Source organism: Aythya fuligula, chromosome Z, assembly GCF_009819795.1.
Source record: "Aythya fuligula isolate bAytFul2 chromosome Z, bAytFul2.pri, whole genome shotgun sequence".
Lineage (NCBI taxonomy): Eukaryota > Metazoa > Chordata > Aves > Anseriformes > Anatidae > Aythya > Aythya fuligula.
The window spans coordinates 49,619,049-49,763,227 of record NC_045593.1 but is presented as its reverse complement, the minus strand read 5'-3'; the positions used below and the strand labels follow the sequence as shown (position 1 = coordinate 49,763,227).

Sequence of the window (144,179 nt, the reverse complement as noted above, 5' to 3'; positions counted from 1 at the left end):
CTACATGATGCCCTCATAAACCCTAAGTTCTCCTACTCCGTGCAAGATCTTCTGAGTTTCATACCACACTTTTTGTGTAAGCTCTGCCTTCTTTACATCTTTATCACCATCCCCATGGATATTATCTTGACTAAGACTACTACAATAAGGGTAAATCTGTAGAGCCAATGTAAGGATCTAACACCCACAATACAAACATTTCAGCATTTTGGTTGTAATTCTTTTGAAAAGTTCTGTTTTGGCCACAGGGACCAAAGGCCTATTTCTGTCTGGAATATATTTGGTCTGTCCTGGCGTACATCTTCCAATTCATCCAAAATGAATGAAATACACACAGTTCAAGCCCATTTCAAAAATGCAAACCATAATACAGCCAGATTCACTTCAAAAGGAAAGTTCTGATGCAAACTAAAACACTAACGTAGACATATCCCTTGATTACTCCATTTTTAAGACCTTAAAAACAGAAGAAAAACAAATACCTGATTTGCAAGTTTTTTTGCAGCAGTAACTTTCCATTTCAAACTTCTGTGGCTCACCGCTTAAGATCTATTTGGTGTCTAATTTCCTTCCACAAGATCACCCAGATAGTTGAAGAAAGGAAGCTATTCAATATGATCTTTCTGGGTTTTAGTAAAGCTTTTGATACTGTCTCGCAGAGTATCCTTCTGGACAAAGTGTGTAAATAGGAATTTATACAAAGGAATACAGTTAAATAAAAGCACAGTAGGATGTGTAAAGAATTCTCTCAAGTGCCAGGCCCAGAGGGTTCTTGTAAATGGGGTTACATCAGGCTGGTGACCTGTCACTAATGAGGTTCCTCAGGACCATTTTAGGACCGGTCCTCTTCAATGTTTTCATAAACAATTTGGATTAAGGACTTGAAGGTTTTTTAAGATTGCAGATGATACCAAATTGCATGGAGCTCTTGACTCCATCGAGGGTGGTAAGGCTTTGCAGACAGATCTTAACAATTAAAGAGCGGGACAATCAGCAACAGCATGAAGTCTAACAAGAGTAAGTGCCAGATTCTGCACCTGGAAAGGGGTAACCCTGGTTATATGTCCAAATATTCTTCCTATACTTGATTTGTTCAGCCCCGAGCAGAGCCTGCTGAGGGGAGGCCTCATGGCGGCCTGCAGCTCCCTCACGAGGGGAGCGGAGGGGCAGGCACTGAGCTCTGCTCTCTGGGGACAGCGACAGGACCCGAGGGAACGGCATGGAGCTGGGACAGGGGAGGGTCAGGCTGGGGGTTAGGGAAAGGGTCTGCACCCAGAGGGTGGTTGGGCACTGGGACAGGATCCCCAGGGCAGTGGTCACAGCCCTGAGCCTGACGGAGTTCACACGTCTTTGGACAATGCTCTCAGACACAGGGTCTGATTTTCTGGGTGGTCCTCTGGGGAATGGAGGAGTTGGACTCGATGATCCATGTGGGCGCCTTACGACTCAGATATTCTATGATTCTATGACATTTAGCCTATTGCTTAATCCTTTCCCAACAGAAAGAAGGATGACATCAAAGGGGCCTTATAAAGCAAAGGCTGAGGGAGTGCTCCGAAAGGAGTGGCAGGTTTCCAACACACTGCACTTTGCTGAAACAGGCCTTGCATGGTGTATTTGTAATTTCATGTACTTTTTTTGAAGTTGTAGCAGCAGACTATGAATATTTACACACCATCCTCAAAAAGCCCAAGTTTTCTTCCTAAAGGACATGAAAGACTGCTAAGCAGTTGCATCTTCAGGGCAAATAGCTATCCACAGAACATTTTTAACAGCAGACTGAAACACACTCACATTCACACTACAGGGGAACAACATTTTAACTTGCAGAACCAATTCCATCAGTAAGACACACGAGACAGATGATTCTCACATGCTAAATCTTTATTGTGCGAATGTTGTTCAGAGCATTTATTACCTTTCATAGACACATATCCCCATAAAAATTGACATTAACAGTGGCTAGATTGATGGGCAACAAATCTATTTGCTAGTGATTAGCATGCATGCGGTATCTCTTGTGGTGCAAAAATCTTAGCCAGGAGGCCAGCCCAACTGACGACCACCCAGAATATGGAGGTGTACATGATAGACAGATTGCCCACCCTCAGGCCCTTCATTCAAAACCATCCGGAATCCATTGGTCAGGCCCAGGTTAGCAGCACACTTCTTGCCAACAATCATTAAATGCCCAAGAAGCTGGAGGAGAAAAAAAAAAAAAAAACAAAACACACAAAAAAGGGAGAGGGCAAGAAGGGAAGGAATGAGAGCAGAGAACCATTCAGAGAGGTCAGTTAGCCAATTCTAAGAAATTCAGCCACGGCTCTTCAAACTGCTGTCAGCCAACTGGTATTTTCCAAGCAAAGCTATAAAGACTGACTAAGCATAATATAGAGGGGTGCAAAAAAGAGCTATGGGTAACAGACTACAGAAGTAATGCAGAAGCTAGATTTGTCTCATGGTTAAAGCCCCCTTTTACTTCTTCAGGCAACATGAGTAGTTCAGGTGAAAAAACTTCTGGTTCAGGTGAAAAAAAAACTTCTTACCTTGTAAAGGTTTACAAAAATCTCTGTACTTAGTGTATATAGCTAAAGATGAAGTATTCAGGACCCCTCTGTTTAATCTTCCTTTACTGACCTCTCATCTGCCAAAAAACCCAAGCCCTGTTCTCCGTATTTAAATACTACTTACTGTAAACAGTAGAAACAGACATCAGACTATACTCTAACACAACAATGTATTTTGCACTACAAATCCATACCCAGGGATTTGTTTTGCTTTAAATCAGTACTTTTACTGGACAATCTTACTTCCATTACAATTCTAAGCTAGAAGTAAAGGAATATATGGTGTTTTATATATATATATATATATATATATATATGGATAATTATAATGTGAGAAAACTACTTTACCTCTTTGTAATGCCAAGAGGAAAAGTGGGAGAACCTACTAAATTCTGAAATATTTAGAGGTACAGTTTGGGGTGCAGAAAGCTTCAACAGTACTTACAGATTCATCAGAATCTTCTGCTTCAGATAACCTGACAATTGGCTTCTTAGGAATCACGAGGAAATGCGTTGGAGCTTGGGGTGAGATATCATGGAACGCAAGGCACTGGAGGATGAACACACAGGTGAAAAACAATTTACTTCAGAGAAAGGTAAGAGTTTAAGCACATCAACGCGTCCCACTGAACACACATTTATACAGATTATCAGGTACCCTAAACATAAGTAGAGACCTCGTTTTTTCTAGTGATATATTACTCAAATTTCTACACACGAAATACCTGCTTACATGAACAGCAAACAATGATTTTTTAAAGTGCTACTTAAAAGCTGTTGTCTTCTCAACAAGTTAACAAGCAATTAACTTAGTGACTTGTCATCTCCACATAACAACTAACAAGAGTTGATGGGATACATATCTATAAAAAATGTACATTAGTGCTTATTTCCCTCTCTGAATTCACTCTGTTCAGTAAAACAAATTGCAAACAGTTGCTAACCATATTCCATGAAGTCTGAGTATTGCCTTGGTCAGAGATGACGAGGCAGTTATGCAGTCGAAGCCGTATCACATTTCTGTTCTCAGTAACGCCATGTATTTCAGAGAAAGACTATTTCAAAACACTGTATTAAGGGTGGACCTACTTCAAACATTCCCAAATTGAGGAAAATATATCTCTTATGGAACATCAACAACTGTGCATAGTAAGTAGTTCATTTCCAATGAAGTTTGTTGAAGTATCAACATTAATTCAGACACTGCACGCAACACCTCATTAAACCACATTAAATAAATCTCAATGCAAACATTTACCTCCAAAAGCAGGATTCAGCGTGCAACATAATCAGGACAAGGAAACAGATGTTTACAATAAATTAGGAAGTTCCAATAGGTGGAGAAAGAGAAAAGGAGCAATGGCTGTTGAGGCAAATAGCTGGCAGTAGAATCCAGTCCCAGTGCTGCAGCCACCACCATCTACAGATGCGCACACTGCGCATGCACTCTGCTGCTTGCTGAAAGGGCATCTCTGACTTACCAACCACACCTCACAGCAAAACTTGCAGTAGGTACTGACTGAGTTGGAATACATGCTTGATGTTCTTCAAAATGTGCACTTTCTAGATGCTTTCATTTATCTGTGAATCAGTACCAAATTTCCTGTGCAATTCCAACTTTACTGATTTTTCAATCCTACTGAGACAAACAGTGTTAAACTGATGCTTGACAGAGGCCACTGCGTTACCTTGTCTTCCAACTGGTCCTATCTTAAACTACAACTAAGGAAAAGTCTGGTTTTAAACCTCTCTTTGGTGAGCTGCTTTTTTTCTCCTGAACAGAGAAGAGTGGTAAAAAAAAGCACTGGTAAGTAAAACTAATTTGCACATAATTACACATAAACCTTACTTTAGATTTAGCATCTCCTAAGCAATTTTTTTGTTCCAAGTGGTACCACAGAGAGAATGCAAACGATGAACTGACTCGGGTAGTTTAATGAGCTGAACACCAGCAGCAAATATTTTTTTGTGGGACAGACAGCAGACGCAGTAGCTAACAAAGCAGATGCAGAAAGCCTGACTGCACAGTCAATCAATTCTCACCTCGCTGAATTGTTTTTATGTTAGATGTGGCTAAAACAATGCCGATAAGGCTTTATTCCAGAGAGACTCTGCACTTCTAACACATTTTTCTCTGCGTGCCGATTAATGATTACAAGTCTCCCTTTAATCAATACCCTCTCCTTGCAACCTTGAAACCCTTCGATCGATATTTTCTCCCTGTAACCCTGAAGGGAGGTTTCAGTACAGTTAACGAAACGAATTCAAATTCGCCACGAGCGCCTAACGGCACCTCGCGCCTAACGGCTGCCCACCCAGGCCGCCCCTCCGGCCTAACCCAGCCGCGGCCGGCTCGGGCCCGGCCCCAGCCCCAAGCCCCGGCACGGAGCGGAGCGGCACCTGCTCGTCCTCGTAGATGATGTTGGCGGGGATCTCCTTGCGGATGATCTTCCCGAAGATGGTGTCGCCGCCGGGCCGCGCCGCCTGCGCCTTGCTGATCTCGTCGGACATGGCGGCACCGCCTGCCTGCCCGCCGCCCGCCCGGCCCGCCGCGCCTCGGCCCGCCGCCACGCCCCCCGCGGCGCTCATTGGTCCGCTGTCACAGCGCCGCGGCCGATCCCGGCTCGTGATTGGTAGGCTCGCTTGTCTTTTAGGGGTCGAGCACGCCCCTCGCCCCGCCGGGATGCTGGAGCGTGAGCGCCATGCGGCGCGGAGGGATCCGGGAGGGGGGGGTGCGGCCGGGGCGGGGGGGTGCTGCGGCTCTGTGGGGCGCTGTGAGAGTCGCCGTGCGCGCTATCAGCGGCAAAACTGACTCGGCATGGGGAGACTGTCCTGTTAGTAATAAGCAATAAATTAGATTAGGCAAGTGAGAAACTAAAAGCAAAACCCACCTTCCCCTGTACTGCTCCAGCACGGGTCCCCCACGGGTGGGCGGCAGCTCCCCTCAGGCCCCCTGCTCCTGCGGGGGCTCTCCATGGGCCGCAGCCTCCTCCAGGCCACATCCACCTGCTCCACCGGGGGCTCCTCCACCCATGGGGGGGCTGCAGCGTGGAGATCTGCTCCATGTGGGACCCATGGGCTGCAGGGGGACAGCCTGCTCCACCAGGGGCCTCTCCCTGCACAGCCCGCAGGGGAACTGCTGCTGCCTGCCTGCAGCACCTCCTGCCCTCCTGCGGCACTCACCTGGGGGCTGCAGGGCTGCTTCTCACTCCTTGTACTCCCAGCTGATTTTGCGCATATTTTTTTTTCCTTTTCTTAAATCTCCTCTCCCAGAGGCCCAACCAGTGTCTCTCCCTGGCTCAGCTCTGGCCAGCAGCAGGTCCCTTTTGGAGCCGTCTGGAGCTGGCTCTGCTCTGACATGGGGCAGCCACTGGGCTCTGCTCACAGAGGTCACCCCTGCAGGTCCCTCACTACCAAGCACTTGCCACGAACACCCAGTGCACATCACTGGCTGAAGGCCTCTGGGTGTATCTGAGATGCATCCATCCAGCCGGGAGGTGGCTGAGTGGGGTAGGGGCATCAAGGAGCCATGGCAGTGCCAGAACCTGAACCTGGTGCAGCCTGACCAGAACCAGGCCGGACAGGGCTGTGGGAGCTGGAGCTGGTTTTAAGAGTTTGTTGTTGTTTTTTTTTGTAAGAGTTTTCAGAGCTTTACTGCTGAGCACAAGAGCTGGTGCCAGGTGTTAGGACGGGGCATTTCCCCTCACGATGCAGGGGGCGGGCGGCTCCCCGCAGCCTCCCGGCCCCGGCCCCGGTCCCGCCCCGGCCCCGCGCCCCTTCCGCCTCCTCCCCCGCGCCCGCAGAGCCGGGCGGCGCCATGGCGAGCCGCGGCCGGGTGAGAGCGGCGCGCATGCGCGGCGGGGACCGGGCACTGGGCACTGGGCACTGGGGACGGGTGCGGGGTCGGAGGGGCCCTGCGGTGCCCCCCCCCCCCCCCTCGGGTTAGCAGCCCGGGGGTGGAAATAGCGAAATAGCGGCTGGGAGCAAATAGTGTGCTTAATGGATTTTTTTTTTATTTTGTTTTTTGGTGGTGTTGAGGGGAGAGGACGCGTGGTCTCCCTGCTGCCCGCGGGGAGGCTGCGGGAGAAGGGGGCAAGCTGCGAGGCAGGAGCCGTGTAGGCGGTTAAAGGCGTTAACGTAGAAAATCGTGGCCAAGGGGGTGAAATGGGGCGGAGGGGGTCCGAGCCGGGTGCTGGGGTGGGACTGTGGGGTGAGGAAGGGTGAACCCATCCCTGCCCCCAGGCTGCCTGAGGTGACCCTGGTGGGACTCGGTGTGGTGAAGAGCTGTCCAGGTGGAGAGAAATGTTGATCCAGGAATCCAAAATAGTCATAAAATGCGTCCTCTGGCGTCACCACGTTTGACTCAAAGCTGTTTGTGATGGCAATTGTGTTATTTGCAAAGATAGTGGAAGAATGTGGAGCTGATATAGTAAAAGATCTCTGTCCAAATAGTATAGTCAAATCGCCTAAAATGCATCAACAGATGAAGAAATTTACTCGCAGAATCTCCACAGCATTGGTTTATTTCCCACGGTTTCAGCCACCTAGGGAATGTTTTTTGTTGGCTGTGAATTTTTAAGGGCATGGAAGTGAAAAGGAGTCAGCAGAGTCCACGTTCTCTGATCTCATATGTACTATATCCTCGACAACAGTGTACTTACTCAGGAATTATAAAGTGCTCCACTCCACTGAGGTGAAGCAAGGTTTGAACTTGCTGGGTTTTGTAAGGTGTCCCTTAATAGCAATAAATTTATGGAAGCACTGCTAAACTGTTTGAAGGTTCTTACTGTTTCATAGCTTTTCTTTCATCTCCTCTGTCTTTTTCTGTTCCTGTGTCTCTGGATGAATTACCTTAAAATGTAGCCAAGTGAGCAGCTGAGCAGAGGGATGAGGGCTTAGATTAAAAATCTAAAAATGTCTTGACATCTGGTGGAAGTAAAAGCATTCAGAGACGCTTGCTGCTTCTTTCTCTGTCACTGAAAGACTGAAAGAAGAGACAGCACTTTTTCCTGGGCCTTGCTAGGATGTATTTATTGGCTGCTGTTCCACCATTGGCCTTTAACCTCCAGAGGATAGGCTTGCTTACAGGTACGAAGCACAATGGTGTAAGAGAGGCATTTCTCAGCTATAGGCCTGCGTTTCCTCTGTTTCCTTCAGAGAAATTTGTGGAATACTAATTGTGAGACAACAGTTCAAGTTCATTGTGAGATACTGAGAATTGTGCCTTCTAGTGGTGCCTCAGCGTAAGAGAAGTGCTAGAAGTAGCTTTAAAAGGTGTCGCCTTAATGGACTTTTTTTTTGGTACTTGTCACAGGTGGACATGAGGTCAGGAGTTTCAGAGGGTTTCTGTAATTCGTGACAATCCGTGTGAATAAACAGCCCAAATTATATGCCTGTGAGCAGTGATTATCAATATTTTTGCTTTACATCCATAGTGAGATCTGTCTTCTCTACATTGTAAATCCTAATCTTTCAAGTGGTTGTTTTTAATGATATTTTTAATTTACCGATCTGGCAGTTACATTTAGAGAAATACTTCTTTTTTTTTTTTTTGGTTTTGCCCCATTACCTGTAGAAGGTTATAACTATGTATTACAGGGAGAAATTAAAAATACTTTTTCTAATTAATATACCATTTTGACATCCTTTGAAAGTTCACTTTCTTTATGATGGCTTTTAAGTGTGAGAATACTTTATCTCTTTTTTTTTTTTTTTTTAATTGGAGAATATCCAGTAATGTAACCATGAAAGTCCTTGCACAGGTATTCTTGTTCTGTTGTTTGTATTTGATATTGACACAATCAATAAGTTTGCAAGAAAGTGTTTTCAGGATTATAACCCCACCATGCCAAATGATTAGTTAGAAGTGTATTGCTAGTACTCTCTAGCATCTCAGATTGATTTGTAGCATCTAGAACCATCTAGGAATTTTAATTCCTTACATCTGCTTTGGCTGCAAGTTGTTTGATCAGGAGTTGAAGTCAAGTGTTTCAGATACTGATTTCATACCAGATGTTGTACTAAAAGGCAGCAATGTGAAAGCCACAACACTGTTAATTGCAACATGCTTGTTTTAACTGAGAATCTTGCTGGCAAACAAGATAATCCTATTGATGTTGTATTGACAGGTTTTGAAGCTTTTTAAATTGCTACACAGAACCCGGCAAGAAGTTTTTAAAAATGATACCAGAGCCCTTGAAGGTAAGATTGATTTTTGTGTGGTGGATGCTTACCTACCTTTCTGTGGAACTTCTTCTCTGCATGTTATATGCCTGAGTAAGATAGATGCTTACAGTCATTGTCGTGTCTGCGGAGACTTGATAGGGCTTCTTTGTTAATGTTACAGGGATGCTGCTGCACCTGTGCTCTTTTTACTAGGGGTGTAAAAGTGATGAAGGGACCTAATAATACTGCCTTTTCCAGAGGAGGTGATAATGCATAGTATTGACTCAAGACAATTTTGCAGCTCCTGTTCGTGTTTAGCTGTGCTAATTCTTCTCTCAAGACCAGTGAGTATGTGATGCAAGAGCCAAAAATGCAAGGGAAGGAGATGGAAGTACTTCTTTTGTTCTCAGTATTGGCCTATATAGCCAATATATAGGCTATATAGGCCATATATTTAAGCAACTGTAATTTCAGTAGTAATCTTCCTGTCTCATCCAAACAGTCTTTTCAAGAGAAATAGCAACTGTATTCTGTTCTTTCTCTGTATTCTTTTTCCCATTTTTGGAAATTTGGGGATTTTTTTTCCATTTCTTGTTTGTTGTGATAGCATACAGAGAAGACAAGCAATATGAAGCCATGAATGTTCTTTATTTCTATTGACTTGTTAACATAAACAATGCTACTGTTGTGAGGGAGGGTATATCAATGCCATTTTATGAAAAATAGTTGGAGAGGGGAGAATTTATGTTCAGATGTTTTCATTCTTTTGTGAAATGTGTATGTACGTATTTTGTAAGAGAGAAGGAGCTTAAGGAGTAGGCAAAAGAACATACAAAGAGAAAACTCTTAATTATCTTTCATTAAATGATTCCTTTCCACATTTTATAGGCAATTATTGGGGAAACCTGTTTGTGTCCATAAACAGACATCCTTTAAATTGAAATAAAAAATTGACTGTTAGAGTCAAGCTTCTTAAGGAAATCATCTCTTTTTATTGAACTGTGGTGGTCTTCTGGGATTTTTTTTTAGCTTTTTTTCCCTCGTTCGTTCTCTTCAGTCCAACCAGAGCATGTTTAAGTGCTGGAGTTTATCCTCTTTATATATGGCTGCCTTCAGGGGATAAATACTGCTTCTACAATAACTGACATTTTAGTAATGGCCTCTGTATGTCAGTTCTTTTTAAAGCTCATAATGCTAGATGAACAATCAAAGCACTGTATTTCACTGCTGCATCAGTCAACTCAAAATATGACATCACCTGAAGTCCATGGAAATCTTGTATTAAGACTTCGGAATGAATGCACCAGGAAGGGAATGATACCTTTCTTTTAAGGGAAAGGAGTAGGTAGCCAAAGGGAAGTAGACATAAGTCAGGTTAACAACCCCAAGGCAAATAAAATGGTTGTAGGATTGTGAGCTTTGACAGTGACAAATATACGATTATGACTTTGTTCATGCTTTATTACTTTGCTTATTTTATTTAGCTGCAAGACAAAAGATAAATGAAGAATTCAAAAATAACCAAAATGAGACATCTGAAGAGAAAATAAATGAGGTATTCATTTGTTTGCATGTTTTTTTGTTTGTTTGTTTGTTTTTCCAATTTGAATAAAAAATACCGATAAAAGGGGAGTCTTTACGTAAAAGATCTCTAAATCAACACAAATGCTTACTGAGTCATTACAAAAGCCAGGTGAGTCAGAAAAGGCTTTTCCACTGATCTTTTTTTATATATAGTATATCATAGAATTTTGCACATACAACAATATATAGAGAGAAGGCTTCTTCTGGTATTTCAATATGCTTATTTTGAAACTTAGAACAATATTAGTGTTAGTGTTTTATGTTGCTATTTTTCATGAAAATATTTGCTTTCCTTATAACACACCTGAGCTTTGTTCACGTAAGTTTACCTGTTAAGTTTGTTGTGCAGAAAAGCACAGAAAGAGAGAGAAGGTTTAAATAATCTGCACAGTTATTGGCAGAGACAAGAAGTTATTTGATCCCTCATTTGATCACAAATCAGGTGGCTTCTTTTGTAGGAGGTAGAAAACAGGCAAATGGTCATGACTATTGTAACTCAGAGAGTTACATTTATACTATTGGGCCTTTTTGGCTGTTTTTGTTCTCACTTCTTTCCTCATGGTGCATTGAAAGGAATAGAGCATTGCATTACCTTTGTTCAGTTATTTTAACACATTTTACTGAGTAATTCTTTTAAATTTCACTGAGATGTGAAATGAAACTTCTCTATTAGTTATTTCTAGTTATTACTATCTATTTGGAAGAATAATTTAGACATTTCCAGTAAGCCTTGCAAGGGGCTACATCTCCAGTTTCACTGGGTGCTAGTGTGTAGCTCTAACGCTGACAATAATGTGTTGTAAGAACGTTCTTCCTTCTGTCCCTTGCAGAAAAAAGTCTAAACCTTTCAAACTTTGTAGCATTTCTGCTTGTTGTCAGGCCCTAGAATTAATATTTCTGTGTTTCTGTTCCAGGTACCTGCTTTGTTAAATTGTATGTTCTGTGTGTGATAGGTGTACAGAAAAAATACTTCCTGTAGTTTTTAAATCTGTATTTGTTAGGAGTGGCAACCAACAAAATACATATGTAACTTCTTAAATCTGGCTTAGTTGATACATTGATTTAAAGAAGTCAGTGGAAGAAATTCCTGACTTTCATCAAAACTGCAGTATCCTAGAACACCATAGAGGCTGGGTGTTATATATATACTGTAGTGACTTGAATGCAGAAGAACCGAATCAAATGACCTACAAGACTTTTAAGAATCTGGAAAATTACTTCAATAAACACCAGGGGAATTACTCTTCAACTAACAAAAGTAAATGATGAGCAACCACTGTTCATTACTTTGCCAGAGTTGAAAGCTGCAATATCTTCTAATATGACATCATATATAAAAGTATGTAGTGACATAAGGAGGTAGGAGTTACTCTCTGCGATATTAGAATGTGAGATGCAGCTGCATCTACAGCAGCATTTTAGTTCAGAACAGGAGTGCACATTTAAAGTTACCTTGGTTGTCTCCACTTATTGTGATTTGGCTTCTTTTGGGAAGCAGTCTCAGAGCGCAGGAGAATTCCTTTAAGATGAAGCTGAAATGGAAGGTGTGCTTCAAGAGCATGCAGTCTGGCTGCTAATCCTCATTGCAAAGGGGGAACCAGAAGATACCTAGTCCAAACCCTTTAAAAGGGAGAGGGTGCAAAGAAATTTTGTGTAGATGCCAAGTCCTCAGCTCCTACTTGTACTTTGCAAAAATCCTCTCCTGTTGGTACGCGCTACTTCCTAGTGTAGGCATGTCTCCCAGAGCGACTCACTTGTGCTAATTCATTTATTTCTGACAAAGGTATCGTGCAAACAAGTACTACAGTTCTGGTAATTGCTCAGCAAAATTGGCAAGGATTACTCTGTTTATCCTTTTGATGAGGGAAGGAATTCTGGGCTTTTTGCCAGATATTAATGCCTTTGCTAATCATGGTCCTCTATGTTTTTTTCGTTAACCCTCAGTGTTCTTGTTACATTTTGCCCCTATTTTTGTGTCCTTATTTCAAGAGCAGGAATGTTAAAAGAGACAGCTTGTGCTTTCGTTAAAGGGTACTTGAATTATGCTATTGGGGCATTCACTGATATCTGTGATCACTGGAAGAGAGCTACTTTTTGTGGTAATTGCATTATATTTTATTCCTTTGCAGTTTTAATTGGGTGTATAGATTTTATACTGCTGTATGCTACTGAGCTCGTTTCCTTCCTCTCATGCTGTAGCTTGCATGTCAGCCCATTGGTGCTCCATGACCTCCAAAGTGAAAGCTCTGTATAGATAGTAGGTAGCTTACTGAATAATAGAACTGACCGACTTGGGTATTTGAATAGCTCTCCAGTGTAGAAAATACCTTCAGGAATAATTGTGTATTGTTTAAATTACTCTTTTATTTTTTCCTTTACTAGCTTCTGAAAATAGCTTCAGATGTTGAAGTGATCCTCAGAACTTCTGTTATTCAGGCAGTTCACACAGATTCTGACAAAATATGTGAGTAACACTGCTTGTTTAAAGATGTTTAAAAATGTTGTAGTTTGCTTAGTTTTCAAGTTTTATATGCATTTATTAGAGGGATAGAGAGGGCAGAAGTCTGCCTCTTGTTCGTTTCTCTGCCTATACGGTATAGTATAGTATAATTTAACCAGTAGAAGTTTCAAAGATATGCATTTTCTACACAGTTGCTTTTTGGTTTTGTTTTTTGTTGTGTTGTTTTGTTTTGTTTTGTAATATGGAAGCTGGTAGAAGAGAGGCACAAACTGTCTTTAATGTCCTCGTGGAGAAAAATAAGTTTTAGTTGGTACCTTAACCATTAGGAGTGACAGCAATTAGTTAGCAAGTCAAGTTGCGTGTACTGGCCAATTGGTCAGTGTCTGTCTGAAGGAATTAACCACAATTTCTCTAGGCTTTTGCTCTGCCAAATTCGTAGAAGCTGTGTGAGGAAAATTAACAAATGCAGTGTGTATGCTACCTATAGAACTTTTTTGTAGAGGATTGTTTTCTATCCAAAACCTTGTTCTGACAACGTAAGTTTCAGATTCTTCATTGGAATATGCCACACAATGATGACCTTGATGGAAAGGCCTATCCAGTTCTGAAATATTGACTTCTGGTTTGGAAGTCCTCTTATCACGTAGGCAGATAGAAGAGAAATAGTAGGTTCAGTTTACACCAAACAGCTGTGTGGTGGATTATAGGAGAAGTCTTCAGGTGTATGCATCATTTCCTTTCTCTTCTGTTTAGGAGGAAATTCTTTACTCCTAGAGAATGGTGAGGCACAGTCTGAGGTTGCCCTGAGAGATTGTGGATGCCCCATCCCTGGAGGTTCAAGACCCTTGACGAGGCCCTGAGCAACCTGATCTAGTGGGAGGTGTCCCTGTCTATGGCGGTGGGGTTGGAATTGGATGATCTTTGAGGTCCCTTCCAACCCAAGCTATTCTATGAGTTAGTGGTGTTTGTACATCTTTGTGATTATTTTCAGGTTTATGTTTGGTAAAGCATTTAACACTAGAATAACCATAACGATGAAGGGCAAAGATATGTCTAGACTGTGTTGGGAATGATTCTACAGTGATCCTGGGCAGATGGCAGTAGAAGAGTAGGAACAAAGCAAGTGCATTTCATATCTTCCAGGTGTTTACAGCTGACAACACCTCCAGAGCCAGGGATGGTTTCTGTTTTAGTTATCCTCAGGGAATTTCTTTATCGTGGACTTGCTTCCATCATCCCATGCAAATTTCTTGCATCTAGATGCTTTTATCAGAGAATTTACTTTGGTTTGCATGGAGAATTGCTTACTGTAGTGCGTTTTGAGCAAAGTCCTGCTTATGAATCACTATCCATTTTCACCAAGCTTCTCATGGGTTTTTAAGCCCCTTGTTGCCTTTGGTTTATTTTCGTCGTCTATGGAACAGCTTCTCTGTGAAAAAACAACTGAATGCTTGCGATCATTCTGTTACTCTTCTTTGCATTCTTTCCAGTTCTCCTGCATGTGTTCAGGTGAGGAGGGCATCAGAGCTAACTGCAGTCATCAGGCTATGGGAAAATCTGGAATATTTCATTTTTGGCTGTCATGTGCATTCATTTTAATTTCTAATGGTACAAGTAGAGTTTACATTTTAATAACACATCACACATGCTACATGTTCTGATTCTTTTGATGTACTGAGTGCATAGCATATGTTCAAAACTTAGGTTTTTAAATGAAGTGGGCATGGGAAGAGCATTGATTGTCGTCTCTTTTGACCTTAGCAGAGCTTTCAGCACTGTCCCCTGTAACATCATAAGAATACAGTAATAGAATTGCCCCTGCCTGATTTTACAGACTTCTTGGAGAAAAGGTGATGACAAAGTTTTCATGGTAGATGGAGGTCTTTCAGAGTCTAGTACTAGCCAAGAAAACTTTGTCATCTAGCAAGAAATGCTACAGGGTGTATTTGACCTTATGAACACAAAGGATGTCATTATGCAGTTACTTGCCTATTAATTTTTTCTCTGTATGTTTTGGATAGGTCTAAGCTCTGCTTCTTGCTATGCTTGATATTTCTGTAATAAGAATAAAATAGTAATTTCAAAACAGCCATCACAGTTTGAGAGCCATGTGTTTTGTGTGTGTTTGGAATATATATTGAAGTGAGAAATATTTAATCTTGACAGGTAGTGAGTCATAAGTAAAAGATCGGGAATGCTTAGAAAAGTGCAGATCATTATGTTAAAAGTTCCCAGAATAAGAATGAACGCTATTAGAAATGTCAAGAGTGGGTAGATATTCCTAGTTGTACAATTTAATTATACAGAGAGTATTCAGTGAAGCTGGAATTTACATTTACACCTAATACAAAAAAATCATTTTTAATTTTACACAGTAATTCATAAAGGTCATGGCAATGAAAAAAATCCTTGTGGCCAGAAGCATGTTATTAGTCAAAATACAAAAAAAAGCAGAAATGAAACTAGATGTACAGTTTGATATTGTAGTAGAAAGAGTAAAAGCAAATTTCCTTCTAGAGAGAATATACAGACATTTATACCGCCGTATATTGATCAGTAACAAAACATTAGTTCCTAAGTACCACTGTTTGAGCAGGTTTCTAGTGTATTTGTGTCTTTCCTAAGAATCCAGCTTTGATTAGTCAGATAGGACTGTGATAGAGGCAATTCTAGTATAGCTTTTACTGTAGTATTAATGTCACTGGTAGTAGAGAGTGTGCCATTAGAAATTTCCTGAAACCATATCCAGAATTTTAAGGGAGTTGAAGTGATTGTCACCACAGTTTGGTAACAGTTTATGCTGAGTAGCATGATTAGGCGGTATGTGCCTATATTGGGTGTGGTTTCCATTGCTGCTCCATTTTTTTGAGTATGTTGTACTGCTGTTTTCATCTTTGCCTCTTTGTAAAGAAGAAATGTCTAAGATTAAAAAAAGGAAAAAGTTGGAAGTGGGACTTTAACTGTCAGTTCTGTCTATGGATAACTGTCTAGAGGGCTTCTTAGTTTTATTTTTCCTTTCCGACATTGCAAGCAGAGTTTTGTCTGTAAAAACAGTGCTTAGAACACTTGCATGTTTAAGGAAGTGGTATCTTTTGGCTTATTAACTGTGCTGTCTTTTAACTTAAAGCAAGCATGTACATGATGAAAATAATCACCTTCTTTTTACTCCCCTTTGCTTTTTGATACCTGCAAGCCAATTTACAGAGGGAAGTGCCTCTGTAGGTATATGAGTCCACTGAAGTAGTAAATTGAACAGGTATTCATTTCCAATACACCTTTGATTTAAAAAGTTCTAGTAGAGTAAGGTCAATCTTCTGATCCTTAATCATTTGGACTGTATAAACTTAGTAATAATTAATTACTAATTAATTTTCTTGCTTCATCAAAAAAAAAAAGGGGGGGGGGGAGAGTGTTTGAAGTCATTTGTTCCATCACATGAAAGAAGAGAGGGGAACAAGAAACTAGACAAAGTATGTTTCAGAAGCCTATTGCTGCAGTTTGTTTCCTTAACTGAGTTCATAATCTTTTGACTCTTACTTTTTTTATTTTAGCTGAGAATATATGATTTAGTTACATCTGCTGTTTTTCTTTCTCTGCAATCCTACATTTCTGGTCTTAGACAGTGAGAAGAAATATTGATTGGTAAGGGGAACATTTTCCCTAATCAATGATATCGTTGTGTGCTGTCATAACTTTAGAAACAGTGCACAGGGCAATGTTACAGTTTCCAAAAAGAATTTGGGACTGCAGTGTATAGTCAAGTTTCTATTTACTGGTAAATTAGGTTGAGCTTTCGTCTCTAGAGATAAGACATTTTCATTTAAGAGCTTGTTAGTCCCATTAGACAACTTTTCTTTTTTTTTTTTTTTTTTCCCCAAATGATCCAGTATGAGTTATGTTACCCAGCATGTTCAATTCTATTCTTTTCATTTTAATTTCTAATTTATTTAGTTTATTTTCGTCATCTATGGAACAGCTTCTCTGTGAAAAAACAACTGAATGCTTGCGATCATTCTGTTACTCTTCTTTGCATTCTTTCCAGTTCTCCTGCATGTGTTCAGGTGAGGAGGGCATCAGAGCTAACTGCAGTCATCAGGCTATGGGAAAACCTGGAATATTTCATTTTTGGCTGTCATGTGCATTCATTTTAATTTCTAATGGTACAAGTAGAGTTTACATTTTAATAACACATCACACATGCTACATGTTCTGATTCTTTTGATGTACTGAGTGCATAGCATATGTTCAAAACTTAGCTTTTTTAAGGAAGGTTTAAAAGTTCTTTCAGTCACTATCTGTTTGTACTTAGTGTTTTTCAGTGCTTCACATCAAATTCTGTCTTTTTTAATTTCTGTTATCTGTTCCAGCTGTGATATGACTTGACATAAGATTAATTATCAGTCTTTTCTCTGTAAGAGAAACAGAATTGCAAGTTTATTTCAAGGTCTTAGAAAGTTTTTTAGTGGATTGCTGACAGTCCACAAAGGCAAAAAGAACATAACCTTAAGGAAATCAATTTTCTTTCTTACAGTACACGGGGTATCAGTGTACTTGGGACAGAATGTTTGTCATTGCACATGTGCACACACGTACGTTTGCTATATGCTTAGCTGATGTTCAACTTAGTCAAAGTACAGCATTATGATTTATTTGTGCTTTAGTTTGTACTGCTTGAGCAAATCCAACACAACACAGCTCTTTCCCCTCAGGAAGCAAGGACGGGCTGATTTCTAAGACCTAAAAGGCAAGAACTGATCAGAAACAGGTTAAAGTGATGTGTATTTAGACAAACACTGACCTCATGCAGTTCTGTGAGGATATAGCAGGCATTTTGTCATTTGATGCTTTCTTCTCTGTTGTCCTTTAAAGCAGCTGTGACAAAATGATTGTTACAGATTAGATTTCGGGAGGTTGAAGTGGAAGGCTATGCCAAATTTAGTCTTAACTTTGGGAATTGTTGCTGTAAACATAATCTGACTCAGGAGCGTTAAAATTGCCATTCTCCCTCTTGTTAAAAGCTGTTGTAACAGTTTGACGTTTTTTATGAATTATTAATGGTATTAAAATATTTTCAGTGTTACTAAAAGTAAAAAGGTGAAGGAAATATGGAAATACTCTATCTAGCAGAAGGTAAAAGCAGTATCATTTTGTCTTAGATAGTTACCATGATGCTGCTTATGTGTGTACCAAAAGTTTAATTCTTATTTTAGTAACATGATTTTTTATTTGTAAATGTTAAATCAACTTTATGATTTTAGGTAGTATTTGCCATAAGATGATATTTCTAATAGTTCTGTGTTTTGTTTTTGTGTTTTGTTTTGTTGTGTTTTTTTTTTTTAACAGTGCTCATACCCAGGAAGGATCTGCTGCAAGACAATACTCCTTACCTTGATAAACCAACAAAAAAGCGTGAATCCTGAGGAGAGTATGCCCTTCTCCCCAGTATGATAATATCTGGTTATAAGACATGTGAAAAACAGCAGTAGATACCTGTCTTAACTGTTTTTCAAGTTTTAAATTTTATTATTATTGCCAAGAACATGGACTAAAACCAAACCACCAGTTTTACTGTTTGTTATGATATCATCGTGGACTTCTGTTGTGGAAGATACTAATATTTCCACAGAAGCTTGAGACACACAGTTCCCTTAAAAAAAAAAAAGCGTACATAACCATATATATATACGTGTGTGTGTGTATGTATGTACTGCTGAATTGTGTTACTTCAGCCAGGAAGTTTTTAATTATGATACTTATCAGACAGAGATTGTTTCCTAGCAATCCAGAGTTTTTGGAAACTACATGCAAGTGAAATGCAGTTCTTAATCCTGATATTTATAAGTTTATCATCAATCATATACTGCTTTGAACTACTGAAAAACTATCTTGTGGAGCTTACCTTTAGGTTTATGCTTTGACCCAAAAGCATGATTTCTGAAGTTGTTATTAACTGTACACTAAAACACTGTAATGTTTGAGACTTCTTAAGGTTGAATAAATTATTCTGGTGTTGCAGATGGGAAAGCGTGTGTAATGTTTTTCTTCTGGCTCACACCTTTGAATGATCGGAGTTAGCAGGGTTTGAGCTTGTGGTTGACAGTAGAATAAGAGAATTTAACCATAACCTCACCTCAGGATATTGCTGTAGATATCAGGGTCTGTGAGTAATTTTGTTTTTGTTTATCTTGTTATTACAGTATTATAGTAACATAATGAGGCATTTTCCAAAGGCAAGTGTCTTGTTACTTAGTTGCAAGTGACCTGACTTGCCTAGACTGAATTTATGTTGTTTTACTAAGCCCTTATCAATTATTTTTTTTATTATTTTTTTTTTTTTAAGAAAACTCATTTGTTTCTCACTGAACTCACCAAAGAATTTCGTTCACTTCCATTTTAATTGGAGCCAGCCATACAGTGGTACACAGAATCTTCTGTTAAATCAGTAGCAGGTATTGCGCTAGGATGTAAGTGTAACACGCAGGAAGGAGGTAGCCAAATACTAATGTACTACACTATTTCAGATCCAAATTAACTTACTTCATGAGTATCAAAGATGTCAGTATCTCATATATCTCCTGTATTTTCCAACATGGAACATGGACTGTGTAAAACAAAAAAAAAAAAAAAAAAAAAAAAAAAAGTAGTGCTTGAATCAAATCTTGCCCTCACATAGTGTGGCAACAGGGCAAGTTCTTCTTTTTTTGAAACTATTGCCTCCAGCTGCCATGTGCAGCATAGCCAGCAGTAAATACATGTCAGTAACCCTCTTTCAACTGCACTGATGTTTTCTGCATCATAGCTAGAAGTTAGCACACAAATGATTGGAGATAGAATGAAATGCCTGCAGTTCTTTCTGTTTGCTGTGGTCTGGAGGCTGCAGTACAAAACAGGTGTGTTGGTCTGTAGCAGATGTGCTATTGTAGACTCTTGGCGTCACTTTCAAAAGGACAAGCTGTATTATACTTTGGTTTCCCATCCCTCTGGAACTTGCCTTTTTTACTTAAGGAGCTTAAGAGAGGAATAAGCAAGGGAGGAAAAATAGAAGGTAGTTACATCTGCAATTAGGAGACAAAACAGATCATTACGATATGCAAAGTGACTAGTTTTTAAGCAGAAATAATTTAGTTGTGTTTTGGCAAGAAGGACAAAATATCTAGCCATTAAGGTACAGGTCCTGTGCCATACTGAAACTAGGAGACAATTCTTCTCTGGTAAAGCCATCCCTTTAGGGTAGAGAAACCGTGTATTAATGATGTTACCTTTCAGATTGATTTCATAAAACTGTGTGTCTTGGGAGGTCTTTATTCTTTTGATAATGATGTAAAATAGTATTGCCCATTACCATGCAAACTATGTACTGAAAAACTCAGTGATGCTAACAGTAGATGGCAGTGTTTTCGCGTGATGTTCGAAGAAACTGCAAGTGGAGAAGGGATTTGCATGTGACTATTACTTTGCTATTGCTGTGCTGTTACGTGTTTATTAGGTTTTAATCTTTCGTATGAATTGACACATGAATAGCAATGGGAATAGTAAATCTAGAATTCGACAGGCACTTGTTTCATTTTGCCTACATCCTGAAAACTCATAGCAAAAATACAGAATGTGTTACAAGAATAATGTACACAGCTGCTGAAAATAAAGAATATGATCAAAAAAATTGACAGAAATCAATGGTCATAGGAACAATTTTCCTTACACTCATGTGTAGTATGTTTATGGTTCTGGATATTAGCATTCCACGTTCCTGCTGCCCTGCATTCATTGGCAGCAGAGATGAACTGAATTTTAAAGTGCTGAGATGAAGAAAATTTAACTGATAGACAAAAGACTAATAAAGTAAAAGAGCGATGGGCCTATTAGTTGTTTGTGGATTAGCTGTTTTAAAGGCTGGTTTCAGGTCTATTCAAGGTAGCCACATGCTTAGTCAGAGTTTGATAGAAGAATTGTCACCTCAGTGATTGCATTTAAGAAAATTCAAAGCACTTCTGTTTTTGACATCATCTACAAGATGTCTCTTGCAGCCTTCAGCCCTGGTACTCTCCTAGTGAAATCTTTTTGTGTGCATTGCAGCTTTAAAGAAAGCATTAAATACAGCCAAGCATTTTTTCCTGTTTAAATACTACATTTTTTTTGTTGTTCTAACCACCTTTACTTCCACTTTATTTATCATGGCTTCTTACCTTTTCTTTTTTTTCTTCAAAAAAAGCATAGTCTTTCAGCATACTCATAGTATGTTTGCTGCAGGCTGAGATTCACGAAACAGTGACAGATTTAATCTGTGAATTGATTTTGTTTGCATGATAGGATTTGAGTTGAAGTTTTTAAGGTCTTCAAGTGAAGGTGGCTGTGCTAATTTAGCAGTGCCAAATTAATCCTTTTCTCTGTGCACTTTGTTAAAGGAAGCATTTAGCTGCTATTTTTACAGGGACTGCTGTTGTATACCACAGCGTGACTCCACAAGAGTCAATCTAGAAGTAGCGTTAAGAGTTTAATCTGGAAAAGTGGCTTGTGCTTTCCCTACAGTGCTGAGTACTTGAGCAGTTTTTCAGAAAATATGAGATGAAAAAACCTACGACAACTTCAGTGACTAAATCTAGCATTAGCATTTTTTAGAGGTCGTGCTAGCTGAAGGTGCAGAATCCTACACGGACAGCATCATCAGTCATGTTTGTATCATTCTGGACCTGTAAATAAAGTAATTGAGCTTCAAGTACTGGCAGTTCTTTACGCTTCCTTTACAAAAGGGGAAAAAAATATTGACAACTGCTAAAAATAAAGGCTGACCAACTTACAGGAAGATCTGAGTCCTAGTACTTCCCTGCCTTAGATAACTCTTTCCAAACTACTCACAACAATTTATCCTAACCTCTGGAATTCAATAGGCTGTCAAATCTTAGATTGTTAACTTTATTACTTACAGAAATTACTTATTTCACTCAAAGGACAAATTTCAACATGAATTCACTATTAAGGCTGGTATTTTACAGCTACAAAGGTCTGATATTTTGATAACTGTAGTAGAAATCCAGTGATCTTTGAAGGCAAGTGTATGTTGCCACTATGGGGTACTTTAAACTTGTGACGTAAACATCCGGACCTTTTGAATTCTGTTGGAAGACTGCACTATTGAAGTGTTTATGAAAACTTTATTCACTTCTTTAAAAGCTGATGTTTCCTGTGACTTTGCATTTTCTTCAGCAACAGTAAATTCGGTGAGAGGAAAAGAGAGGAAGGGCATATCTTTATACTTCAGTAAATATCAGTAAGTTTAAATAATCTTTTCTTTCTATAATCCTTCAGTTTTCTATCTCACCTACCCAAAAGCATATGGCTTGAGTCCAGGACTAGTTAGGATTAAATAAACAGCCCCTGAAACTAAGGTCTGTAGAAGCTGGGAGGGGGATGGTGTTCCCTACATTAAGCCATAAAAAAAATGGAAACAGTTCTCCTGTTACATCTGCTACTGTAGTAGTTGCAGATGTAACTGTAACCTTCTCCCTGAGGTCAGTGGCTTTATGCAAAGGTTGATTCACCTGCCCCTGAATTACACTTACCAGATGAAAGACATCTCCGGAGCTGAGCATGAGAATTTTGTTGTTCTGCTGTCCTTGCAGTAGAGCCCTGGTAATGAAAAAGAGCAGAACGTGACCTGTGCAATACTCTGTACCTTTTCCAGACAGTATGTAAAGGGAAAAAAAAAATCAAAAGGTCATTACAACACTTCCTTTCTGTTCCAAGTGTGTATTTAGGATAAAAACCTTTGTTCTATTTGCTGTCCATGTGCAGATGAGACAGCGTTGATGTTCCTGTGAAGATTTTTATCTTTCCATTCATACATTTTCTGTTTGGAAAGGCTGTGTTCTTGTTTTGTCCCACGAGTGGGGACAAATTACAATATGTAGAGGTACAGGCTGAAGTCAGCTTTTGGTGGGATTTTTGAAGAGTCAGCACAAACTCAGATTGTGGAAAAACAAGTGGTTTTAAAGAGAAGGGACAAGTTTGCACTTTTCACAGTTAGCTGTGTCTGACTATGTCACAACACAAAGAGTATGGCCTTCAGACTGTAATTCTTTTGGATGTGATTTCCAAGGCTAGAGGCAGCAGTTTGGCTGACATGGTGTAGTGGAATTAAGTAGATTTTAACCATGTAAGGTAGGAGAAAATTCAACATGGAAACTTAATGTGGGACTAGCGCTATATCAGTATGTTCTTAAGAAGAAAAAAGCTCTAGAAATTGATGTTCATTGCACTGTCTTTAATGTGTGTTTAGAGAAATCATGGAGAGAGGCTTCAGGCAGGCAGCACGATGTCAGGTACTCTGCTCACTACTGTTTTGCTTTAGCTGCTGCATACAAAGTCAGTTTAAGGAAGTTCTGACTACAAGGGCAGAAGACCTGGGACAGTTATAAGGGGCATGCTACCTGGCTTTGTTGGAGTGGAAACTTAGGTCATGACATACAAGTTACATTAAATGACAAATCAATGACAAAAAATGACAAATTAAATGACAAGTGATGGCATGTAGTTCAGCATCCTTCCCATTCCCCTGCAGTGTATTTGTAGTTTGCAATTCTGCTTTAAGGTGAATTTTAAGTTTCTTTCACAATTTTTTCACAATTTTTAACCACATTTCACTGATATGTTGCAACCATAATCTCAAGAGATTGAGTCCTTGAGGTCTTCACAAATTAGAGAGCTGGGCAATCACCAACCACAAAAGTTTAACAAGAACAAGTCTCAGATTCTGCGCTTGGGAAGGCACAGCCCTGGCTGTACATACTGACTGAGGGATGAGAGGATGGAGAGCAGCCCCACAGAAAGGGATTTCAGGGTTCTGGTCAATGGCAAGTTGAACATGAACCAGCAGTGTGCCCTGGCAGCCAAAAGGGCCAGCCATACCCTGGGGTGCATCAGGCACAGCACTGCTAGCTGGTCAAGGGAAGGGATTGTTCTGTCCTGCTCAGGTGAGGTGCAGCCTCACCTTGAGTACCACTGGGTGCAGCTTTGGGTGCCACAGTATAAAAAGGACAAAAAACTGATGCAGTCCATCATCATTTGAGGGCAGAGGACCCCAAAAATGCTAGAAAAAAAAGTGTGTGTATTAGAAAAAATATATTTAAAAAAAAAAAAAAACATACTTAATACGTTGTTTCTGGGATCAAGAAATCCTGTAAAGCTTGCTACAGATTTCCTCATCATCTTCTTGTATGGTTCCATTTATTCAGAACTTAATTTTCAAGCAGATGAAGTGGTTACCTAAGTAAGTTATTTAAATATACATTAACTCAAACCACAGAAATTAGGTCAGGTGATCTCTGAACAACTTCTAAATGCCACTCCCTCTACTCCCTGTCAAAGAAAAAATAAATAGTGAGAATTGAATTTTAAAGAAAGAAAAAAGCACAATAACATCTGAACTAAACTGCCTGTAATGTTTGGAACAGTTTTAAAATTTAAATCCCACTGAATAGTAGGAAAACAACTTTTGTGGGAGTAATGCAAATTTTAGCAAGAACAAAAGAATTGTTAAGAATTTTCTTATTTTATTAACAACTTAGTGGACTGTTATATTTGGAAACCACTAAATATTAGTGAACAAAGGTGCAAAAAGCTACCATAAATATTTATTAAGCAGATCAAGGAAGAATGTTTTATAGCCTTTCCAATGTGAAATTAGGAATAAACAGCAATTAGCTAAACAGTATTTATTCCAAGGAAGTATCTGTATGCATAAAGAAATGCAGAGGAATGAGCTTTAGTTTTGGCTGGTGTAAGCCGTGCTTTTGCAGTGTGAATACCCTTCAAATGCATGCCTTTAGAAAGAAAGGTAAGACTGGGATGGTTTGACATCCTATACCTGGGGCTAAGAAGGAGGAAAGAAAATAAAGTCGGGGTATTAAGAAAAACCTGGAATGTTCTCATTGGTGGCAATTAGAGTCTGCTCAGCATATCTTTGTAGTGAAGTATTGCCTCCAGGAAAGTGGACACACTTCTTATTGGGACATTTCGGGTCACACCTCCCACAGTACTAAAACATACACAGGATGCACATTGGAATGAGTAGGAATGACGATTCATCTGGATGCTGAATAAATAATAGGTTGTACCAGCTATACTGTATGTACGTTAAAATAATTCAGAAGCAATGTGCTCATCCACCCTTGTAGCACGAGCAGCTGAAAGAAAAAGATTGTTATGCCTGTACCATTGCTTACCAGGGGAAGGGGAAGGGGAAGGGAAAGGGAAGGCAGAAATTGTGCTGCACTTACTTAATTGAGTAGGAACATAACCCTATGTAATAGTAGACCCTTAGTGTCCATAGAGCAAATCTTCGTACCAGGTGACTAGGACGAAAACTCGGTGAGCCACTAGGCTTCTTTTTTTCATAATAGTTTATTTATGAACATTGTGCATTTGACTTCTCCTGTATGTGCCCTTCAGGAAGTCTTTTTTCTTTTCACAGATGCTGTCAAGTGCTATCTGCTAATATTGTATTAACCTGGGTTACCTAATCCTTACCCAGCAGATGGCTTCTGCATATTCTACCCCTGAAAAAAAACTCAGCTAGAAATCTTCAGCAGGCACTCTGCTGATATTTCCACCAAGCTAAATGTGTGGGAAATGTGCTATATCAGTGGAAGTGTTCACATGCTTGAGGCTCACTTAGTAGCTGTTCCAGGGCTGTGAGAGGATTTCTTCTAAAGGCTTAAGCTCTGGTTCTGCTTACCTGTGTAATGTCAGCCCATGGTAAGCTTTGGCTTGCATACTGTAATTACAGCAGTCTTAAGACAAGATACAGAGGTTGATGGGTTTTTCTGCCTCTGCTGACCTTCAAGGAGTTAACAGCAGCATATTCTGTGCCAGATGGATGTATATGTAAACATGTAAATCATATCCCAAGTCCATTAAAACCAGAAAGGCCAGAGCTTCTTGTGCCCTATCTTTAACCATCAATCTCACGACAAGGAAGTAGAAAGAATCTGAATGGAAATACAGGCTTACAACCCCAGCGTGTGTAGCCCTCAACCACGCCATTACTGCTGCAGTAATGGGAGAGGACTTTTACCGAGGAGTGTCTTAACCTCCTTAAAGCATGACTTTATATGAAAATTCCAGCAATGCTGCATATTACAGTATGATCTGGTCAGTGTTTAAGTAAATACATGTTCTTGCTTACATAAACAGCCCAATAAAATGCAGTGCCTAAACGCTTGCAGAACTGGCAGCTCATTCTGTAATGGTAGCTTGCCAGGGAAATAAGGAACTTGGGAGCGAATCTCCCCTGCCTTATGCACAGAAGCAATCTCATTGAATTCACCTCTGCATATAAAGCAAGTAGGATGTGGCACAATCTTCTACATGAGCCAAGCTCATGTACGTGCTGGGTACCTTTGGTAAGTAGTAGGTTAAAAGCAATACAGAAGTCAATAGAAAGGGTGTGTGACCACCCTATTTCTGAACCCATTTTAAATCCCCACCCTGGAGAAGATTGGTATAGATCTTCACCATGGTGATTGGTTTATTTTCAGAGAATAGCTCTGTGGCTCGTATCTTGAGTTTTCTATCTCTACTGACAAGGCAGCTCTTATCAAAGAAGCATATGTGGTACAGTTAACTATATATATATGGGATTTTAACAGTCCAACAGGATACAGTCACTGAAGCAGCTGCAGAGAGCACTGGTAAAGCCTTCAGTTCTTCTAACCTGCATTTACATACAGCATTTTGGTGTGAAGCAACAAGAGTGTCAAAGAAATTCAGCAAAGGTGCAAAGTACAACCATGCTGCTGTGAACATGCTGCTTCTAAAAGCAGAGTTAACTGCAGCTTCAGTTGTTTCATCATCTTGGCTTGTTGTGCTCATCTTTGTGCCTTTAAGCATAGGGTATTAGTGATTTTACAGATTCTACCTGACTGAAGGAGTGATTTTAAAAATGTGTTTGTTTTTTTGAGCAATAAATGTAACATAATAAAATATTCTAGTTTTCTCTCTGTTGGTGACCACTCTCAGGTAGCCTTAGATGGACACGAACACGTCAAACAAAAGCATAGGTGTTTTCTGATTTTCTGTCTGTGCATTTATTGTATGTAACAAGATATCCTTGTAGAAAAGACAGGAAAACTAAATACGTGAAGGGAGAATTGATCCTTGGCTTTCCAGCTGTAAGCCTGATTTTAGAAGGGCTTTCTCAGAGCTTGAAGTGACAAAGTTTTCTGACCAGTTCCTGGGGGCTTGAGGAGGGCATGGAGTCTGTGGGAGACAGATTGTGCTCCAGGGTGAGAAACGGGACCAGGCAGATGTCAAGGATTTCTGGAAGGATGGGAATGCTTCTTGGTAGCTCTCCCCAGACCTGTGGAGATCCACAGTGGGTTTGTAATGTGTACCATTGGCATAAGGGTTTCCTACTTGGATTTTCTCTGTCAGTCAACCCAGGTGAGTGCAGTAACTTGAGGATCAGTTGGGAACAGACAATTATGTGATGATACCAACCACAGAAACTCCTGTTTGTTTCTTTCCTCCTTCAGTGATCCAGCAGCCTCTGGGCCCCTGTAGCCCTTCTCATTGCACAACTGAGTTGCTTGCAAGCCATGTGTGACTCAGGAAGCCCAGATTCGCCCCTGCTGTTGCATTAGGTGTCGGCAAGTACTGTTTGTAAATTGCAAATGCTGTGTGATTTACAGATTATGGTGTTTGCATTCTGAAGCCAGCATACAGGGTGAGGACCAGATGCAGTCATTTCCTCAAAGATCTCTTCATTATTCCTCCCTGATAACAGCAGTACTCCAGGCTAGAAACTATTTTAGGGAAGGGGTTGTGGCTCTTTTTTCATTTTCAGTATATTCTGTTCTGGAGGCAAACTGCCAAAGGGGTTGACTGCATTCTACTTTGAATGTCAATAGCAAGAAGTTAAGCAAAAGACGTGCATATCTGCTAGGGTTTGTGCATGTCACAACTGAAAAACTAGTTACACTGAGTGCATCAGTGGAGGATTTTTATTCTAGTCTCGGTAGGCCAGGTGTTGAGGGCAGAGTTGTAAGTAATAAATGGGCAAAGAAAGTAAGAAGAAACTATGTGTAAGGTCTCAAAATGTGTAGTCTGTTGAATTTCATTATTTAGTGATATTCGTCTGCTTCCTTATGGTCTCCAAAAAGAAAAATTTATTGTTCAGACCATGCTTTGCAAAGTCAAGAGCTGTTGCATAAATTAATAATGGTTACGATTATTTATAATTTTTAACAGTACAAAAGCAAATGTCAAGGTGAGACCTTAAAATGCAAAGAAAGGTATGATCACTGCTTTTGGGAGATTATTAATTAATTTAAAATGTAATGCAACACAGGCAGAAATGGAGCTGTGTACAGCAAGAACTTGACCTGACTGCTCAGCCTAACAACAGAAAGTTTTATTTTAGGACATGTACATACACTCTGTTAACAAAGTCACAGGAACAGAGATTGAAATATGAACTAGAAACAGGAACCCGGGGAGATATTTTCTTGAAGAAACAGCAAAACAGCAGAGATGGTTTGGAAGAAACTGAGGGCAGCAGCTGAGAAAGCTGTGACATGAGGCTACCACCCCAGCGGTGTGCAGGGTGAGGTGGGGCAGAGGCTCAGTCTCTGGAGAGGAGCTGGCTTACACCTGGCTTGGAAATGGATGCATGAAGAGGGTCAGACAAGTACTCTGGTGGCCCCAGAGAACAGTTGCAGGATCTGCTTTAAAGTTTAAAAGGCACTGGTGAGCCAAAAAGAAGGACATTTAATTAATCTTGGTAGTGGGCAGTTGGAACTGATACTCTCAGTTTGGTTACTAGGACAGCAGAAAGACAGCGGGTCTTAACATCTTAATTACAGAAAAGATGTGTGTTTTATTTCTTCATATTCTGCTTATAGCAATGGGTAAGTGTTTCAGATAACATCTCCTCTCTGGCCGTGTTAATGTAGAAATACTGCACTGGTTGTGACATGGGACTGTTTTGAATAGAAAACAGGAAATTAATCTCTGATTGAGATCTGTTTTTTATCCCTCTTGTCCTACTTTGAAGTTCTTACATCCGAAGTATTTTCCCTGCAAGCACAAAGCTGTTTTCACAGGAACAACCCCGCTCCCTCTCTCCCCTCCTCCCTCCAAGAGATGAGCCTTGGGTTGTTCTCATGGCCAGCTCTAACCCACCTGGCACCACCTCCTCGGGGCTTGCAGGGCCTGTCTGTCTGTCAGCACGGGGGCACCAGCAGCGTAACGCAGCCTGACCACGGCCTGACCATGCTGTATGAGCCCAGACCAGATGCCACAGAGCTGCCGGGTGCCTGGCTGAGCGGAGCCGAGGGCTGTGAGAGGTGACTGGGACGCGCTGGATGTTCCTGAGCGCTCGGGCCCATGCACCAGTGACAGCCGAAGGTAACAGACACAGGGCAACCTATTACTTTTCTCCATTTTTTATTTTTATTTTTTTTTAAATTTTATACAGAGAACTGTATCTTGTCTTGTTCCTCTTTTGTAATCCCCAGTTTTAGTACCCTCCTCCCTTATGTGAAGAGGCACAAGTGTAAAGCCGTAAGTCTAGTACCCATGTATGCGAGTTGTGTGTGGGCGTACACACACACACAAACACACCTTACACATAAAAAGTCATGCTTACAGCACTATTGTCATCTTGTCATATGTTAGTTAGACTAGACAACGTTATTTTCAAGGTGTTTTGTTTTGTTTTTAATAGTAAGACAGTAGTATTTCTAGGGCTTTATACGTGGAATAGCAAATTTGGGAACTGAAGAGTACACCTGTAGTGATCCAATACTGTTCTTTTTTTTTTTTTTTGCCACTCACTGCAGGAATTTCAGCTAGAAATCACTCACTGAAGTTGATTCAGTGAGAACTGCAGTTCTTTGGTGAATCACATACATCCTCACTATGCTACAAAATGTACATTTGACATGGAAAATACCTTGAACAATAAATATTTGGCGGACAGGGACTCTCTAGAATAAAGTTGGGGAGAATTTTCTCGCACCCACAATGACACTGCAATGATTACATGAAAGATATGCTAGAAGTTTATAGGTCACTTTAACAGTTGTGAGATGTGCTGTTTGACATTGTACACTTCTACAGCATAGACATAAAAAACATAGCATGTTTGCATTTGGCTTGTCTTAGCAGAAGCTCTGAAAGTTACAGTTATATTATTAGTAAAATGCCTAGGTTATTTGCATATGCATATATAAGTAATTCTTGAATCATTCAGCCATTGGACAAGACTTAGAGAGCTTGTTCACAAACTAGATTTCTCATGTGACTGTTATTAATTGAATGCTTCTTTTTAAAGTTCCTTCAGCTACAGCTGTGGGCATTTTCAGGTTGAATTCAAATCCTGCGGTGGTAATAGCAGTTTTTATGGAAGTTTTAGCTAAACTGGCACAGCCACAGTCAGAGTTAAACCATGTTAAGGGAAAGCAAATAAGGGAAAATAAATGAACAGTAGACCTAGCCCTCCCAGCGGTCCTCACAGCCTACATCTCTGCTTAAAATTATCATAGCACCTACTTTTGTGGAGCTGATGTCTTGCTCTTTGGCCCTGACTGCCTGACCCCACAAAGAGCTATTATGTACATCTATGACATAAGGATTTTCTTGCTTACCTTATGGTGAATTGAATATTGTTGGACAAAAATAACTCTGTCTCAGTTACAGTTCGAAGCAGTTTATCTCTTTCCCCTATAGCTGAGCTTGTAGAAAACCTAAGTTTTATACTATTAATTTTTCTTCATGCTTGAAGCACCTTGGGAAAGAAAGGAAATCATGGTATTGTAAAAGCTGTAGTCAGAATAGCTGTCAGAATCCAATGACTCATAATCAATATTAGCAGGAAGGCATGCTTGATGTAAAAGAAGCATATGGGCAGATGATTAAAATAAGACCACTAAAGGTACTAACAGAAGCCTCCATATATAGAAGTTGGCAGTAATAAAGACTAACAAAACTTAAATAGATGATAAAAATTAAATATATGATTCTAGTGAATTGTATGTGATTCTTTCTCTCTTTCTTTCTTGCCTCCCTTCCCCAGCATAAAGAGCCTCAGTAAGTCCTAGGTTGTATGGTGGAACTGTTCCAGTTTCCCAGCTGTTGTCCCTCGAGAAAATACATCTCCCCAGAAGGACAAAGCTGTTCTACCACTGAATGCTGTAATCCTACATTTTTGGTGCCTAATTTAGTAGTGGAATTGGGATTGTACCCTCAGCCTTCCCTTCAGTGACTGAGATGAGCTGTGTGCTTAGGAGTGGGGCTTATAAAAGCCATCATTAGTTAGTTCTGTGTGTAGGACTATGTAAGCAAGAAGCAGGAAAAAACAAGTACCAAGATTTGTGTGTTCCTTTTGTTTGGGTGGTTTTCTGTCTTTCATGGGGCCTCTAAGCACCTATCTGCCTTTCCTAATCCCTTTTCATAAAACACTCCTAATGCAGGAGTGGAAACATTCCTTTTTTATTATCATTTTAAAAAATGGCCAAATTTAAAAGTATCTGTTCAACCAGCTGTTACCACCTAGTGTTTCAGCATAGTGCCATAATACAGTGCAGAAACCACTGAAACTCTTTCTTTGCTAGGGTCAAGAAGACTGGAGCGCTTCAGCAGACGCATGGGAGAAAAAAAGATCAGTAGAGGCTGGCTCTTGTGAAAGAGGTTCAGAAGGGAAAGGGAAAGAAAAGTAATGAGTGAGTCAGTGAAGATTCACAGAGGGACGAGCATCTCTTCTCACCATCAGTGCCTACTTTTAATCATAAACACTCCCCAAGGCCTCTGTGTGTTTCTTGATTCCAAACAATATTCAAATAGCTAGCCAAGTTTCATACATCCTAAAACTGACGTTCATTTTCAAGACATACCAAATATAAGCCTCAGGTCATTTTAATAGATTAAATCCCTAAAAATAAATAAAGAAATAAAAATTGCTTGTACTTCTGTGTGGGGGTTTTGAATTAATCCCTGTCATGTTATTGTAATACACTTGATAACAAAATTGTTTTCTAAATAACCTTCAGATGTACAAACCCAGTAACCAGGTTCTGCAGTAAAGTGACTTCAGGCCTCCATAGGTATCATTGGCCAAGTAACCATGGCCACCCAGCTGTGCTGTCCCCAGGTCACACCAGGGCTGTGTCCATCCCTCATGCTGTGCTGAGTTCATAGCAGGCTGGTGAATAACTCCTGGTACTTGCCAGGATGCTCTGTCCTCACAAGTTGCAAAGGTACTTTGCAAAATGTCAATCAGCAAGCTGGGGAGGCATTGCCCTTCTCATTTTGCATGTGGAGAAACAGATGCATTTTATCTGAGGTCTTGCAAGAAGTAGGTGGCAGAACTGAGAACCTGCTTCAAGACAGGACCTTGGTCTAAGTGATGCTTCATTTGGAAAGCATCTCAATATGCTTTTTTGTATGTTAGAGCTATATAATTCCAACTAAAGGCAAACCATGAGAAATGTTTAGTTATAAGAATAAGGCTAAAAGTGACAAGAAACTAGATGAGGGTGTTCACTGCTGAGAGGAATACAATGTCAAGTAAGTTGGGAGCATGAAACACTATTAGTTATGACTTCTGCAAATAGACTTTGTTAAATTGGTAGTTGGCACAAGTGATCTGCTGCTGCACTTCCAGATATGGGCTTAGTTTCCCCAGGGCTGTCTTACATGCATTCATGTTTCAAATTGTATAAACTATGACTTCCTGAAAATAAAAATAGCTTTGTTAAACTTAGACTTTCAATAAACTATGTCAGATTACACAAGGAAGGAAAAGTATTTCTTTGCATAAGAGAAGTTTCTGGCTAGTGACAAGACTTAAAACATATGCGATGTCCTGAGATTCTTCTCACGTTTACCCGTTTAGCTCTGGATATAACGGATGCTCTTTCTCACCACGCTTGACTTTCTTCTCACCCTGAAGGTTTTAACCTTGATAAAAACCTAAACCCTATGTCCCAGTTATTCCATCAAATGGAGAAGTTGAGCAACATGGAGCAGGAGCGGCATTTCTTATTTTCTTCTCTGTGTAGGCTACATGTAGCTTTGTGAACAGCCATGCTGAAGATAATCGAGCTGCTCCCAAACAGCGGGTTAAAGAAGAATCCATCTTTCTAGCTCATGAAGCAGAGTGACACTTTTAGATATACCCACAGGTCACATGTTTAGTGAAATTGCAGCTCTGAAGGCGAACTGCCAAGTCATACAGGCAGGGATTAACTCCTGGGCCACCTGCACACCCTTTGGAGACAGCACGAGGTGAGGGCCAGCAGCATGCAGGTGAGCACCATGGCAGAGAGTGTTGGGTAGGAACAGCTTTGCATTTTCAAGCATGCCAAATGAATGAAATGTCACAAATCCTGTGTGTGAGGTTTGGCATGGGTATGTGCAGGGATAAGGCCCTAATAATGCCTTAGAAAAAGAAACCCTCTAAAAAAAGAGACCCTTTATGTCATTAAAGAATGGGTGTTTGCTCTGTCTAGCCCAGCCAAAAGTGATTCCCTTGCTGGAACAGTGCACTGAGGAAGGGTCCCCATCCTCCATGGGTGCTTTCACTCATCCCTGTCAGCAGGTCTCTTCCATTCTCTTCTGCATCATTGCAGGAGGTCTGTAACTGCTCATGATTGCTAACCTGCTTCACAATTGACAGCAGAGAGAAGAGACGACTGGGAAAGATGTGTAGGAGGGAATAGGAGCTAAGAGCAGAGCTTTCTGCAGCACATTGCCACCCGCCTGAGGAGAAATTCTGGAGCTATGCACAACATTTTCTGCAGTATCTTTTTTTTTTTTTTTTTTCTCTTGGGTAATAGAAGCATGAAATGAGAGAAAGCTTGCAGAATTAACAGCCTTGCAGTATTAGCATCTTGTGGCCATATAAAGACAGTAATCTCAAAAGTTGTTTCAGTTCTTTTTTTCCTGATAGCACCATTGGCAATGACTCAAGAATACAAAACAAATTACAGCAGAACCGCTCATACAGAACAAAATAAAGAAAAACAGTGGGGATGTTTTTAATGACCTGCTTGCTCCATTATAGATGGTTTTCAAAAGTTATTTTTCTGATTACTACATATAAATGTGCTGCAATATGCAAATCTCCTCATGCTCGTGTGCACCAGTGACACAGTTTGTGAGACACTTCTCTATTTTCTATGTGGTCACAGGAGTTCATCGCTTCATGGAACTGGTTCTCTCTCTGTCAACCATGCAAGTGTGCACAAAGATTTGATGTAATTATTTATTAATTCTCTGTAGAGAATACAACAGAATCAAACAGAACTTGAATGGCCAAGGTCTGACAGTCTAATTTTTGAATAATGTGGAAGCAAAATGTTCCATGCCTGGCAGTTCAATTTACATGTTCTATTGTACATCATTGAATTCAGATGGTCTAAGTTAATTTTTAGGGCACTTCTACATTTTGCAGTCTCTGTGTCACAGTAGGTTTATATGACACTCAAACAAGTGTATGCAAATGCTGTTTTCTGTATTGCTGGCTGGGGATTGAGCTGTTCTCTTTTTTCAAAAGAATAAGAGAAAATTAAAAAATATCCAATGGGCAGGGTAAGATTGTAAGATGTCCTGAGTGTAGGGTGGGAAGCCAACAGTACTGAATTCCAAGTCAGATTAGAAGTCACTTTCTAAATTTGATGACAAAGCTACATGTATAAATCTGTACTTAATATTCCAGGGCTACTTGGAAGAGGCAGAAAGCCTAACACACTCCAGCCAAGTTTTGTCCATGCGTTGCTGCAGTCTGGTGCATGATGTGCTAGATCTAAATCAGAGATCTGAAATAGTTCAGAAAGACAGTTTCTACATGAACAAGTAGTATGGTGCAGCTGCAGCAGAGCAGTTGAGCAATATGCTCGGTGCTGAGGACAAATGCTGCATAGACCAAGCACTAGTGAAGACATTTTTTCAGTGTCAGATCAGGTTGAAAGTGACAATTTTGATTTAAAAATAAATAAAAAATATAAACATGGCAGCAATTTGCACATTTGCAAGTATGTGTCTTTCAGTGGGTAGCCTGGATCTGTCAGAATGTACCACAGCCACCCAGCCCATCATTTAATGATCCTCACCTCACCTTGATTATTTCTAGGTTCAGCTTGCTCTGTTTTGTTCTTCATGGACATTGAGGCAGGTTCTCTTTCTGCGTATGTAAGAAAAGTCTTGCTTTGGATAAAGACAACATAGTGAGGTTTTTGGGTGCTGACCCATGACAAACAGTAAACAACAAAACTAACAGCAACTATACTTAATATCTCCGGTGCTTCCATTACATTTTCAGCCTGCTCTGGCTTCATTTTCAATGCAGTTGACCACCCTGGGACATGAATGAGTACATACCTATTTCCTGCTTCTGTAGATTCAGTCTTGTGCTGTGAAAATTGCATATGAAGTGGTCATATTTGGGTGAACTCCAAATGGGCAAACAGTCCAGAGAAACTGATACCTTGTTCAGGAACACATACATTAGTAGTTTTAAAATTTGAGAAATGGAAATTTGACAGTTGTGAGATTTTCCAATATTGGTGCAGAACAAGGAGGCTCTGCCTTCACTGTGAGGTCAGCATGCCCCAGCTGAGGACCTGCAGGAGCACACTGCACGTCCCCAGCAGGTTGCTGAGCCTGGTCACCTCTGTGTAAGAGGCAAGGTGCAGCAGGGATCAAGGGGCAGGCACAGCATGGTGTGCTCCCGAGGCTTATCGTGACATGGAGTTGGGGTACAGCCTGTGCGTACCCGTAGGCTGAGACACCATAAAGACAATAACGGGTCCATGAATAATGCATGGTGAAATGCAGGGAACTGATGGCAGTGGGTAAACATGAAATTATCAGCAAAGCTGAGGCACTTTCTGGAACAGAATCTGGCCTGTTTCTGTGTAATTAATGTGCTTGTGCAGAAGAACTGTTTCATACAAAGGGAGTTTGGGGGAGGGAGGGAAAGGGAGAGGGAGGGATTTTATAGCTTCAGGGGGAGGGTTTGGGGTTGTTTTTTGTGTGTGCTCATTTTAAGTCTCATCTGAGGGAAGTAGTACCAGGGAATTTCTAAAGGAAGACCAGAGACTATTAAATTGTTCTGTTCCCACACTAGATTGTCTGGGCATAATAAATGGAACATGAGCCTCATGTCTCCAATTTGATACTTTGAAATACCCTCATTCTCTTTTTGCCCAAGGCAGACATCTATTCTCCTATTACAGTTCCTCTAAAACTAACAGCTCTTGGGACTTAATCCAGCTTCCATTGAAGTCACTGGGACTTCTTAATTGATTTCACTGGGATGCATCCTTGTATTATTTGCTTTTTTTTTTTTTTTTTTTTGACAGATTTTGTCACTATAAATACTTCCTGCATTCTTGAGGAAGTAGAATGGGAGATAAGTAAAGGGTTTCACTTCCGAGGAAAAAAAAAAACAAAAAAGAAGAAGATCCAAATCTATGACCCAAAAGAATTAGGACTTTTTTTTTGTTTGTTTTTGTTTTTTTTTGTTTTTTGTTTAGAATCCTGTAAGCATAAGTCCATATACTAAACCCAGTTTACCACTATAAACATCTCACAAATAAAGCAATTTTTCAGCAAGATTTTGGCTTAAGCCCACACTGCTTGTAATGCCTTAGGGACTGAGCCTCAAAATAGAGCTGCTATGTATGTTCTGACGGTGACAAAATAGTAAATATCAGGGAAGCAGCGTGTCGTTCTCTGTCCCCTGAACACTGATGTGAGTCACTGGCTTTTAGTGTCCTGCAGACCCTCTTCTACCCAATACAGCTACCAGAAGGAAGCCAGTAAAAGCAGCTGGCATGATATGCTGATGTCACTCCCTGCTTTGAACCCCTGGCTCCGTGGGTAGAACAAGGCAATGCTTTAACAACCAGGACACTGTAGGTGGTTCCGGCTTTGTCCTGCAGGTAGGCTGCCTATGCTCCCAATGAAACCAGTGGTGGTTAATCTATTTCCAAATGTGTACTTGGACCAAAAGGGCTAAAAATACAAAACTGAAAAGGGAAGCAATCCACATGGTGGACACAAAGCACTAAAGTACATACTAACTTTTCAAAATTATACCTACTTATATCCTCCAGGGCACAGCCCTATTTATGTGTCTTTGCCGTTTACTGCTCAGCTGTGGGTTGCTTGAGGAAAAGACAGTTTCTGTGAAGTAATGTTGGAATGTTTTCCTAGATGTATAAATAGGTGGTACATTTTGTATAGCTGTTCCCTGCTGTACTTCTCCACATTTTCACTATAGCCTTTTTCTGATGTACGCACACTATAATCAGTCTCTCTGTCAGGGACTTTTGAAGTGAAAAACAATTCATCAACATTTTACTTGACTATTTTTGGAATGTTAGAAAAGTAACAGCTATATTAGCAAGCAAGGGGCAGCATGTCAAACTCTTGAACTTGGCCCGGTAACATATTTGCTTTGTTCATGAATAGTGCCTATACTAGTGTCTTTTGTCTACAAAACAAACTGTTCTGTAACAAACAGCTGAAATCTACTCAAGTACAATAGAGGACCTACAGCTTTTAATATGAGATGTTGCTGAAGTTGCTGTAAACTTCAGTGGGAGTTCAGCATCTGGAGCAGCTCCAAGATCCAGCTCCTAACATAGAACCAAAATTACATTTAGTATCCATTTAAAGCTTAGATTGTTTTTAAGTTTGTCCACTAGTGTTGTCACATGTTGCCTAATTTTTCTTTGCAGTTACTCAGAAGCCACCAAACTCTATTAAAATTCCAGGATATGGGTATGCGAATTAGCAGCAGCCAAATCTCCCTACCTACGGGTGAAAATCAGGTGTGCGTTCCTGCAATTTTTCACAGAAACTTAATTGTATGAGTTAGTCTATGTGTTTTATTACTTTCACCTCAAATATTTTCTATAAACACTTCCATGACTTTATGGAGGTAAGATTTAGTTGCAAATGGTGAGTTCTGGAAGGCCCAGGACTTCTGTGAACGATTGCAAGGGAAACTGTTCTCTGCTCTGCAGCCATCTCCTGCTGTGCCACAGTGCTCACAGAGAAGGGGTTTCCAGGAGCATGTGAAATAAAGCACACAGCACTAAGCCTCAGTTAAAACTCCCTTCAGTGAGTCTTCATCACCATAATAAAGGTACAGCCTCTCTGAGGTCTCATCTCACTAGAAGGAGGCCACTGCAGTGGTAAGGAAGCTTTGGCCATCTCGCTCTTGTTCCACCAGCTCCAGCTGCTCCTGCTGCTGGCTCCCAGGCAAAATGCTCAGGGCACAGCAATGAGATACCTCCAGTCAGGGCTCACACCTCTGACTCTTCTCAGAAGCACATATCTGATAACCTTTAAGTTTGAAATTTTCCAATTAAGTTAAAAGAGTGAACACTTTTTTTGTTTGTTTGTTTTTCCCCCAGAACGTGAGTTCCAAGGTGTTAAACCCCCTTACTCCAGAATGTTTACTTTTGTCTTTGTATATAATGGGATTGTACTTAATTCAGGTTAAATATCCCAATGCTGTGATAAATTAGACAGTGATGCCAGTACAGATAGCTCAACAATGACATCTGAAGAAAATTTCTGATGTATCCCAGGGTTTTGTGAGGAAAGAAAATAAATTAAGATTAAATATAGACCTGTGAAGAGAAAGAGAACAGTTGATTAAATGCTCCTTTCTCAATTTCGTGCCATAGGGGAGAAAAGGCAGTCACTCAAGACCCAGAGGAAATAGACTTTCAGAGAATATTTGAATTTACAGTGCAATCATCTTGCAGAACTTATTGCCGTCATATACTGCTAAAGGCATAAAGCTGGATAAATTGTATTCTGTCTGCCTGTGGCAGCTATGATTTCCATCATGTGAATTAGGTAATTGGATAGTCCTGTTTTCAAGGCTAATTCTCCCAAAGACATAAATGTGAAAATCTTAGATTTCACTAAAGTTATTTCCCCAATCTTCTATTTGCTTTCTTTTCAGTTTAATGCTCCATTTTCTCTCTCTCATTTTTTTCTGAAGTAAATATATTTCTCTTACCTTACTTCAAGCTGTAAATGCTGTGATGCTTTGTATGTCTGTGTGTTTGTCATAAAAAGGTAAAGTCACAGATTTGCAAGTTACTAAAAGTTTCATTAAAACGGGTAGCTCCAGAGATGAGAGAAACCTTGTCCAGAGGACAAAAATGCACTGAATGTTATTTTGCTTTACTAGACTTCAGATAAATCCCACAGCAGAGACTATAAGAATGGTTCACATGACAAAACAACAACAACAACAACAATAACAACAACAACAAAAATTTGGTCATTTGACTTTTCTAGACCAGAGGGAACTGATCATGGGATAGACACTTGAATTTTTAAGTTCTAGCGTTCATGTAACTTCATACCTTCATACTATTCTTTTACTGTTAGTGTATCTTAGTAATACTTCAACTTGTATTCATAGTTTTGTCCTTTCCTTTTGAAGTTTTCTGACTACAAAAGATCAAGACCTCATTTCCCATATCTGAGACCAGAATTAAGAATGGATGTTACCATCAATTTCCAAATCAGGAAAACATTCTTCTGTCCAATATTATGGGCAACATCTATGTAGTTTGAAATCTAGATTTAATTACACATACAACATTGCTGATCACACGTAGCTAGAGCTTTCTGTTATTTGCTGAGATAATACCATTTTGTTTTCATTTCCACTTCACCTATGAGGAGCTTTCTGCTGCTAGAGAGTATGTTCAGTCGCCATTATCTTGTTCCCAGTCCCCAGTGTCATTCACTGCATTGGTGGCCTTGCTCAATTCAGGAACAAAAAGGCAGGTGTTTGGGCCCAGCCCCACTCACAAAACCATGCCCTGTTGTGGCAAACTCTCTGCATCTGGCAGGGCAGCTGGACGTGCAAAACTGCACTTTGCCCACGCATGAATCAGTGAGACTGATGGCGTGGTGATAAAAAGCTGTGTAACCTCACACATACATTTGCTGGCATGGATGGTATTCGTGTTTAATTTTTGAGGCAACTTCATTTATATATCTTGCCTCTGGCTTGACCCAAGGGTTTTCTAAATTCTCCCAATTCTAACTATTGGTGTTCAGTGGGATTCTTATTTTAGGGAAAGCTCAGTGTGTTTTTCCTACCACATCATCTAGTTCTGTTGAGAGCCCCACCTCTTTTGACCAGTACTATGAACACGAAATAAACATCAGTATTTAATGATCATACTGTTTGAAATCCCAGTTGCAAGTTCAAAGAGCATATGGTTCAGGGCACACAGTCACTGTTCATATGCTGAGGGTGGTTGCATTTTTTTTTATTTTTTTTTATGAATATGAATGTCCTGTTCAAAACAAATGCCGTCAATCTCTGGTGGCTTGGGACTGAAAGTTATTCCAAATTAATCTAGCAGGTTGGAAAGAGATCAAAAATACCAACAATATAAAAGCTGATGCAACTTACTGCCAGTTACATAAATGAGGAAGGTACTGTAATGAAATGGCTGCTGCACAGCCAAACACTGCTGCAAGCAGGCTTTTAGTACCACCTATCCATCAGCCAAGTAAGGATCTGTTTTTAAATATCTAGTTAAACTAGCTACAATAAATAACATAACTAAAAATGCAAACATAAATAAATCCAGGAACAGTGCAAAAGGTACACTGCAATTTATTAGGTGAAGCTGAACATTAAATTTCCTGGCATAAGAAGGAAAGGAAAGGAAAGGAAAGGAAAGGAAAGGAAAGGAAAGGAAAGGAAAGGAAAGGAAAGGAAAGGAAAGGAAAGGAAAGGAAAGGAAAGGAAAGGAAAGGAAAGGAAAGGAAAGGAAAGGAAAGGAAAGGAAAGGAAAGGAAAGGAAAGGAAAGGAAAGGAAAGGAAAGGAAAGGAAAGGAAAGGAAAGGAAAGGAAAGGAAGGAAAGGAAAGGAAAGGAAAGGAAAGGGTAGAACAGTTTCAAGAAAGAGAAAGAAATGGCCATTTATGTTACCAGGAACAGATGCCATCTCATCATCATTAAATTGAAGTAGCTCTGCTGCAGGGACAGGCAGGTTAACAGTAGTGAGAATATGAGTCCACCTGGTCTGCAGTTCAGAACAGCTCTGGTACAGACCTGTTCAAAAAAAGCAGTGAGTACAAATCTGATGGAGGTGGTAATTAAAAAGAAACTGTAAGGGAATGAGAAAATTAATTTAAAGAACAAAATAAAGGGAGAAATGTGAGCTTTCAAATGCAAGCTGGATGCTGAGAAGGGTTGTAAGTGCTTTGAGACCTAGTAAATCACTTACCTGAAGTTCTCATTGATTTCAGAGTACTTTTTACAGGATGAATAAAAGAAGCATCCTAGAAATAGGAAAATACTTGAAGCTACCCAGCACTACTAATAAGTCTGTAAAACTCTCCATGCCACCAGTAACGCACATAGAAATATTAGCAGTAATGGTGAGAAAAATTAGATGTTAAAGAGGATTTTTGAGGGGTGGGGGTTTTCCTCCCATCCTCTAACCAGTCTCCACCCAGTTTCAGAGTGACATCTTGCAGCAAAGACTGCTTTCCACGGTGCCTGATGGAATGGCCCTCGAGCTCTGGTAAAACCAGTAAAACCCATATTTTCATAAACAGGAAAACAAAGTCAATCCCCAGAGCTTCTGAAATAACAATATTATAAAAAAAATGCATAGCAATATTTATTATTTGTATCACAATAGCATCTAGAGAAGCCAAACAAAGTGGAAATTGCTTAATATGGGGCAATGTGCAAACATAGCACAAACATAACAGAAACATGCAACCTAAGCGGACCAGACACCCAGAGGGTGAGAGACGAAACAGAGAAGCAAGTTAAATAATTGCAACTTTTCAAGATCACATACATGCATACAATGAGAACTAAGGGAAGTTACAGAAAGTATATTAGAAACCTAATTATTATTCTTGCAAGCATAATTAATGTTGAAAATGTTTTTATTTCCTTCTTTCTCTCTCTCTGTCTCTCTCTCTCTGTCTCTCTCTCTTTCTTTCTCTCTTTCTTTCTCTCTTTCTCTTTTTCTTTTGGGAGTTGCATTTCCATCAGAAAAAAAAAAGAATGAGGGTATCTTACAGAGATGTCACTGCAAGCTTACAATGAAGAAACTATATCACTGCAGCTATTCAGTGAGGTTCCTTTCTGATACAGAAAGTGCTGATAAAGAATATATCTGAGAAAATACCTTAGTATTTATAAGAGGTGAGATTCTTTTGCTCAGAGATCTTACTTTTATGATGCAGAAAAGCTCTGAGCTACATCGCCCAGTTCAGGTCTTTACATGTTGAGTGAGAAGTGACTGAGTGGAGAGGACACGTGCTCTTTACACTTCTCCTCTCACCTTCTTGGTGAGTGTTAAATCTGCCTCATGCTACTTGTTGGAAGAGCACCTTAGCTTGTTTTTCAAGTCTGTGCCCTATGGAGCTAATTCAGAAACAAACCTATGCTCCCTGTAAAGCCATGAGGGGGTAGGCACGAGGCTTGAGCCTTCACACAGACAGAACATGTAGCGTGGCTAGTATCCAAAATCTTTGCTGATTCAGAGGGTTTGCTGGGACTTCCAGGTAAAAATTCTGCCTTTACTGGAAAATGCAAGTTTTTCCCTTACCTTGTCTTGTTCACAGAGAGGAACCATTTAGAGAAAACACTGGCAGATGGGTATCCCCAGCAGCTTTCTTTTTCAGCAGAAGAGAAGATGAGGCTAAACTTGCTTCTCCACCCCCGTGCCCCACCCATCGGTCTGAGCTCCTCTTAACTCTGACCCTTAGGGCTGGACTCATCTTCGGCATGGGTTATGAACAGATCCTTGCATCTGGCTGAGCAATCAGAGCTGAACACGTTGCCTCTCGCTAGCCGAGCCACATTAAATGACCGTACTCCTAATTCCTTGCCTGTGGCAACAGCAAAAGAAAATACCTCTGCTGAGACTGCCGTCATGGAGGTACACGGCTGCCACAGGTCAGGAATGAAGGTATGGTCAGCTGCTGCAGCTCGGTGAATAGCTGACTGAACTACCTGCAATTGCTTGTCCACACCTTCCCTGACTTGGGCATGGCAACACCAGAAGTAGAGGAATCCCATGGTGTTTATGGGTGTTATACCCACACACTGATGCTTAGTCACAGCTAACATGTTTGTTTTATTGTTCATTTAAAAAAGAGAACAACGCATTGTTAGATTTGGAATTATAAAGCGTTTCTTCCCTTTTAAAAAGCAATCATTCTTTCACAAACAAGATCAAAGCCAGCAATATTTGTTGTGTTTGGAATGCTGACTGCCAAGCACTCTGGCACACAGGGTGGGAAGAATGTCATTTATTATCAAAGGTTCATACAAATATAGAGTTATTTCTGCCTTTGCATTTTTTCATGCTTTGGCATGAGGTCCTGAGGAAGCAGCGGAGGGAAAACAAGTTTTTGAAAGATAAAAGTTCTTTCCTAATTTTGGATATGGAAGAAGTAATTAGTAATAGGAATATTGTCAGGACTGTCACAGGGGAAAGAAATTAGGAGAACAGTCAGTATTCAGTCAGAAGGACACAAGAGAGGTACTTGGAAAGTGCTAAAGACAACGTGGCTGTGTTTCTGAGGAACTAACTGTAATGAAGCAAAGTACAAACTTGGTCAGAACACATTTGTCCAACTCAGTTCAATTTATTGAAGGCTTAATTGAGTTTTTTTTTGCAAGCATGGCTGGCTCTGTACACAGTTTGTTCTCATACACAACATGATTAGTTCTTTGTTAGTAACTATGGCAGCTAAATATGTACCATCGCTGCCAGAAGCAGCCTGGCACATGACTGTCTTCTGACAACTCTTTGGCACATGCTTTTACAGTGTAGATGGATCTCCTGATTGTGCTGCTGAACCTGGTTTGGAGACATTGGCTTCTTGCTGCTTTATGCTACTTGGGCTACACAAGGTGCCTTTGGGCACTCAAGTGTCTGTTGAGGCACGTGGCAGGGACAACGCCTGAAACAATGAATATTGCCAGAACCAATCTAGCACGGATAACTGTGGATGCACACACTTTACCCGTCCTTGTTCCTTACCAGAAATTGCCATAGGAAACAATTCAGACCATGTGTTATGACGGGGTCTGTTGTAAATGCCGCAACATTCAAATAGAGTGATATTGCTAATGCGGACAGTCCTTCATGGGAATCACTCTTGTGTAAGCATTTTTGGCCTAACATCCTGCTACGTTGCTGTGATTCACCCACTTCTGCATGGAAGTTTGTACTTACATCATGTCTTAAGTGCACAGTATTGAAGTGACAAGTTGCGTGGCATTCCCCATTCCCCTTCTTGGTTTATACACTCAGCAAAACAGAATAATGTTTCCGCAGAAATCTTTCTGTGCAAATATGCCTACTCACAACATTTCCATTTAACTATGTAGTTTCCTGCATAAGCTGCCACTCAACAGAATACATGTTAGCATGTCTTCTTCAGAATTTCTTCATTATTCCCAAGAATTTTTCAGGAGTCGACTCCTGAGAAACAGAGCTTGAGAAAGACGATGAACTTGTGGCTAGACTGACTGGATCTGCATCCAAACTCTGTTAAGTTTCTTGTTTTACCACATACTATACGTATGACCCGAGGCAAGCTATACTGCCTCTTTATGCAGCAATTTCTCATCTTGAAAATAGGCATAATACTTCTCTACATCACAGGGTTCTTGCGAACTAAAGTCCTTTAAGAGTAATGAGAAGCTTAAACAGAATGGTAATAATGATTGCAGCTGTTCTTTGCAGGCATCGGATAATGATCCGTCATCTAAACACTTGCAACAGAAGCACCACCGCTAGGGTACAGGGCTGGGACTGGTGGTTTTTGGTGCACGGGGCTGCGGAGGGCAGGTCAGCGGCTGGATGTGGGGGTCTGTTCAAACACCCCTCACGCTGTACCCTGCAGAAGGCAATTTGGACATAAGCACATCTGGTACCTCAGTGGGTGCAAATAAAGACATCTATGGGAAACATGCAAAATCACGAAAAAATGTCTGGAAAACAAAATAAGTTTTCAGTTGGTGCAGTTTTTTAAAGACAAGAAATCTGTATTAAGCGTAAACGTCAGAGGGATTCATACGGGCTGAAAACACAGACTAAAATATACTTTTCAGAGAAATGGTCTCTCCAGTTTCTTTCTCCGAGGCACTGCCCAAGCTCAGCTAACTGGAAACTCTTCAGCCCTGCCACCTTTCCAGTTTTATCCTGAAGCAGGCAGGCTGCGCCAGGGGAGCACAAGCAGCACATGGGCGAGACGGAGGAGGAGGAGGGCGGCCTCTCGGTGGGGGGACCGTGAACACGGCGGAGCCGAGGCGTCAACGTGCCATGTTTCGTATGTGAAAAACACTCCACGCGTGCCACTCGCAGCACGTTTCGGAGGACAGCCCACGGTCTGAGCGACCTGAGGCCTCCACCCGCGGCCGGGCTCCGCCGCGGGGCCGCCCCCCGGCACCAGAGGGCGCTGCGGCGGCGGCGGCGGCTCGGCGGCACCGGGCGGCACCGGGTGGCGGCGGCGGCGGCGGAGGAGGAGCGGGCGGTGCGCGGGGAGGGCTGAGGGGCAGCCGCCGCCGCCGCCCGGCCTCCTTTGTCCCCTCCCCTGCCGCCGAGCCCAGCCCAACCCAGCCCAGCCCAGCCCAGCCCATCCCGGCGCGGTGCGGTGCGGTGCGGAGCGGTGCGGGCCGCCGCGGGGATCCGCTCCCCTCGCCGCCGCCGCCGAGGTCGCCATCTTCACCTCCGCCCCGGCCGGGCTCGCCGGCAGCCCGCGAGGGGCCCCGCGCCGCGCCGCGCCCGCCCCGCTGCATGTGACCGCGCCGGCCTCCCCCGCCGACAGCGCCCGCAGCCTCCTCCGGAGGGCGGCGGGGACGGGGCGCGGCGGGCGGGCGGGCAGACAAAGGAGCGGAGCCCGGCGGAGCCCAGCGGAGCCCGGCGGTGAGTGGCGGGGTCGGTGCCGGTGCCGCTGCCGGTGCCGCCCAGCCCCGGGGGCGCTGTCAGGTGCGGGGCTGGCCGCGGGCGGCTTCCTCGGCAGGCCGTGAGCTCTGCTCCCTCGCTCGCTCATTCAGGAGGGGCCCTCCCCCCCCCCCTTTTTTTTAATATATATATATATTTATATATTTATTTATTTATTTATTTTCGCCGCGGAAAGTTGAGGTTTGCAGCGCCGCGCACCTGGCGGGGGCTGCGCGGCCACCGGCCTGACCTCGTCCTCAAGGACAGCAGCGGCACGGAGCGGGCTGGGGCTGGGGCTGGGGCTGGGGCTGGGGCTGGGGCAGGCACGGTGCTCGTGGGTACGGCTTGGGCAGGCGTAGTGAAACAGCTGGATTGCTCTCGTAATGATTTTTTATTTCTTTTTTGAAGGTTGGAAGGGGTTTGCTGTAGATAACGTGCTGCAGGCTGGGGTTTCGGCAAATTGTTCCCAGCGTTAGTGATCGAAGTAGCAGCTCACAGCAGCAGTGAAATCTTGCTCTGCCTATAAATTCCAGCATGCACACAAATCCTTGTGCCATTACATACTTCATTCCTCTCTTTGATTTGATTTTGCCCATCAGTTTAGGTGAGAGACTAGAATCTGGATACTGTTGTCTGAATACCTAAAATTACCTAAAATACCTAAAATCTTGCTAATATTTCCTATCTGATTTCCACTCTGAGGAAAGGGTGTTCTCCCTTCTGCAGGAGATCAATTATTCTGCATTCAATAAACTTCCTGGTGAAGTTCCTGTGTATTTAGACCAAAGATGTATAGACTGGGAATCAAAAAACTGTAATATACAGTCTATGACATATTATATATATATATGTAATATACAGTCTATAACATATTTGTAATCCATTGGAACAGAAGGTGAAGAGCACTGAACCTGTTGGCAGGTGTAATTTTCCAGAAATGTTGCAGCTGTACCACGCATGATCTTTGATATAAAACGTGTTTCACTAACAGCATATAGACAATTTACTTACACTGCCATATAACCACACAAAACAAATTACTTTGAAGCTTGTTGGTAATTCTGACCTGATAAGCACGTCAGCATCTTTGTGGCGGCTTGCAGTATGGCCATTTGGGGGAATGCTTGCGGACATGGTGTCAAGCCACACAGTGACAAGAGAAAAGGCAGTTAAAAATGTTTTGCACATCCTGTCATGGCTTCTAATGTATGAAAAATACATATAGTTGCTCTAGAAACAGGAAGGGTAGAAAAGAGATTTGGTTTGTCTTCAAAGTGACTTTCTGATTATTTATGTATTTATTTTTACTGTGACTTTTTTTCCTAGGTATCAGAGCACTCATTGCAATGATCGAAACATTAGTCCTAGGGTAGTGTCAAGAAATCGAACCGTGTCCCACGGAAGCATTGCAGTAAGCAAGATGTATTAGATGTTCACACTTCACGTTTTTCCCCCAACAAGAAGCATAATCAACACTGTTCTACATTTCTAGAAGGAGTAATGGCTTGTGGTGGTGAAATGACATTAATCAGCAGTTGTTGCTATAATTCATTGTCCACAGGGGAGGAGTTAGTCCAGCACCTGGTAACTTGAGCAAACCTTTCAGAGCTTGCACAAACCCTTTAGATGTTTGTGCCAGACCTTTTGACCCTCAAAGGTGGGGTGTGAAGGGGTTTCTTCTTTCTCTCTCCAGTAGGATTTCTTGCTAGTGTTACAATTATACAAATACTCTATTATACAAACACAAATGACTTTCTTCACGCTACTGACATATGAATTACCAGTAGAACATTTCATTATGTGGTTTATGATTGAGGTGGCAATTTCCTGGATTTCAGGATTTTTTTTCAAACTTATGGTAGTGTTGAGAAACTTGCTTTGTTTAATATGATTCATAGACCAACCTTTAGGCACGAAGCATAATGCTGAATTAAGTTACTCAATAATGTAAAAAATTCTGAAGTACTTCCTGAAAGCACTTTTCTTTCAGGTCTTTCTGTTTGGTTTTTGTTCCGTTTTTGTTTTTTGTTTTTGTGAACTGAGCTTGTTGTCATGTGGCAAAATGCATACAAGCCTAGCAAAATACATTGCTAAGAAAATCTCTTGCCAGTCTGTTTTGCAAGTACTGTAATGACTCCTGTTTGTTCTGGTTTGTGTGCAGGCATCACTGGATTCTGGTCAGTACCGCTGAGCACTTGAGTAGAATTCAAATAGGCCTAACTTCACTTATTTTTGAGTCCTCCCATGACTGTTCAGTTTTCAGCCACTTAGTTGCAACTCTCAGTTACACTTGACAGCCCCAATCTAGGCATCCAGTAGCAGAGTCTCCTGAAATACACTGCTGCAGCGTGTGTTTTTAGTAGATATGGTTCTGCCTGGTAGTAGGGACTGTCACGTCACATAAACATGCACCTGAATGACCCAGTTATCTCTGGTGACCTCCCTAGCTCTGGATATCTTTTCTCACTGTATGCTTCTCTGTAAACTCAGATATGAGGAAAGGGGAGATGAATAATGTGGCCCTTCTTACAACCTTGCTTGTTGTCACTTCATGGAAGCACATTTGCTACTAACTGCCCTGCATGTTTAGTATTAGTCCCATGTCTCCTACTATTAATATTTGCCTGTTAGCAAATAACAGAGTTTTAAAAGAACTGGATGTTGTGAAAATGCTAGTCACCGTTTTCATACCCCAAGTACAAATAAATGATTTCTTGAATATGTTGAAGGATTGTAGAGAATTTGATGCTGTTTACTCCATATATAAAGTTAGGACATACATGCCTGTTGTCTAATCCGATTTTATCAATTCTTAAAGCAGGGCTAACATTAATTTATTATTTTTTTAAGTATTAGAGTTCTCTTGCTTTTTTTCCTGTTAGCTTCTATCATACATCTAAAGTAAGTGTACATGATGATGACTGCACAGCTAAATGATGTTTCTTTTTCAAGAACAAACTTACAAATAGCCTAGATTGAGATATGTTTGAAAAGCAGGGACATAGTGTTCCTTTCTGTAGCTGAATTGGGGGTTGGAATGGGGGTGAAAGGAAGAATGTTTCTGTAAAGCATGCTGGATGGGTTGGATTCCTTTTTGTTTGGGAAAGAAAAAAATCAGTAAATCTCAAGAGGCTTTTGAGTCACTTCAAGATTTCAGGGTGTTTTGAAGCAAGTCGGGCTTACATGATTAGTATCTCTTGTTCTATTGCATGGCTACTGATGATGTCAAGGAATACTGAATTCACACAAGCTACCTGAAACAAGTGCAAGTGGGTGAGAGAATAATCAAACAGCTGCACTGACTGTGTTGAAGTAGGGGCTGCACTTAATGGGCAGGATGAAGAGGAGATTAGCAATGAGAGCGCTGACTGTTTTCAACAAAAAGAATGCAAAAAAGTTGGGCGGGTGGTTCGGGAAAGTGCCCTGTACAAGGGCCTGCTCTCAGCGCCTGCTGCATAGCTAGGTAGCAGTGCTTCAGGACCCCTCCAGACTCTTTCTACCTCTCTGTGTTGTGTGCAGGTGTAATTTAATCCAGCACATCAGCTTCTTAGTCCAGTGATTGCCATTGTCCCGAAAGGAACAGAAGTTTCTCTCAATACCTTCTCCAATCCAATCGGAACAGAAGTTTTCTTGCCTGTAACAAAAGCACGGTTATGTGAGCGGTCTTCCACCTTCCTTGTCAGTATTTTATTAACAGACGGGTTTAGAGTGGAAGGTGTAAGGAGGAAGGCATAAGGTGTCAGTGTTATCATCAGCAGATCTTGCAAGCTTCCTGGGAGGATGAATATATGATGTTAACTTCCTGCTCTGATTTATTTAACTTTCTGTCCGATCAGTTCAGTAGTATTCGTCATGAAATGCAGAAGGGAGAACAGATACATCCTCTGTGCACATTCAGCAGCACACTGCGGTGATACATGGAGGAAAGCAAGCTGCTGACAACTGTGCTCCCTGGAAAACGAGGAACTGCTCTTCGTCTTGCTTGAAAATTATGGTTTTCAACACAGAGCTTAAATGGATATCCCTGGGTTGTGTTCAATGAATCGCTTGCTTGTTTGGTGGTAAAGGTATGGATCATAGTATAGGCCACTATCTAGTACTGCCAAAGGTCTAACCTATTGCAGTTACCTGAGGCTGTGATTTAACACTGTGGCTACTAGAAAACTGCCAGTTTCTTTGCTGGACAGAATTTGCATCCTCTCCCCACCATATATAATTGTTACAGCTCCACCACGGGCTATTGTAAGACTGGTTTGCACTATATAAAACATTGTCTACATTGCCTCTTCCTGGGAGGAGAGGATGTACTAGAGGAGAGAAAAAGTGATTCGTTTTCAGGATAATAGAGGAGAAATTTTCATATAAACAGATGAGGGTTCCCAATGCCAGGAGGAGATCACACACAGTGATGACAGGTCTGATCCAATAGCTTTTCACATCACAACAGAGTACTGTATTTATGGTTGTGCTTTAGGCAAGCAGGAATAAAATACTGTAACTATCTCTAACCAGTTAAGCTAAAACAGAGAGCTGTTTGTTTCATGGGTATATAAATCACAATATAATGGCAAAACAATGCATGAACCAAGTAACTGGTTACAGACTGCATCATTGTTTGTTGAGTATTTTGGTGTCTCATGCTTTGTTACAAATTACTGGACAGTTCTTTTTTTTGACTGTACATGCCTTGAACTTTATCAGTTACCGCATGCAGTTCAGATGCGTTTTCTCAAGAAAACTTTCTTTCCACAGGATAGAAAGTACATTATCACCAAAGCATTTCCAGTCAAGATTTCAGTTGTCCCCATAAGAAAAATGTGTCTTTTTGAATGAATTTGGAAATTTCTATATTATACTTAGTACATTTTCTGTCTAAATCATAGCCTTATTTTTGTATGGATATATATGTATATATTTTTTTCCCTCACCTTTTGTAAAATGATACCTGTCTTCTTTCTTGTAGTCAGCAACAGACTTTGGAGACTGTTTCTGTACAAGACTTAAACAGGACATTCATAAATTACAACCCAATTTCTCATGAAATTGGTAATACTACTAAACATTGAATTATTACTACATGCAGAAAGCTCTTTGTTACTTTTATTGGCTACTTTATCTTGTGGCTCATGTTCAGTAATTCTTGTGCTGACTGATAACATGTCTTTTAATTGGCCCCACGTGATGCAGCTATTCTCATCAAACCCCAACTGCTAAAGGAACTCCACCTACTCCTTTAAAGCTTCCTGAGAACAAATTTTCACTTGAGCTCAATTACCTGTTTCCCCTCTTAACCCTTCAAGCGAATGGTGTCTTGCCCTGATCTTCCATACTGAAGTCCTTTTTGAATATGATGTGTTTTGTAAGGTTTGTTCTTCCTTAAGATAATCAAAATAAAAATTAATGTAAAAAATAAAATAGTTTGAAGTTAAGAGCGGTCTTGTTTACCTGAACTGTATAAACAGTTTTTGAGATCTGAGAGAAATACTTTTCTGTAGTCCAGAGTATGTGTAGTAGTTCAGAAACAGGAGCTTAGCAGATTTTCATTTGGTGGTGATGTATCCAAGTCAGTCTACTTAGAAAAAAGCAGATAAACCGTTTTAAGTAACCTCTATTTTTTATGGGATGGGGCTGGTGGAGTGGTCTTCAAATAGTTGGTTTAGTTTTGGTATTTCATGTGTGTATTGCTTGTTAGTTGTTTTTTCTTTTTATTGTCCTCACGTACAGGGTGCATTTTAAAAAACTTTTTTTTTTTTTCTTTCCCATTTTGTAAAAGGCAGATACTGCCAATTTGTGAAAAAGTGTTATTGGCACTACTCGTTGTAGGTGGGAGGAAATCATTTAGGGAGCTAATGAAAGACTACCTAAATCAGTAACTCTGCTACATTCTCTTTTTTTCTTTTTCTTTTCTGTTTTTTCCTCTGATGTTGTCCTATCAAAAAAATCATCTTAGACAAATATTTAAGTGTTCTGCTTTCACTCGGTTTTCACAGGGAGTATGCCACTGGTATTGGTGTGGCTGGTAGAGCCAGGGCTTGCTGCATAGTCAAGTCTTTTTATTTCAGTGTTGAAATAGCGACTTTGAAGGATAAATCTAGGTGTGTTCAGCTCTGTTATTTGACTCTGCTGTAACCTGTTTACTGCTAAGCTGTCTTGTAATGGGTAAGTGAAGCTTTATGATGCCCTCGAAGAATGCTAGTGGGACTTAAGGCTGTATTGAGGCAAATTCAAAGGGGCTGTATGTCAGTGTAGGCTCTATTGTGAAACACATAATCGACTCTAACACGCTGTTTTTTCCCTCGTGGACCATCCCCCTGGTTGCACCACTGCCAAGCTTGTTATGTGGGCTCTAAAGAAAAGCGTGTAAATCCTTGCTCTGGAGCCTCTTCTTCACCCGTGCATGGTTATTAAGCGTTTCTTCCACTTACTGCAGCTCTTTCCAGGGCAGTCAATAGGAGTGGTGAGAGACTCCTTTCAGTTTTGAGTGTTTCAAGTAAAGCCCTGGCTATCATGAACTTGGTGGTGAAAATCTCATTGAGATACTAAATCCATTACAACTGTGCTTGAAGAAAGTCCACTACAGTGTTACAAGAACACATTTGCAAGCGTAGTATTTGTCATTACCTGGGAGTCAGAGTTACAGTCTTGTCCCTTGAATCTCTTCATGAGGCTCATAATTGCTTTACTTGTATTCCAATGTGCTTTACAAACCAAAGCATGAGGCACTGTCATAGCACATGCAGGAGAATCTAGGTACTGAAAGTTGCGGTGGATTTGTTTGTTGAACCTACTTTTTGGTTGGGGCACAACGAACCAGCAGTTGTCTTTCCTTCCAGTCCTGTGCATTCTGTGTTTTCAGGATACGTGTGTGTATCGATAGTGAGATGAGGCTTGTTTCTTAAGGTGATTTTTTTTTTTAACTTCTGATAAAAGTTAAAAGTAGACTGGGTAAAGCAATCCAATTTCTGGGAAACTCAAAACATGCTATTGTAAAAGTAAATGTGCATTTTAGTGAAATACTATATAAATTAATAATTCCTTTAAAGAAAACACAACTCTATGAAAATAAAACTCATTGCACTGAAAGCAACACTTGTGCAGATGACTATTCAAATGCTAAAACAGATAATGGGTGATTCCAAATTATGCTTTTTTATGCTGTGGGTCTGCTATTTCTTTCTTTCTTTCTTTTTTTTTTTTTTCTAATCCTTAAACTCAGTTCCCTTTCTTTCAGGGACTGAAAGCATAATGTGAAGGCTTTGTTGGTTTAATATCTACTGGTTGAGGTCATATTAAGATATCTTTGTTAGTGTTCCGCTCTAAAGAGAGCTTTATCAAACTGTGGCTTATTGTTTTTCTAAATGTAACTTAATTTGTATTTGCGTCTATTCAAAGCTGATGAGACCATTTCAAACAGTTCACTACTCAGAAATCCCAGACAGAAAATTTTACAAATCACCATGGTAATGTGTGTGTGTGGAGGGGAGTATGGGGGGTGTAAAGGCAGAGCCTGCGTTTAATATTGTATATGCTCAGTGCTGCAAGCATTGCTTGTTCTTTGATGTATACATGTTCTTTGCTTAATTAAAAATTAGACTGTGAGTAACATTGGCTGCAGCATTTTATCAGACTTCTTTGTGATACTGAAACAATCGGATAATGTGGCTAGTGATTGAATCTTCTTTCTGTTCAGAAAATGACAGAATCATGTAAACTTGGCAAAGAAACTTCACAATTTCTTTTCCGTCCTCTCCAAGAACTTAGGGAGAGGCTTAAAAGTCAGCATTTTACAGCTAGAGCTACATTCAAAGCACTCTTAGTACAGGTAGCTCGTGTCTTGGTGATTTCTGTTAAGTCATTGATAGTGTCTTAAGTTCTCCTTTTTAGCTAGGCCTGTCTGGATGCTTTTGTACCTGCAGTTGTTGCCTTAGACACAGCAGCAATTTTGAAGTGCAGTCACTGCTAGTTTTAATTACAAAAGGGAATATTCTTGAGAGGATCTGCATCTGCTCTGGAGCGCTGAAACTGGTTTGGTTAAAAACAATGAGGATCCTTGTAGACTATTTTCTTAATAATATAGTCAGTCAATGCTGACTACAGATTAACATATAAATTAATGGGAATTTATAGGGAGACTGACTCTTGTGTATTTTTTTGTTGGAGAATAGGAAAAGTTTCACCTGACATTTCTCGGTTATTTACTACTGTAGTCTGAGTAAGATGGAAAACTGAGAGACTGGGATGGAGGATAATTTTCTTTCCCCGTATTTCAGTGAATTTCCAGTAACTTTATTAGTTAAAAAATATATGTATATTTGAAAATATTGAGAGTCAAGGAAGCACTGGCGCTGTTCAAACTGCAGCCCAAGCTCTGTTGACTTGTGTATCCGATGGCCTGTGAGAATGGAGTTTTTCTCTCTCCCCGTGCACAGAGGAATTATCGTGCAAAAGCACCGACACGGAGTGCAGAGTTGAAATGCTCTCTCTGTATCAGTTAAAATGAGACGGGTAAGGCTCATGAGAGCTGCCTGTGCCCAGGATAATTAGTCTGACATGACACGAATGCAGCCAAGCTGTCCTGACGTTATGCAGTCAGCTGTAGAGCCCATTCATCGTGTGTATTCAGGTCACTCACTGCATTTTGCTTTTACAACGATATTTGTTTGCTGTATGCAGTCTGTCACAGTTATAATGGTTTCACTGAGGTGTTTTTTTCCTGACATGCCAGGCTTCCTGTTAATAGGGTAAGTGTGGGAAGTGAAGGCTTTGAAAGTCTTTGCCTTTATGAAAACAAGTTGCAGACTCTGAAGGCTGTGTTTTGTGAAGGCTGAAATCATTTGTGTGGGTAGTGGAGCTATTCGGATAGCTAGTGACTTGTTAGGCCCTTTCTTTGCTCACTGGGGGAGATGTTCAGTTTCCAGCGGCTGGATTATTTCTGTCTCCAGGTCTTTAAAAGACAGCACTTTGGGATGGATTGGACTTGAAACACCAGTCTGCTGGGTTTTGTTTGCATTCTGTTGGTTACCTCAGCCCTTCTACTCCGGTTACGTACAGGATTTGTATTAGCACTGCAGTTGATTGTCGTCTGTGTGATTTAAAATAGGCAGTCAAGGTATTATACGTAGTACGTTTTGAAGGAAAAATTTGACTAAATTACACTCTCTTTGTCTCATGAATCAGTTAAGCTATTCACATCAGGCTCTCAGATTCTAGGTTGGCAGGTATGAAAACACACTGGTACGCTTCTCAGCAGCAGGCAGTAAATGCACCTTCCTCCCACCAAAACCCTGACAGCGTCAGCCTCTTCCAGCCATTTCCTCACAAAAAAGGAAAGCCCTTACTGTTAGTGAAAGAGATCTCTGTGAGGTTTAGGTTTGTGTGGTTGTGAAAATAATTTGAGAAAGAAGTATTAGCCCACAGTTTACTTATTCCTTCTCTTTATGAAAGGCTTAGCCACTCAGACATTGAAATACAAACATAGGTTCTCCATGCTAAAAGTGCAGGATGTCTAATTGGACTGAAATACAAGATTTCAAGCCTTACATAGCTGCATTTCTGTATTCCTATGTATCTTTCAGTCATTTCCATGGTGTGTTCATGCAGTGTAGTCCATTAAGCATCCAAGTAAACACACCTGTGTCACTGATGAGCCAAAGAATTTCATTAGACCAGATACAAAACAGGAAAACTTGATGCTGGCACAGATAAACGTGACCTAAAGGTCAGCCTTCTAAGTGCCCGACTCCAAGTAGTTTCCAAGAGGATTATTTGCTTTTTTGCCTTTTTCCCTTCCTCTCCTTGGGGGGAGGTTTCTGGAGGCAAAGCATAAATAGTATAAAATATTGAAATGTCTTAATGTTGGTGTCTTCGAAGGATCTTTTGAAAAGGTTTAAACGGGGGAAGAGCTATTCAGAGAAGAATTTAAGTAGGCTACAGTTCCAAGTCCTCTCCTAGGCGGTCAGTGAATAGAGATACCTCCCTCCTTTAGAATTATTTACATATTAACTCTGGCTCCAAATTGTCCTCTAAAAGATTTTAGTTTTGAAAGGCAATGTCTCTGGTAGCAATAGGAGAAACTAAAACTTGCTTTCTTGATTCTTTGTGCTTCCACTTGTATTTGATCTTACGTCCCATAAGTCTTACAGCCTTTTATTTCTAGCTCTTCACAGTTCTGAACTCATTGGCACTTACTAATTCTATTCACATTCCTTAACGGTTCCATTAAATGAATTGATGAACAGAAGCTTCATAACGAAATAAAATATGATCTTCTGGCTCTCTATCACTTCCTGCGTGCATGTGACTGAGGATATGATGACACTTCCAAATAAGTGTTTGCCATTGACTAGAACGGGAGGATGATTAAAAACCTGTGTGTATATATACTATATATGTGTATAGAGACATGGAAGTATCTCAGATGCAAGATTAATCCCTTATATTTTTCCCAATAGTTTTTAATAGCTTGTAAATAAATAAATAAACAAAAGTCTGTTAACATAATGAAGATAACAAAAACCGACATAAAGTTTAGATTATCATTTTGTTATCAATACGCTGATGAAAGTGCTGAAACTGATTGTTTCTTCAAATGGAAAGGGAAATGCCCTTTGCAGGGCATTTAACTACTCATCTATTGCAAACCCACTGCCTCAATAGTTTAGAAAATATTTTTCCCTAAGATACAAATGCATTTTTTAAACTTGCACTTCATATATATGTAGTGTCTTCATGCAAGTTCTTCATCAAATTTGAACCTATTCTCTGTAATTTGAAAACAACTTGAAAATGTTACATGGCTCCACTGATCGTTTTCTCTCTGAATTTGATACACGTCGTAATAACAGCTTACTTAAGTCTGTTAATGCTTATGATCCTCTTGTAGCTACCACATCAAAATAGATGTCCGACATCTGGGTTCTCTAAAATCTTGTGAATCTTGCAATATTAGTGATTTCTGGCAACTGGCTAAGCCAGCAGTTTAGCTGTAATTTAGAAATAGAGGAAGCATACTGAATTGTTAGCTCCCGAAACAAGGCTTTAGCCAAGCAGAAAGCTTCAAATTCTTATGTAAATGCTAGCACTTAGACAACTGTTATTTATAACCAGCATTCTTAATGAATGAGTGATGTAGGTAAGTCTGCAATAAGCTGTCCAAACTTTTCGAAGACAGTGGTTACAGCTTGATTAGTAGTATGCCTTGGCAGTGCCTGCAAACAACCATTCTTTCCACTCTGCTGGCAGGTAATCTGTGCCAGTTAATTTAGTAGCATTTCAAGCCAGAAGTCTTCCACTTATAGAAGTGGTTTTGTGAATTAAATTGTCCATTAGGATGTGGGTTTAGTCTACAGGCTTCATTCATCCAGGGCTCTAAATAGCTGTGACACAGCTTTAAACTAGTGGTCCAGATTTTATTTGTAACTGACTTTAAAAGTTGTTCTATGAGGAGCTTTCATTGTTTGTTGATGCTGCTCTTACAGCGTGGTTGTGGGCTTTGAATGTTACAGTTTAGGAAAGTGAAATTCATCTATTTTTCTACCTAGTCTATTCTTTTTTAAAGAGGAGTCAAGAAAGACTTGGCTTAGAATTTGCAAATATAGATATTCTTACATTTAAAATTGTTAGTTATAAACATAGGCTATATAGAAACTCAGTCTACGTGTTTTTAGGATGTTACGTGTGCTGTTAATGGCCAATTAATGTGTGCTCTGTACTAACAATCTCATATAGCATCATGTTGCTGACGCACTGTTATCTCAGTTTTCTCTCAGTAAAACTTACATGATATGAAAACTTACGATATGAATCTTTCTCATGTTTCAGGTTCAGTTGCATTCTGTTTGAGGGAGGAGGTCTATGTTCATCTGAGGTTGAATTAGCTGGTTCTCCTGCCTTTATCTCAACTATTGGCCACACATACTTCAAGTACAAGGTACAACTAATTGTCATTGAAAGTTAGCTACAAGATTTTAAGAATGCATGTTAGCCTTATTAGCTTTCAGGATTTTATTTGCTTCTTTGTTAAAATTGTTGGGCAACCAGTACAATGTCATGTGTTACAGGCTGATTGTTCAGCTGTTTTTTCTTTTTTCTGTCTGAGCAACAGACTATCCTGATGCCATTATTTTCCAAGGGCGTGGAAAAAAAAAAAATCCACCAAACTCCACATGCAGATACTCTGAATATAGTTTATATGGAGGCAAGTTTTGATCAATTTTATTATTTTTTTTTTTTCCAGGGTTCATGTGAACTGTTCAGTGAAAGCACGTATATTACCAACTGCTTAAGTTTTTAATGTTTCAAAGTCAAGGAAACTGCTTAAGTATCATGATAATGAAGCGTCTTCTCTGGGTATCTGCTGCTACGTGGAGAACCACATGCTTTGCTCTCACTAGATGTCTGAACTTAAGGGCATGTTGTTCTCTAGCTCCTCAATACGTCTGCTCTGTGCCCTTTATACACTTGGTCAAATTTACTGTTCCATCAGTTAAAGTTTATTTTTGTCTCCTATTTGTTCTAATGAAGTAACTGAACATGCACAATGTGTAATACCAAAATTGTTCTTTGATTCATTAGCTGAAGAAAGGAGACAAATCTCATTCTTTCCACACAGTTCTCTGTGGCTATCTAATAGTCCAGCATTGCTTTTTCACTAAGGCAGGTATAGCTAATTCCTAATACTAATCCTTTTAGTAATCCACTGCTGTGATTTTTTGTTCTTGATCACCCAGATTCCTATCCTGACAAGAAAGGTGATCAAAGCTTTCTGTCTGTGACATGTAGCACTGTCCAGACAAGTTTCCCCTCTTCCCTGCCTTCCTCCCCTGCATTCTTCTCCTGACTGGCTGTTTGTCTCTCTTTATGTAATCTGTTTTACCTGTGTTCATTTGCCTGAGCTCTTTGTTTCTAATCCGTAAATTTTCCCTGTCTCTTTCTGAAAACTATCGAGTAAGTAAATAAATAAATAAATGTAATTTTACTTTTTGAATCTGACATTCATTGAGCCTGAGAGGAAACAGAAGCCTCAGTTCCTTAGTTTGTGAGCAGTAAAGGATTAAATATGACAAACAAGCCGCCACTGAAAATCAGCTAGCAAATGTCTTGTCATTTAGTGTGGAAGATGTAGCACCAGCAAGCTCAGGTGTGGAAGATATTTAAAATAAAAATTAAAAAAAAAAAAAATCCACAATCCCCATTTAATATAGGAGGTGCATAAAGTTTTGTTTACTGTGACTTCTGCCATATTTTGTGTGAACATTTGAAATGGATGGTTTGGAGTTTTCTTCTACTTTCGTTATTGGTTCTGTCTGTTTTGAAGCCCAGTTTTGATACACAACTGCAGACAGGACAGTTTATGAATCCACGTGAATAATCTCTGAATGCAGTGCTGTTTTTTTTTGGTTTTGTTGTTGCTGCTTTGGTTTTGGATTTTAGTTTGTTGTTGCTGTTTCTAATACAGGTTTAGAACCAGGAAATAATCCATTGGCCCTAATAGTTCAATAGCAGATTCTAGAGCAGTGGGTCTTGGTGGTCAGAGACAGCTCTTTTTGTGTTTTCTCTCTGTTACTGATTGCAGCCCTTGTAATCCATCTTTTTGCCAAGAACTTCTGAACTTGTTAGTAGATGTCTTGGACATCTAAACATATTTAATAACAAACACGTTTGCTGAACCTCACAGACATCATGAGGTGTAACTGCAAAGTTGTCTGTTTTTGTTAGATACTTAGTACAAACCACTTATTTCCTTAACTACCTGCTATTGACAGTGATCTGGAGCGATCAGTGAGAGGGTTTATGTAGCTAATCTTGCACACACACTTAGTTGGAATATGTATCTGGTTTTACGGCCTTTCCCCTGGCCCCTGATAATATTAAGGTTTTACCCTAGCAAAGAAAGCAGTCAAAATTAAGCAGATACTGTCTTTGTACCTACGCTCCTTGGTTACTTCCTAAACTACTACTGCATATGTCTGTAAAAATGTACCACATGTATGTACGTGTGTGTATATATACACAATATATATAGTATAACCATATATATATATGTGTGTGTTTTAAAAATAAAGTGTGTAGTTCCTCAATTCGTAAGGAAATATGTATAAAAATAAAGAGCACCAAGAGCAAAAAAGTCAGAAAACGCTTCTTCCAAAGCTGCAGTAAATAAGGTGGACTCAGTAGCTTTCAGCCTTCTGTAAGTTATGATACCTGTGTCTCCTTGCAAAGGAAAAAAGGTGAAGAAATTCCTGACTCTGGGCTGACTGTTGGTAGTTGTTTTCTTTGTTCTAACATGAAATCACATTACTATTTGTTATAAATAATTTGTATTGGCAGCTCTAACATATACTTACACTGTTTTTTTTCCCCTTCCCTGCTCTCTAGAATTGGGGATATCTTCAGTGAATTACTTGCTGCTTACAGAAAGGACTAGAATAACTGAAGTTGTGAAACACAGGTAGGCAATACTGCCAGTTTACATTTCACTTTAAATGTTGCGCTAAACACAGATGATAAACCTATGAATATTCATTGTGATAACAAAACCATCAAAGCATGATAGGGTTTTTAACCTTAAGTAGATTGGGTCTGGTTTCATGGTGCTTCTCATGAATTCTGAAAAGCATTTCAAGTGCCTCCCTGGTGATAAAACCCTGATGAGAAGTCCAGCAGAATTATGGTATGCAAATTTCCTTTGTGTTTATAATAAAAATGTTGATTAATATTCATATCTAATTCAGATCAGCTTTGACAGGAGGTCCAGGTGCTTTGTGACCTTCAATTAATTTTACGTATTATTTTTGACAGCACTAAATTGTCTTGTTGCCCCAGTAGACTCTGGTATTTCTGGTATGTGCAGCCACATATGTTTTACCTACATTTTTTTTTCCATAATTTTCGTTACAAAGAACATACTGTATGCATTTTCTGCTTATTTTATGTTCATTTCATGTTCCTATCCCTTTGTTCTAACCAAGATTTTTAAATATAAAAATAAAATAAATATAAAAATAAAAAGAGTTTGCAATACCTAACTCTTCTCTATCTTCTCTAAGATAATGTAACACCAACACAGTTATATCTATGATATATTTCATGGCCATAATAATTTAACTTGCAACTTATCATCGGATGTTACTCTTCGTCACTGTTTGCTGAGTTTTGAAAGACCCATTCAGCTTGACTATACTTCTTAATTCTCATCAAGTATACCTGATTTGGTGTGTGGTTAGATAGTACAGATTAATGGTCACTGTTTTTAATGAGTTGAGTTTACCATCACTGAAATTCTGGAATGTATCTATTCCTCTTCAGCTGAAGTAGTTAGTACAATTCCTCCATATTTATGTAGGCTGAATTTCAGTGGATTCCACGAGTGCTGGTGGAACAGTTAAATCCTGAAATTACTGATTATTTCTCTTTAATTCTGCACAACAACTTTAATTTTGGAAGCTTGTGAATTAGTGTTCTCCTTTCATGATTCATATTCCGTTGCCTAAAAATCCTATGAGTTTTGGAGGAAGATTCTGTTGCGTAACACTAAGTTAGGAAATAAGCACAAAAGCTGGTACATATGCTGCTTCATCCAAAAGAGCTATCACTTGTGGAACACGTTACAGAATTCTGTTCTGAAAGCAAAACATGCAAAATACTACTTAATTTTTCAGGTACTAAGTAATAGATGTCTTTCCATTTTAGCTTGCTCTTTGTGCTTCTGAGCACCATTCATAAAGTATGTAATTCAAGTAGCAAACTTGATGATTTACCCTAAAAATAGTCAAAGTATGCTGAATTTCATTTAAATAATGGCTGTTAAATGCTAAAAGGCTTTTTTTTTCCTCTCCTTCTTTCTATCTGCCTTCTCCCAAGTTCGTTTGACAACTTTGAAGTATTTTGAGTAAGAGTGGCAATACCAGGCATGTTTGGGCTTATCCTTTGCATTGAGCACTTCCTTTCTATGAGCACAGTTGCTTTTTTCAGCTGTGACTTCACTATTACTTGCAAAAGCTTTCTGCCAGAGAGCTTGGGGAAGAAGGAGTCTGCACATGAATTTATCCTGGAAAAGTCCGTGGTGAGGTAGTTTTATTACCAGCTTGTGAAACTGGAAGTGTGGGTGCCATCCTGCCGCGGGGGCATTGGAGATGGATGGAAGGGGGAGAAGGCGGGCAGTTGGGTGGCAGGTGTAGGGATAATAAGGGCAGGTAAAAGATCTTGGTGATGTGTGTTTGAAGAGGAAGACCAAGGAAAAGGAGTGGAATATTTTAAGGAGAGTAGGGGCTGTACTATCAGCAGGAAGGCTTATGTGTGGATGAGAACTGTGGAAGGGAGACTCCAGTGGGGAAGGGAGAGGACTTGGGAGCACTGGAGTCAGTGGTGATGCCCCCAGGAAACAGGAGCAAAGAGCACTGCAGAGTGCAGAAATGTTTGTGTTGTGCTCCGGTGCCAGAAACAAGTGAAGTGCAGTGGGTGTTCCCAACCTGTTGGCTGCCCTTTCTGTACATGCTCCAGGAGTGTCTGCAGGAAGCTTCAGTCACAGGTCAGGAAGCACAGCCTTCCTGGCCTGCCTCACCGACAGCTATTGAGAGTGGTGAGTGCAAAATCTCCGTAAACATCTTGTAGGATGTCCCATTACAGCCTAAATAAATAAATAAGTAAAAAGACTGAGGTTCTAATATATTTCTTCAATTATTTTGTGGTTCAGACTGACAGTTCACAAGACAGTGGTGCAGGACAGTGCTGCACCAAAGCCATTCCCAGCAATTTCTCTGCTGAGAACCCTTTAACCCCCCCCCTTTGCCCCTGCAGTTGTGTGTCTGGACTTGCATCTTCACATAGGCAGTCTTTCACATCATGTGATTGTGATCATATAGTGGGTGGATGGATTTCCAGTCATAAGAAAGAGAAAGCATTAAGGCTTGTGGCTTGTCATCACAGTCAGTGTTTACCTAGTCTAGCCTTATGATATTCTGAAACAAATACTTTCGAATTGCCTGGAGTAAATTCAGAACAATCTGGAAAAAAAGAAGTATTTTCCTTTTCCATTCTGGTATTGCTACTTACCAATTATTTCACTAAAGGTCTGGAGTACTGGTCTAGGGGAGAAGGTGGGAAAAATCTTTCTGTCCTATCTGGAGGTAATGTAAAAACAGTAGTGAATTTTAAGTAAATATTCTTATACTAGCAAACAACATTTTATTTTTTTATTTTTAAGAAAATTCTTATTCAATTCACTTCTAGCACAAAAAGCTTCTGAGCTTCTGAAACTAACCTAGAACTGTTCGTGGCAGGCTGTTCGTGGTAGTGTTCATCTGGATACCACAAAAAACCTTGCGTACCTTCAAAGTCTGAAATGAGTCTTTTTTATTACCTTGGTTTTGTTGTACATGGTTTTCAATTTTGGTTTGTAGTCTGTCTTTTCTGTTTAAAGTTTTCATGAGTTTTCATTTCCTGAAAGTAAGTGCGGAATTGTTTAGAATTCATCCATCGTATTTTTGTTACTTCTGTGTGACTCTTAACTTAAGAATTGATTAATGAAGTTGGAGCAATGGCAACAGAGAAGTTTTAGTTCACTCAAGTAATTAAAATTGACGTGCTGTTCACTTTAAAGGCAGAGGAGGAAAAAAAGGCACATAAGATGTTGCTGAAGGGCTACTGTTTTTCAGTTTAGCTTAAGTAACTTCTGTCCTCCTCCCCAGTCATTTTTAAACTTGGGTCAAATCACTGGGGTGCAGCTGGAATCTGTAACTATCTCATACAGCTTCTGAAATGGGGGAGCAGGGGTAAAAATGGGTTTGTTTTTTTAAGCGCTGAAACACTTTGTTCACATTTCACAGTGGAGCTCTGCTGATTCAGAACAATATTAATGCTGAAGTCCACAGTGTAACTTTTGCTGTTGCTTTTCCACAATAAAGTGCAACACGAGGAATGAACTCACTAAGGATTTTTGCCAGTGGAAACCATAAAACAAGAAGGCTAGGAAACAAAGTTGATCAGTAAGAAATTTGCTATTGCGGAAGACAATTTGCATTACACCTGCAATTCATATGAAAAGAATATTAGGCAAAAAAGTTGTATAGGAGAGTGTGCCAAGAAAATAGTTAATATAGTTAAATTGAGTACAGGTTTGTCCTGCTTTGTGCGCAAGCCCTCTTGTAGTCTAATGGAGAGGTAAAGGGAAGGAAAGCCTGAGGCCCCCAAAGACATGCTGCTAGAAACTGGAAGTAAACCTGCATGATGTTCAGTTACTGTAGCTTGAAATGTTGTCTGCATGCCCTGAGAGATCTTTCAGTTTCAAGGTTTTATATTTAGACTTATAACTAGCTATAGAATGTACTTTTATAAATGATATTTAAAGCATCTCTCTAACAGATGGAGAAGTTCTGTTCTCTATGATTTCTATTTCTTTTTTTTTTTTTCTGAAACTGCAGTCATATGCGGTAATGTTTATCTTAAACTGGATAAGCTTATATACAGTGTGAAATATGGTGTCCTGAAAAGGCTCTGTGTGCTTCCTGCCTTCATTTGTGCAGCGTACTTTGCAATCATATCTCTGGTTTTTACGCCCCGAGCCCACGCACTGTGTAATGCTCAGCACAAGGTGCCATCTGCAGTTAGCATGCTGAAGAAGAATGTTCTGAGACTACTTCAGCACTGGCATCCCATTTCTCCAGAGAGGCCGCGGGGAGTTTTAATAGTCTTTGTCAGAGATTTAGTGCTTTCTATCTGTCTTCTGTGCATCAGCTTTCTAGTTATCCTCCCGTGTGTAATGCCTATCCATTTGGAAAAGCTACCAGACAATGTGCATGTGTTATATAGTCAAATTAGATTGCTAGACACCACGTATTTAAGGGACTGTACACCAGAGCATGAAATCACTTGAGGAATGTAGAATGTAGTAAGTTGGTAGGTCACAGGCACAGAAGAGCTCATGAAGTCCAAGAACCTGGTCCTTGAGCAGGCTGGGTGCAAAAGTGATCTTAGTGAAGATCTGCTTCCCATGCCTTTTCTAAATCTTGTTCTTGAGTTACAGGTGTAACTTCTGACCATGGCCATTTAGAGATATTTTCGCTGTCTTTTTTCTTGAAAAGAAGGAAATGGATAAATCTTTCCTATATTAATGGTCTAGTACCAAGAGAAAGGGGAAATAATGAACAGATGTTTGCTAATGGCCTAATTTAACCTCAGATTCATCCTTGCCCACAGAAAATGCTCTGCCAGCTGTATCACTCTGACGTCTTCTTTTGGAACAACAGTTGCTACAGCATATTGAAGGACGCAGAATGGCTGATTTTCTACCCTTGTTCTTAACATTATATACAGCTACTACGTATTCCCTTAATTGGGAAAGCACTTTAAGCTCTGTCCCTTGAAGGACATGTGTTCCAGTAATCATTTATTTAGAATTTTGGCACCTAGATTCAAAATGCTGTCTTGGAAGTCTCACCGACCTAGCTTTAGATATGATTGTTTCACAGATGTCTTTCTGTGTTTTCACAGATAACAAGTCTGCATGTTTATTTATGCCCAGGGCTGTTGCATTTTGGTTGAGCAGTTTGGATGCTACCCAGTGTCCAGGAGAGACTGATCCGGCACATGCTTATTGGAACAGTCTTCATTCAAATATTAGATTTCTCAGAAGACACCATTTTGCAATATCTATTTTTAATATAATGAGCAAAGCAATTTCTTGCTGTCCATGCCTTCTCAAGCATGAGCTAGCTGCAGTGTTTTTCAAGGATTCAGTTTCTTCTTTTGACAGAGAATTCAAAGAATAGTCATGTCTGCCTCTTTCCTTCTCTGTATTAAAATGTACACCATTATTTAACCCTCCTCATCTGTCTTGTTTTCCAGTTATTGATACTATCAGAATGTTTTCAGTTACTGAGTAAACTGGGGAGGAAGTGTAAGCAGGCAAATAATTCTCTTATTCCTGATGCAAAACAGGTCTGTGTCTCTCTGGCTGGATTATGCTTGACTGAATGCTGTTCTGTCAACAGTGACACTGTCAGTCAAATTGGGGCAACTAACCTTGGGTATGAATTATGTTCCGATACTGAGCTGCATTTTCACATCCAGAACACATTGACTGGTTGGTGCAAGAGTTTGAAGAACTAGAGGAGTAGCCCAGAACCATAGTTTCCTTAAGTCCTATTGACTGGAGGAAGAGGAATGCTGCTTTTGAGCTGACTCCAGCAGGAAGAGAGTAGTGGGGGAGTTGCTGTCACTTCACTTTTTTTGTTTGGTTGGTTGCTTTTTAATTAACGTGAGTGAATTAGAAAATGAGGATGGTACTGCCAGCATAGCCCCCATTTTAAAAGCAGTAGGCTTTTCAAATATTGTTTGGAAAGGTATTTTCACTGTAGGGAGTTGGAAATCTGAAATACTTTCAGATGAAAGATGAATGCATGGATGATAGTTATTTGCCATACATGTCCCTAAAAATATGTTAATTCCCGTATACAGGGCTCGGTGTGGAGGCATGGTGATTAATTACTGTGGAGGAGTGAGAATTAGAATTACTGTTTAACTTCCACAACAAATCTATAGCAGAGTAGTGCCTGCTTCTCAAATCTGGCAGGCTTTGGGTGAAAACTGCTGCGGATTTGGCACTTGTGACAATCGAGCTACTTAACTTCCAGTTACATTTTGAGAAGCTTCTAACATAAGGCTTCTGAGTCAGAATGCCACAAGAGATGGGGGTGCTACCATATTGACTGTTTTCTGCCTTTCATGGGCTGTGATTAAACACATAAACGAAAAGCTGTGCTGTGACCTGAGTCATTGTAGTCCCCACTGATTTTAAAGTACAGATCCCCAGACTAACATGTACACAGATGTTACTACTTGATTTATCTGTTAGGCCAAACAAGCTCATGGAAGATCATTGAAGCTTCTTAACAGAGTTGCCACAGAAGGAAAATACAATTTATTGTTGAAATCTCAGTAATTACCTTCAGATAAGTCAGTTTAGAAAAATATTTTGTCAACAATTATGTTCTCGTAAATGCCATGATTTCTTTGTTTTGTTACCCTCTTTCTTCTGCTCTCTGTCTTACCTCCTTAGTATCTCCTTCATTATCTTTGCCTCTGGATGTTTAGATATTTTTCAGCAAATCTTTTTAACGCAGCCTGTTGTCTGTTGTGGTATCTTAAGTGCTTTTACTTCCTTTTTTTCCCCAATTTTTTAATTTGTTCAGAAACAAAGCTCCCACCTAATTCTTTTATTTGGTATTTAAATTTCAGGCCCGTTTCAAGTGTATGAATCGCTCACTCTGTTCTACCTTGCTTCTCTTCTCCCTCTCTCCTGTCCCAATATAACCTTTCCTGTAACCTTTCTGTCTTCCTATCTCTTTCAGATGCTTGTATCTCAAGTAGCAGTAGTGGTTGTTCTTGGTGTGGTGATGCTTGTAAACAGGCCTGTGACTCAAAGTGTACTGGATACATTATGTTCTGAAGTCTTTTCATGAGGTTTTGTAGCAGAAAACTCTATTTCTGGTTTTAAAGCCTTGGAAAAAGCAGCTAGCATTACAAAAACTGACTGTAGTGCCATTTAAGGCCAAGAACTTGGTATGCTCAACTACAGTAGTAGTGGAGGCTCTTGGTTGTTTTTTGTTAATCTATTTTATTACCTCGGTGAGGGTAGTAACCTCTTGTAAATACGCATCAACTTCCCAGCTGTACATTTTTGCTGCAAAAAAGTTTAACTTATTACATGGCTAATAACAAATATAACAAAAACATGTTCTAGTCTCTAGAGACTGGTATGCTTTCATTTCCATGTATGTTCAGCATCACATTGTGTTTACTTACTGGAAGCTTCTGCAGCTATAACTGACTTGATAGGTCAGTCTGAACTCCTGTGGAAGTGTTTTCTGGTTTGTTTGTGTCATTTTTCTTCCATGGCTGTAAATCCACTACATGGAAAACACATTCACATATATCCAGAAATAATGGCATATTTTGCAGAAACTGATATTCGGAGGACATATTCAATATAAACAAGCAGTTTTGAAAAGAAGGAACATCAGCCACTTCAGAAAATGAGTGCTGGCTTCTCAGAACAGCTTGTGTAAGGCTTTTTGCTATTTCACTGTCCTGCTGTATTTGTGTATTTTGGACAGTATTTTCCTTTTGAGATACTACATTTTTGATATTACATTATTCATCAAAAAGTGGATGAAAGTGTTTTAGATGATTGTTTTCAGAACTCCTTCAAAAATTCCAAAAAGTGTGCTGCTTTGTTCATCACAGTTGCAAAGTGGTTGAGGTTGGAAGGGACCTCTGGAGATCATCTGGTCCAACCCCACCTGCCCAAGCAGGGTCTCACAGAGCACATTGCAGGATCGTGTGTGTGTATGATTATCTCCAAAGGTGGAGGCTCCACAACCTCTCTGGGCAACCTGTTCCAGCGTTGTGGCACCTTCACAATAAAGTGGTGGTTCCTCATGTTCAGATGTAACCTCCTGTGTTTCAGTTTGTGCCTGTTGTGTCTTATCCTCTACCTGGGCACCACTGAAAGGAGTCTGGCCTCATCCTCTTCATGCCCTCCCTTCAGACATTTCTACCCATTGATGAGATCCCCCCTTAGTCTTGTCTTCAGGTTAAACTGGCCCAGTTGTCTCTCAGCCTTTCCTCATAGGTGATGCTCCAGCCCCCTAGTCATCTTCATAGCTCCATGTCTCCCTTGTACAGGGAAGAAGACACTGAATTCCAGGTAGGACTGAGTAGAGTGGGAGGATCACCTCCCTTGACCTGCTGGCAACACTCTTCCCCAGGATACCATTGGCCTTTTTGGCTGATGAAAGTACTGGTAATTATTAATTACTAGAACTAATAGGTAAGAGTGAATGACCAGTATGCACACATTGTTATTACCGGTTTTACCAGTACTGTCTAAATTTTATAACAGTCTGTGCCTTCAGTCCATTTCAAAGAAAGTTAAATCAACATTTATTTTGAAGTCTTAGTCTCATGTTAAGCCTGGTAGCTTTGTGCACACATCACTAAACTGACTGGAATGCTTATGTGTGTGTATTTTATATACACACAAACACATTTTATATATATATGTTTGTATAAATATATATATATATATAAAATTTCAAGCATTCAGAAATAGATGTAGTGGTGACATAAGCAAATGCTCTTCCTTATCAAACACCAGATAGCACTATTCATTGCACTGCATATTCAAGAATCACAGTTATTTCAATGCCGCTTTGTGTTACTCTACCCCGCCTCTGACTCTTACATGTCTTTATTTGTCTCGTCACTTCTGCTTGTATGCTGGCTAATGTGAAATATATAATGCGTTGTTGTCTCTTTTGTTGTTGCTTGGTTCTAGCAAATGTATGCCTTTAACATTAAGTTCCTCTTAGCAATTATTCTACCATCCCAATTATGGAGCTCTGGAATTAGGCTAGGAAAAAGAATAGGTGGAATCAAGTATCAAATAGTATTACAAATAAACATGGTATGTGCACCTTTTTTGATCTTATATTCCTACAGATGAAAGACCATAGTTGTAGGTTAAGGCATCACAAATTCTGAATTAGTAGAACAGTTAAGTGCCTGTTGCACTGGAAGTATTTGAGTTATGGTCCTGGTATAATACTAGTTATATAGTTCAGGGCTTTATTTAACCTACTGACCTTTCGCTTTCCCCTAGGTTATTGCGTGACACAGAACTGTTAACCATAAAGGTGGTTCTTTTTTTTCCCAAATGTAAACTTCTACAGAAATTCCTTTGCAGAAAGTATGCTTGTTTGTTGCTGCCTTCCTTTGGGCCCATTCAGAAATAATCGTGTGGGGCTGAAGACCTCAGCAGAAGTACTAAGAGGAAGTATTTTAGGGAAGGTCTAACCTGTTTCTCACAAGGTTACCAGGAAATAGGCTAAACTGTCTGCATATGTCCCATGTTAACACAGAATTAAAAAATCTGTCTATGTATGGTCTTTCCAGAGTTAGATCACAGGTGGCAGCTCACGGGACAGGTGACAAACAGCCTCTTGGTCGTAGATGGTATCTGTAAGTCACCTGTTGACTGGGAGTGTAACAAGTGCACAGCCTGGTCAAGATATTCTGGTAATCTGATGGGCAACAAGAGCTGCAATTCCTATGGCCTTTTACAGAGATCCTAGTTCCTCTGTACTGACATAAACACAAATGCTTTTTCCACTCTTCCTAAAGAGACAGACTTTTAGGTAGAGAATTGTTAACTTGGTAACATGAAGTAGAAAATCTATTCTGACCCTTTAGTTAGGGTAGGACCTGAAAATAACAGGCCTAGAAAAGCTATGATTTCCTTTCTACCTCTTGCTAACCAGCAGTCTGACACCCTATGTTAACATACTTCTGCTCCCTGTGTACTCTCTGAATATGCTTATTAATGTAAATGATCGGTTTGGGTTGCTTTCCATTAAATGTAATCTTCCTTCTCTGTGTCCATTGTGAACTACTTCCTCACGTATAGCTTCAAAAAAAATCGGTTCTATCAGTTGTTACATATTGATGCTCAGAATTCTTGTGGTAGCTTAATTTCTTTTCTTCCCTATTCTGTTTCTGCTATTCAGTAATGATTTTTTTTATCTAGAGGAAGAGGAGATGAAAATGAATGCTATTTTTTTTTTTTTGAGTATTTTCTTTCCTATGGCACTACAAATACTAAACAAGTTTTTCATAGGAAATGGCTTACAATGTCCTGGCATTTACAAGCAAGAGGATAACAAAACCAAACCAAGAAACAGTTTATTTCTAATTATTTGAATTTGACTTTAATTTCTTAACTTTTTAAATTGATTTGTCGTGCTAAATATCCTGAATGGAAACACTGCCCATATCCTATTGCCTTTATAACTGACGCAACTGTGTTAGCACGTTCACTGAATGAATGCAGTTGTAAATATGAATTAAAGATTTAAATTAATCATTGAGAAGGAAGTTCAGTGTCAACGAACAGTGCTTTAGGTTGGTAGTTATGTCCTTTTCTGTATTGTGTCTTAAGCTGGTGTGAGGCTGTGTATCCAGAAGAAGGCCTGGGCTTCTAAACAGAAGTCTTCTGAAGATTGGCAATGTAAGGAAATGGCTCTTCATGCTTTTGAAAACCAGTCACTAGCATCACCACTCATTTTACTAATTCCAGAGTTGTAGTCCAATGCTAACTTTCCATAAAATTGCAAGTAAAGATGACTGGACCGTAAATGAAGAGCTTTTGAAGACACCTTGGCAGAACTGGAACCGTTCTGTGGAAGTGGCCTGCAATTCCTGTGGAAGTCGCCTGCAATTTAGGAAGGGCATGGGATTCCTGGTGCAAGTGTTCATATGTAAATAGTGGTGACTGAGCGGCTGGGATTCTCCGAGTACTTTCTGGTGGGGGACAAAGGAGGAATGCTCTATTCTGACCGTGTGAGCTCTGAGAAAAAGATAATGAAGCCCTTTGTGCCCCCCTCCAAAGACATGCGCTTCAACGGGAATGGGCCGTGCAGCTGCAACCCTAGCAACAAGGCACTGGAGAAAAGAATTAGGGCAGCTTTCCAAAAGAGAATGGCCACAACTGCGGATGAGCAAATTAATCTGCTGGCATAGCATTTAGAAGAACCTGTGTGCCCATTAGTCTTCCTAGTTTGTTGTTGCTGTTAATTTTTAACGCTTAAATTGAAGTCCCCATTCTTGTTTGGTTGTTGTTGTTGTTTTTTTAATAAATAGGTAAATCAATTACTTAAGAGGTGCTAGTGTCATTACTGTTTGTCACTTTAAACTGTATCCTGTTTGGGGCTTCAGGAATTTCTGGTATTGAACATAACACTATGTTCCCATACAAAGTAGAAAAATCTTTGATTTTTTTGTTGTTCTGATTTTACGGGTCTTAACTTGAGAGTCTGTTTCCTGAAGAATTCATAATAATGTTTGATACAGTGCACAGTTCATTTCCTTCATGCTATTTAAATTATGGCATTCAGTTGGAATTTATTTTTTCAGTGTAGATGCATAAAACCCTTAAAGATGCAGTGGTTTGACAAGTTAATTTATTTTAAATAAATTTCTCTGTGTGTATATATATATTCATAGGACTATTTGCAAGATTTGTATTGGCTCTCGTAAAGGGGTTATGCTGTTGTGACAGATGCTTTCTGCAGAAATTAATAATACATGTTTCATTTGCAAGATGCAGCAATCTGATCTATTTTCATGGAGAGCCCTGAATGAATTGGGATAATGCTTCTGATGTGAATACAATAAGCTTCATTAATTACCCAGCTGTGGTTGGTGAATCACCAACCGCAGTTCTCGCTGCATATTTGGGAGAGAGGGAGAGTTTGTTTGGGATGGAGACTGAATAGTGAATACCTTAAGCCAAATGGTCTGTGGCTGAGTGTCAGACAAAGAGGTCTTTGGGGAAGTGACTGATGATGTGCTTGAAAGGACAGCAGCCCTATCTGGCCTTCACACTGAACCTAGCACAAGAGCCATCACCCCTTCTCTCTTGGGAGTACCAGGGGAATTGAAATCCACTGAGGAGCCGGGTGAACCTTGCCGTGAAGGTGCTGTTACTGCATCATGGTCATCTAGTTACGGTAATGAAGAAGGGTGGCATGACAAGTTTCATTACTTCGTTTCTCTTTCCCAGTTTTGTCTTACCTCCTACATGCAGTCTCCAATGTCTGTGCTGCAGGCTGACTGTAAATCAGAGCCCAGAGCAAGCAGAGCAGAAGACTGCGATTCCTGGATGTGCTCGGATGGGGCTGATGTGCTGACCCAGGGCAGCATAAAGTTAAGAGCACATTTCCATCCACTGACTGTGCTGCTGTGGCGATCGCGTCCTGCACAGGAGCAGGGTGGAAAGCTGGAACAGCTTCCTTGTAAACTGTTTGAGTCAGATTTGCTGGAGCTTGATTGTAGATGGGATGTGCTACTCATTTCTTGGCTTTTCAGTTTTTTCTTTTGCCCTTTTCTTCACTTGTTCTGTATGCAGCATGTGCAGTGGAAGAGGGCTGAAGGTGAAAGCTGGGAAGAACGTGTTCCCCTAGCAGGTGTATTTATTTATTTGCTGTTAAAGTACAAAGGGAGAAGGCTGACACCTGCTTAATATTTGGAGGCAACCTGAGTTTCAAATTATAGTTCTCAGTATTTTTGTGAGGGGTAGAAAAAATAAGGGAACTGTTTGGGTCTGGGTTGAGATTTAAGGCTGTACTGAAATGCCAGATTTAAAAACTGCATAGAATAAAGTGACTGTTTCCTTTTAGCTGTCTTCACATACGCACTCAAAAGAAAAAGGTTAAAAAAGGTTAAAAACAAGTTGCATGCAGCTACTCCTGTGCTCTTCACAGAAATTGCTAGGGAAAGTAAAGCTAAGAATTTAAAGAGCTCCCCTTTATTTGAGGAAGGGCAATGGTAATGGAAAAAGCACGTTAAACAGCAACTGTAACTTTTAGCTAAATGTATACCTTTTATACCTTAATGTCAGCTTTCAGATAAAAAATTGTTATGCCAGACAAAGCAATTGGTATATGTGTTGTTTTTTTTTGTTGTTGTTTCCAGATACACACAAGATTTCTTTGACAGATTGAAGGAAAATACCCCCTCACACACAGAAAAGTAAAACTGAGCAGTTTTGTGGCACTAGAGAAGATAGGATCTCATTTAAAGCCGGGAAACTTTGCATGGTAAACTGAATTACAGAAGTTCAAAACACATTACAGAAGTTTGACAGTTTAGTCAAAGTAGTTGCTGCTTGCTTTTCATTAGTGTTGATTTAGTTAAGTCAGTTCTACAAACAGTTTAGATTGTGCCCTCCAGCAAAACCCCAGTGACTCAGTTTCAGACCTTCCATTGGAAAGGATTGTACAGAGGAAATATTATAATATTATTAAATAGTTTTATTGTAAATTAACAGAATGTGAAGGGATTGAAGATGTCTCTCTGTGCTTTTTTGTTTTGTTTTGTTTTTCTTGAACAGAGAGGATTCCACTAAATTTAACTTAAATTGTTAGTAATGATTGAGTTTGCCAGTGGTTCTGTTGTGTGCAGAAGTAATGCTTGCTACAAGTTTTGTAAAGGTCATCAGGAAGATGTTTGCCACCTGTATATACTTCAGAGCTGTTACCGTCTCTTGTTTAAAATAGGCTGCAAAAGTTTGTAAGATCAAAGTAACTGGAGAAAAGGGGCAAAAGTTTATGGCTAAATAAAACAGTGTATCATTTTTAAAAATAAAAAAAAATCTGTACTTTTACCTCTTTTGTAAAAGTTAATGTGCTTGTTTGGGCTTTTCTTTAATATTTCACACCTTTGTCTGTTTTTTTCTAGTTTTTTAGTTGTTTGCCACAGCAGTTTTTAAGAGAAAATAAAACCTTTGTGCTACTTTCTATTTTGTGTTTCCAAATTGCCACAATCCCTGCAAGGGAAAAAATTTAAACTGTGTATAAACACAGGTATGGTTGCATCTGAAGTGAAGCATCTACCTGTATCCTTGGCTTTCCTGACCCTGGCAGTACCTGAAAAAGTGGTGGATTCGTACATTTTGAAATTGTGATGGTCTGTCATGTTTCTCCATAACAACACGTGCAGACAGGATGATCCTTCTGAATATCTGATACATATGTATCTTGTCATCTAAGGAATTAGGTATTTGCCAAGAGCAATAACTTTGATTAACTATGTTTACCTGTCAAATGAGTAGAATAAGATGCCACAGAGAACACAGGGTAGGTGCAGTTGGCAGGGCAACTTTTCCAAGCTTAAACTTGGAAGGATCTGATGTTAAATCCATCGTGAGCTAAACCTTGTAATTCAGTTCTCTGTCTGTGGCTTGCTCTGTAGCCTTATCGGTGTAGTTTACAGAAGAGGACTTGGAGGAACCTGGCAATACTTCCTGATCCAAAGAGCTGCAGCAGTGGCTGCTGCCATTTGCCTCACAGCTTTATTATGTGTGTTACAAAAAGATTGCCTGTCACGTTGGCTGTCTGGAAAAATCCTGTAGCTGATGTTGAATATTTCCCTGTTTCAAGTGGGCAAGCAGTTTTGATTGATGTGAGAAACACTTAATTCTTATTTATGGAGAATCTTGTTTGGTGTGGCAGCAGCATTCTTTTCATAGCAAGGAAGCATAAGTATTAAATGTCATATATTTGTTATTCAAGACCTTTTAAGTTTATCAGCAGTACAGTATGTCTAGTGATTGTTTTGGCAGGAGATGTATACCATGGTTGAAGCACTGTTTACTTTTCAGGCTTCCCTAGGGTTTTTGACTGCTTTGTTTAGGTCAGAAGGTTGGAAAGGTGGAAAGGAGGCACTATTCTTGTTTGTCTGTTGTTTTTTTTTTTCCCTTCCTTACCTGTTTGCAGTAGGTAATTTACTAAAATAGATATTGCTTGGAAACAGTATGCCTCTGATCCATACCACAATTATTTATACTGCTTTAAAATGTGTTTTCTTAATAATTTCATTTTTTCCCTTTACTCCCTCCTGAACAAATTTTCATGATACAGGCGTTTGTACTTAAAACCTTTAATTCATTGTGGATAAACAAATGCTGTAGGGTAACGTGACAGCAGGACTGAAGTGGTTACAGTGGAAAAAAGAACATAACTTTAGTACTGCGCTGGTGTGCCGGGGTAAGACTTCACTTCATGCTGCGAACATCTGCTGTACGTATATACTGGTTTGGGCATTGCAGAAAGCAGTATGTAATGATCTTTTTTTGCCACCCTTTGTGCTTGGAGGAGAGATGTTCTTGCAGAAGGGATGAAAAGAGAAGACATAGGCAGGGATAATGTCTGAGGATGGAGGCCTGGACAAATCAGGGGTGGGAGCAGGAAGCACACCCTCCTCACTCCAGGATATTTCTGGGGGCATAAGCGTGAAAGGACTCTAGCAAGAAGCACCTAGTTCAAGCCACGTTGAAGGCCTAGCATTTCATCACCTTCATACTATGGAAGAGGTGGGCACGGCATCGAAGGGTTGTTTGGCTTGCTCTTCTGATGTTACCTTCGATCTTGTGGCCGCTGTCCCCTGTGCTCCCCTCTCACAGCGCTGCTGCAGGAGACCCTGGGCAGCACAGAGGAGAAAATGAAGGTGTTGGTATCAGGCAGCTTGAGGGCAATTACCTCGTTTGTTTTAAATGGTAGAAGGTGCACAAACTCCAGCTAAAGCCTTAGCAGCAGCATAATAGTGCAAGTAACTTGAGGCTATGGGGCTTTGGGAGGGAGATGTCGAGTGGTTTGGGGTTAAGTTCTTCTAAGTCCCTGATTCTGCCCTGCCTCCAGTAGTGTTATTCCTTTCCAAATATTTGAGCTGTACCAGGTGGATCGTCATACAGAAGTTAGATACATAGACAGAACTGATACATTTACTTATTTGTTTGAAACAGAGAGGTGTGTGGCAAAAAATCAAGGTCAGTTGCAAAGGAGGAAAAATTTCTACCTTGATTACTTAAATGTATATGTATTGTATGTCTTTACTCAGAATGCCATGCATCATAAAAATAATGACAAAAGGCAGGTGAGATGTGATATCCCTCCCTCTGTGTACACCCACCTTCCGGATGTTTCTTTGTCTGTAAGGAGAAAAGCTGCTTTTTTTTCTGTATCTTGCCTTTTGGAAACAGCAAGGAGGTTGTGAAAATGTTGTTTGAGAAAGGGAGAAAAAAAAGTTAATGGTGGGATGGGATGAAGTTTTTACACAACTCTGAATTATTACTGAAGCGAAGATACAAACTTTTAAGACTCAATATAATAATCAGAAAAGCTTTAGAAGAGAAATATTGGATTGCCCATAATTTGTTATCTTAAAGTGACATTTGGATGACTGCTGAAAAAATAAAAACAAACACAAATCTGACTAGAGGTTGAAGTTAGTGTTCATTCAATTATGACTTTAATGTCTTTTTGTGTAGAGTATTAGATTAACAACGACATAGACACCTCTTTAGATCAGAAGAAATACCAGTCCACTTGATACAATTTTTGGTTGTATGTATAAATCCTAAACCAAGACTTCTTTGAATTAGCTGATGTTGGTCCACACAACAAATGAAAATGTAAGATTTTTTTTTCCCTTAGAGTTATCAAAAAATAAAAGGACTGAAAACTGGACTAAATACAAAACTGTAGAAGCATACTACTGGCCATAAATGAACCACTGACTTTATTATTTATTTTTATTATTTTTACTGGTTAAAAATACAAGTACGCTTTTAACTTAGTAGTGCTTGACAGAGGACAATCTCACTAAGAAATGCAGATTTGTAACATGTACTTGAAAATGCATGTACTAGTAAATAGGATGTTGTTTTTCTCCATGTAACTGCTGTAAGTCAGCATTAGTAAGTCAGCTTTCCATCCAAGCCATATTTCTATTTCTTTGGCTTATTTTTTCCTGTATAATTTGTCTCATCTGCAAGTCATTTGTTTCTCATCTGTAGTCTCGTGTCTTAGCTATAAAATCTACATTAAGAACAATGATTAGGCTTTTTAAGATCCTGTTCTGTCAGGAAAATCCATTGAAATAGAATATACAGGTTTGCAAAAACAAACAATTGTATATTAACATTAAGAAGTAAAGCAGTATCTGGCATGATTATAGCCATGTGTTGTTGACTAATTGTAGTAAAAAAAGGCAAATCTTTTTTATTTTTCATATTTTGGGGATTATTTCCACTTTAAGTGTACCTGGGAGGTAAACATGGATATGTATAGGCAGTGCATATGTGATGCATTAATATATTACATAAAGAGACTTGCTGTATTCATAAGGGCTGTCAGGAAGGTTGCATAACATTCTTTTCTCACAGGATTGCTGAGTAAACAGCAGAGCTTTTATAAATACAGAAGACAAGGTTTACATGGGTGACATGAAACTAGTAAAAGTAGATAGGGATCATATGCTGACTCCTCATGTGGATACTAGAATTTCACATGACTAGTAGAGAATTAGTGTCAGCAGATATTGCAGCCACTGTCCAATATACTTATACTTACATTCAATCTTTCCCACCTAAACAATCATTAAAACTTTTCTTAAAGTGTCAGCTGAGAAGCAGCATGCAGTATGCAGTATTACTGCCCTAAATGCAGAAGAGCACTTATTTTAGTTATTCTGAGCAGGAAGATCGAATAACTGATGATTCTCTTTAGAAAAAAGAATGTTGCAGTTTTATCATGAAACATTCTGAATATGTGACTTGATAGTTACATTGCTAGAATACAATGAAAGCAGGTATCAGGACAGTTGTAAAATTTTGTGTGTGTGTGTGTTTTGTTTTTTGTTTTTAATTACCATGGTTTAAGTTGTTGACACTACATTCTCTTTTTTTCAAGGCAGATTATTCAGAGAAATTCAGAGCCAATTCAGAGAAACATACCTGCTTATAGGAAAACGTGATATTTTTATCTTTTTTTCAATAATGTCTCCTAAAAACTTGAAGATTAACATACACAATTCTAAAATCTAATGATTGCCTGTTGGTCTGTTTTGCTGGGGGAAGGATTGCCCTCTGTCTTTAGTATCATCATGCAGTTTCAGTGTCCCAGTTCTGCAAAAAGTTACACATTGATATACATAGAAATTGGTGAAAATGGCTTGTGCTTAGAATGTCCTTAGGTGTCTTGAGTTATAAATTAATATGATCACTATGCCTCAGTTTACCATGCGTGCAAAATGCAAGAAGTCAAGAGACTTCCTCAGCGTCAGGGTGTTCATGGCAAAGCCACGAATAGAACCCTTATTTCCTGTCTCCCAGTTTTGCTTTCTGTTTCAACAATTACATTAATTCATGCTAAATAGATAGCAATATGATTCATGATGATGGATTACGTGCAAAGATCTTTATATGCTGTTGTAGGTATGCGTGATTTTTTACACTCACTCAGCAATTATCATGCTTTGCAGTGATGGTCCAGTCACAAACCTGACTTCAGAAATCCTATCAGTGAATTCATGGCCCAAGATCAAGAGTCATGCATGTGTTAAAATGCAGAGAAAATAGAGTTGAAAACAAAGTTGTCGTTCTTCTACCTGTTTGATACTGGTTCTTGAAGTTTTTACCAACTCTTTAAATGGTTATTGAATCAACTTTTTTATTATTTGGTAATGCGGCTTTGTTGTGCATTAAAGATCTTTTCATTTCTTTCCCACAGAATCATTTAAAAATGGAATGGAAAAGATCTGCTCATTCATCTGTTAATTTCTTTGCCAAGATATGGCTGTTTGCCTGTGGTTCTTTTTTTTTTTTTTTTTTTTTTTTTTAAACTAATGCTCTGTCCAGTTTAGTGCTAAATAACTCATGTGCTGGAACTTCCACCACTTGCATACTGAGGCTGTTCTATAATCTAGTAAAATTTTACTGAGTGTTTTTTTGATAGTCACCTTCCTGTTTTTGCTCCCTCTCTCCCCTCCCCCCAGCTTTTACTCTTAAACTGTATATTCGTTAACTTAGGGTGAATTGATTAAATCTGTGTTAGAGTAGAAAGAGGACCTGGAGGCTGGGTGTCAGAGTACAGGGTGCTGTTTTTCCAGCCTGCCTTCAGAAGTTACTTCTTGGGGCATAATAAACACTTTTCTAATTAAAGGTGTGTTTTATATCTCCATTTATCATCTGAAAATGTGACTATAAAAAACATGTATTTAAATAGAAACCTCTTGTATTTGAGCCTCATTCAATAAATAAGCTAGATTAGTTGATCTCATATTTACTCCATGCAACTTTTCTTGGTTTTCATTCATCAGTGAAAACCTTGCACTGGTGTCTTAATTGCTCTGTCTTTATTGACCTAAATGTTGAAAAATACTGACTTGATACACAGAGAACTTTCCAGTTAGTATGAGCTAAGTACAGAATTTGTCTGTACGGGCACCACTCTTTACCCTTTAAGGACAACAGAACCTATCTGTGAAACTGAAAGAAAGAAAAGTCTTGCACAAAAATATCTGAGTTGGCTGTGCACGCTGAGCTTCTCTTGAGGTTACTGATTTAAAAAAAAAAAAAAAAGTTATGATAGCATTGTACCCATAAATGCATCTCATGCATGAAATTCTTAGAATAAAGAGGTGAGAAAACAGATCCTTTGTGTGCAGGCTTCTTGTTGTTGCAATAGCCTGGAAATAGTCCTTTCAGTTTTCACGTGCTGCAGCTTTGGTTCCAGCGTGAAACAGAGCAACACACAGCACTGTAGGGCATATTGTAAAAACAGCAGTGTCTCTACCTCCTTGTTCATAACTATCCACGGTGCCTTAATTGCCCACCCAGAGGGATGAGGGGTGGATGGGGCTGTTTGGTGTGGGTCATGCTCTGAAGTCCTGAGTCTGGGTCACCTCTGCACGTGGATGCTGCCATAAGTGCTCTGTGCTCACTTCCACAGGGAGCATGGAAATCATCTCTGTCACAGGCACCTCTAGGGCTTGTGACAGCTAGCCCCATCGCTTTCAGCCTGGCTCTTGGGGGTGGGGAGGATTGTGGTGTGGTTTTGGGGGATTTGTGACAGATTGGGATTTTTTGGGGGGGTCTTGTGCTGCTGTGGGAGCTGCTTCCTAATCCAGAACAGAACCCCCACATGTCAATCCCATTGAGCCAAGCCTGGTAGGAAGAGTTGGACAGCTTGATCATTTTTGATGTAACCAGACCCTTGTTAAGACTGCAGGCAGCACAGGCATTGCGGTTGAGAGTGCATTTGCAACGCCAGTTTCTGAACACCTGCTATTGTGGTGGGAGATGTTTTTCAAACAGCATCTGCGAAGCAGATAGACTTGCTGTGAGTTAAGCTTTAGCATACAAGAAGAATTTTCCACTTTCAAGGAGGTTAAAAATTAAACCAGTGACTGTGAAGGTAAATTGGGCAAAAATGTCATGCAAAAATGTATTTTCTTTACTGCCCTTTATAGAAATAGAGTGGACTTGCAATTGAGTGTGCTCTTGAGCTCAGAAAGACTTTTTTTTTTTTTTTTTTTTGTTAAAGTATATAGTTCTTGCATGTCAAACAAAATAATGTTCATTGTAGTGAAGGTAGCACTGAAATCTGCAGCACAGAGATGGCTGGGAGGAAATGTCAGTGGCGGACTGTACCTTCCCTGTTAGAGGCGGCAGCTGGATTGAGATCGGAGCCTGAAAGTCAGCCTCCTGTCATGTGATTCTTAACGTCTTTTGTACTTTTCTTACCCCCAAGCTTGTGCTTTTAGAAGGAAGAAATACTGTTTTGATTAATTTTCAACTAGGTCACATTGAATAGCTGGCCTGACTCCGCTTTCCAAATGTCATGTAGTAGTTCTGCCTGTAATGAATGTAACTTCTATTGTGTGACATGACTTTAGTCTAGAACGTATTAGAAAGAGAATAGGCAGGGTGTTTCTAGTGCTAAATAAGGCTGAGAGCAAATACAAAGCAGTGTTCTTGGGGAATAGAATTAATAGCAGATGCATGAGTACATTGAAGCCAACAGGCTGAAGCTATTTTGCAATCATAATAATTGAGTAAATGTGTTGTAGGTGAATTAGGTCTTCTGCTGGGGAGATGGAAAAAAAAAAAAGAAAACCTTAGCTATCTAAATATTCATCAGTCACCTCCTCCACCTTTTTGGAAGATGTCAGTTACCTGCACTTTGTGGGGTGTTTCTGGCATCATTGCTACATGGGGGCAGGATGCTGTGGAGGGAGGCAGGCAGGACTGTCCCACTCTATGAAACAGCTGATCTTAAACAAACCAAATACTAAACAGAGGTGGCAGGCTATGCTGAGTCCTCGTGCATGTTCACGTAACAAATTTTGTACATAACAAAGAGCAGAAAGGTATTTGGTTTGAGAAATGTTTGTATGTATCACAATTCATTCAACTCAAGCATTTTATTTTTGATGCTTTAAGAAACTGAGGTGTTATTTAAAAAAGAAAAGAAAAGAAATCTAACAAAAAACAGTGTGCAAGAGCAATTGTTATATTCTTGGAAAAGATTGAATAGTTCGTGATGCAGGATTATCTTTGCAATTTATTCATTGAAACTCATGAAATTGTTGGCAGACAGAGTTTGCATCTTGGAAATCGTAACCTATTTGTGATACTAAATTTCTTAATAGTATGTGTGGTAGTACAACTTCTAACTACATGCTGTGCAGTTATCTTCTGTCTGTTGTGTGGGAACAGCTGTACTTAATACAACTAGAAGTTCACTATGGGGTTCAAATGCTGTCATCCTGTGGTTATTCGGTGTCAGACTACACTTGTCACGTTGCCTGTTTACTTCCCTATAGCGAGTCACTAACTTGAGAATATAAAATTTCTTTCATATTTAGTAGACAAGCACTGCAAGTCAGCAGCTTTCAGTTTGGGGAGTTGAAGTGCTATTTTAGAATTTACAGGTATGTACAATTTGTCTTAAAACTAGTCAGAGAAGTAATTCCTAGCCTGAAGAATTGACGTGCTTTAAATCTAGGTTTTTCTGCTCAACTGGTTATGTTATCAGTGGAGGTAAGTCATATGCCACTGTATACGCAGTTTGTTGCATAGGACAGCCAGATAACTTCAGATTTACGGTGGTTTTACATTGGCAATACAACTGTAGATAACTTAACCACTGTTGAGATATGACCCAGAGGGCATTTTCCAAATTGGCATTTTTAATAGTAATGGCCTTGAACTGTTTGTGGGTACACAGGGAATATAATCCAGAGTTTCTTGGCATGATAAGCGGGTCATTTCTGAAGAGGCAATTTAACTTCCTGTACATTCAGATGTCAGAACAGTAGTGGCTGTTCTGTTGAGAATACATACTTTGTTATAATGTTTCTGGAACATTCTGAAACTGCCTTTGTTTCTTAAACTAGGTCAACAATTTTGGTATCTCCACTGAAATTGCATTTCAGAGCTAGAGATTTGTCTTCTGTACCATGTATTTTTATTTTAAATTAGCTATTTTTCTATATATATTATAGCATAGTATCTTTTCTCTCAGAATACTTGCTTCTAAAATTGCACATCTCCACCTGGTTCCTTAAGCTTTATTGATATATAATTAAACTTAATTTGGGAAAGTTTTTTTTTTCTATATAAAAGACATACCAAACAAACTTCATCTTCACTTTCAACCAAAAGATTAATAGATAAATACTGTAAAATGAAAATATTTGAAAATGTTCAATATTTTGTTTGCAATTAAATTTTTCATGCTCTTGCCTTTAAGTGTCTAGATAAACATTACATCAGTGTTTTAAAAAAGACATGAAAGAACTCTCTGAGGTCAAATATTTTTTGTAAATACCCCAACTGAATATTGAGTATCATTTGTAGTCACTCGGAAAACTTGGGGGACGGAGAAGGAACGAGAAATAATTTCTTGTAACTGATCTGCAGCTTCTGAGTCAAGCTGCAGTCTGAAATTAGTCCCAAAATAGGATACTGGATTATAGGATTTCCTCTGTGAAACAATCATGTCTAGATAGGTACTGTTATAGCTACTAACAAGTTTTATCTATCTGTGCATGTTAATAGCTTAGTGTACACAATCTTAGCACCAAAAATCTTGTGAGGACTTCCTCCATCTTTCTTTCCTCCTTAAATCGCATTCTGTTTTGAAAAATAAGCATTATTTTCAGCAAAAGAAAAGGTGCTGTTGACCTGCAACGCCTAATTTCAGACTGACTGCAACTGTAATATATTTTTTCTTGACCAGCTGACCCTAAAGACCTTTTTTCAGTTTGTGGTTGTTCTCCTTTGTATAGACTAGCTGTTTCAGGCTTGTAGAGGTAAGAATTTGTTACCTTTGTGGTTATTTTCATATTTGCTGTATTACAGCATGATGATCTTGGTCATGGGAATGAAGTTTTTTGTGATCACTGCAGTTACTGAGTTACATGTTTTGTGTCTGGCTTCTCACAGGTTCGTGCACATGTGGACATAGTATTTTGTTGTCTTTTGGTATGTAGAAATGTATAGGAAGGGTTACCTGTGCTGTGGAAGTCATGTGCGCTTCTTCCTTAGTAGTTCTGTTTCAGTGTATTGTGGGGTTTGTGTGGCGTTTCATGTTTTGTTTCTGTTGTTTTGGCAGTTGTTCAAGGATCCTAGAATTAGGACACTTTCCTGTGTTACGGCAGATTTAAATTATAATACGCGAACCCGACTCTTTGTTTCTACAGTTATTTTTAGCTTTTCTTTTTGCTTGAGTGACTTGAGAAATGTCTGGAGGCAGAGAGGCAGCTATAGCTGTATAACGCTATCCCAAGATGAAACCTGACCCCGGTGCCTGGGCGTCACGTTGGGCTGCATGTCACGCAGTGCTGCTCCAGATACCGATGGCAAAACCTCAGCCAGCTTTTCAGATGTTGTTCATGTGCTCCAGTCTCAAAGCAAGCGTGGCTGTGGCAAGTGTTCTCACATGTATGTGTGCTTCTGAGTAGAGCACTCTGTGAGACTTGCTTTGTCAGGTTGGTGTAGGTCCCCATGCTCGCCTTCACAGTGAAGTCGCAGCAGGCCCATTTAGCACTTGCCAGCTCCTGCCAGTTTCAAGACATCTGTGTGTCCTGGTTCTACAGTACGCCTCCATGACATCGTGCTCATGTGGACAATGGTTATTCTGTTTCTCATCTGTTTTCTGTCCAAAGATGGACTTCATCTGAAATAGAGTAAGTATTTTAATACATTGCTATGAAATGTCTAGTCAGGAAAAACTGACCCCTCTGCAGAGCAGCAGCAGCCTGATTTGTGCAGGTAGGGGCAGGTAGGGCTGTCGTGTGAGCAGTTTGAATGAGCGGTGACCACGAGCAGTGGGGTTTGAGGCCCATGTCTGGGATCTGCGTGGGGCTGCAGCATGAGGAGAAGTGTCTGAGGGAGCACTGAGGAGTGAGGCCATCCATGGAGATGGAATCGCTGGGCCTCGTCTCCAGCTGCTGCACGTACACCTTCCTGACATCCTACCTCGCCTTGCTAGGCTGGAGTGATCCAGCTGTCTTCGAAATGATTTTAAGTTTCCTTCAGCCATCCCCCATGTGCACACATGCCTGCACATATGTAGAGTTCATCATCTGAAGCAACAATAGAGAAACTGATAAAAGGGCTAGAGAATAAATATAGAGAGATGACAGGGCCCTAAAGGCTAGTAGATGAAAAATATGTGCTTCTGTGGCTCTTTGAAGAGCTTTGAAGAGAAATTGCTTCTGGTACATCAGTTTTCTGTGGAAAAAGAATTATTAAATGCTGTGAATGCCTTTTACCTATTGTCATAGTAAAGAACAGGTAAGGGTCCCTTAAATATCTCATATGGCCTGTCAAGTAGTTGGTTGTGGATTTTTTTTTTTCCTGTGGGCCATACTACTGTAATATTACACTGTTAAAATAATGGACTCCGTGGACCTGGATGTTGATTGTTTCCTGTCATTACTTTAGAAGTAATAATTGGGAGCTGTTTAGGGATTTTTTTGTTGTTGTTTCTATTCTTTACAGAAATTATACAGTTTTCAGATCCTGCATTAGAGCACTAGTTTGAGGATGTTGTTTTTTTTCTCTCTAACTGGTATTACCTGTCAGAATTAGTAAGGAGATTGGATGAGAATAGAAAAAAAAAAATCTGTTGTGTTATCTTCACTTGGGTTTGTCAGCTAAGAAGATAATGTTATTGGCCAATTGGAACTTTAAATACAATTTTAAAAATCATGTTACACGGTGTGAATTGACAGGAAATGTGCAGTTAAATTTCCTATAAACAGAGGATTAGATTCTCAAAGGCTTCCACTTGTTATAATTTGTCCTGTCTAAGAAAAATTCCATTAATATTATGCCTAGAGTTTATCTTGGGTAGAACAACATATTTATTTTCTTAGGTTTGTCTCTCTGTTATTTAGTAAATTTGGCTCACTAGTTGTCTATATATTTTCATCTAGCAGTTCTGCACTATGTTCTGTATTGTGGTTTTCGAAGAGGGAAGTTCCTGTTTGCACGTATGGCAGATCTGTGTCTGGGAAATAATATAAGCTGTGTGCATCAGCTCTTTTAGAAAACTGCATTGAACCCATGGAGGCTTGGAGACCGGGCCACTTAACTGAAATAATTAAATTTAGCAGAGTGGCTATGGAGTTAAAAAAAAAAAAATAATAATAATAATAAAAAAAAAAAAATCAGGGAATTATGGGTAGGAAGGGTTTACAAAAAAAAAAGGTATGACACTCATCAATGATAAGAACAACTGTTTGAGCTTTATGTTACTAATGTTATAAAAATGTTTAAAGACCCTGTACTTTACGCTTCCAACTGGCTTTCCCGACTGTACCTGCTTTATTGTTTTCTTTTAGAGACATGATACAAAATGCCTGGTATTTCTTCTTACTGGCTTACTGCTGTTCCCTTTCTGCATCTTTTGTTGCCATATCTTCCTGCAAACTTAGAACATGCAAAATGTTCAAAACCATAACAAGAAAAGGCTTACATAAAAATAACATAAATAAATAAAAATGTATATTTAAAAAAAATACTTTTTTACAGTATCAAGACCTATGCTGTAAATGTTTAAAAAAGCATGAGAAAGTTGTAACTCAAACTTTGAAGACACTTACTCATTGTCTTGAAACTTAAGCCCCAAGCATATGGCAGGGAGGGAAGAATAGATATGGGAAAGTTATGAGGAAGTGAAAAATGGATTTCGGCCTCACTCAGCCTGTGCTGACGGTGAGTGTTATCCCTGGTCTAGCAAGAGCTCTGCACAGCTCCGGTTTCTTGGGGTTTGAGAGTGCAAAGATAACTGGTGCATTGAAAGCAGCGGCAAAGTCCCCAGCAGTGTCTGCTCGGGCTGGGGAGAGGGAGGAAGAGTGCTTCTGCAAGTGCCTCGGCACTACCGAGACAGCCTCTGGTGGAAAATTCAGGTATGAAGGCAACTTTCTCAATAAGTAGCGTTTTTCTAAGCCTATGTTGCTTGTCTTACAGGTCATTTTATTTCCAAAAGAAGTTTGAAAATCAAGCTGGCAGGGAAGTAAACACTTCCCACTTCCTTTGAGAGCTGGAAAGCATCCACCAGTTGCTACGGCTTAAAGTCCATGGAAATGATGCTTGAGCTCAACCTGTTAGTTTGGATATACCTTAACCTCATCTTGTCCATACATATTCAAGTGACAGAAAGAAATGAGCCTGCTGAGCAGCTAGAAGAAATGGTACAGCTATAACATAGATTTAAAGGAAAAATATTAAAAAAAAAAAAAAAAAAAAAGGAAACCAAGTCTTAAAAAAACAACTCTAAAATGACTGTTTACTGATGAAGGATTGAAACAAGTGACAGCTGTTGGGGCATTTAAGGCAAAAGAAAATAAATGTATGAAATTATTCTTCCATATCAAGAATGGTTGTAAATTTCTTTTCTACAAATTAATGGAGACTAAAAAACTCGTAGTAGTCCTAGATGCGACTTCGTGCATACGTATGCATGTCGTGGTACATCATGACATGCTGTGACATGTCATACTTAGTCATTACTTTGTGTATGCTTTACTTCTTCTTTTTTTATTATTTTTTTCCCCTCTCCTTAAATAGTAGTTTGAGCTTTGGGGCAAATTAGTTAAATTCAGATGTTAACACCTGCAGTCATTTTCTTTCTCTTCCTGTGGTTTTATTTGCTTCAAGTAATTGTCATAGCCTTGTTACCACACTTCCTGTCTGAAGCTATAGCAAACAGTTACACAGCCAGAGGATATAGAGGTTGACCCTTAAAAGGAACTTTATAGGTGTTTCTTAAAAACAGTAGGCTTTTCTTAACCTACATGATTCATAAGTAGCTTTATTCCAACTGTATCATCCACAGCATGCAGCATATCCCTCTTTGGATCGACTAAGGTAAATGCTAACCCCCTTTTTGCCACTAAGTGTGAAGAGCTCAGAGGAGAGAGTGTCTGACTTCTGTTTTATCCTTTCTTATTTCCTGCTCTGTTTAACTTTTCTGTAGGACATGAATATTTACAGTATCAGCTATCTCTCTTAGTAACAGAATGTGCTCCACACCCCTACTAACCACGGAGGCAGTGTTTGCACTTACCACCTTTATGGCTGGTATTTAACAGTAGATATTAGTTTCTTTTTTCCTTTTTTTTTTTTTTTTTTTTTTTTTTTTTTGCATTAGATCAGCTATTTTTGAATAAACTTCAGAGTAATGAAAATAACCTAACTGTTTTTCCCTTTGAATAACAATGTATCCTCCTCTTTAGTATTTCATTTTTTTCATACTAAACATTACTGTAAATGAGATAAAATTAGTGTGTACAAAGTATGCAAGATATATGGCAAAGAAGTCAGCAAATAGCTCTGCAAGTTACTGGATCATGAACTGAAACAAGTCAAATTCAGTGTTCAGAAAGTTCAAACTGGAAAAAAAGCAAATAGGTGCATCACCATTGATCACCATTTTGACTTTCTAGTTCAGGTAGAGTAAGTGCATTGTCCTTTCAGCGTGAGCTGTGTGGTGTTCTGCCACTCCGAGCACCTCAAAGCTGTGGAAAGAGCAAAACCGAGGAGTGGTGGAGCTGCTGTCTTCAACTGCATGCTTCAGTTGTGGCGCCAGTGTTGTCCCCTTGATCTGGCAGGTCTGCAGGGATGAACACAGGAGCCCTTGTGGTGTGATTCATTGATCACATGGTGCCATGTTAACAGCTTGATCCTGTGATGAAATAGGGAACTGTCTGTGAGGTTCTGCGTAAGTTTTAGGATCTCCATAAATGTGGCCAGATTTGGGGGTAGACCAGGCTTTGCAGCAACACTTTCTTAGGAAATTGTTGGAGGACTGGTATTACACAGTTTTCTGGCTTGTTGTTGTCTGTAGGTCAGTGTAGTGATTTTCCTTTCTCTTTTGCTCTTTAATAACCAATAATTTGGAAAAGGAGAATTTCCCCATTTCAATTTGTTCTTTAAACAAGCTGCTAGCAGCATAAGAGAAGTGCAAGTGTGGTCCTGTTGACTTCGCAGTATTGATAGCCCTTTTTGCCTTCAGCTGAATTGTTTTTTCTTTCCATTTTGTTGCAGCATATTTATACCCAGTTCTTGGCCACTGTATAGATCACGTTTTTAGCAGAGCGGGATGTATAAAAATCCATTACTCTTTAACAGATACCTCTCAGCCTTTGCTTGCCTTCTGAAGGGTGCAGTTACAGTCAGTTTTGTCCATACTTAGTGGATGTGTTTTCCTCCCCCTGCCATTTTATTTGTAATTGAAAGAGAACATATTGAGAAACAGCTTGATACTGCTGGTAGAACCAATAAATTTAAGGCAAATGTGGCCCTCTATAGCTTATAGAGGAGAAAATTGCATTTTTAAGAATAAACGTATAATCAGAGAAAGTTACTTGTAATCTCTAGTTTAGTTTTGGCATTTGTTAGCTTTTCGTGTAAGGGAGCAGGTCGGTTTTAGAATTATGTCCTTGAGGACTCAAATCCAGCACGATAAGTGCGACTGGGTGGAGAAAATCTTCTGCGCACTCGAGTATTTTGTAACCAGGAAAAGCATTCCAAGCTCAGAGAAGCATGGCCAAGTCTTTCAGTTTTGTTCCCAGGGCTTCAGCTGAGCAAAGCGCTTAAAAGCTGTGGCAGGAGGAAGAGTGCTGTAGATACTAGCACGCAAGTGAGTGGGCCAATCAACAGAGGAATTTCCCAGCCCTTTCCATGTATGTGTTCTGTACAGGGCTGTAGTAGCTGTAGGAAACTTAACCCTTTGTGAAAACAAGAATGTGATGTGTTATATCCGGATCTTGTCAGATCAGGAACAAGCACCAGTATTAAAACTTCAGGAGCTACACATCAAAATACTGCATCGCTTGCCTAACAGGAAGGGATGCATGCAAGACTCCTGCTTATAACTTGTGCAGGTTACGGTATATTAGACTTCAAAATGCTGTGATTTTGGGTACTTGCTTTTGCAATTGCTTGTAATCTGAATGGCTAGAGATAGGGGAGCATTGCTACATTTCAGAACAACTTGGTGCCTCTTAGAAGCAAAATCCTCAGTTTTAAGTAGAGATAAGCTGTACAGTTGCTGGGCAAAAAATGTTAAATGTTACATGTTTAACAGAAATTTACCATGTTCTAGTTCCAATTTTGTTGCATATTAAATCAAGTCAAGAAAAGAATTATGTGGCATGCAAATCCTGAAATTGGAGGGAACAGCAGTGTATTTTCTTATCAAGTTTTTCTACTTTAGGCTCTGGCTATTTAAGGTTGATCCAACTTTAAGTCACTAGAATTGAGAAAATGATATGAAGTTACCTAATTATGATGTGAGAACTTCCTTAGAGACCTTTAGTGTTTTAAGTTATTTCCTTTTAAGTTTTATACTATTGCAGTTCACACCGTTGGTTGATAATTCCCATGTTTGATTGCAGCTTCTTGACACATACATGGGGTTTAGATGGCCATTTCTGAGGCAGAAATCATCGTCTTAACATAATGAAAATAAATATCAGTACTGTATTAAAGCCTCTTCTTGAAATGAGACCATCAAGCAGAACGATGTATAGAAGGATCTTTTTTGTTTATTTTCTTCATATCTGTTCAAATTGCTTTGATCTGTGTGATATTAGTGATAAGGAAAGACAGTAAAATATTCTTTTTTTCCGTTCTGACTTTTAGGTAAGAAATGCATAAAAACTTACTTTAAACACTACTGATAGTTCTTTCAAGGATAGGAGATAGACGTACTTTTGCTAGTGTTTTCCTATTTACGTGGTGTTACCACAGCACACATTTGTTTATTGAAGAACCTCTGTCAGCCTCTGGAAAGGTAAGAAGTGGGAAGGCTTCCCAGAGGGTTTGGACTTAGTACAAGAAGGGTGCTGCTGTTTCTTCATATATGCATCACAGCCAACAATCCTGGAAAGTACCTGGCTTGTAGTAGCAGCACAGTACAGTGACTTGGCTTGTGTGCAATAAATTAGGGACGTCATGGCTTACGTATGTCATGTGTAGGGAACTGATGAAGGCAGCAGCAAAGCATGACTGCTCTGCCAGACAAGCAACTCATGCAAGCCACTCAGTGTGTATACAGATACGTACATAAGGATGTCGCTTGTGTATCCCATGGGGTATCCAAACCACTTTACTCTGTGAAGAGCTGCATACAGAAAGCAATGCATAGGTATGCACATACAAAATTTCTACGAATGAAGATGTACCCATATTTAAAACTATTAAGGAGTATGTGACTTTTTCCGAATATTCTTTCTTTCATTTCCATTTCCCTCCAAATAATTGTATGATAGATGGCAAGATAAATGACCAAATGGAAATCTCGCTGGAATTTTTATCGTACTCTTAGTGAAAGAAACCAGGTTGGAGATTAACCAATTAATGTTAAGTTAAGGCAAAGGAATGGTTGGAATCTGGAGCCTCAGTTGTTCCACATGAAGAATTTTGAAGGTTTAAGGAAACAGTTTCAAACTCTACAAGTAATCTCCTATTTTGAAGTCAATTGTACATGAAACAGCAGGATCAAGAGAGAAGGCAAATGGTCTTTGAGTTAACCAAGTTTGTCCTTTCTGCAGTTTTTTTCCTTGGTATTTAGAAAATCATGCTTTTTGTTTGACAGCTGTGCTACGAGGTTGGTGTTAATTGTATTTAAAACTTGCTTTGTAAATGTGTTGTGTAATTTTGCTATGAAGATACATGAAGTGCCAATAGGCAGAATTTCCTAAGTTAAAAGGGTGTATGTGTGGTCAATTGTCACCTTCAAAAATGACATTAGAAAGTTAGAGTCAGATCAAACCAAGATGGCTGCCAGAAGCTTGGACACCGGTCCTCAATACTGCTTCAATTAGCAAAAGCTAGAATCTAAACCTCATCTGGATTTCTGTTAAATGCCATTTGGAGTAGTCATTGTAGAAATAAGCACGTGACTTGTTTGCTGGTACCTCTTCACTCTCAGTTCAGGATACCACCAAGAAATCACGGATGTGGGTGGCTCTTTGGGAGTACGAAATTCTGTATCTTATTTCTTTTTGATATAATGTTCTTCTGTTTTCAGGTTCACTTAACGCTAGGGACCAAAGAAGCATACTTAACACTTCCGTGGTGCTGGGACCAACCTGCTGAAAGAATACTCTGAAATAATTTTCTAACTTCACCGTCTTCACCTGGGACTGATTTGTCTGTCTTCAGAGAAAAGCTCAAGAGAGAAGAAGAAATTCACATTGGAACAGTTATAAATAAATCTATTTAAAGAACTTACTACCTGGAGATACGTTTACAGAAGTCAAGTCCTGCTTTTCATCTGCGTACACACTTCAGACTGTAAACAATGAGCGAGTTCTGGTTGTGTTTCAACTGCTGTATTGCAGAACAGCCTCAGCCTGTAAGTATGAATATCAGCACCCTGTTGTTTGTAATTAACTGTATTGCTCGGACTTTCTGTTTTTGTTACAGCTTTTTAAATTAGTGCTCTTTGACCAAACTCAGTGAGAAGTAAGGGGGGACAGAAAAATGTCTGTTCTACATGGATGCCACATACATTTCTTCCTATCCTTTATCTCATTTCTATCCAAAGTCTTTCAAATGCAAGCCGGTATGTTTGAATTGAAGGGGGGGGGAAGGGAAGGAGGGAAGGGTGAAGAGGACCTAACTTGGCACTGCAATATCTGCCAAAATGCAGAAGGAAATCTGGACATGTCATGACTTCTGTACTGTATAAGGCCTGTCGTGAGGTGTGTCTGGACAATGGTGAAGGAAGGGAATAGTTCTCTTAAGAAACAGCGTGAAATCCAGTACACCTTAACTGAAGTCAGGCTTTCAGACTTAGCTGCTTTTTTAATTTTTAGATGAAGTCTTTGGAGAGTGAAGGGATGTTGTCGTGCTGCGGATATTTTTGTCAGGGATTTAGAATGTCTCTTGTGTGGAAAAAGTACACAGTGAACAAAAGAACATTTTAAAGCATACATAAGGAAGAAAGTACAGAAATACTTTTAGGTTTCTTAAACTAGCTTTAGAGTGTGCATTAAGTCCAGTGCTGTGGGAGAAAGTCTGCCTGCTTGAGGGTGGAATTGACAAGGAATATGGTTAGCACTTGGAGAAAAAATCATTGTATTGTGTGACATCCAGATCAAGCTAAATCAATACATAGAAAGGACAGTCATCTTGCAAATATGGCCACTGAAGCTGAATTGCAATAATTAAGAGAATCCCAGAGAGAATAGAGTAAACTTACACTAATATGCTCAGTTGATATTTGGCTTCAGGGAAGCAAAGGGATTTAAAATAAACTACCTATCTGATGACTTAAGAAAAAAGCTGATAGCAATTGACCTTGCTCAGTACCTGAACGATCCTTAGGTGTTAATGCAAGTATTAGAAATTTGACCATTTTAATTTCTAACAAATAAATACAGCTTTATCTCACTCTTAGTCCGGTAGGGTTGAGAGAGATGAGGTCTCAGATACCAGCATGAGAAGTTGCAATCCTCTCCTCCTGCCTGAATGCTGTGCAGTCCATTAAAATGCCATCCATCTATAGCCAAAATTAGTTGCGTAGTTATTTGGATTATATATTTCAATTAAAAATAGCATGACTTTTAAAATCTTTGAGATATAAAATGGCATATTGGATTTGTTTACAAGAATCTTCAGTCTTACTCCTTATTAAAATCTTTATTCAAGCTTTATGATGCAGTTAAGCTATTGCCCATAAAATACATGGCGTGCTAATGCAGCATGTTGTAATCTGTGAGTCACAACTCATGGAAAGGGCAGAGCATATACTTTAAAAGTGGAGAAGAGGGAAACAACCCATTTTTGTACACTTCTGTTGATCCGGTGGTGTGCATTTGCTTGGAAAACTAAAGCCGTATGTTTTTGAGATACAGATAGCACTTTGCAGAGCATTGTTCTTGAAATCAGATGTTCAAATGTTCAATTGAGCCTGCTCATTACAAAGTGACGAACTTCTTCAGGACAGGTCTCAGGAAAAAAATCTTTGTGGGCCTGCCTGGTTGTGCTGTACCATGGGTCCTTAGCTGTCCTTCCACCGGACAGCTGCTCTGCTCATTTTACAGCGTGCTGCTCTGTTGTACAGCCCTTATTCTGCCACACACTGTTGCTTTGAGTATTGAGTCAGATACAAATGCACCTGAATAAGTACATGAATATTTTTTTCTTTGTGACTCGTAGCAATGCATATACTATTAGTGTAAGCAAACTCGTGAGCCAGACAGGTGGTAAGGAGATGGTTCAGGAGACTCTCGTGCTGAAAGACATGCTATTTTTTCATAGAATCGTAGAATCACAGAATATCCCAAGTTGGAAGGGACCAACTAAGGATCATCAAGTCCAACTGCTGTTCTTTTGTCCTATCCAAGTCCTTCTTAAGACAATTTCTATACTTTACATTTTTATTACTTCTTATTGTTCAATGTATTGCAAAATTTTGTGAGTATGACACTGAGGCTCATCCAACCATGCAGGACCTTCTGCTTTGCTTTATTACAAGGGAGGCAAAAATCACAGACTTGCATAGAAGGTTCTTGTCCAACCCTACCGTACCTTTAGCCTGTTGGTGTAATCCAGTCCAATTTCTCAGGAGAAATGCATAGTCTGCACAGTTTATCTCTTTCATGTGCCGCCTTTTATTTTACCTCCTGCACCTCAACCCTTTCGTGACCTCACTAACAGTGTCCCAGCTTTCACTTTCAAGCTCAGCCATAAAGCATGCTCCTTTTGTGGAAGGCGTGATGTGGGCTTGCAGAAACACCAGAAACTAATGGTGTCTCAGAATAATACCTGAAAGCAGCAAGTTACTTGATTTGCTACTTATTCTGCAAAAAGCTTAAAACATTCTTTTTATTTTTAAACTTACATTCTCTGAAACGTGATTCTTTTCTCATAATCTTTGTCAAATGCCTGTGCCTGGGACCCCTTTAATGTTATTAATATTGACATAAATGTAAAGGCTCTTAACTGGATCAAAAAGAAAACTGAGTAACTGCATGTGTTCCTGTGTTATTTGTAGCTTCCATTGAGTTAAGGTCTGTTCCACCTCTCTTGAAACCCAGGATGTGGGAACAGAGTTCCTTCTGCTTTATTCTGGCAAAGTGCTAGCATATCAAATGAGGTGTCTTGTGTATGGCATCTCCTTTCTTTTCGGCTGTAATGGCCTTAAGATAAAAAACACATATGTGTACTGAGTCATTTCAGTCAATTTTACAGAAGACTGTTATTCAGACTGCACACAAAGACATTTTCTGGGTCACTTCCATTACTTTGTAGGCCTTCTAGAATTGCAGACTGGTGCTTTCCAGTTCTTTTCCATGGTTTTGAACTGTGCCTTTGCAGATAGATTTGTAAACTTTATTGCAATAAAAACACATTGCTCACCAAATTTCAATGGCATCATCTCTCTAACAGCATACCCCAGAGCAGTACACTAACAGTCTTGTGGTATATATTAGTGCACTTGGGGAGGTTCCTTAATTAAAAGGCAGTATTTACATATTACCATCACCAATCAATCAGATTTGATTGAAATGTATCACTGTGCAGTTACAGCCTCTTTCTGTCTTTTGTCAAGGCTAAATGGATGCAATGTGTTGCCTTGAAATGAAGCAGGGGCTTCTTGGAAAACAGTGCTTTACTCCCTCTGCTAATGTTATTTTGGTTGCTAAATATTCTTCTCAATGTTTCCAAGACTGCACTACTCGTAATATGATCATTAAGGAGACATGTTTGAACATGAATCTGTATCACTCTGAAATAGGATGATAAATGGAAGGAATGGACAATGCAAAGAAACAAAACTAAATAGTGATAACAGTTGAAGAAAGTATGTTCCTGTGGGTGGTTTAAGTCTTGTTTTTTAATACCCTGCAATACCCCCTTAGTACCTCAATAGAACGCTGGAAGGATGCAAACAGAAGCTGAGGGAAGGTATTTTCATACCAACCTCTAATTTTCTCTTGTCAGATTTTGTGCTAACGTATTTCAGCACAATGAAAATTTCAAACAACTAGCTGATTTCATCTGTTTCCATAAGGTGATAAGGAGGCGATATTAATCTGTTGAAGAAATAACTATGCACATTTTTTTTCTTGGTTCTTTAAATAGCCTGAAATTAATCTCTTATGATCTGACCCAAGCCCTTTTTTATTTTGAGAAGAGTAATACTATGTGAATGCACCAGGTTTCTTACGCTTCCCACAAATACTCTTTATAGGTTCTGTAAGCTGATCTTGCACTCTCCAGTGATGTGATGAGTGTTTCTTCCCATGCATCCTATGTGCTGTAGTCCTATCCACTGCTGTGTTTCGGTAAATTCTGCTAAATCCCAACTACCAGATGCATTGCTCGATAGCAGGAGTTCAGTGAGCCTTTTGTCTTGCAGATTTCCATAGACGAACGTGGCCTTAGTTTCTTTCCTAGGCTAAGCTCGTTGCTTACACCAGGAGCCTGTTTTTTTTCTCCACTTTTTTGTTTCTGTCCTGTCTGTTTTTAACTTGCAAAGTTAATTTTTGGTCTGAGAAGTCTTTGGTCACAACCTGGTGCACTCCCACCTAATTTGGGCCACCGCCCAATACAATTGAGCTCTTTATTTTTCTTTGACCTTGCATTAAAATTATTGCTCTGCTATAAAAGAATAAAGTGTGCTTTTCTCTGTCTAGCTCTGAGTTTCCTTCTCCAGTTAATTAGTTTCTTCTTTGTTGCTTCTCTCCTCTTTAGAGGTTTTTACATTTTGTCAACCTCTTCTTATGGTTTTGCTGAATGCCATGCCATAAATGCTTAAAGTGGTTAGGAAAATTTCTGTCTGGTCTTTTTTGATGTATGGAATAGAATTGACAGACCTGGATTTAGAGTGAGAAAGCCCATAAAGGCAGGGGAAAAAAAACAACTTGTTTTCGCATCAGGCCAATCTTGTTTGTTATCTCTGGTTGAGAGATTAAAAAATGAAAGTTGGGCAATTCTGAGAGCTGGCTTTCTGCGCAAATGATTTCAAGTTAGGTGGTAAAACAACTTCAAAACTTCTGCTGTTCAAGGCTGTTTTCAGTGGTGTCCAGTGCCAGGACCAGAGGCACAAACTGGAACACGGGGTTCCCTCTGAAGATCAGGAAGTATTGCTGTGCTGGGTGGGTGACCCAGTATTGTCATGGGTTGCCCAGAGAAGCTGTGGGCTGTGGACTCCCCCTCCTTGGAGCTCTTGTCAAGCAGCCTGGACATGGTCCTGGGCAATCTGCTCTGGGTGTCCCTGCTTGAGATGGCCTCCAGAGGTCCCTTCCAGCCTCAGCCATTCTGCCAATTCTGTGAAAGTTAAATTGGATCAGTCAGATATACTGGGTATTCCTGCCTTAGCATTTCTGAAAAATACTCTGTTCTGGAGACTTGCATAAGATTATTTTTTTTCTTTTTCTTTTTCTCCCAGCTTCTAGGGAGAAAAAGAAAAGTAGATCAAATTCATGTTAATTAGAAGAGGTGGAATAATTTTAATATGCTAGCACACATGACCCATGTAACGAAGGAACACTGCTGACAAAAACTGACCTCCTCACTGGTGATAATGGGAACAGTGCACATACTGCTGTATCTATTGACTGGTGGCATAAATTATCTTGACACAGGTTACTTAAGGAAGTTTACCATCGATATATAGTGTCAGCTGTAGCTGTTTTTCTAGAAAAGGGGTTCTGTCTATAGCCAGGGGTCCATCTTACCACTGCAGCTCTCAGTAAATTGGGCGCAGTAAAGATAATTAAGCATTCTGTATGCGTAACAAAATGCAGAATAAATCACCCTCGGTGCATAATAAATGAGATGTTTGCTGCTGAAAAAAAACACTGGGTCAGCTGCTCCATTCAATTCTGCCATGTTTCTCAAGCACAGGTTCTGACTCAAAATGACCAAAACGTTCAGGCCCTCCAATTCATCAAATTCATCCTACCACATCCAGTAAGCCTATGTAAGACTTCAGACGTAAAAAGTGACAACTCTGCAGAGCCCTCAGATTTCAAAGTTGTCATATTGAATTATGTACTAAGCTGCCAGTTTCAGATGTTTGAAATTCCTTCTTTTTTGCTCTTCAGGGATGTTGTAGAGCTAGCCTTAGGGAACACCTTATTAAAGGGGGGCAGAGTTAAATAAGCAGCAAAATACTTAGCTTTTATGTCTCAAACCTGATTTCTTTGTGCTACTCTTAGCCTGATGGGGCTGCTTTAGATTTTCCTTTCAAATTTAAATTAGTCCCCACACATCTTGAAATCTGTTGTGGTGTTCGAGTATAAAACCATTTACAAAGAAAACAAAAAAGAGAGGCAGTATTCTGCATGTATGTATAACTCTCTGCATAGAAATTAACTGAATATTTTGTGATACTCTATTATGAATAAAGCTGTGACATTTTTAGGAGCTATTGGAGTTAGCTGTATCAATGCTATTTATTTAATATAATGCCGGTTGATGGGATGGAAACTAGCTTTTTTGAGGGGGCAAAAAAAACAAGAATGATGCCAGTTTTCTGTTGATGAAAATACGTTATGCCATTATCAACATATTTGAAGAAGGATGTAATATGTCTTTTATATCTACAGTCTCTGTAGAGCTCAGGCTTTCTGCTTGAACTCAGGAGGGAGTAGATAGTATCCTTTGATGTGGACACCAGAGTCTGTGTTTCTTTTTAAATCTCCATATTTATTTATTTATTTTTTTTAAGTGAAAAGACATCTTCAACAGCAAAACCCAGTATAAGTCATTGACAAAAGGAACTGCCACAAGAAATGATTGATGCAGTCTAACAAAAGTTAATAGTTTTGTAGCCAACGTTGGAGAAGATGCTGAGGCATTTCTGAAATGAACAAGTCCAGAGCAATTTCTCTTTTTTTTTTTTTTTTTTTTTTTTTGGAGGTTGAAAATGCAAGAGCTCTGTTTTTGGCGTGCCTTATTTTTTATGCTTGGAAATTCAGCAGATTGTTTCCCCTCTTCTCCTGCTTTCCAGATTGGAGCAGGGTGAGTAGGTAACCTGAAGACAGCAGCATGTAGTTTTGAGAGGTATTTCTACCTGCCAACAGCTAGAGGCAGAGGTAACTTGCATGTATAGTGTGAGAGATTTATACGTCCACTGACTCCAAATGAAGTATGCTTTGTGTTAATGAACAGAGAGATAAGTTGTTGCCTTGCAGCTAAGTGTTCAGCCTTTTACCGTTAACTATTTTCATACAAAAGGGAGTGCAGAGTAGAAACTTCCTCTGCAATCTTACTCTATTTTTTTGTAAGTCTTCCGTAATGGATCTGAGATACTCCATTGGAGATCATTCTTAAAACCAACATACAACTGACAAAATATAACTCACAGGACATGTGTTTTAAATGGCTGTTTTGAATATCCCCATGTAACCTTAAATTTTGAATTACTAACACTAACATTTCAACATAATGGAATTTGTCCTTTTTCAGACTGTTTCCTCAAACTTTTGGCTCTGAAGCTCCTGTCATGTTTCTTGCTTATGTGAGACATGCATGATAGCAGAGTTCCCATTGAATTGTATTACAGCTATTTTTCAAGTATCCTCAGAGATTTACAAGGTACTCCTTAAGCCAGAGACTTTAATGCATAATCGCTTGCAATGATTTTCTCAATTTTTCAAGTCAACAGTTCAGAGTGATCAGCTAAGACACTCTGAAAGCAAAGTTCTGAGTTGATCTCCCGCCACTGAGCAAGGGGAACAGAGGAGTGGAGGCTGAGCAGAAAACAGACTGATGCAGATTTACGGAAGTAATACCTCTCAGGACCATTCAGTTTTGCTTTTGGGTTTCAGATAATTTTAGAGTTATTTAACTGCTTGGGTGTACCCTCAGGAGAGTTGTAGTTTACAGTGGCTGAGAACAGATACCATTTCTCTTTGTCTCTTCCCCATCAAATACACCTGTAACACCCAGTGATTTGTAGGCATGCTGTGCACTGAGAGTGACCTGTCTTCTGAAGAGAATGGCTTGCGTGGAATTCTTCTAAATACTCCTTGGCTGTTTCATCTCTCTTGTTGCAATTGTAATTAGCTTGTTCAGTCTCAGAAAAATAGTGTGGTTTCACAACACACTGTCTTCAGCGCACACATGGTCTTCATAATTGGTTTTGTTTGTTTTTTCCCCTATTGCCTGTGGTATGGCTGTTTTTTAGTACGAGTGTAACCTTCCTTCTTGACGAGTGGTTTATTGCAAAGGACTAGCCAGTTCGTACGATGCATACATTAGTATTGGGGTGCTGTCAAATCACACTTTAATTTTGCCTTATCTTTGACAGGCCTGCACTAGGGTTTTGGCACAAGATGGGCACAAGATGGTTTAGAGTTGGCATTTGGCTGCCTTATAATGCAGAGGAATAATTTGGGACCAAACTGGGTTGTCCCTGGGTTGGGCAGGACCAGCACTGTGGTGGCATGGTGTGGCACTTGACACACTTGTGGCTCTGGCACCATGGTGCTGGGCCTCACGGAGTGGCAGCCTGTAGCTCACTGTGCCACCAGCACGGCCAAAATATATGGCTCCTGGCTGGGGGCTGCTCCCCCCGCTTCACCATGGGGTGTGCTGTGGTACATAGCTGCCTGGCTGCACTGCCCTGAAAGAATTTGTGGCCCCTGAAGTCCTCCTGCTTCAACAACGACAAGGTTTCTGTTGGGCCATGACTGTGGTGACAGCTGGCCTGAGGTGAATGAGCTGGAAGTTCGTGGTGGTGTCTTCTCCTGAGCTCTGAGTGCTTCACATCGTGTCCCCGCTGGAAGCCCCAAGCGGTGCCACTGCTCACGAGCTCAGGCCCGACTCAGCTGTGGGGTCAGTGTTATCCTTGTTCCGCATCTGGAAGATGCGAGGCCGGTTTCCTGGGGAGCTGCGTGGTAGTGAACAGCGACCCACCTCCTTCCGATCCTCTCGTCTTAAATGAACAGAGAACAGAAAAGCTGGCTGGGGCGTGCAGGAGGAAGAGATGTTAATTGGGAGGTTACGCCAGTATGATGCAAATTTAGAGATGGTATAACTGTCTTTTTGAAGACCCTAAAGAGATACAAGCTTTAATAATTATCTTTACCTCATTATGTGTATTTGCATATACCTTGTGTTTTGGGGGTGCTTTGTCAGTTTTGAGAACTGAAATGCTGATGCTATCACGAATTAAGTTCCCTGAAGAAAGCACACTTGGCAGTGTTTGGCTGGGAACTAAAGTTGTGTGTGAAGGGAGTGTATTATTTACAAAAGGAAATTACTTTTTATGATTCATAAAGTTCCTGGAAACTTAGGTAGCTTCCAAGCCAAATCTATTCCAGGTAAATTTCTTGAAAGACCCAAAAGTCTACTTGCAATATTAATATAGGGTACGTTACTTAACTCTGCTTAGAGCAAATATTATTTGCTTGGAATGCAGGTTTCTGTACTCCAGCAACTTAAAAACATTTAATGCCTAGGCTCCAGGATGATGGTTAGATACTGTTTAGCGACCAGTGTAAAAATGGGAGCAATGAATCCTGGTAGGCACATACTCCAACAAATATGCTAGAATATGCATGTGTGTGTGTGTGTTTGTAGTATGCTGGACTGCTTATGGTTGTGCTTGTATTCAGCTGGGCAATGCTGAGCTTCTGAGGAGAAAAGGAAATGCCAAAACAAGAGCAGGCATGCTGATCTACAGAAAGCAGGCAAGAGAGCTTCACAGGCCCTTTTATTCTCCATGGAAAAGTATCAGATGCATGTTTTTCTTCTATGATATCAGAATTAATCTTTGAAAATTAAATGGCTCGTCGATTTGTAATACAAAGGAAGATTTTGGGGGAGGATGGAAAAAAACAGTTGTCTGTATACTTAAGAATGTAAGGAAGCAGGACTTAGATCTGAGAGAAAAATTAGGGGTACTTGATTATTGCTTTTAAAAGCTGTGTTTTAAATCCTGTCAAAGATGAGTAAGCCCATTCTGCCATGTGGATATCATCTTTTCTATAAACTAAACATGAAGACACTGCAAATCTTAAAACACTGTGCAACCAGTACTGGGCTGCAATCAATAGTGAGTACGAGGAGCATCAGGACTTCTTTTTTTACTGAAAGTAGTGCAGCTTAAATGTAACGGCAAACGTTTATTCCCACTAGATTTTAAAATGGATGATGTAAATTATAGATGAAATCTGTGTTTTGTTTTTTTTTAGATACTATTTATTTGTTCATTTCAAACAGCTTTTTATATCTAGAGAAATTACTTAAAAGGCAAGAGGAATTTCTGAAGTACATAATGCTTGTATGAAATAACTGCTTAGTAGCATCAGGCATACTATTTCACAAGTATGAGGCCATCTGATTATCCTTTGAAGACAACAAAATTGTATGCTGATGGTATGAGGTTTCATTTCACCAAAATGACGCTCTGTAGTAAGTTTGTCTCCTTCTTGCTTGTTCTCCCTGAATTCGACACCACTGCAAATATTTATTTCTGATTAGTCAGTATGAATGGAAGGCCATACATCAGTCTGAACCATCTTACTTTTTATAATAGGAAAAACAATCAAGTAATTACATTACATAAAGTTATATAATAACTTACATAATTTAGTGTTCCAGAATTGTTTAGCTCACATTATTCCTCAGTGAAAATGAAAGAAAAATGATACAGGAATAAGATTATTTTGCTTGTTTCTTATGTCCTTGTATTATTTTTTTAATGTAAAAAGACAGGCAAAACTTGTCCTTGCACGCATGCTCTGAAAAAAACTCTAAAACCTGTTTTCACCATATAGTGGTTTGTTGTTTAAGAAAATGTACATCGAGCAATCTGCTTTTACAAGGAGACACCTTTGAAAATATGTAAAACTTCCAGATGCCAGGTCTGCAAACTCAGTCTAAGTTCAGAGTCAAGCTGAGTCCTTTTCCCACACTGGCACAGTAAGTTTTCTGCAAGTAATCGCTTTGCTTCAGCTCATTGGAATTTAGTAAATAATTTGGTCATGCCCAAGAAGGAATAGAATTCAGCATAGGCTCTTAGCCACATTGGCCCTGCAGGCTTTGCAAGGGTGAATGTTTTTAGCAATTTATTTCTTACAACCAAACTCAGCAGACACATTTATGTTCACAAAGTGTAAGACTAGAAATGCTGCAGGATGCAGTAAATGTGGTACGGTTCATGCTGTAATTGTTCCCCAGCCATACCTAAGTTTTATGTTCTGTTTATGCTTGTTCACTTGTTTTAGTTTCTTAAATAAACACGTTCTGTAACTATATGGTCTCAGAACACAGAGGAGTGACCTTGAAGATGAAGCCTGCAAAGAAACGAAATTGGAAAAGGCAGATAGGTTTGTTTGGCTTTCTCATTTTTTTTCTTAATGATTCCAAAGAGGGAACGTTGAGAGCATTGGTGATAGCATGTGTCTCTCTACTTTTTGACTTTTTCAGTTTTTCAGTTTGCAGCTGGAAAAAAAAACCCTTTGTGCTGTTCTTAGAGGAAAGATGTAGGTGCTTGCCCTTTGGTTTTAAAAAATATTAGATTAATAAAAAGTACTTAGAGATTATTTGAATTTCCAGTGTAATGTGTTCAAATTAGCACCGTAGAGCTTACGAGATGGTTGTTTAAAATTGTCTAGAATGGTGTCATAGAGCTGTGGTCATTTCTGAAGCTGTAATGTTTGTTTTTCCATAAAAGCTGCTGGTACATAAACCAAGTATACATTGTTTTTATAAGGATAAGCTTTTAGAGTTTCTGTAAAGCTATATAAACTCCCCTTTTTCATGTGGGATTTTAAAAGAGCTGCTGCAGATGATTTAGGACAAAGGAAAGTGAGGGAATTGCCAGAAGCTGAAGTGGCAGGATTCCTTAATACTGCTATGTCATGTTCTGGTTAGGCAGCCTTTGGGATCCTTTACAGAGGGAACTTGTCAGTCAGGTGTTCTGTGCAGTGAGAATAGCCGGCATCACTTCGGTGAAATTCCTGCCTGGATGTCTGTCAAATGGCAAAGTTTACAGACATCTTTAGGGGATCAGGACAGAGGTAAAAGTCACTCAGATAGAAAAGAGCAAGGAGCAAATGCAGCAAGGACTCTTGAGAAGTAGGCTATGGGCTGGAAGTGTCAGTCATCTGAAAGGGTGAAATCCCTCTGGCTCTCTGTGTCTGTGTGTTCATTTCAGCAGGTAGTGAAGAGACAGATTTTGAGTGCCAAAGAGAGAGCAGGAAAGATGTGAAAAGGGACCACCACAGCCTTCTCAATTTTAAAAGTGTTTCTATTGTGCTGTATCTGAAGCAACAGGGTGAAGAGGCTCTAAGAAGCTCTCTGTAGGCTACCTGTAAAGTGGCTGCCTGTGCTTCAATAATACCATGCCATACAAGTCAGATGCTGGCTGTGAAAAGTATGACATTTCATGTTGTTACATTTCTTTTTGTCCAAATTTATTTTGATATGATATGCAGGTGTTCTTACTCTAAAATGCTGAAGCTATCAAGAAGCCCATTGTCCAAACTGGCTTTGGATCTTCCCAGAACCTCGGTGAACCACAGTGAAATGGCAAAGTGCTCTTGCGCAGGGACTGTGGATGGAGGTGACACATTGAGACCATGCAGGGTGGAAAACGAAGCTCTTGCACGTCCCTGTGCCTTGATTATGGAGGTTTATTTGAGTGGTGCAGTCTGGTGACACTGTGGTGTAGGGATCTCATAAAATCATCTGATACAGTAAGAATTTGGCAGTTTTCATGATGGCTTCGTCTGTTGAAACCCAACTTTGTATTGGCACAGCTGCCAGAGTCCACGTGTGTGTTGGTAGAGGATACCTGGCTATGAAGCAGTGTGGTAGCAATGAGTTACCTTAGTTGCTGTTTCTCCGTAATTTAGAAACAATAGATATTTTCCTACCAACAAATTTGTGTTTGTAACTCTAGCTGATGGGAAGATTGAGTTGCGTGCTTATCTTTTCAGGTATCACATGGTTCCATTTTCTGAAGAGGAAAGGGAAAAATATTTACCATAAATAGTCTACTCTTACTGTTATGCTCCTAGTTTGGAAATTCCCAGCCTGCAGCTCTGTAAAAAGCCTGCTTTTGTTCTGTTTGTTTATTGCTTTTTCTCCTCTCCATTCCCTGACTTTTGTTGTTGCTGTTGTTGTTGGACTGCCAGTGATCGTAAATCTGTAGCCATTCGCTGATGTTTGTTGTGCCTTGGTTTTGGTAGAAGCTGAGCCCATTTGTAGAACCAGGAAGCAATTTCCCTGAAATTGCTGTAGTGGCAACTGGAGGACTTGGAGATCCCTGTGGTGCTTTGTGTGCCAATGCTCAGCTTCCCCTCCTGACTGCTGAAGAACCGTGTTCTCCCATTCTGTCTTCCTTAAGGTCCTGAATGCAGGCTTATTCTGGCAAGACCGGGTACAAGGCCAGGTATTCTGGCAAGATCAGGTACGCTAAGAAGGCCACGATATTTCCTGAATTTCTGCAGTGCATCCAACTTCAGAATTGGCAGTAGTAGGTGAAAAGAATAGTATCAAAAAGTATGCACAGTAATGGGAATCTGGCTCTTGCAGTGATAAATATAACATAGGTTGTTTAGTGCAGGTGACCTACAAAACCAGGAGGGGTAGATTAGCCACACAAAGAAAAACAAGGAATAGAAGTAGCAAGATTTTTCTGAACAGTATAAGCAGCCACAGCCGCCTCTGAAAAATGATGTGATTTGGATCCTACTTTGAGTCTGACAGTAAACTCTGAATAATGTAAATATGTGATATTTCATGCTTAACAAAATCTGTGCATCTCAATGCAGCTAGTAGGTGCATGAGGAGCTATTGCTGCTACACCTGACTACAACTTTTCACCCAGGCTCTACTCTTTGGAAGAGTAGAATTTGACAACTAAGTTAGTAATATGGGGCACCTTCTGACTTGATGAAATTTAAGTACTTAATGACTGTTTACGCTCCAAGACCTGTGGAATTGTGGCATGCCTCAGCTAGACTGTACAAAAGTGCCTGTACATGCTTGAAATTAGTGTTTTCCTTTTGACAGGAGGTTGGACAAGGCAGCAAGGACTCCTTTGCTTTGCTGGGGAAAGCAGAACACTCCTTGAAAAGGACTTCATTTTTGTGTTCTCTGCAATGGGACACCATTCTGCTGCTACCTCCCTGAACAACTGCCCTTTCATCTTTTTTGGAAATTTGCCACATAGAGAAGGCACCTATAGGTGCAGGCCTTTGTTGCAGCTTGCTGTCAGATACTGTTTCAAATGTTGAAAGCTGAGCAGAAAGCTGTTTGGGCTCTGAGTGCAGCTCTTGATTCAAATGCTTCTTCGAGTTGCTGGTAGCATACACTTACAGCGGTGCTTTTATCTCTGCTACACGTGGGCTCAGCATCTAAGCAGTCCTAAAATACCTACTGGACCATCCGTTGCTAAATTGCATCGGGGGCTTGTTGTGTTGTTTTATTTTGTGCGTAATGCCATCTTGTCCACATGCACTACGGGGATCACCTTTCAAAAGCATGACTATTTCTCATGGTGTGGGTAGAACATGGGAGGCTGTTCCTGCTTCCTTTGTGTAGGCTGTAGCTCCTTTTTGCTTTGACATTGTAAGAGCGACTAAAGGCAGACTACACGGTAATGTATTATGGGATGCGCCTCTCTAAGTGACTTACCTGTAGGTGAACAGGTTTCCAATGCCAACAGTCACATCTGGGAGCTTTGCAGGAGCCCTCGCAGGAGCAGCAGTTGGGATGGCCATTGAAGCAGATTTGTGACTGCTTGTTTATGAATGCCTCTCCCAGCTGCAAAACGGGGTACCGGAGGCTGTGTGACAGCGCTTGATGCTGATCAGGTACCAGCTTGGGGTGCCACTGGAGCAGTAAGGACAACGCAGAGATCATAATTTCACACAGGTGAAAAATAACAGCAAGGAAAAATACCAATGGGAGGATTGCCAGAAAGGTCAGCAGTAAGCAGTGTGTCTCATGGACCTGGCATGTGGAGGAATTAATTTTCTTAAAGAATTTGTACACATAAAAACAAACAAACAAAAAAAAACACCTTTGGTAAAACATCACTGTTGTAAGAAGTACAGTAATACCCTAGAAAACCAGGTGACTACTTAAGTCTTTCGGTGAATATGTATATAATCGAACAAGAAGGTGCTGATATTTGGGCAAAGAATTGCCGAGCTTAGGAGTTGACATTCACAAAGCTGATGAATTTGCTGTGTTTGTGGGTGCTGATTCTTGAGGATATTGTTCTCAAGTATTGTGGCTTTGTGACTTGTGACTGCGGCACAAGTACTAAAGCTTCCACCCATGAGTCTTACCACTAAAAGAAGTATCAGTGCCATAACCCCAGAAGATCCACCTTCTCCTTATCATGGAGTTACTAGGAGTTGGTTGCAGAGGCTTTCTGAGACTACCACATGTGCCCCAATTCATTGTCATAGTCAAAGGTGGATCACAATGTGCAGTTCACGAGTGCTGCTTGCGAGCACATATTGCTGTTTTTAGGGCTGTCCCCTTCACGGAGGCAGAGGAAGTGTTAGACTTGGAAAGCGATTGGTTTTGTATTCAGACTGTGACCGAGGATCCTGTATCTGGCAGTGGCTATTACCTGTTCAGAAGCAATATTTCAGTTTATTTTTTCTCTTACATTTTTGTGTTACAGAGTTTGGTATGTATGTGTAATTCAGATTTAGAAGAGCATACAGAGACAAGTGTACATACAAGCCTTCTGTACTCCTATATAATGTAATGTATGTCATCTAATGCATCATGTGTACTTCTGTATAGATGCAAATGCGTGCAGACACCTGCATGCGGAGGGCATAACAAACTTGCTTAAATTAGACAGCTATCTGTACAAATTCTCAGAGGATTTGCAAGCGTGAAATACAACTTCATAACAAAAGAATTTCAATACGCAGCACATTTAAGGACACCCGAAGCTTTTGTTTGTGTTCTGGTTGGTGGGGGTAATGCTCCTTTGGCTGAACAGGAGGGGCTTTGTGTTGCAAGTCCTGACACATTTCCTCTGGAAAGCTGCAGCTCTCATTGTGCCAGGTCACCTTTTAAATATTTTCTGTGTTCTTTTTGGAAATGGTCGGCAAGTGAAAGGAGAGAGGGATTAACATGATGCATGTCTCGGTGTGCTGTTATCAGGACTCCGGGATCTGTTGTTTTAAGAGGCTATGAAAAATACGCAGAGAGCTTGTATTGTGGTGTATTTTACATCATTTGCTTAATCTACCTCTCTTTATTAATGTTCCAATTTTGATCACTGGGGAGAATATACCACATCTGTGTTACAACAAAGTCAATTCCAGCTCACTGCATTGGTCTATATTCTCTCTCTCCATCACCATCTGAATTTAGAGACTCGGGGAACAAGCTAGGTGTGAAGGGACCTATGGATGCTGTCTAGTGGAAGCCCCCCCCTTGGACCAGCTTTCTCAGAGCCATGACCAGCTGAGTTCTGGAGATCTCCCAGGATGGACACACATTTCTTGGGTTCCTGTTCCAGAGTTTGACCACTACCTAGCAATTTATTTATTTATTTATTTATTTATTTATTTATTTTTGTCAGAATTTTCTGTGTTGCAACTTGAGGTCCTTGCATCTGTCACTGTGCAACTCTGTCTTTCTTCACATGGTGGAAGACCAATAAAAACCACAAGCAGATGTCACTTCTCGTGGATGAACAAACCCACTCTTTCAGTCTCTCCTTGTATGCCACATGCTGCCGAATTTTCGTCCCTCACCTGTGCCACAGTTCTGGATTCTCTCCAAAAGCTGCAGAGATACAGTTTGTTTCCAGCTGTGGGGTGGTAATAAGCACTTGTTCCAAGCAACAGCTGACAAGCTGGAAGTTATGCCACCTGGCAACTGCAGGAGAAGAGTGCATTTTATATGCAAAGATCTGATTTTTATTGAGATACCACAAGCCAGTATCTTGACTGGCTTGTTCTTTGCATTGTGTCCCGCTGTTCATACAGCTGATGAATGGCCTGCTACTCTGCACTCAGACAGCACAGTCTGTCTAAAGATGTTGAAGAAGAATGTTTGCTGTAGTAGAAAAACCGTTATTATCACAGATGACTGTTGCTTTTTATTAATTACGTTAGAAAGGCATTAATCACTAAGCAATGGAAATAAACTTATTGGAAAGAAGTTGGTAAAATGTGGCAAATGATAAATGTCATCTTAAAATTGTGGCAATATGTATTTCGAAAAGGCAAGTGCTTACTATCCTTATCAAGCAATGGATTCTGATTTATTATATCACTTAAGGTTTGTCTAAGCATCTGGAATGAAACGAGTTCCCTTTAATGTGAGAGCTAAACATGTTTCTTGAAAGACCTATTGTCTTTCAGAGTCATTTGACCTAATCTGGCAAATTTTCCTGTTTATTTAGAAAACATAGGCTACAATTGCCAGTTTTATCATCTGATGACTAACACCAGTATAATATAAGAGAATATTGTGTAAACAGATCAGAAAGTGCGCACTTCAAAAGACTCAAGAAGGCGGTAAATACATTTCAATTTGCTAAAGAAAACAGCTTAAACTATTTAAAGAAATATCTCTCTTCGATTTTTTGTCTCAATATCCTAACTCTCCTTTAGCTAGAGGAGTCAGGCAGCATCTTGGATTTTCTGAAAACCTGATGAAAGCTGAGTGTGCTGGAGGCCTCCTGCTTATCTCTGTTGCTCAAGAACTGTCATGAAAACCCAAGCTGATTTTCTTCTTGCCTCTAGTCTGACAGAAAGCATAGTTTCCTAGGATATGTAAGCAATCAAGACTCTCTAAGTAATCTGCTAGAAAATGCCGATGTAAGTGACAGAAAAATCTGTTGTAATGGTAACAGCTTTGGAGTTTTGCAGTTGATGAAGATCGTGGTACTCAGGACATTGGTATGCCGTGCTTAGGTCCTAAATGTTACCGCTTTAGAATAAATCTATCACTGAAATACAGTGATTTGAAGGGATTGGTTGGCATTTTTATTTATTTTGCATGTTACCTTACTTAACTTCTTTGCTTCATTGCTGTGGAAGAGCTGTTTTTGAACATTGAAACACTCTTCAGACCCGTGTAGCTCCTTTTGACGGGGGAGCGTTAGGAGCTCAGACACACCGCTTGAGCCGCAGCCTGTTTTGAGAAGCAGAGCCCACACACTGCTCTCACGTGTGACCCTGCTGTGACTGGTAGGGTTGTGCTGTGCTCTTCGTGCTGGTGGACGTGGCCTTCCTGTGCACGGCCGACTATTTTGGGAGCAGAACAGCATGTGTGTGGGAGGGCAGAAAGCCACCTCTACGTGGTGATCTGATACTGCCTATTCTGAGAGAACACCTAGCTCTTCGTGTGAATTAGCTGCACCATGTGTAGGATCGGCTGGGTGGCACTGCATAGGGACCCTGCTGCTTTTGCTGTTGGCACACTCTTCAGAGCAAATGCACAGAGAGGAGAGATCAAAGAAGAAAAAGAAAATGGAGGGTATCTTTGCTCTTTGAGTTTCTCCTCTAGGAGCCCAAATTCCCTATCTTGAAATGATTGACAAGCTTGCCTCTGATTAAATCCTTTTCTTGGTTTTATATCTTAGCTTTATCTCTGGTTAGTTTTGCTTTTGAAGTTTCAGCTGAGCTCTGGAATACAAAGCTAGGATACAGCTCTGTTTCAGAAGAGTTATATCGTAGAAAACTTTAATAGATCACTTTGTCTTCAGGGAGATGCTTTGAAACTCATATCTTGATTGCTGTGGACGATCCCAGAGAGCAGATTAACAGATTAAAAGCTTGCTTTTTGCATTGGGTTAGCCTAAAATCAACACAAGTATGAATGGTAATAGAAACTCTCAAAAAACTATTGCCATTTGAGGGCTACTTGTGGCAGAAGGTCAAGCGCGATAGCTCTGACCACTGCCCCCCCCCCCCCCTAGATCTGATAGTTCCTATTTCAAAAACAGTTCAGCAAGTTGCATTCTTTCCTATCACTGTCATGATAGCCCGTCCGTGCGGCGTGGGATTTCTGTGTAAACTAGCTCCCTGTCATGAGAACAAACGCACTGCTCAGGTAGAGAGGAGAACTAGCAGTACAGCGTGTTCCTTGCCTGGGTTTCTCATACCTACCATGAACATGGCAGTTGTGGAGGCTGTGTTGGGATTTATTTTAGTTTATTTTACTTTATTTTAGTGAATCTTGGGATTAGGATTGTTTCCTCGTGGAAAGATGCATGACCTATAACTCCGTTAGTGTGGCGTGGATTTGAAGATGTGGGTAAAAATGATTATGGTTCATTATGTTCAAATTACCCTGCTGTTACTTAAAAGCCAAGCTCGTAAAGAGCAATAGTAGAGAGTAAATTGCTTCCTACTGTATTAAGGGATTCCATTATAATCACTGAGATGGCAGTGGTGGAGGAGTCTGAAAAAATGATCCTCATGTTACGGAGACAGGTTTAAAATCTGTGCAACTTTCTGATGTCTATTTTTTCAGTTGGTCTTTTTCATTCAAAAAGAGCAAAATCTGTGGAGGTAATAAATGCACGTGGTCATTCTCTGACCACAGAAACTCATTCTGCAAAGGAGCCCTCCAGCTGGATCATTCATTTGTCTGTTCACCAGGGAAAGTTTCCCAGTAGGGAGTTAGCAAGTGAATTTATTAAGTCTTGATCTTGGCTTCAAAGAGGAATTAAATGTTATCTTCTTGCCAAGAGAGATAAGCTTATTTTATGACAGTAGTCCTTTAAGAAAAGGGAAAAACTTTTTTGTTTGTTTTAGCAAGGTTCCTGAGCCTGCAAGCCACCAGTCAGCATTGCTGACTCAGTGCAAGCCACCCTGGCAGGTGAATGTGACCCACACAAACATCATATGCTGCTAGGACATCCCACTCTAATATGTAATGTTATGAATACCTTGATTTAAGGAATTCCTTTTAAGGAATTATTTTTTCAAAAATAGTCTAAAATTAGAGAAGAGACTAATAAAGTGCTGGGAAATGAGTCTCAGGAAGCTGGCATTCTTACTTTGTGTCAGATGAGGCGCCAAAGCATGGTGGGTTTTGTTTTTTTTTTTTTGTTGTTTTTTTTTTTTTTGGGGGGGGGGAGGTTGCCTGATTATGTATCAAGGCCATTTTGAAGTTAAAAGATGTTTCTCATTTTATTCAGAAAAGAAGACGATGAAGTGCAGGCATGATGTTGCAATGTTGCTTCTTAACAGAGAAGCCAAAATAACAGATTGTCATGAAGAATAATAGAGATCGTCTTGTGCAATAAGCGGAAATGATGACAAATTTGGCCCAAGTTGTTTGTCTGCCAATGATTAGAGAGAATGAAAGACGAAAAGAACTGTGTCAGAAAAACCAAGGTGCATCACATGCCATTTTGTATATGGATCACTTCATATTGTTTTGGATATGGCCGGAGATGTGACGCACAAGATTAGACACATAGATCAAAATGCTGTTCCCTATCAAACTCAGTTTGTGTGCTACTTTTTTTGGAGAACAGAAAAATGTTAAATTACAGAAAAAATGCCTCGATATGCAATAAATGATGCATTATCTGTCTGTATAATGTATGTTTTGATAAAATATGATACAGCATTTTAATTACATGCAATAAAATGTATAGCATATGTATAAATTGAATATCACATTCCAAATCTGCTCCCGCAGTACCACTGACAGGGTCTGAGATGGAGGCTTCTGCAGATCAGATCAGCATAGGCTTTTGTGTTGTACGATCCATGGAAGCACTGTGCATCATTTATATTTCACTCATATTTGGATTTGGGATTTGTATCTGTGATACCTTCAAAAAATCTGATGTAGGGTATGCAGAACCTGCTCTCCTGCCAGCTAAACAACAGATTTCTTTGCTCTTGATCCCCCTGTGTGTGTTGGCTGGTACTTGCATTGACTGGGCTATCTTTGTATGTTGTTTGACTTCACATGTGACTTCCAGCTTCCAGGAAGATAATCATCAACCTGTTATATTTTTTGTGTGTATTTGTGGTGGTTTGCTTGAGAGGGCCACAAAGGGTAGACAGGTGTACGTAACTGCAAAGAAGAAACATTTCTGAAACTTAACTTTTTCTTGTCTGTGTGTGTGTACACACATAAAGGCAAAGAACTTGTCTGGAATTGTTGCTATACCATGAAGTGGCTTGAGTTAGACAACTGCAGCCCAACTTCTGGACAAAATTTGGAGATAGGAAAGATCCCTTCTCTTCAAACCTAGAGGAAGGGGGAATAAAAAGGAAATCTTAGGTGCCTCAGATCATCAGTGGGAATTATTTGTTTAAAAAAAAAAAAAGATAACGACCACAGTTTTTAGTTTCTAGCAGTAAGTTTTTTTTCAACTATTAAAAAAGGTATTTCAGTTAGGTGCTTCATACCTCTTAAACGAAAGTTTTTAAAAATTTATCGAAAGTTTCTCGAAGCTGGAAGGATTAATATAATTTCTTGTAAAGCAACCATTGGTGGCTTCCTCAGTTCTAATCTTGTACTTCAGGAGAGGTGCTACCTTATGTGGGTGTAAAGCATCACTCACAGCTTAAGAATAGACGAGACATCAATTCTTTACTTCATTACTATGGTAACTGAATGTGTTCCCATTCCAGGGTATGCAGTGTATGTGTTTAGAGCAAAGCTTCAGAGACGGATCCCTAAACTCCTTCTGTTCCTCTCAAACATTTAACACGCAAACCTGCATCTCTTCTACTTTTTTTTTTTTTTAAGATGATTTTATCCTTTCAGTGAGGTAAAGATTACCTGGTATGTGCTTTGCAATCCAAATTCTGCAGATTTTTGTCACAGGAACAAATTGAGCAAAGCCATTAAATGATGAAATTTGGTATTCCACTTCCAGGATCCCTCTGCAAGTCTTTTCCTCTCACCTCACCTCTGCTGAGCTCCTTGCCGTGCCATCACCCCTTAGTAAACGGGGAATTGGATGCACTGGGACAAGGCAAGCCAAAACATCAAATACTGTAATTTAGATTTTAAACTTTCTTTGGCCTTTGGTACAAAATCCTTTAGTAATTTGACCCATGCTAAAAAGAAGGATAACAGACACTTAGCAAGTTCATAATACGATTTTCCAAGAAAACATCCATCAGCAGGAAACACAGAAACAGAAAATAGGATGTTGTTGCAGCTAGGTTACCAGAGTTAGGACACGTGCATGTCAGGTCAGAAACATGTTACTTTAAAACTAGCTTTTAGATGGTGTGAATATGGCACAGATGATGAAGTCCTTTGCGCTAACATTGTACGCATCTGGAGTTGTTTTATAGATGAGTTTTATAGTTAGTCAGATCTTGTTATTAAAATGATTAGTGGGGGATGTGTGCATATATGGACGTTAATGATTTATGGTATTTTGCTCTGTGGAGTTTGGGATGTGGATGACTGGAATTTGTTTTGGCTGAGCTTTATCAGCTGAGGCAGATGACTTGCACTAGAAACAAGCACAGAATAGGCAGAAATAGTACACGGAGTGAAGAGAAGGCATAATCGTGCTATTCATTTAAGTGAAAGATGAATGTGCTGTGTCTCAGCTCCTTTCAGATTAAATATACTGAATTTATTGGGAAATCAATCTGTGTGTCCAAGCAGTGGTACTACACGTATCCTTATGGGTGCAGGGCCCCAGAAAATACAACTCCATGGTAAAATCCTGGCAAAGCTGGTCTTCATGTTTTCCTCTGTCAGAGCTATGTAACCTTTCCAACGATGCCTCCCTACTCGTGTCTCCTGTGTTAGGTCCTTTGAAAAGAGGTGACTGCTAACAGTGCTCCCCATGTCCCTTCTCTTCTGCTCACCAGTCGGTTCAGTACTGAGGCTGTGTCCACAGAAACTGCGCTCAATAGGAGCAGCGCTGTGAAGCGAAACGGTGTTGAGGAACCAAGACAAACATGAGATGCCTTTTGGGGGTCTGCTTTTGACCGGCTTGCCTCCTCTGGCTGTGATTTCCACTAGCATTTGGAGTGCCTCGGCTGGGATTCCAGTTCAGCTCCACGCAAATGAAGTGCGATTTATGCACGTCAGGGTCATGCAGGAATTAAAATTGAAACATGGTAAATTTGGACTGGCAAAGTTGCTTCACAAGTATGTTCACGATCCAAGTTCAGACATTACCACAAATGTGAACTGAGTGCTCCTGCAGAAAAAAAGCAACAACAAAGCACCGTTTTATTTGCTTTTAGAGTGAACTGCTTTGTGGTCCGAATGGAGCAGAGCATTTAAATATTGTTCCATTGCTTCAAGGAGATTTCATCAGTGGGCATATGCCAGGGTGTAGCTGGTGGCTGATGGCCTCTGATAAGAAACTTGCTGAAGATAAGGATCAGGGTTTGATGGCAGTTCACTTTAACTACTGGTTACTGGTTCACTAGCTGGTGATTAATGCAGAATCATTTAAAGCCGTTCACACAACCCAGCACTCCTTAATGTTACTGGAACGCCTGTACGCTTTGCTACAAGTAAAAAGGGAAAAATGAGTTGCCCAAAGAAAGGATTTGGTTGTTCACCACACCCCCAAAACAAAACAAAACAAAAATCAAAAGCTTCTGAGATTTGTTCTTCTTTGGACTACATCAGAGCCCAGTATTTCAAAACTGCGAAAACCAAGAAATTGTGGATGTATTGTTTCGACATGGAAATGACTGTGACTCTGGTTTTCTGGTTTTGTTTGTTTTTTAAAGTTGAAAGTGGGCATTTAATATAGATCTGATGTAATTTTAACTGTTGTAACTGATGGAGTGCATGTGGGGCTTGAGAGACCCTTTCTGTGTCAGCGTCCCAGTGTGCCATGAGCCAGCAATTCACAGGTAATACCGCTTACCCATTACACCTGGTGGGGATGCTCCTAACCCTGATGATGTGAGATCGGCAGTTCTCATCCAGTTCTCATCCAGTGGATGTATGGGTCCTGCACCTGGGGTGCAATAACCCCAAGCAGAACTACAGGCTGGGAGAGGAGTGGTTGGAGAGCTGCCAGGCAGAGAAGGACCTGGGAGTGATGGTGGATAGTCGGCTGAATATGAGCCAGCAGTGTGCTCAGGTGGCCAAGAAGGCCAACAGCATCCTGGCTTGTATCAGGAACAGTGTGACCAGCAGGGCTAGGGAGGTGATCGTCCCCCTGTACTCAGCTCTGGTGAGGCCGCACCTCGAGTACTGTGCTCAGTTTTGGGCCCCTCGCTACAAGAAGGACATCGAGGTGCTTGAGCGAGTCCAGAGAAGGGCGACGAAGCTGGTGAGGGGCCTGGAGAACAAGTCCTACGAGGAGCGGCTGAGGGAGCTGGGCTTGTTCAGCCTGGAGAAGAGGAGGCAAAGGGGCGACCTTATCGCTCTCTATAGGTACCTCAAAGGAGGCTGTAGTGAGGTGGGGGTTGGTCTGTTCTCCCACGTGCCTGGTGACAGGACGAGGGGGAATGGGCTTAAGTTGAGCCAGGGGAGTTTTAGGTTAGATGTTAGGAAGAACTTCTTTACCGAAAGGGTTGTTGGACACTGGAACAGGCTGCCCAGGGAAGTGGTGGAGTCACCATCCCTGGAAGTCTTTAAAAGACGTTTAGACGTAGAGCTTAGGGATATGGTTTAGTGGGGATTGTTAGCGTTAGGTAAAAGTTGGACTCGATGATCTTGAGGTCTCTTCCAACCTAGAAATTCTGTGATTCTGTATAAGCCTGGTGTGAGATCTCCCCCCACCAAGATAGTCACGCGTATCTCTACTAGCTCATGTCATGCGTTGTTTAAGAAGCAGTGTGCTGTATGTATCCGTGCATTTGGTTTCCAGACTGAAATGCCAACACACGGGACATGGTTTGTGGTGGGGCATTGTGATAGATTCTGTTGTGGCTGTTTATGGCTCTAGGAAGTAACACCAATGTTTTCTGTACCTGGGACATCTCAATTTCTGTAACCACTTTCCCCTTGAAGGCCCTTAAACTGCATGAAAATGTTTTAATAGCTAGGATTATTTTATTTGGTTGTTCTTGTCAAATTCCTTGGGAGTAGAAAATTCACCAACAGTTTCGGCATAGAACAGGTCGTTTTGTTTTGTTGTTTTTATGGGAATGTTTTACGTGTTGCTCTCTGCACCTTCTCACAGCCCTCCAGGTACCCTGAACCCTCCTAACACTTGTTTTCAGTAGTAGGGAAAAACTGCAGGAAAGGATTAAAAGTGTTTTGTGCTTGCTGGCTCATAACTGTGGGCTCTGATTCACAAAGATTTAATCTGTAGGTGCATTTCAGTACCAGCTAGCCCACTCATAAGGCATGCACCTTCATGTCTTGGGTTTGGATGGTCTTAGGAGCCAACTGCAGGTTAGGAGTGGATATTCCTTTAAAACGAGACCGAATGGACTTTAAGGGAATGGGAAGCTTTTAATTGGGCTTAAGCAGTTTCTTAGCTATTGCACTGTATTATGTTCAACATACTTCAAATAGAAATGCTCGTTCTGTGCTTTGTGGCTTTTTGTTTTTTTAAATACAGGATACAGGCACGGGGCGGCTGCATGCTGCAGGGTTTGCTCTGCTTAATCTTGCTGGTTGTGGCCTAAGAAATGAGGACAGGCTTTTGTGTTCTTTTTTTTTTTTTTTTTTCTTTAGATGCTATATTCAGCTGGAGGCAGCCAGCCAAAACAGGTTTAATTAGAGGAAGTCCTTACTGCTGCTAACTTCTTATTTGCGTACTATTACATCAAAAGTTGCAGCTGTGACTCTGAGAAAGGGGAGGCTCTTACAGCTCTTCTTGCCATCAGCCTCACGGCACTGGAATCAGTGTACCTTTAGGGTGCAGTCTGGCATCCTGCCTCACTATCACCTCACACCCCTACAGCTCACACTCCACAGCTACACAGAGTGAAGTTATTTGGGTGTACAGGGTTCATTAAGGATATGTCTGTGACTAACCCTGACCAGGGCATTGTTCTGGACATCCCCATGAAGTATATTAGAAACACTGACATAAGTTCCCATGGCATGCAGCTCGGAAATTATGCAAGTTAGCTGCTGCATCTACTGAACGCTCTTTGATCATTAATTCTCATTTTGAATGACTAAACATCAAATTTGATATATCACAACATGGTTTAAATACAAATATAGGCAGAGGTTGCAGTATGAAATGTTGCTTAATGAACAGTGGAATTGGTTTAGGTTATTTACAAATATTTTGTTGACCTAAATGTTTAGAAGGGGTATTAGTGATGGTCTAATCTGCTATAGATCACCTGAGTAAAAACAAAGGACTGCATTACTAGTGTCTTGGTTAACCTGGGAATTTGGGTTCTGCTTTGTGACTCTGTGAAAATACCTTACAGTGTATGAAACAGCATTTATGGCACATACTGTTCTCACCTTTTTAATGAATGGTTTCTTTACCTCCCTTCCAGAAAAGACGACGGCGCATTGACCGAAGCATGATTGGGGAGCCAACAAACTTTGTTCACACAGCTCACGTAGGATCAGGAGACCTATTCAGTGGAATGAATTCGGTAAGCATCTGTGGATGAAGAATATTTCATTTTAGGGTACAGGATCGTTGTGTATATATATTGTATTACTAACGCAATAAAGAGTGATTCTCCACTGAGTTATAAGACTGGGGCTCTGCAATGTAAAACTGTAGAATAACCGGCCAGTGTCTTAATTCCAAGCCTTAGCTGCTTGCATTCCATGTTACAGAAAGCCATATAAAAAAATCCTGTGGTTTTGACAATATATAGCGGAGGCTGTATAAATTGTGAAGGCTGTGTGTAGAATACCTGTGAAAAATTTGTTCTGATGGCACGTGTGAACTAATACAGTGGTATATTATGAAATATTTTAGAGAACATCAGAAAAAAACGATATTTTAAATGTCTTATAACTCAGACTAGATTTCTTATCTTAAATGTTTTTAAATATTTTAAATATGGTTTATGTGAAATTATAGTTTACCTTGTTTTATGGTACATAGAAATATTTTTGTGCCGCCTTGTTGAGGTTTTCTATATTCTGTAACCCTGTTTGCACTCAGAATTATTTCCAGAGCAAGTGATGATGTCACAAGCAGGGTTTGTGGCTTCCTGTAGATGATAGGAGCAATAACGTTTTTTTGTCTCTCTGAAACTGAGAAACAGAGACTAAGAGAGAGATTGAAAATAAGCTTATAAGAACAGATGTCTTGTTCAACTGTGTTTTATATGAAACACCAATCTACTTGTAAGGCCAACAATTGTAATCTGAGAAAAGGGTGGTGTTTAGATACTGAATAGAAATATTTCTTAACTTTATTAATCCCTTATAAAGGAAAAACTTGTTATCAGTTGGTGGATGTTAGCAAAGGGGAAGAACGACTTCTGCCAGAGCTACCAGAATGGAGAACAGAGCTGCAGAGGAAGAAGTCACTTTTAATGTAGGCAAGTGAGGTCACTTGCAGTTTCAACTATTTTGCAGCTTATTGAGTTCAGAAAAAAAAAAAAAAATTATATATATATATATATGTATATGTATATAAAATAAAAAACTTGATAGCTGTTAGGGAAATGCAAAGCTAGGAAATGACATGAAAAATGCTATCTTTTCCCTGAAACAACGTAATGGTTTAGAAGTAATTTGTAAGAAACCATCTGTATGCAAGCTGAATGGACTAACATGGTTTCAACTTGACAAAATTCAATTAAAGCTAATTATCTATTTAATGCAGTATACAGTATTAATATTTAATATTTAATATTTAAAAACACTGTGAATTGAAATAAGCAAGTGATCAGTTTTTCTTCTTATTTCTATTTTAAAGCATGGCTTTCTGTTTTGTAGACGTTTGCTGTCTCCTCTGTGAGAACCTCTCTCATTCTCACAGCTGAACTGCCTCTTGGGAGGCTTGTGGTGATTGCCTGAAGCTTCACTCTTTCACCTCAGTCTTTCCCCCTGCTTGCCCTCACCTTTGCCTTGCATAATATTTAGTTTATCTCCAGATAGCATTTAATCATTGCTGTGTCTATGTGGACTTTCTCATTTTGAACACTCATTACTGGATATCTCTTTCTCTTATTTTCTTTCAGTTTGGATAATGTGCTGCATCATTGACCACAGTGGTAGTTTCTGATCCCAGATAGGAAGAGACTGTATGCAAAAAATAATCTTTAGAATTACTAATCTCTAGTTTTTTAACATTGTCTATTTTCTTGCCTCTTCCTTGGTAATTTGCTGTGGTAATATTGCATACAGTTTCCTTGTTCATTCTTCACAGTGTAAACTCCAAGGTCATGTCAGTGTTTCCATGTTTTTCTGCTGCTTAACTTTACAGTATGGAAATTATACTTCTTTGTGAGCCTCTTTGTGCCATCTCTGTTCTGAATAACTTAGGAGGACCTCCTGCAACTTCATTAGCTTTTTCCCATATAAATTTGGTTCTTCATTCACTATCTGGTCGGTGCCTCTCTTCACCAGTGTCGGTACTTGATTTTATATCCTTATGCTTCTGAGGACAGCAGTGTCCTAATTACTGAAATACTTAATTTTTTTTGCATTCTCTGTTGAGAGCTTTGCTCCCTTGCCAAATGTGAACTTAAACAGTAGGAATCCTCTGTGAACTCTTACTTCTCCATTTCCAGCACTTTCTTACTTTTACCTTTGTATTACATGGCAAACTCTCCCACTTTATTTTTCTGTCTTCCTACTCCTCGGTTTAGCCTTTGATTTCATGTATTCCTTACTTTTTGTAGTTTTTCTTTGTCTTGTTTCTCAAGGACCATCTGTGCTATTTCCTTGTTCTAAAAGGGAGGGAAAAAAAAGGAGGAAAGAGATTAATGAGACAGATAAACAGTACAGCAGATTGTATGATATTTAATTGGTGCAATCCGCTTCCCCTTCCAAAACCTTTAAATCCTTATCCTATCTAAATTAGACATAAGAGGGAAAAGAGCCACACTGTTGTATGTCATCAAAGGGAAGCAATAATGTCTTTGTGGAAGAAAAAAAAAAAAAAAAAGGCATTTAATTGTACTGGTTCTTGTAGCTCACACTGACTCAAAAGGAGGTTGATTCAGAAAGAATACCACCTTGTAAGCCTGTGATTTAGACCTGCTTTTTGGTCAGTTTTTAACACTATATATGTCTCATGAGAGATAAATATATATATCATTTATATTACATATAAATAATAGACATATATATAACATAGCTCCATGGCAATTTTGTATATTAAAAACTGTTCATGCAGTCAAACTAAAATTTGCTGGGATCCATTTCCCATACGTGCAACAGCCTCTGTGTTTTAGACTGGTAGCTCCTTATCCACTAGCAAAAACACCTATATGTGTGATCAAATACCAGAGAAACTTTTCCAATCTTTAGAAGAAGCACTCATAAAATCTACACTTTAGCCTTGGAGTTCGTACTAATATCCTCCTCTCTAAAGTTTTGAAGTGGTATAGGCAAGTTGTCAGGCTGGCAGCTGACATGTCCCAGAGGTGGTTTGCTGGTTGTTTCTGTAGAGGCAGCAGGTTTTGTTCAGATTAAATGGATTCAGTCTTTAAATTGTTCTTGGCAATACGTTAATGTGTAAATTAGATATTTTCTGAAAAAAAAAAAAAAAAGGGGGTTAAAGGGTTAAATACAAATTCCTTTTGTTCGACGGCTAACATGACATGCATAGTGAAGATGATGATCAGCTTGGTGAAATGTGAAAGTTTTCAAACACCACCCTATACATGTGGTTGTGCTCTTCCTCCATGCTTCCTTACAGAGCTTGTAGTCACTGGTGTCAGACGCACTAGAGCATTATCTCTGAACACTTAGCCCTGAAGAAAAATTTGAACATAGTATTGCTTTGCTGCAGCTGCATCACTTGCTTGGGGAAAGCACCAGGGTAGAAAACGGTGTGCTGCTTAAGTGCATTAAAAAAAAAAAATCAAACAAAAAAACTCAAATCTTTTGGTGAGCACTGCAATATGCTACATGTATTCTACTGAAGACAAAGATCCCAAAATAGGCCTTTCTTCATGTTAATTTGAGAAACAGCAAACAGGAAGGAATTATGCTGCTTCATTCTGTATGTGTGCGTATGTTTTGCTTTGCTGTGGAAAAGAATACAGTTCTTTTGCCTTTGTAGATGGGGAAAATGTCATGCATGCTACTTAGACACATGTCTCCAGTGCTGTTTTAATTCAGTTTTTAGTGATGCTTTGAGGTCTCTGTGATGGAGCATACGTGAAGTAGTTGTAAGTGGTGCCCTACAGACACAGGTTTCTTGCTGAAAGTTCAGTTTCAGAAGATGTAGCCTTAAATGCGTATTTTACCTTGTGCTCATTGTGTACTTGTTTTTTATGCTCTGGGGTGCAGACAGAAAAAGACCAAGCCTTTTAAGGTTGGAGTTTTCTTCCTGCAGGCATGAGGAGAAGATTATCTTGACTTGTGCAACACAAGCAGGAAAGGTCTATGGAGTCTTTCTTTTTGTTGATAGAAGTAATGAAAGCCATGGAGAGATGTGCACGTGCCAGGGAGAGAAGGATGATCTATCTACTGGCATCAGGCTAAAAATGCCTTGAAATAAGCGGTTTCCAGAGAAATTGGTAGACTCAGTATGATTTTAAAAAATGAATGCCCTGTCAGTTAAAGGAATAATATCAGTTAAATAAGGTGGGACATGCTTTAATGTAAATAGATACATTTTCCACACACCAAAAGCTCCTGTTTGGTTTTAAAAATATTATTTTAATTGTCTGAGGTTAGCTGTATACTGCAGATATTATCCAGATATTTTTTAAACTTTCTATTACATTTTTAATATAATGGTGCTAACTTCACTGGTTTATCATACTTGGCAAAGAATGCTTTCCATATAACAAGCTGAATTACAGCTTGTCAGATGGAGTGGAGTTGGACACCAGTACGAGATTTGATGAATTTTCTTGAGTAATCAAGTGGCTCAGTGAAAGCCTGAATCAGCCAGTTTTCTTTGGGAGAGAGGAAAAACTTCTGCATCAGCACCAGTTCTTCCATCTCTCCTGCTGAGCTGCCTGCAGAACTGAAAATTCCAGCAAGCCTATGTTGCATATGTCCTCATGCAAAAGTAATGTAGCTTTAATGGTAAAACTTGAAAACCAAACCAAAAAGAAAACTGGAAGCAAGACGACACTGTATGTAGTTCACTTCTAACTGCCTTTCTTGTTTTCTTTGCCCCACTTTCCCTTCTGTTTCCAGGTGAGCTCAATTCAGAACCAAATGCAGTCCAAGGGAGGCTATGGTGGTGGCATGTCTGCAAACGTTCAGATGCAACTTGTAGATACAAAGGCAGGATAGCCTTGGGGATATCTTTCCAGTAAGTATTCCACTCTACTCTTTAGACATTGTTTTAGATTAGTAAGGAAGGATCTCTCTACATATCATAATTAGCTCCCTATAAATAGCTGTGTGCCGTATGATGCATAATTTTAAAATGCACTTCTGTTATTAAAAGGTCAATATCATGTAAATATATTAATTTTTCTTTATGTAATGAACAAAAGATTGTCTTGACTGCATCAATCTGTCCTTATCTGTCCTTTGCAAGTAAAGTTAACTGTATAGCAGATTACATAAGTATTTTGTAACATGGTTAGAGTACCGTATTTTGCTACAATTTTTCTATTTAATTAGTCGCAATATGTGTAGTGTTAAATCAGTGAATAGTAATGTTATGGTAGGAAAATGGTTGCTCAAAATATTCAAAACTCATTAAAATGTGTTTTCTATGTTCCAGGTTTATGTGAGTTCCTGTATCTTCTTACCTGTGTCCCTTCTTTTGCCTTGGTGACTGCTTTCTGTGTTCATGACAAGAGAGAATTGATGGCTTATTGTTCACCCTTTGTGATTACTCCAGTGAAAAGTTGCTGTTCTGCTCTGATGATGCCATTTTTCAGATTGGTCCGACCGTGCCTTTCGGTGGCATGCACACATTGGCCTCTACCAGTACCATGGACATAGAGCTGTTAGGATTATTTTTAGGTTTTGCTTGTTTGTTTTAAGGCAAATGAAAGCACCAACCTTAGCTTCCTTCATCTCTCACAAATACTAATGCACAGCATTTTGTTGCTCTTTATTCTTTAAGCCTTTTCTCCACTCACATAATTTAGAAATGAGCGAGTTTTCATTAATGTTTTTAGTCTCCCATTGTTCATATCCATTTTTGAAAGGTCTTGGGCCTGCAAGCACAAATGATTATTTCATACAAAATCAGCAGAGTAGATGACCGCATGCTTTGTGAGGTTGCTTTATATGGTGGCCCGTTTGGTGCCAGAAAAAAAAAAAATCGCTTACTGCAGACTGATGATACTGTTGCTGGTGAAAATTTTTGCTGTGGCACCAAGTAATGCCTGTTTCTGAAAAAGGACGTGTAACTTTTAGCTGCTTCAGAGTTATGTCTTTATTTTAGTTTTTATCCAACTGGTCTTGAAATAATAAAGAGAGAGCTTGCATTCATAAGGCATTTGTTGTAAATGTTCAGTATATTTATTTTGAAAGAACTGACCTTGAGGCTGTAAACCAGTGTAGTACCGTATCTAAGTGTTGTGGAAGCGCTTTAGTCTATTTAAAAAAAAAAAAAAAAGGCAACATGTTTGGCTGCTTCTTTTTCTTTTTACAGTTTTTCTTAATTTTAGGCTGTATGGTCATTTCCAGTAGCAGCATGTCAGACTGCCTGCAATATTAGCTGAAAAGTTTAGTAGACCTCTCTAAGTAGTTGGCAGTTTCTGTGTACTAAATATTTAGGGGCCATGGAAGTTGCTAAGAGCAACATACTAATCTGGCAGAACAGATGCCAGTGAAAACAACATACAGGGTGACTTTTTACTAAGTTGGTAAAAAGCCTTTTGCTCAGGTTCCAAAGCATGTTTCTTTCACACGTTGTGCAACTTGTATTTTAATATTGCACTGTTTTCAGACTATCTCTGTAAATGGTCTTTTTTTCTCCTTGTTGGTGGTTTGAAACAAGTCAATGATTTCAGTCCTGGTTGAGTTACGTTTTTATGCGAAAAAATCATCCTAACAAGGCATAACTGAGCCTAGTGAGATCCATTTTTATACATAAACACGCATGTGTTCATATAGATTGCTGTCATAAATTATTCTTTATTCTTTTTCCATACTTTTTCTGATTTCACATTGCAACAGCTGTCAGATTGATTTGAACATGTATGAACCTACATACTCTTCTCTCAATTCACAAACACCACACCAAATACAGGGCCTTGGAGGTAGATCGCCTTCCCCCAGTTGTATTTTTGTGGTAGCTGTCAATTATCTGGTTGAATAGCTCCAGGTAGGCGGGTTAGTCTTCACTGATGAAGGTACTGATTCATAACGACACAAGATCAAGATGTTCAGTTGTCTGGGTGCATGAACACATGGCAATGCAGTAATTTTTTGGGGATCAGCGTTACCAATGCCACTTTATCGATAAGTCTTAAATATACCATAATTAGAAAATAATTTGAATTTTGCCATTGGTAACAGCAGCTTAAATTTGCTTGCCAAAACTATCTTGCACTTGTTAAAATGTTTTCAGCTCAATAGCCAGAAAAATGAAATTGACATATTTTTATAACAGACATACTTTTTTTGTACATTGTGTTCATTCTTGAATAAAGTCAGTTCAGTGTTGGCTTGTAGATATTAAAAGGAAAGTATTGACTTTGATTCAATAAATGTTTTCTTTCAGTTGGTGGCCTATCCTTTTCTTTTTCATAAGCTACATTTGCATTAGAAAAACAACTGCAGCCTACAGACAAATTTGTGGTGAAAATTCTCTGAAAAGTAACTTGGTAGTATGAGTAATAAGTAATTTACTGGGCTGAGGTTTTTTTCATGTCACTTGACCCTATTGTTGCCAAGTGTATTAAACCATAATTTTATTAGTAGTTTTGTTTCATTGATTTAGTGTGTATACCAAAGTTGTCTTCAAGGATCTCAGAGAGGTTTCCCAATAAGAAGTAAATTGGAAGCCTTCATAAACAGGATTTATTTCCTTTTGACTACAAGTGGTATGTGTGTTTCTCCATTGTGACACAGATTATTTTACTGTAGTGATCAGTAGAAAACGAACTATACACCTGATCATAATAACATGCACATCTGCATTAAGTATGCCACAAGGCACAGTGTTGTCTACTCTGTATTTCTTTCAATACATTCACTTTTTATATTTGACAACCTTAATTCCGTAAGCACTAATTTACTGCTTTAAATTTCATGCTAAGTTATTTTGAAGACTAATACTGAATTACCTACATCATGGCAGGTTTTTGAAATTGCCAATTGATGAAAAAAAAGTATTTCTGAAGGGAATGAAAGATAAAGATAAAACCATGAGATAATGATCAACTAGAATGTTCTCTTTTTAGCTTTTTAATATTTAAGGTTACTGAAAGCTTAGATTTTTGAAGCTTAGTACTGCCTACAAAGGTTTGTCTTGAAAAGTAGGTGTTTTTAATGTGTCCTCTTAAGGGAGTCAGCCTGTGCACAATTAGTCCTTGCTCTGTTAAGCTGACTGAAGCTGTTGTATGAGTCTGTTCATCCCTTGTGTCTTTTTTTAAATGAGAAGACGCTGCATTAGCAGCAAGGTCTCTGAATAAAGTCCTGGGCCCAACAAGCACTGTACTCTGCAGTGTTGTGATAACCCTCCTCAAAACAACCAAAACGTCCCAAGCCAACACCACACTACCCCTCAAAAAATCAACTCTTAGATTCAGAAATCTTGTCTACAAGGTGACACATTCTTACCAAGTACAATGCATGCATCACTGCAGCACAGTTACCTTGAGTAATGCAGTGCTCCTTGTCTCTTTTCCTTGGGGGTGGAGGGTGGAGAAATGGGGGGTAGGCAATTAACCCATTTATATTTGAAGTCTATGTTTTAAAACTATTACTATTTATTTGGTGCATGCATGTGAATAGGGCACCTTAACAACGAAGAGAAAGTGATTTTTGACCTTCATAAGGTAGGTCTGTCTGCACCTTATTGTTTTTCCCAATCACCATCTTCTTGGAAGATATCCATTCTCGTTGCTCAAAAAATTTGCTCAAAAAAAAAAATCATGAATTGACCGTGTTTTCTGTCTTTTTATGCCTTTAAGAAAAGAAAGAAAAAAAAAAAAAGTACTATCTCATGCTGTAACTATTGGGAAGCAATATTTTGGTTTACCAAAAAAAAGTATTTTTATTTTTTATTTTTTTTTGAATCAACTAAATGGAAGGGGCTCAAGCAGTACACATTCACGCAGATCAAAAGCTTTTGGTGGTGATTGCAGGCAAATGACTGTGATCCCAGATTAGGGGGTTTTGGATTATTGCATTTATTTGAAAATCAGCCATAAAATTCCAAATCCTTATTCCATATCCCTTTTTCTATTTCACGACTTATCACAGGAAAGTATGCACCATTTGATTATTCTTTAACATTTTTTTATTCCTTAAAAACAGTTCTTAACACAATGGAATGATGACATCTAGGCTAAACTTCAGGCGTTGTGGTATAATGCAATTCTGTGAGAACAGACAGTTCCATCAGGACACAAACAAATTTCAGAGTAAAATGTGTTCTATGTATGTACATTCTAAAATGTATTTGGGGTGAGGATTTGAGGCTTTTGAATTAAGTCTATAAAAACATGCAGGTTGCAGCTACCAGCTAAAATTTGCCCTAAAAAAACATTTTACTAAAGGTAAAGGTTCTTGTCTTAAGTAACTTTAGGGTATAAAATGAGAATCAGAACAAAACTGGTTTATTTCTGAAAGAAGTATGTTCACCTGCTTAGCGGAGACTGATGGCGTGCGCAGCATGTGCCGCTGGGAAGCCAAGACGTGTTCAGCGATGGAATTGCCAAACCATGAGTAAGAGTCCCCAGAATGAGACTTAATGGAAATGTAACCTTTTCCTACAGGTAGCAGTCCGGGTGTCAAAGTAACAGTAGATAAATTTTATGTCATTCTTTCAATGCTTACTGTTAGCTGGTTAGGAGAGATTTCTGTGGGTAGACACAGTAAGCTAACGTAACCAGTGGTCATCGTGAACTTGGAGAAGTTACTCTCTTTAAGTGCAGGCTGCATTTCTTGACTCACTGCTCTGAATATACGACTGTCGAGTTCCTTGGAAATAAACAAAACACACAACCAGACAAGCACAGTGAAACAGCCTTGATGGATGTTCTATCGTATGCAGTAATAGCAGATACTAAAATAGTATTCTTGTAATATTTAAAAAGTCTGTGTAATGGAGAGGAATTTTGTGTGCTTTATATTATTTCAGAAGAAAATCCATTGACATACACTAACTAACAAAACAAAGAGCTCCTACATGTTCACCGCCTCACTAAGCATTATTAAATCAGCTAAATGGATGCCTAAATAAATTATTTAATTATATGCACCAATCAATAGCTTTTCAAATATTTAATTGTATTTAGCATCCCTAATGACAATGTGCGAGCATAACATATCCTTGACTGTATTTTCATTTACAGTTACTATAACATTACATTTACCGAAAATAGCATCCTAGCCAGTGATCAGTGCAAATACTTCAAATGTGAACCAGTAAAACTGCATAGGACTGGTCCCATCTACTTATACTCTGCCTGTGCCAGGACTGACGCTGATTTGTGTGCCCAGCTGACTGTACTGAGAACTCATGTAGTAAGGGGTGTGCTGGATTTTGGTTTTGTTTTCATTAATGGTTTAGTTTTAAACCAGATCAGCTTCTTGGCGCTTATGGAGAGTAAACCTAGAAGTGAGTGGCATGCGATCAGAACCTTTTTTGTTGTTGTTGTTTGCTTGCTTGTTTGTTGGGAGGAGATACGGAGAAAGGCAGCATTGATAGTTTAACCTGGCTGTGGAAAAGCATCCAGCTTTCTAAGGAAAATACACTGTTCAGCTGAGGGACAAAGCCTAGCCACAGCTGGACCTGTGAATGCTGCTCCTGAAGTTACTTCCACCTCTGGAATCCTTTATCTCCATGTACTAGGCTCACTGTAGGTTTGCCTGGGTTGTTCTGTTTGGTCTGGGGGCTAACTGCATATTGAAAACATTGCTAAATGGTCAACTGGATCATCACCAGCAACCTCAGGCAATATGATTTTCTCATTTCTACCATCAGTGCTAATTCTGTCTGTCATCACAGTGCAAGGAATGGCTTTCTGTCTTCATACACTCTTAACAGAAATGGTGAGTTCAAACCTCAGGTAGGTTACCTAATAAGCTAAGGGGAAAAAAAAAAAAAAAAAAAAAAAAAAAAAAAAAAAAAAAACAACTCGCTTACTTAAATATAACACAAAATAGTATGACCACATTTATGAACGATTGAACTGTCATGCAAAAGGCACAGTTTATTTGTTATAACATAACTAGTCATGCATGTCATGGGGGCTTTTCATGGCACCATTGGATTGTCTAATTTTTTTTTCCAAAAATGTGGTGCTGTCTTTTTAGAGACATGAGAGTAAGAGAGCCTATTAACAGAGAAGTAGAGCATTACCTTTACATTTGGCCTATCAGTTCTTTCATGTGAAGTGGATGCCTCACTTTTGGGATTTGGCATGTAGTAGAAGACATTCCTGGCATGCTGTGACACAGCAGGGTTGGATATCACTCTGATTTCCCAGGACTTCAACAAGGTATGCAAGGGTTGCGATAAGCTTCATTACTTGAATAGTGACCTTGAGTGGAGGAGATGTTTTAGCGTGAAAATGAGCTACCCGCAATAGATATATCATTTTTTCCTGAAAATGGTAAGGAGTAAGGAAGCATCAAATATTGATGTCTGTGTTCAGGGAGTGCTGTGGTTTTTCAGCGGTGCTCTGTCTCAGAGACACAGGCAGTTGTTTACTAGGAACGCGCTTTGTTTCTCCCATGCTACACCTTCAATGCCATAAAGAGGCTTTTTTCTTGTTTTTTAAGTCTCACCATTACATTGGCCTTTGTAGGTTATAACTGGCACTATCTGCAAGGCAATACAAACTCATCTCGCATTGGTGCATCCAAATGCACCAATGGAGGCCCACCTGGATGACTGCTGTTGGTGCAAGCAGCCCTCCTGTGCCACACAGGATCAGGGCTTTGTCTTTTCCACCTGCTGTTGTTCACCGTGGTCCCTCACCAAATGTGTGAAGCAGGCTGTTGTGCAAGGCCAGTTCCCAAAACACCACATCTAGGAGGAAGGTGTTACTTGGAACTGATTTCGAAGTCCTCAGGTTTCACGAATTGCAGCAACAGTAGGGAGATGGCTATTCTGAAACCTTTTTCCTTAGGAAATCATCTTTATAGTAGTAATAAAACATGCAAGGAGCCGTAGTCCTTGGAGAGGAGTACACTTTCCAGGTGGTTAATACTAATGTACATTTTGGCACTCCGCAGCTTTTTCCACCTGTCACAATTTAACCTCCTGGAGCAGTAACAGTCATCTCCTGTGTATGGTGTACGCATTAAGCAGCAGAGATAAAGTATGGATATGGGGGCATTATGCAGCATTTCTATTCACATTCATAAAAGAAAAAAAAAAAAAGCATTTCAGAACATGTAATTAGGGAATCAACAGTCACGCTGCAGCAAACAACACTACTGGTTTGGAGGGATGGAAGATGGGAGGGGACAGATAATAAAGGTGGAAGAGTGAAAAGACAGGAGGGTGAGTGGAGGAGGAGGGTAAACTTTGATAGGTGTCCAAACGCTGTGCTCAGGCCAGGTCCCTGTGGTGCTCTTTTGAAGAAGGAGCTATTGGCGACAGCCACAAAACCAGAGCCCAGTGCAGCAAGGCTTTTCATTTTTCACTGTTTTAGGTAGTAGGTGCCAAGCCAGATACTCTTTTTGTAAATTGCAGCAGACGTTTGGTTTCCAGCTGGCAGTAGCAAGATCCATTAAAACATGGGTAGGAGCAGCCCAGGAGAGCAGGACTGCGTAGTGAACAGAGCTGGGAAATTAGTCTCTTTTTGACAATTTTCAAAGTCTGTATGAAATAAAAGCTGTTTTTCTTAATATGGACACACATGGGATGGTGCAATGAGTGCCCTGCAATACCACGCCTGTTAAGAAAAACATGCAGAAGTGTGTTTCCACACCCACTTGCTGGAGCTGGACAGCGTAAGGTTGCTGCTAAGGGACCAAGTCCCAGTTTCCTTTTTATTGACTAAAATTGCCCGTATCTATCAGTGATTGCACAGATGCTGTTTTCCTCTGAGACTGCCAAAATGCATCTGGCACAGCCCTTGGATGGGAATTAAACAGCCATGGCATATTTTGGCTAAGAGCTTCCTTGCTCCTTCTCTGAATCATAACCAGAGCAGTGGAAATATGTGACAGAAGTAAACACTGTGGCTAATGCAGCAGCTCTGTAAAACCTAGAATTTCAAAGTTACAGCGAGATGACTGCTTACTAAAACAATTTTAAACAGTGTGTTTTAAAATACACATGCACCCTCGAATACGTACAGCAAAATGAAACAGTGCTGACCTACACAGACCCGGTGGCCTGCGCTGTCCCTGGCGTACACACTTTGATGAAGTGCAACAATTTCTTCTGCAAGGCTTGTGCTGGATGGCCACCTGGGCACAAGCCACGTCTCGGCCTCTGTGTGTGACATCCACTTGCCTCTTGTGTGGCAGCGCTTTGAACCTCCGTCCTGCAGCCTCGTGGAGGCTGGCACAGTGCTCGTACAACAGAGGTTTTGTCCCAGCCCCAAGAGCCAAAGCTGCCACTGGCGGAGGTCTGCCAGGGCGAGACTGGCTTGGGCACAGCTCAGCCGTTTGGGTTATTTGGGCCATGTCCCTGCATGGTGCTGCTGCTTTCCTAGCTGCACATTTACATCATGTTGCACCTGGTTAAGAACACCCTCCTGGGATCGTTTTTCTAAGTAGGGTACCTAGCAAACCCTGCAGAAGGGAAAGCTGTGCTAAGGAACTGCTGCGGGGTCTTCCTCCCGCCCACCCCCATTTAGCAGGGCTGTGCCAGCCCGCCCAGCTAATGGTAGGACGTCTGGAGCTGGTTATTATCAATACAGTAATCAGTGCTGTCACTGCTTGGAGAGCAGTGATCAAGGATATGCAGCTGCTCATTTGGAAAGCTTCCTCATCTGGAAAGCTCCACACCCATGAAGAGAAATCCCCTGTGGGACTGTCATGCCTTCTAAATTTATGCTTCTCTGTAAGTGGGAGATTTCCATAGTCCTGTCCAACAGCCCATGCCATATGGCCCACAGCCCCCCTGCCCCACCAATATTATCAGTCCTGATGTTCGCATCACATGTTCAAAAAGTTGCAGTAAATACCTGGAGAATTGTTGAGTGGACACCAGGCACACTACATGGGTACCTGCATTAGATAGCTCGTTGTCCCAAGGTAAAGGCAGCTTCACAGCACACCAGGTTGCTACAAGCTTTTTCCAATTCAGAAACCTACAGTCAAATTTTTGACCATAAATGAACCCGTGACTGAGAATGGCCTGTTCTAATCAAGCAAAGAGGATTCAGATTTAGAGGACTGCAAAGAGTTATAAAGATTTTACTTAACTAAGAATACATTTGTATGGTCCAGGACTTCACTGATTTTCTGTTTCCTTTGCATGACTTTTTGCCCAAATTTCTCATATACTATATTGTCTGCATTTCTGTTCCTTCACTGCATATTACTTAAGGATTTGGCTTTCTGAAAACTGTTTCTTAAGACTTTATCCACTACAGATATTGCTTGTTTCTCACCTGAGGTCAGTCTTAATCCTCCCGTCACTACTGGCACCATAGCCACATTCACAAGGATTATCAGGGGTATGCGGAAGAAGCTAATGAATTCAAGTGATGCTTGAAGTAAAGAACACAGGAAAACTGAATATCTCTTAGAATGTTCTTCAAGTAGCATTAGCAGTGTTTTGGTGTTTGTTCAGGGGTTAACATCCTCTACAGGGTAAGAGCAGAGCAGCCTCGTGCTTTTGCAGCATTCCATCAAGTGACTGGCATCCCAGGCCTCGTCCTCACTTCACTCAGTAGCACTGGAAGGTTTCTTCAGAGCTGTCTAGTGAGGTGCACAAGCACACAGGGTATAGCAGACATTTTGAAAAGGGAAAAAAACAATATATTTTATTAATAATTATACAAATCATCTATTTTTTTTTTTTCATAAAATAATTGCCCTGTCCCTTGCCTGTGTTCTGTACCCAGGAAGATAAGGCTGCCTTAGGAGCAGAAGGGTAGCAAGGGAGTTCTCTGCCGCTTCAAGCAATTACCAGATGTTAAGAAAAAAAAAAGATCTGAGAAAAGTAAAAAGGGTCATCTAATTCTTGTCAAAAGGCTTCATTTATTTTAATGAAATAATTTATTTGCACAAAGACTGAAGGAACTAAGCCAGGGTAGGGCACAGGGTGACTCATTAGGGGTCACCTTCCTTTGCAAGCTGCTTTTACATTGCTAATTTATGTTAGTAAGAGCAGTTAGGATCACCTGGGTGAGAAGAGAGAGAACCTTTCACTTTTAAACCCCTGCTTCAGATACAGCCATTACGTACTGCTAGCACAAACACTGACTTAGCATGACACGGGGATGAGATCTGTCTCCTGCCAGGCTGCTGCAGAGGGATGGTCCTGTTAGTAACATAATGGAAGAAATGCCAAACCAACCACAAGAGGAAAGACTATGGGCTCTGCACAGACAGATGGGATCATTCTTCCTATGAGCAACACCTGCAGAGAAAGTCGGGAGAGCAGAAGGGAGCTGGCACCATCCTGCTGCTACCAAGAGGTCAGCCAACGAGATGGACAACCTGGCACTTGGCTTACGCACGGCAGGCCTTGCGGCTGTGGTGGTGTCACACTGGTGGGCAGCTCCGCTCTCTCACTCCCCTTCTGCAACAGAACAGGGGGAGAAAATATGACAAAAAAGGCTCAAGGTCAGAGATAATGACAGGGAGACTGCTCACCAATTACTGTCATGGGCAAAACAGACTCAGTCTAGGGAGATTATTGTAATTTAATGTCTACTGCTAATAACAGGGCAGAACAGTGAAAAACTAGAAGCAAACTAATAGCACTTTCCCTCCCATCCACCATCTTCTACCTCCCAAGCAGTGCAGGCAATGGGGGCTGCAGTCAGTCCCTAACGCTTTGTCTCTGCTGCTTCTTCTCAGTCCCTCTCTGCCCCTGCTCCCCGTGGGGTCCCTCCCATGGATGCCGTCCTGCCCAAACTGAGCCTGCAGGGGCTGCCCACAGGCAGCAGCTCCTCAAGCACTGCTCCCACACGGCTCCGTCCCACGGGGTCCATCCATCCATCCCCCAGGAGCAAACTGCTCCAGCACGGGTCCCCCACGGGTGGGGGCAGCTCCCCCCAGACTCCCTGCTCCTGCGTGGGCTCCTCTCCACGGGCTGCAGCTCCGGCCCGGGGCCTGCTCCTGCGGGGGCTCTCCATGGGCTGCAGCCTCCTCCAGGCCACATCCACCTGCTCCACCGGGGGCTCCTCCACCCATGGGGGGGCTGCAGCGTGGAGATCTGCTCCATGTGGGACCCATGGGCTGCAGGGGCACAGCCTGCTCCACCAGGGGCCTCTCCCTGCACAGCCCGCAGGGGAACTGCTGCTGCCTGCCTGCAGCACCTCCTGCCCTCCTGCGGCACTCACCTGGGGGCTGCAGGGCTGGTTCTCTTACATTTTCTCACTCCTCTCTCCTGTTACACAACAGATTTTCCCCTTCCTTCCGTCTGCTCTCCCAGAGGCCCAACCAGCTTTGCTCTCTGGCTTGGCTCTGACCAGCAGTGGGTCCCTTTTGGAGCTGACTGGAGCTGGCTCCACTCACAGAGGTCACCCCTGCAGCCACATAAACCTCATACAGCAGCAGAGCTGCTGGGCCCTCCCAAATTAACCCAACAGAAATTGCAAACCATCAATAACAAACCCCTAGCCACCCACCCAACACCAGCCAAACTCACAGCATCATCTCATGCACACACTGATGGGCTATACCAGTTCTTTGCAAGAGGCAGAGGTCTCTGTGCACCCTCACATAGTTTCATCAAATATCTCTTAATCTGTTAGTCTGTGAATGTGCCTACATGTGCCTGTCTGAGAGGTTCACAACACTCAGACACCCCCTCAGTCACCCTCATTGTCACCATCTCTGAGCAGAGTTGTCGGAAACATGCCATCTGTGTTCCCTACATACAGGGTCACTGACAGAGGAATTTTATTTTATTTTATTTTATTTTATTTTATTTTATTTTATTGATCATAGCACCATGCCATCATTAGAGCTGAATGCTCTAGGTCTTGCTATTTTGCTTCTGTCATTAAATGCAAAGTGCTTAATGTCTTGGGTTGGTTGTTGCTCTTCAGCCAGCAAGTAGGGTTGATTTTGTATTAATGGATTATGGGGAGAAATAGAAAAATCTGAGGTGGAAGTGCACAAGAAGGTATGTGCTTCCAGACCAGCAGTCCTGTCAAAAGGCAGGCCGGCAGTGTGGCTGCCCAGCTGCTCCAAGGCTGTGCATGTGGCTGAGTGGAAAAGCCCACAAATGCAAGGAGGTTTTTGCAGCAGTTCTTGAGAACATGAAAAGTTCTGCAGCTTCTGCACTACCAGGCTTCTCTAGCTTCCTTTGGTCAGGTAAACCTGTCTAGATAGAGAGAAATAAGAAATGTCTTCGGTACTGTCCCATGGCTGGCCCATGAAGGAAGGGACACTCAGTACAGACATCTTGTTCTTCTGGGCTGATGAAAGCACAGTGGTGTTGAAAGCCTCCGCCACCATGACTCAAGGTGGTAGGCTGAGAGATGCAAGCTTGTGGTAGCTCATGGAAAACTGGACAGGCTTCAAATTCTGCAGCAGCCTCCTGCAGATGGGGTGAAGGTTTGGCTTTTGGTGCTGAAGTGACTGAACTGAATGACACAGCAATGCCTGCTGATGAACTGCGAGATTTAATCCATTGCAGGAGCCTGTGAGCAACCCACAGATTTCGTCATCAGTTTGCCCCTCATCTTGCGACATAATCCGAGAATTCATTACCCCAGAGAGCTGCTTTCTCATCCTGCTCCACTCCCGCTGCATGAGACCCCTGTGCCAATTTGGCAGCAATTCCCCAGTGCTAATCCCTCCCTTAAGTCTGACAGCTTTTTTGGAAAACCTGGTGGATAGGCACTCTCCTCATTCATACCAGGTGGGCTGGTGAAAGCAGAGCCTTATTTTCATCAAGACACTGCACAGAACCGGTGCTTGAGATGTTCTCTGTCCCCTTTGCTGCTGGCTAACAGCTGGCTTCCCTCTGAGGGTTTGCTGCTGGCTTCAGATTGCAGAGCGGTGTGCAGGCCCCTGGAGGTCTCCTGGTGTGCTGGGGTGTAAGTGCCAGGAACTGGTGAGCCTTGGCAGAGCCGTGCTGCCTGCACCCCTCCACACATGGCCAGGGGTGTAGGCATCGAGAGCGAGCAAGAGGCATGCTAATACGTGGGGGGTAGGTTTCTGCTTCCAAGGGAAATAAAATAGAAACACAAGAATCTAGATGAACACAACAAAACACCCTGTGTTTGTTCTTCCTCCTTGGCTTTGCTTTCTTGCCACTGCAGAACACTGCAGCTTCAGTGAGGGCTACTGCAGATATCAAATGTAGAGCAACTTCATTTTCCACTGAGCATTTTGCTGTCTGTCTTTGAAAGATCAAAAGTCTTGAAAAAAAAACACATACATGAAGAAAAAAAAAAAAAAAAAAAAAAGGCCAAAAAAGAAAAAAAGCATAAAATTGCCTATCCAATAGATCCTGAATAGTAGTAAAATTTCTTTCTCTTATAGATCAACTGAAAGTGGTTGGCTCAGCTGAGCTGAGTGAACCAGGGACTGCCCTGTTGCTCCCAGCTGCAGCATTGGCCTCTCTTTCCCCAGGTTCAGCTAAGCAGTCAGCTGAAGGCTTTTGCAATGCACCATGGCTGGTGCAATGATGACAGTCTTGGAGCCCTCAGCTCACAAGAGAGGCTCAAAAAGGAATCAGAAAACAACAGCCCCTCTAGAGCTTAAAACGGAGCTGCTGGTTGACACACTGCCATATGTGCAGCATGTGCCATATTACTGTCTGCTGGACTTGTTTGCCTCAGCTTTAACAGAGAGTACTATCTGGTGGATCCCATGCTTCTCCACTGGCAACCCTGCCACCAGCTGCAGCGTGTGTCTTTGTGTCCAGCTGCAAGCCCTGCCCCTAGGCTTGCATCACAGCCTCCAGCCAGATCTGTGACCTGCCCGCTTCCCACCAGACACCCTGAACAGCATCATGTTACTGCCCTGTGGTTAATTACCACCTCAGAAGCACAAAGGCTCTTCTGTGTGTCCCTTAAGACTGCCCCATATCTCCGAAGACCAACGCGGGGAAGTAACTAGAGAATGTGCTCTTTTCTGCCTTCCCCTAGATCAAGGCAGTAACAAGTCCTAACAAATACATAATCCAAGAAAAAGCTACGTGTTTTCTGCCGCTGTTGGCACTCAGAAATAATCACTAGTTAGCATAAAAATATGGGGGAGAGAGAAGAAAATAGGTAAGTAGCTCAGACTATTATGCTATCTTCTGTCATCAACAAGTCTGGCTAAATTCTGGATCTTCTGCCTCCTCTTACACCTGTCAGCAGCTGACTCCCCACTGTTGGAAAGAGTTGGTGTTTTTGGACACCTTCCATCTCTGTTACTTCTCTATAAATAAATTCCAAGAGCTGTCAGTATGCAACCACCTTTGCTTGGGCTAGGTGGAAGAAAAGGCACGTCTGAAGTAGATGGGAAATGCACTGGTTTTGAAGCACACTGTTCAGGAACACTGTGCACAGGACAAAACAGCGCAGGCACAAGCATGTCCAGGTTTCAGGTAGTGCTCCAGCCTGGCACTGGTTTTTAAAAGTTCATTGCATAGCATGGAGTTATCCCCCTGTCCCTGCTCCACCAAGCCCTGTGCAAGGCTGCTGCTCCGAGTGCCTGGCCCTGCAGCCAAAGCCCCATCCAGGCTGCACCTGCTGCAGTCTTGCCCTCCTTTTGCCTCACCTTCCAGCTCCTCTCACCCCATTATTTTTCTCCTCCATGTGCTGCTCACAGTGGCTTTTCCTTTCCCAGTTTTTGGCATGTCCTTGTGTCGCTGCAGCACCCTGCGGTGCGTGTGCCTTTCCTGCTCCTGTGTGTGTGACCCGAAGGTGGGGGGAGCACGTGTTCTGTTTCCTCAACCTCTGACACAAAAAAAAATAGCGGTGGTGGGGCTGGGTGATGAATGAGCATACGGACAATGCATCTGGAACTGCAATTACTGGTAAGCTGTCCCTTAACTGTGATTACTGGTATGTACAGATTCACACCACAGCTATCAGCAACAGTATCCTCTAGGGTCTGATACTCAGCTTCTCTAGAAGGGATGTCCCGTGACTCTTGCTTGTAAAATGCAGGCTTTCACGGTGGTAATGACATACTTGGCAAAAGATACTCTGCAGAGGTATGGAAGAGAAATATTTTAGCTACTAGCGTCCTGACCTCAAATGTTAGAGGTATTTCCATAGCTCATTGCCTCATTCAGGTCAGCTTCTCATAGGTCCCATCTGTTGTGCTGGAACATCTCAGGACCTAGCACACATAAAGGGTGGAAATTTATGTGTGACTTGATCACCCATACTAACTGTGTTTTTCTTCAGTGCTTGACAAGTGGTTAGACATTTGAGGAAATATGCAAGGAAGATCACAGTTCAGAGCTAAAAGCTCCAGAGTCCAAGACTGAGCACAGAGACTGACCAGGCAATTGCACTGCATATACTACTTTTACTCCTGAACTTTAAGCATTTGTGCAGGATACTTTTTTTCCTCAAGCACTGAGACCTCTTTCCTCAGGCAGCAGTGGTGGGAACATGCCTGTTGCAAAACAAACTGTTGAGCATACAGTCAGTTCTTTTCCTTTATTTTCTTTTTGTGGTTTTGACTCTTTAGGTGACAATTTTTATAGGGATGAGGAAGCAGCACTGGAGCAGGGTATCTCAAAAAAGCAAACAAGTGAGGCACAATGCAGCCAGCTCTCACGGTAGCTGGGAACTCCACTGTGGGGCTGGGGTTGTGTGGAGCAGCTAAGAGGAGACTGTGTCTGAGTGCAGCCTCAATGCAGCTCCTAACACCATAAAACATCTGTGGCTTCAGTGCTCACAGTACAAATGTACATGGACTCAGAGAAAGGTAATAACCAAGGGCAATATCCTCATGTTTCTATTTTCCTCTTGCCACAAAGGATAGTCAGGCTTCTTGCATTCCCTTTCTGTAGTTCATATACAGATGAACTGCTCAGATGAATCAAATAGTTTAGCTAAACTGAGCCAGGACTGAGCACTTTGGTGAAAAGCATGCAACTCATCAGCCAGTAGCTGATAAGACACATCAGATTCCACATGCTTATGTTTGGTGTTCCTCCATTTGGGATTGTTCCTCCATAAGGGCTGTCTCTCTTTCATATGAGACATTCCCCAACTTTATTAGATTAGAATGAGTCTGCCTATATACTATATGTGTATGCAAGCAGGCAATTACTGCCAACAGGAACTAGGATGTTACAGTTTGAACAACATGCTGGAGCACCCATTCATTTCTTTTCCATGACTCACAGCAGTATATGCAGTAAGAAACAGATGAGTGTGATCCTCATACAGCCTGAGGCAGAAAGCTGCCAGTGCTGCCATATACCAGATAATCCTAATTATAGACACTGCTGGAACTGCTGCACACTTTTAGTGTCCTTCTCGAACAGAGTGTCAAGAATATGCTGACATGTACACCCTTAACAGTGTCAATCAAGGAGCCACAGGGCCAGAAAAATAAATGCCTCCAAAAGATGAGAGAAGTGTAGTTTTAGTTTTGTTTTCTTTTTTCTTTTCTTTCTTCTTCTTCTTCCTTTTTTTCTCTCTCTCTCTTTTTTTTTTTTTTTTTTTCACTTTATCTTACCACACTAATAAATACCTATAGAGCTTATTATCAGTCTTGCAGAATTAAGAAAATCACTGCCATATGCAAGCACAATCACTATAGTGTTGGCCCCAAAATGAGAGCAGATTGAGAAGGGACAGTTATTTTGAAGTGAAACTTGGAGCTTGCTTCTTGTTGACAGTTCCAGAGACTGAGGAGGAAGAAGAGAAGGGCAAAGACCGAGAGAGGAACAGAGTCTGAGTCTGGCCAACTGAGCACAGCTCTGAGCCAGGTCAGGTCATTCTAACCTTTTCTGATTTATTTATTTTTATTTTTATTTTATTTTATTTTTTTTTTTTTTACTCTTCCTTTCCTTTTAAAATCAGGTCCCAAATAAAAGAGCTTAGTGTCAAAAGCTAATAATGGCTTTGGTACTTTTTTGAAGGCTCTGCTCTGTAAATCTTCCCTAACTGTGAAAGTCAACTGAACTTTCAAACGCTGCCAGAAGAGTAGGCTGACTTATAAGTAGTTCTGACTTATAAGCTTGCACAGGCCATTCATTTGCTGAAGGACAGGCAATCATGGAACAGAGAAGCGTGTTCACAGCAATTCTCAGACTTCATCTGTAATATCATGCTTGTTAAATAAATATGCTTAAAAATGCCTCTCAAGGGCTTTAGGATGTCTACAGAATCACTCATGTAGCTCCTCAGACTACTTTTTGCATTATGATTACGTCTAAGAGGCTCCAGCTGAGACTGAGCTGACCTGAACTAACAATGCAAGACATAAAATATTATTTCTCGGTGCCAGAGAGAGAAAGAAAAAGAGAGGTTGTGTGTGTTTTCTTGACAAAAAAAAAAAAAAAAAAAAAAAAAAAAATCTTGAGTGCCTTCAGGTTGCAGTAGAATCTCATTTTAAGGAGGCAACAGGCCAAACTAAGAATTATTTCTGCAGAAATAGCTTATAATTTCCTTCCATCAGTTCTGAATACATGTTACATTTGCAGGCTTCATCCTCCCTTTCCATTCTATCACAAATATAACTGAGGCCCACACTGCAGAAGAACTATCAAATGAATAAATTTTACACCACTGTAAGGTTTTCTCTAGGAGAGTAGTGTGCCAGTCCAAACTTTAAATTGGCATTAATCTTGTTCTTTTCTTTCCTTTTATTAATCCTAATTTACAGTAACAAAACACAACAACAACAGCAAAACAAGCTAGAGGATTTAGTACATTGTGGGTGGCATCTGATGTAATTAAAAAGCTAGTTTAACCAAAACCCACAATGGTTTCTGTCATCCCTCCTGAAAATAGTTCTTGGGGAACTTTTTCAATGAAAAAATATTTACCAGAGGATAGCTATTAAAAAAAAAAAAAAAAATGAATTAGATGAAAGAATCTCTTTTTCAAAGTGCTTTCTTGACCTAACATAGTTTGCCTTTTTCGGATGACTATCATCTGCTTCTATCTGGTAGATATAAAGTACAAAAGATACTTCATGCATTCCGTCTACACATTATTTCCTTAAATTCCCTTTCCTACATGATGGTGTTGGACTATCTTCTTGGTAAATAAACCAGATCTCCTTTATCTTCCTTTTCCTGTCCCCTTACTATGCAAAGAGTTCCAGTACCTCATCTTCCCATCAATCGGAGGCACCAGAGCAGTATTCTCCTTTTGGTACCTCTCTGTTAGAATGAAAAGTGCCCGGCTCAGATAAGGCCATCCACATAGAAATGGTCCCAGTGAGGAATCCCTGCTCTCGAGAGACCAGATCTGTGGTTGCCATGAGTCAAGTCCTGGTGTTGAAGAAGGGCTTTGCCTTCTACATTAATGTGTAGATTTACTCAAAAAATGTAGCATATGTACAGAAAGGCAGGAGAACATTCACTTAATAACGGCTTTAATTATTCAGTGCCTTTAGTCAAGTGTCTGGTTGACTGGCAGGTTTGTCGCTGGCTGGAGAAAGCTTGTCTAATGCCGAACCTCTCATTTAGCCAGACAAAGCTGCAGCAGACAGCACATTTAACTACTCCCATGTGGGCAGGTAGGCAGTTCCCGTGCTCATAGAAAATGCTTGATGACAGTACATGTAATAGGTTGCTGAAACACAAGCTTCTCTGTGTGTTCAAAGACGTGTCCGAATGGACATGAGTGAACATTTCAAATTTGTAAGTTTGAACAGGGAGAGACAAGGTCATGAAATCCATTACAGCTTATTCCAGAGCATTAGATGAGGTTATTTGCAATGTGTTGTGTATTTGGCATACCAGTTTTCTTTTGAACCTCCAAGATTAAAAAGAAAAGAAATAATACCTAAAAAATAAAAGATAAAAACAAAACAAAAACAACAAAAAGCTTTCCCTAGTTTTATTTTAAATAATTCAGAAACTATTGCAAAATTTGCAGTTTACCAAAATCCAGAAAGCTTCTGTAAATCTTGAGACACAGTAAGTTACTGGAAATCCTTCATTATCAGCAATAAATGACTTTTTGGTATTTAATGAAGACAGAGTTCCCCAGGTATCAGCCATGCAGGCATCTGTCTTCTATGTGGTAACAGCACAATAAAAAGGATAGGGACCAGAGAAACCAAGTGATGTGAGGTTATTGTATCCTGATAGATGAAGATATCAACTTTCTGGGTTAAAATCATGCACAATAGATGAAGGAGCAGTGATATTTTCTTACTGTGAATCTGCACAATGCTATTAAAATTTTAGCATTTATTTTCAACATGAAAGACAAAAATGTGGGTATTAAATATGTTTTTCCCCCATGGCAATTCACTCTTGTCACCCAGTGTAGCATACACTGTCTTCCTAGAACTGAGACGAGTTTTGACTGTAAATTATTAGAGTAGCCCTGAACAGAGGCTTCTGACAGTGAAGACAGCAGATCCTTTTTCTGTATCTTATCAGAGAAAATCTCACTCAACAGATCTAAATCTGCTTTCCCTTTTGCTAATCAAATATGACACACCATCAAAGAATTAGCCAAAACTGCTGATTTCATTAAACATTAAGGAGGGGAGGGGAAACAGCTGAAAGCTACAGAGCAAGCTCCACAGGTAGCAAGAATTACATCTTCTCCCATTTTCTGTTATTGAAAAATAAGGTATGTAACGGCATGAGACATGCACTGGAAGCATTTTCCCATGTGTTTCCTGCTCTGAAGCACAGAAGCATTGCAGACAGAAAATTGGGTAAAGCTTTAATGCAAGTGTAAATGTAGATTTTAAAAGCATCTGACTTAAAGTTTGTTTTTGCATGCACTATAGATTTTTTCCCCCTCTTTGTACTTCTTGATTAAAGACTTTGGCCTAGCATGAAGCAGGAAATTCGGTAGCAGAAAGCAGAACTGTGTTACTCAACATGGATGTGTTTAGTCCCCACAAATTTTATGGTATCTGCCTCACAGCGGTAAAGGCAACCAAAGTTAATAACCCATAGAGAATGGGGAAGATATATTTATAGAAAAGGACTTAAACTATATTTGAAGGTTTTGAGAAAGAAGATCCTATAAGCTTGCAAGAGCAATTAAAATATTTTTTTAATGGAAGAGGGACTAAAATGTGAAAGCTTTTCTGTGTTCTGTGGTGTAGCAAGATCACAGAATGTGGTATGGATATTAGTCACTTACCGTCCTCTTTTTTTTTTTTTTTTTTTTTTTTTTTTTTTTTTTTTTTTTTTTTTTTTCCCTCAAGCTGCCACCAAGGGACTGCCTGGACCATCACTACACATACTTTTCCAAGAGCATACACATTTTAGTCATTCCAACAAAGACTGAACCACTAGCAGCACCAGGGGAAGGTTCTTGCCATGAACAGCTGGAAAAGATGTTCCAAAACCAAGAAGTTCCTTTACTGCGACAGCCCCAGGAGCAACGTGTCGCTGTGCAAAAGGAACCTGTTGGTTTGCAGGGTATAACTGTGGCTTCAGCATAAGGAAAAAACAGAGATGTCTGTCCAAGCAAAATCCTTTCCTTTCGGTTCTCCCTTTTGATATAGAGTACTCTGTCCATATCATCTGAGCCCCTCTGTAAATCAAATGCTGTGTCCTAAATCATTCAGAAGAAAGCAAACCTCCCCAAACTGCAGATTGCTGGCTCCAGGCAGAAGAGTGATAAAAGCTACAAAAAGTATTGTTATGTGTTCAGAATTATACAATCACAAGCCCCAGGGGTCTTTGCTTTAGAAGTTTCCTGTTGGCAGTAAATCTCAAAATACTAAATAGTAACAGCACTCTGCTGACACAGGAATTGAAACAATTCGGTGATGCTTCTCTGAGCCCTTTGACTTACTGACCTCAACATACTTCTGTCTTACAAATACAAACCTGTGAGACATCCCTCTAGTTTTCCTGGATCGTCAAACCAGTCACAAATTTCCAATTAACCTGTTGACCTAGCATTTGCAGATAGGATCGATTTGCTGATAAAGGCTTTGTCTGGGACAGACAGGAGTTATCTTGTGGGACCACATGCAAGTGTTAGTGCTAATACTGCACTCATTCCTTGTACGGATAAATTACAGCTCTGGGCAGCACTGTGAGATAGGAATGCTTGTTATCTATTATCTATAACTAACCGTGAGCATTCTGGATACTTTTTGTGGTACTGCCACACAACAGGATATCTTGTCTTCTGCCAGCAGTGAGGGGTAAGCACTATTGTACCGCAAAGATTC

The 144,179-nt window shown here is 40.2% G+C and overlaps 3 protein-coding genes across 5 annotated transcripts; 2 read left to right on the top strand and 1 right to left on the bottom strand.

Annotated features, from left to right (window-relative positions):
• Positions 1 to 1,865: 1,865 nt before the first annotated feature.
• HINT1 (histidine triad nucleotide binding protein 1) lies at positions 1,866 to 5,132 on the bottom strand. Its single transcript, XM_032206596.1, has 3 exons — positions 4,968 to 5,132; positions 3,013 to 3,117; positions 1,866 to 2,199 (listed from the first exon to the last, which is right to left on the bottom strand). The coding sequence occupies exons 1-3, from the start codon at positions 5,076 to 5,078 to the stop codon at positions 2,035 to 2,037; spliced, it is 381 nt and encodes a 126-aa protein (XP_032062487.1). The 5' UTR covers positions 5,079 to 5,132; the 3' UTR covers positions 1,866 to 2,034.
• A 1,223-nt stretch (positions 5,133 to 6,355) lies between these two features.
• On the top strand, positions 6,356 to 18,456 carry LYRM7 (LYR motif containing 7). Its single transcript, XM_032205915.1, has 5 exons — positions 6,356 to 6,402; positions 8,696 to 8,768; positions 10,217 to 10,287; positions 12,699 to 12,780; positions 18,121 to 18,456. Exons 1-5 carry the CDS (start codon positions 6,385 to 6,387, stop codon positions 18,195 to 18,197), a joined length of 321 nt encoding a protein of 106 aa, XP_032061806.1. The 5' UTR covers positions 6,356 to 6,384; the 3' UTR covers positions 18,198 to 18,456.
• A 27,168-nt stretch (positions 18,457 to 45,624) lies between these two features.
• CDC42SE2 (CDC42 small effector 2) lies at positions 45,625 to 125,294 on the top strand. Of its 3 annotated transcripts, XM_032206149.1 has the most exons (7): positions 45,625 to 45,733; positions 57,572 to 57,680; positions 60,128 to 60,200; positions 91,696 to 92,022; positions 118,007 to 118,108; positions 122,802 to 122,919; positions 123,340 to 125,294. In XM_032206149.1, exons 4-6 carry the CDS (start codon positions 91,969 to 91,971, stop codon positions 122,898 to 122,900), a joined length of 255 nt encoding a protein of 84 aa, XP_032062040.1. In that variant the 5' UTR covers positions 45,625 to 45,733; positions 57,572 to 57,680; positions 60,128 to 60,200; positions 91,696 to 91,968; the 3' UTR covers positions 122,901 to 122,919; positions 123,340 to 125,294. The 3 variants fall into 3 exon arrangements, with proteins under 3 accessions (XP_032062040.1, XP_032062042.1, XP_032062041.1); XM_032206151.1 differs by lacking the exons at positions 57,572 to 57,680; positions 60,128 to 60,200; XM_032206150.1 differs by lacking the exons at positions 45,625 to 45,733; positions 57,572 to 57,680; positions 60,128 to 60,200 and adding an exon at positions 90,310 to 90,456.
• Positions 125,295 to 144,179: the final 18,885 nt, after the last annotated feature.

What these genes read in the sequence shown, in the direction of transcription:
- HINT1 (XM_032206596.1), bottom strand. Translation starts at nt 5,078, where the DNA reads ATGTCCGACGAGATCAGCAAGGCGCAGGCGGCGCGGCCCGGCGGCGAC. An exon ending in TCATCTACGAGGACGAGCAG is followed by an intron (nt 3,118 to 4,967) that starts GTGCCGCTCCGC and finishes TTCATCCTCCAG; the next exon opens with TGCCTTGCGTTCCATGATAT. An exon ending in CAGAAGATTCTGATGAATCT is followed by an intron (nt 2,200 to 3,012) that starts GTAAGTACTGTT and finishes TTTCTCCTCCAG; the next exon opens with CTTCTTGGGCATTTAATGAT.
- CDC42SE2 (XM_032206151.1), top strand. Translation starts at nt 91,969, where the DNA reads ATGAGCGAGTTCTGGTTGTGTTTCAACTGCTGTATTGCAGAACAGCCT. An exon ending in TTGCAGAACAGCCTCAGCCT is followed by an intron (nt 92,023 to 118,006) that starts GTAAGTATGAAT and finishes CCTCCCTTCCAG; the next exon opens with AAAAGACGACGGCGCATTGA. An exon ending in TATTCAGTGGAATGAATTCG is followed by an intron (nt 118,109 to 122,801) that starts GTAAGCATCTGT and finishes TTCTGTTTCCAG; the next exon opens with GTGAGCTCAATTCAGAACCA.
- LYRM7 (XM_032205915.1), top strand. An exon ending in TGATACCAGAGCCCTTGAAG is followed by an intron (nt 8,769 to 10,216) that starts GTAAGATTGATT and finishes TATTTTATTTAG; the next exon opens with CTGCAAGACAAAAGATAAAT. An exon ending in CACAGATTCTGACAAAATAT is followed by an intron (nt 12,781 to 18,120) that starts GTGAGTAACACT and finishes TTTTTTTAACAG; the next exon opens with TGCTCATACCCAGGAAGGAT.